The sequence below is a fragment of the Helianthus annuus genome, chromosome 10, assembly GCF_002127325.2.
Source record: "Helianthus annuus cultivar XRQ/B chromosome 10, HanXRQr2.0-SUNRISE, whole genome shotgun sequence".
NCBI lineage: Eukaryota > Viridiplantae > Streptophyta > Magnoliopsida > Asterales > Asteraceae > Helianthus > Helianthus annuus.
The window spans coordinates 61,243,219-61,387,397 of NC_035442.2; the positions used below are offsets into that span (position 1 = coordinate 61,243,219).

At 38.9% G+C, this 144,179-nt stretch overlaps 5 protein-coding genes and 2 long non-coding RNA genes across 7 annotated transcripts; 2 read left to right on the plus strand and 5 right to left on the minus strand.

Annotated features, from left to right (window-relative positions):
- Positions 1–18,434: 18,434 nt before the first annotated feature.
- LOC110882270 (uncharacterized mitochondrial protein AtMg00810-like) lies at positions 18,435–19,028 on the minus strand. Its single transcript, XM_022130336.1, has one exon. The coding sequence runs from the start codon at positions 19,026–19,028 to the stop codon at positions 18,435–18,437; it is 594 nt and encodes a 197-aa protein (XP_021986028.1).
- Positions 19,029–28,272: 9,244 nt separating this feature from the next.
- LOC110882269 lies at positions 28,273–28,827 on the minus strand. The gene has a single exon (XM_022130335.1). The coding sequence runs from the start codon at positions 28,825–28,827 to the stop codon at positions 28,273–28,275; it is 555 nt and encodes a 184-aa protein (XP_021986027.1).
- Positions 28,828–41,843: 13,016 nt separating this feature from the next.
- Positions 41,844–42,555, minus strand: LOC110885507 (pathogenesis-related leaf protein 6). Its single transcript, XM_022133207.2, has one exon. The coding sequence runs from the start codon at positions 42,418–42,420 to the stop codon at positions 41,932–41,934; it is 489 nt and encodes a 162-aa protein (XP_021988899.2). The 5' UTR covers positions 42,421–42,555; the 3' UTR covers positions 41,844–41,931.
- A 2,380-nt stretch (positions 42,556–44,935) lies between these two features.
- LOC110885509 lies at positions 44,936–48,324 on the minus strand. Its single transcript, XR_002562283.2, has 4 exons — positions 48,018–48,324; positions 46,989–47,103; positions 45,946–46,761; positions 44,936–44,980 (listed from the first exon to the last, which is right to left on the minus strand). It is a non-coding gene; the product is annotated as an uncharacterized LOC110885509 (long non-coding RNA).
- Positions 48,325–51,464: 3,140 nt separating this feature from the next.
- LOC118482628 (auxin response factor 19-like) lies at positions 51,465–52,586 on the minus strand. Its single transcript, XM_035978195.1, has 5 exons — positions 52,561–52,586; positions 52,299–52,428; positions 52,081–52,189; positions 51,887–51,977; positions 51,465–51,804 (listed from the first exon to the last, which is right to left on the minus strand). Exons 1-5 carry the CDS (start codon positions 52,584–52,586, stop codon positions 51,636–51,638), a joined length of 525 nt encoding a protein of 174 aa, XP_035834088.1. The 3' UTR covers positions 51,465–51,635.
- A 30,827-nt stretch (positions 52,587–83,413) lies between these two features.
- Positions 83,414–84,016, plus strand: LOC110882266 (early nodulin-75-like). The gene has a single exon (XM_022130333.1). The coding sequence runs from the start codon at positions 83,414–83,416 to the stop codon at positions 84,014–84,016; it is 603 nt and encodes a 200-aa protein (XP_021986025.1).
- Positions 84,017–91,760: 7,744 nt separating this feature from the next.
- On the plus strand, positions 91,761–92,543 carry LOC118482991. Its single transcript, XR_004869428.1, has 2 exons — positions 91,761–91,817; positions 92,295–92,543. It is a non-coding gene; the product is annotated as an uncharacterized LOC118482991 (long non-coding RNA).
- The last annotated feature ends 51,636 nt before the right edge of the window (positions 92,544–144,179 follow it).

Consider the following 144,179-nt stretch of genomic DNA (forward strand, 5'->3'; position numbering starts at 1 on the left):
GATACAAACATGGTGGATACGCCGCTGGTACTTCCTATATATAAATGTTTGTATAATGTTACATATCGTGGCGTTATCTAAGTCATTTCAGTTTCGACACATTACATTTTACATAAATAACATATTCTTCACAAGACATTATTTTCACAAACAACTTATCTTATTCAACTCATTTTACTTGGTTATTCGTTTAACCTTGCACTTATCTATACATATCATTTGATGTTATCGTTTTTCAAATGGTTTACAAAGCAAGACAAATTACAAGGTTCATGACTGACTGTTATTAAACATTCTTTAAACTCAAGTCATGAATCCCATTTTCACAAAACCTATGTATCTCACAGGCATTTTTATGCTGACGTACCTACTTTCACATGTGTTTTCAGGAGCTGTTCCATAGGACGATGATCATGATTCTAGGGCGGACCTGTGCCTTAGAGCCTAAAAATGAAGTTTGAACTAGCTTAATTATGTTTTGATTTCCGTACTCTCTTTCCAAGACAATGTAACACCTTTGTTTATAAATAAAATACAACTTGTATGCCATGGTTATGAAACAATTTAATTCTGTCCACAACACTCCCCGACGTTTTCCGCCGCGGTTGCATGTTATACGCGGTCGGGGTGTGACAGGACGCGGGTAACATCATCTCCTTGTGTGGGATGATAGTAACATCATCTCCTTGTGTGGGATGCGGGTAACATCATCTCCTTGTGTGGGATACGGGTAACATTTTTCCTTTGTGTAGCACATTCAAATTAATTACTATTTATATTAGATGCAACAAGTGTACTAAACGAAACTCTATCACGAAGTCCCCACCTCATATTACTGATTAGTCGCCTGGCCTGGCGAACGGGATATTAGTTAAATAGCGCTATTTAGGTCTCACTAACCTCACGTCGTGCCTTGAGTGGACAGGCGTGAACTAATACGTCCTCGGCAACCGTCGATGATGATAGACATTGACAAACGGGGCACCAACAAAACAAGTGCAATAGTTTCGGTATATCATGGAGTTTAGTGGCTTACATATGGGGTAGCTCCCCATGGCATGGTATAAATGAGTAATTAAACAACAAAAGTTTTTGGAAATAAAACTGGATAAACTGTGAACTCGTGAACTCGCCAACTTTATGTTGGCACCCTACTGCATGCTTTGCAGGTTGCTCGTTATAGCTTTGAACGGATATTGCAATCGGCCGGAGTGCGTGGTTTATAAGTTACTTGATTTACGAACAATTAACGAACTTGTGGTTTGAAAGTTACTTGATTTACTGCATGCTTTGCAGGTTGCTCGTTATAGCTTTGGACGGACATTGCAATCGGTCGGAGTGCGAATTTCTTTTTTTATTTAGTCTGTGTTTACATGTGTTTTGAAATCTCTACGAGCGCGTTGCGAACTGCTGACAAGAATAAAAAAATGTAGAAAAAAATACTAAAAGATAACCGAAAGAAATTAACCAAAAAGTTGTATTGTAACGATGTTGTTCGTATGAAACCCGTGGTCAGAGATGAGCAAATGGTTCTGGGTACCGGTACCAAATTTGCCAAACCGAAAGATCTCAAGTACCAATTCGTTACCGACTTTTGGCGTTCCTGTTGGTGCACTTACGTCTGCTGACTACGTCTTACATCGAGTCTTAGAGATGAACAGATAGGAAATGGCACGGAAACCTAGAAATAGTGATTTGTATAGGTTCGCTTATGTATACATGTCCTAGGTCCGCTTATATGTCATTGTATAGGTATACGTTCGCTCTTATGGTCTTGTATGGTTCGCCTATATGTACATGGGACCGGTTCGCTTATATGGCTGTCCATATAAGCGAACCCAACTAAGCTATATATAGGGGTGTGTGTGATGAGCGAACCAGTAAGTGAGAACACATAGTTGAAGGTGTATTTGTTCCAGCATGCTGCTGAAGTGCTGTCTGACCTTGTATTCGTGCATTTGATCAATAATACAGCAAGTTTAAAGTGAATCTAGCTAGAATAGCACCAAATCATTAGTTTCCGCCTCTTGATTTGGATTGAAACTTCTCTGATCGACTCAAACAGGGCCGAAAACGATCCTACAATTGGTATCAGAGCTCAGGAAGAGGAGTTCTTGCCATTTTAGCTGCATTTCTTCTGATTTTCTACACTTTCTTTACTTTTTCAAAAATTTTCACGGTAAAACAAGCTCAAAACCACACACTGCACTCGGAATCATGAACTAATAAATCCTTGAAGTTTTCAGATCTAAAATCAACCTAGAAGTTAGGATTTTAGGCGGTTCGTTCATACGGATTTGCGCAAAAGATGATGTCAGCAAGTGACTTGGTTCGCTTTTAGTTACATTGTTGAGTCTGGTTCGCTCGAAATTTTAAGTTTGGTCCGCTTTTGTGACAAAGTTTGGGTAGGTCCGCTTCAAGTTACCTCATTGGTTCGCTCAGCTGTTCAGTGCATCTGGTTCGCTCATTTGCTCAATCTGACTGGTCCGCTTATTGGACATTTCATCCGGTTCGCTCATTAGTCAGATTATCTTGGTCCGCTCATTTCGTCAAAACAGATCCGCTCAAAGGTGCAAAACAGGTTCGCTCGAATCAACAAATACCGGTTCGCTTTTCTGGTCCAATCAAGAGATCAGCTCGATTGGTTTGATTAAGTTGGTTCGCTTCAAGTGACAAGACTGGTTCGCTTATTGTGACTGTGACAGCTTCGCTTATCTGAACAGTTTGACATTAATTTGAAAATTTTTGAGAACTTTGGACATTTGAACAATGGATACTGAATTCTATAACGCTTTTGCACCCCGACTTCGATCACTCAAAGTGCTTTGATTGAAAATGAAACCGGAACGTCTAAGAAACCGCCGAAACTCATGGATATTGATGATTATAACGTGTGGTCTGAACGTTTTGGAAATTGGGTTGAAGCTTATCATCTTGATGCGTGGGAACACACCGAGGAACCATATGTTAAACCCACAAAGAACGATGTTGTGAATGGTACTCCGTTAACACTTAGAGAGATGAGTACTGCAGATAAAAAGAAATATCGAGATGAGAAATTGATGGTGAGTCTGCTTCAGCAAGCGATAAAAGAAGATATTTTGATATTGCTTCAACATGATGGAACTGCATATTCGATTTGGACAGAGTTGGAAGCAAAGTTTACTGGAAGTGACGATATGCTCAGGAATAAAATATCTCTCATGAAAAAGGAATTTGATCTGTTTCGGGGATTGAAAAATGAAAGTACCAAGCAAATAATTGATAGATATTGTAACTTGGTGAGAAATATGACGAAACTTGGTGTTAAGAAACATACTGATGAATTGGTTGAAAAACTTGCAGATGCGCTACCATATGAAACATGGGGAACATTTCTGATGATGCTGCGGTCAAACAAAACAGATTATAAGAAAATGACCTTGGGAGATTTTATCAAGCATCTGGAAGCTCAGGAGATGGAGCAGAGGAAGATCGCTAGGATGAAGAACTATGATGGAGAACAGGATATCAGTTTGTACTACAAGAGTGGTGTCACTGATTCTACAAAGTATTCTCCAAAGATCGAAACTGCTTACAGTGTTAAGGATTCTCCTGAAAAAAAGGCATCTCAAGGATCAAACAGCACAAGATTTTCATCATACGATCCTAACATCTCTGCAACAAAGAATGGTAGAAAACTTCAGTGTAACATTGTGTTAAGCCTTGAAAATGATCAAGACTACACTGAAGAAATTGCAAAAAATCAAATGTCTTTGTTAGGGATGATTTTAGAGTCTTATAGTTGCTTTGTTGCAGGAAAGATCAGAAATCCAATGCTCACGAAAGAGGATTACGATCAAATTGATGCTAAGGAAATGGAATTGATGGATATCAAATGGTGTATGGCGAGTGTGATGAGACGTGCTGAAAAGTTTAAACAAATTACAGGCCGTGATGATTTTCGTGATGCAAACGTTTCAGCTTTGGGTTTTGATAAATCTAAAGTTACGTGTTTTCGTTGCAGGGAGAAGGGGCATTTCAAGAGAGAGTGCAAAAACCGTGAAGCTACCGGAGCCCAGAATCCTTTCGGAAACAACAACTATCACAAGAAGGCCATCTATCATGAAATCACACCACCAGCACAGCAACAGGCACAAACAGCTCATGGGAGAGATGTGGTTGATAAAAGAGCATGTGTTGTTAGTCAGGGAAAATATGATAATTTTACCTGGGATAAGTATCTTCGGAAAGACAGCAAAGTGTGTTTGGCTGAGCAAGATGATGAGAAGTTGGCTGAAGGTTTTACTTGGGATGATTTTTGTCCGGATCAAGATTTAATGGCCAAAGAGATGTCCAAAAACATTTCTCATGCTTTCTTTGCTAATGCTTATGATTTAAAATGTGCAGAAAAGTCATGGAAGCTGCTGAAGAAAGACGAAGGAAGAACAAAGAAGAGGAAGAAGAGGAAGAGCGATTAAAAGCTGAAGCTAAAGCTGAAAAGAAGAGAAGAGCTGAATTTCTACAATCAAGCCGGACAGTCAAAGAGGTTCCTGAATTTGAGATTAAAGTGGATGCTGAACCTGTCATAGCCCAAGAAAAGTGCATGAATTGTGATTCGTTAATCAAACAAAATAATGAGTTGTTGCACAATATTCACAAATTGAAAGAATCGTATGATACGATGAACAGAGAGATTAACAAGTATACAGATTCGAGTGGTGAACAAACTGAGGCAATGAATACCCTAAAGATTGCGTATCTGAGACAGCTTGATGATGCAAATTTTCACATAAAGAAATGTGCTGATCTGGAGTTGGAACTTGCAACACAAAAGATAGAAACTGAAAAAATTAAGAAATTATTAGACAGCTACTCATGTTCTTCTTTTGTTGTTGACAGGATTTATCCAGTTGTGAAAGATGTGAAGACGTTTGAAGAAGTGATGACTTCTGAAGAAAAGAAATCCGTGACAAAAGATGAAGAAAAGTTGAAGACTTCTGGTAAGAAATCAAGTGTGGTCTACAATAGATGTCCGCCCCCGGTCGAAAATGGATATTCACCTCGAAATCCAAATTCTGAAAGAGTCAATAAGGCAATCAATTTACAATGGGAGTCTGGGCCATCGGATAACTTGCCAGAAAGTATTGATGTTACGTATACGTCATCAGACACTGATCATGAGTCAAAGTTGATAAAAAGTGTGATCGATCAGGTGTTAGAAAAAGATGACAGTGAGGTGTCAAAACCGGAGTCCAAACCCGAGTCAAAGGCTGGGTCAAATGCGTCAAAGCCGACTTTCAATAAGGACAAACGGGTTTATGATAAAGAGTTTTTACTTTCAAAATCTAATTTGAATGATGAATCGGTCAAAGTGGCATACACTTTGAAAGGTTCTGACAAATTATATTCAGATGAAAGTTTTCCAATAAGAAGTGTCAGACTCGAAATGATTCAAAAGGTTTTCAAAATAACAGAAATTAATATTTCTGAAATAAAAGATTTAAATCTTAATGGAAAACCCAAACAGTACACTTCAAGAGATCAACAGAGAATCAACAAGAAAATGGGTTACAATTGTGGTTATAGTTTTCAAAAGAAACCAAACCATAATCGTAATTTCAAAAAGAAAGGTCTTGGTTTTGTCCCACCGAAAAACTATAAAAATGAAAAAATGTATAAACCAAAAACTATGTTTGTTTCAGGGAAAACATCAGAAGCTGAAAAAGAACAATCATTCAGAAGACAGACAAATCAGGAATTCCTTGCCAAGAAGCAAGAAGAACTAAAGAAGAATGAAGTACCAAAGAAAATTGAAAAGAGAACTTGTTTTCAATGCAAAATTGCTGGTCATGTGGCAAAGGATTGTCCGAAGACATTCAAGCCAAAACAGGAAATCTCTGGGAAAATGAAAGAAAAAGTTGTTGAAAAGACTGAACTGTCAACCCGGAAGTTTACTGGCTTTGAAAATTCAACTTTTGAAAAAGGAGAATGTTCAAAGAGTGCTTCAAAAAGGAAAGATAATATGCAAAAACAAAAATGGGTTGTGAAAGGTTCAGATAATAGTTCTGGTGATGAATCTGATTCCATAAAATCAGAGGAGCCACATGTTGAGAAAAAGGTTGAAAAGAAAGTTCCGATAGTGGACGATGTGAATTTTCCGCCACTGAATGCTAAAAATTACAAATCTAAAATCGGAAAAGTTGAAATTTCAAATCAATTTTATTCTGACAAAGAGAAATTTGATGTTGAAAAAACTTTCAACGGAAATCTGAAACGTATCTTTGGACAAATGGTCAACGGGAAGGCCAAAAGCATCAAAGATTTTTATGCTTCCAAAGGACGTGTTTACAAGCCTGTTGAAAGTAAAGATAAAGAAGATGTTGTTACACCCAAGGAAGGTCAGGCTTGGGTGGATATATTTTTTCAAGAATAAAAACCTGACTTACCGGAGATCCCAAGTTGGTATCGTGGATCATGAATCGGCATCCTTCTTAATCTGTGTTTGAGGTTTTGCAGGACTTGCCGGAACTCCCAGGTTTGTAAGCGAGGAGTAGGAATCGGCACCTTGAGAATTCAACCAAAAGATGGTAATTGGTTGAAAAACAGGTTTGAAATCTTTAATTGCAAAATCTACAAGTGGTTGTATGATTGTGGTTGGTATAAGTGGTTCAGAATGAGAACCAGTTGCTTCTATAAATGGTTAAATCAAGGTCATTAAATTGAACTTGAGTTACCTATTATTCAGAAGATTGATAAAACAATATGATGATTTGAACCCCAATTTTACAAAAGGTAAAAACAACTAAACTTATTTTCCGGAAAAACCATTCTGATTAAAACAAACTTAAGTGTTTTGAAATTATTATGGGAAATAGTTTGTTGTGAGGGGGAGTTCTGATTGTTTAAGTCAAACGGATGGAGAATTGAAGTGTTTCGATATCAGTTGTCATGTTCTGTACAGTTTGTTTTCATTTTTATTAGATGTATTTGAATTTTAGGGGGAGTAAGAATTTTAGAAAATCCAAAAACATCAGAAAATTTGAAAAAGTCAAAAACATGATAAAACTGAAAAATAAGTTTTTATTGCATAAAAGAGGAAATGATAGTACATCAGTGAATTATCACAGCACGCTAAAGATTTGTAAAGTCAAAATGTGATAAACAATCTTATTGTGGATGTGTCAGTAGATTTTCGCACATTTAGTAAATTGAAACGAGATATAAACATAAATCAAACTTGCTTGATTTGTGGGTAACTATTCTTGAATATATGGGTAACCCCCGAAATCTTGTTTGAAAGGTCCCGTATTCTGAGATACTAGGTCTTTATGCTCAGTGATATCTGGGGTATTATTCCGGGACTTCTGCTGTATGGAAATACTGACCTAGTCCCCAAATAATACTTTCTGCTAAAAGCTTTGAAACATAAGCTCGCCCTCAGCAATCTGATTAAACAATAAAATTGATAATCTTTGCTGTTGTAATAAAAGATCCTCTAAAGGGGACCCACCAAAAGTCGAGCCGTCATCTCTCTGCTGAACGGAAGTTCTGACCTGAGCTCTCACGGTTTCGCATCTACCCCTTTACAGATATCATCTGTGGTATACTCACCTGTAAGACTGAATATTTGGGATCTGGATACGGGAGTATATTCAAGTGGAGTGATACACAATTAAGTTTTAGTTTCTAAAACATTAATATCGTATCTCGAATCAGTTGAAATTTGTGTGAAAATTTAAGTGGACAAACATACTGACAATCTAGGTAAATTGTTTAGAACTTAATATGTAATCAAGCTTAACGGTGTTTGTGATATGTTTCATAACTGATATGATCCTCTTGCACAAACTCACAAAATATTGTCTGTAAATAGTTGTTTTCTGCATTTACTTTCTTTCAGAAAATCCAAAAAGATTTTTGGTGTGTTTTAGCATAAATTTTGAAAATTCAAAAAGATTTTCGACAACTGGTGTTGAGATACTGATTTTCAAAATTCAAAGTGCTAAACTTGAAGAACTGGTTTGGGAAGAGTGTATGTGAAGATGGTAAATTTTTGTTTGAAAAGTGTCAGTAAAATCTTGAATGTAAAATCATTAATATAGCTTCTGGTACAAGTTTCTAAAAAGTTTGAAAGTTTAATCTTTTAATAGAAACTTATGATTGGGTAGAGATTGTGCAGGATTTGAGCCAGATATTGATCCTGAGAGAGAATGGAGCCAGGTATCAATCTGGAACTTGATGGGAGCCTGTTAATGATCTTGATTTGAAGAATGAAGATGTGAATTCCAGACTACGATCCCAGCTGTTTGAGAGGGGGAGTCTGAAGACACCGTGTCAACAGTGGACAGAGAAGAGGTTGTTGATGATGAAGATAGAGAACGAGGATTCTTGGAATGACAGATATTTCAGAGGCAGATTGTCGACTGATGAAGATTGTAGATTGACATGTGCGAAGACTCTATGAAGACTCCATCAACATCCGAGGGGGAGTCTGTTGGTGCACTTACGTCTGCTGACTACGTCTTACATCGAGTCTTAGAGATGAACAGATAGGAAATGGCACGGAAACCTAGAAATAGTGATTTGTATAGGTTCGCTTATGTATACATGTCCTAGGTCCGCTTATATGTCATTGTATAGGTATAGGTTCGCTCTTATGGTCTTGTATGGTTCGCCTATATGTACATGGGACCGGTTCGCTTATATGGCTGTCCATATAAGCGAACCCAACTAAGCTATATATAGGGGTGTGTGTGATGAGCGAACCAGTAAGTGAGAACACATAGTTGAAGGTGTATTTGTTCCAGCATGCTGCTGAAGTGCTGTCTGACCTTGTATTCGTGCATTTGATCAATAATACAGCAAGTTTAAAGTGAATCTAGCTAGAATAGCACCAAATCATTAGTTTCCGCCTCTTGATTTGGATTGAAACTTCTCTGATCGACTCAAACAGGGCCGAAAACGATCCTACAATTGGTATCAGAGCTCAGGAAGAGGAGTTCTTGCCATTTTAGCTGCATTTCTTCTGATTTTCTACACTTTCTTCACTTTTTCAAAAATTTTCACGGTAAAACAAGCTCAAAACCACACACTGCACTCGGAATCATGAACTAATAAATCCTTGAAGTTTTCAGATCTAAAATCAACCTAGAAGTTAGGATTTTAGGCGGTTCGTTCATACGGATTTGCGCAAAAGATGATGTCAGCAAGTGACTTGGTTCGCTTTTAGTTACATTGTTGAGTCTGGTTCGCTCAAAATTTTAAGTTTGGTCCACTTTTGTGACAAAGTTTGGGTAGGTCCGCTTCAAGTTACCTCATTGGTTCGCTCATCTGTTCAGTGCATCTGGTTCGCTCATTTGCTCAATCTGACTGGTCCGCTTATTGGACATTTCATCCGGTTCGCTCATTAGTCAGATTATCTTGGTCCGCTCGTTTGGTCAAAACAGATCCGCTCAAAGGTGCAAAACAGGTTCGCTCGAATCAACAAATACCGGTTCGTTTTTCTGGTCCAATCAAGAGATCAGCTCGATTGGTTTGATTAAGTTGGTTCGCTTCAAGTGACAAGACTGGTTCGCTTATTGTGACTGTGACAGCTTCGCTTATCTGAACAGTTTGACATAAATTTGAAAATTTTTGAGAACTTTGGACATTTGAACAATGGATACTGAATTCTATAACGCTTTTGCAACCCCGACTTCGATCACTCAAAGTGCTTTGATTGAAAATGAAACCGGAACGTCTCAGAAACCGCCGAAACTCATGGATATTGATGACTATAACGTGTGGTCTGAACGTTTTGGAAATTGGGTTGAAGCTTATCATCTTGATGCGTGGGAACACACCGAGGAACCATATGTTAAACCCACAAAGAACGATGTTGTGAATGGTACTCCGTTAACACTTAGAGAGATGAGTACTGCAGATAAAAAGAAATATCGAGATGAGAAATTGATGGTGAGTCTGCTTCAGCAAGCGATAAAAGAAGATATTTTGATATTGCTTCAACATGATGGAACTGCATATTCGATTTGGACAGAGTTGGAAGCAAAGTTTACTGGAAGTGACGATATGCTCAGGAATAAAATGTCTCTCATGAAAAAGGAATTTGATCTGTTTCGGGGATTGAAAAATGAAAGTACCAAGCAAATAATTGATAGATATTGTAACTTGGTGAGAAATATGACGAAACTTGGTGTTAAGAAAGATACTGATGAATTGGTTGAAAAACTTGCAGATGCGCTACCATATGAAACATGGGGAACATTTCTGATGATGCTGCGGTCAAACAAAACAGATTATAAGAAAATGACCTTGGGAGATTTTATCAAGCATCTGGAAGCTCAGGAGATGGAGCAGAGGAAGATCGCTAGGATGAAGAACTATGATGGAGAAGAGGATATCAGTTTGTACTACAAGAGTGGTGTCACTGATTCTACAAAGTATTCTCCAAAGATCGAAACTGCTTACAGTGTTAAGGATTCTCCTGAAAAAAAAGGCATCTCAAGGATCAAACAGCACAAGATTTTCATCATACGATCCTAACATCTCTGCAACAAAGAATGGTAGAAAACTTCAGTGTAACATTGTGTTAAGCCTTGAAAATGATCAAGACTACACTGAAGAAATTGCAAAAAATCAAATGTCTTTGTTAGGGATGATCTTAGAGTCTTATAGTTGCTTTGTTGCAGGAAAGATCGGAAATCCAATGCTCACGAAAGAGAATTACGATCAAATTGATGCTGAGGAAATGGAATTGATGGATATCAAATGGTGTATGGCGAGTGTGATGAGACGTGCTGAAAAGTTTAAACAAATTACAGGCCGTGATGATTTTCGTGATGCAAACGTTTCAGCTTTGGGTTTTGATAAATCTAAAGTTACGTGTTTTCGTTGCAGGGAGAAGGGGCATTTCAAGAGAGAGTGCAAAAACCGTGAAGCTACCGGAGCCCAGAATCCTTTCGGAAACAACGACTATCACAAGAAGGCCATCTATCATCAAGTCACACCACCAGCACAGCAACAGGCACAAACAGCTCATGGGAGAGATGTGGTTGATAAAAGAGCATGTGTTGTTAGTCAGGGAAAATATGATAATTTTACCTGGGATAAGTATCTTCCGAAAGACAGCAAAGTGTGTTTGGCTGAACAAGATGATGAGAAGTTGGCTGAAGGTTTTACTTGGGATGATTTTTGTCCGGATCAAGATTTAATGGCCAAAGAGATGTCCAAAAACATTTCTCATGCTTTCTTTGCTAATGCTTATGATTTAAAATGTGCAGAAAGGTGCAGAAAAGTCATGGAAGCTGCTGAAGAAAGACGAAGGAAGAACAAAGAAGAGGAAGAAGAGGAAGAGCGATTAAAAGCTGAAGCGAAAGCTGAAAAGAAGAGAAGAGCTGAATTTCTACAATCAAGCCGGACAGTCAAAGAGGTTCCTGAATTTGAGATTAAAGTGGATGCTGAACCTGTCATAGCCCAAGAAAAGTGCATGAATTGTGATTCGTTAATCAAACAAAATAATGAGTTGTTGCACAATATTCACAAATTGAAAGAATCGTATGATACGATGAACAGAGAGATTAACAAGTATACAGATTCGAGTGGTGAACAAGCTGAGGCAATGAATACCCTAAAGATTGCGTATCTGAGACAGCTTGATGATGCAAATTTTCACATAAAGAAATGTGCTGATCTGGAGTTGGAACTTGCAACACAAAAGATAGAAACTGAAAAAATTAAGAAATTATTAGACAGCTACTCATGTTCTTCTTTTGTTGTTGACAGGATTTATCCAGTAGTGAAAGATGTGAAGACGTTTGAAGAAGTGATGACTTCTGAAGAAAAGAAATCCGTGACAAAAGATGAAGAAAAGTTGAAGACTTCTGGTAAGAAATCAAGTGTGGTCTACAATAGATGTCCGCCCCCGGTCGAAAATGGATATTCACCTCGAAATCCAAATTCTGAAAGAGTCAATAAGGCAATCAATTTACAATGGGAGTCTGGGCCATCGGATAACTTGCCAGAAAGTATTGATGTTACGTATACGTCATCAGACACTGATCATGAGTCAAAGTTGATAAAAAGTGTGATCGATCAGGTGTTAGAAAAAGATGACAGTGAGGTGTCAAAACCGGAGTCCAAACCCGAGTCAAAGTCTGGGTCAAATGCGTCAAAGCCGACTTTCAATAAGGACAAACGGGTTTATGATAAAGAGTTTTTACTTTCAAAATCTAATTTGAATGATGAATCGGTCAAAGTGGCATATACTTTGAAAGGTTCTGACAAATTATATTTAGATGAAAGTTTTCCAATAAGAAGTGTCAGACTCGAAATGATTCAAAAGGTTTTCAAAATAACAGAAATTAATATTTCTGAAATAAAAGATTTAAATCTTAATGGAAAACCCAAACAGTACACTTCAAGAGATCAACAGAGAATCAACAAGAAAATGGGTTACAATTGTGGTTATAGTTTTCAAAAGAAACCAAACCATAATCGTAATTTCAAAAAGAAAGGTCTTGGTTTTGTCCCACCGAAAAACTATAAAAATGAAAAAATGTATAAACCAAAAACTATGTTTGTTTCAGGGAAAACATCAGAAGCTGAAAAAGAACAATCATTCAGAAGACAGACAAATCAGGAATTCCTTACCAAGAAGCAAGAAGAACTAAAGAAGAATGAAGTACCAAAGAAAATTGAAAAGAGAACTTGTTTTCAATGCAAAATTGCTGGTCATGTGGCAAAGGATTGTCCGAAGACATTCAAGCCAAAACAGGAAATCTCTGGGAAAATGAAAGAAAAAGTTGTTGAAAAGACTGAACTGTCAACCCGGAAGTTTACTGGCTTTGAAAATTCAACTTTTGAAAAAGGAGAATGTTCAAAGAGTGCTTCAAAAAGGAAAGATAATATGCTAAAACAAAAATGGGTTGTGAAAGGTTCAGATAATAGTTCTGGTGATGAATCTAATTCCATAAAATCAGAGGAGCCACATGTTGAGAAAAAGATTGAAAAGAAAGTTCCGATAGTGGACGATGTGAATTTTCCGCCACTGAATGCTAAAAATTACAAATCTAAAATCGGAAAAGTTGAAATTTCAAATCAATTTTATTCTGACAAAGAGAAATTTGATGTTGAAAAAACTTTCAACGGAAATGTGAAACGTATCTTTGGACAAATGGTCAACGGGAAGGCCAAAAGCATCAAAGATTTTTATGCTTCCAAAGGACGTGTTTACAAGCCTGTTGAAAGTAAAGATAAAGAAGATGTTGTTACACCCAAGGAAGGTCAGGCTTGGGTGGATATATTTTTCAAAGAATAAAAACCTGACTTGCCGGAGATCCCAAGTTGGTATCGTGGATCATGAATCGGCATCCTTCTTAATCTGTGTTTGAGGTTTTGCAGGACTTGCCGGAACTCCCAGGTTTGTAAGCGAGGAGTAGGAATCGGCACCTTGAGAATTCAACCAAAAGATGGTAATTGGTTGAAAAACAGGTTTGAAATCTTTAATTGCAAAATCTACAAGTGGCTGTATGATTGTGGTTAGTATAAGTGGTTCAGAATGAGAACCAGTTGCTTCTATAAATGGTTAAATCAAGGTCATTAAATTGAACTTGAGTTACCTATAATTCAGAAGATTGATAAAACAATATGATGATTTGAACCCCAATTTTACAAAAGGTAAAAACAACTAAACTTATTTTCCGGAAAAACCATTCTGATTAAAACAAACTTAAGTGTTTTGAAATCATTATGGGAAAATAGTTTGTTGTGAGGGGGAGTTCTGATTGTTTAAGTCAAACGGATGGAGAATTGAAGTGTTTCGATATCAGTTGTCATGTTCTGTACAGTTTGTTTTCAATTTTTATTAGATGTATTTGAAGTGTTTCGTATCAGTACCGATTCTGTGTCGGTTTGCACCAGGCTCATCCCTACCCCTAAAACTAAAAAAAATTAAAAGTTGAAGAAAAGCAAAAAAAAAAAAAAGTTGTACGATACCGTTGTTGTTCGTACGGTACCCGTGATTAGGGATGAGCAAATGGTACCGGATAGCATCACTGAATTTCTCGAACCAAGAGATTTCCAATATCAATTCAGCACCCACTTTTGTCATTTTCTGTATCAGTGTCGGTTTTTACCTTCATGTACCAATACCGAATAGGATCGTACCGGTATTTTTGATACCAGTATTGGCTCGATATTGGTTGACACTAAGCTTATCCCAACACGTGATATTAAAAAATGATTAAAGTTTAAAAAGTAAAGAAAATAAGTATTATTATAATATTTAATTAATAAAAGTATTAAAAGAAACTATATATTATTATAATATTAAAATTAGTATTCATTAGCTTTTGTTTTTAATATATACATAATATAATATATATATATATATAATGTTCACATGTCTGTTAAAACTCGAGAGAAAGTCAATGATGCAGTTTGTTTTCTAATCGATGGTTCAAATGTTTTCATATTTATAAACTTGACAAACATCACATGTTTTGATCATACATGACTCAAAATTTTGTTTGAATATGAGAAAAGCGTTTTAAAAATATCGTTTTATAATACTTAAATCTTTGTTATTAACTATTTGATTTTTTATTTATTTAACCCGTGTAATACACCGGTTATAACCTAGTATATAATATTTAATATAATATATAAACGATTCCTAGATTTCAGCCTTGCCTCCGTACAGTAGGTATTCTAATTGACATGCGATATATGTATGGCAAGTGTATGTATGGCATTTTGATATATCCATGATGATGAGTATAATTAACTACTAGATGCCCCACCCGCGTTGCGGGTCAATGAACAAATAATTCTCAACAAATTAAAAAAAAAAAAAGAATTATTATAATTTTGCTAGGGAAAAAAACGATGATAAGACGTAATTTTGGGCTCGGGGCAAAATTGTAATTTTTCAGGACTAATGAGTTAGTGTTAGGCAACTCCTTGAGACGAAAAAAAATTAAATCGAGTAAACCAATTAAAACAAAAACCTTTAGACCATATGTAATGGGGCTTTATAAGGGCATGAAAGATTTTGATAATGCCCTTATACCATTACTCATGGGCATTATAGGGGCATGAAGAGTGAGGGGCATTTCTATAATAATGCCCAAAGAGAAGAAAAATAATGGAAAGTAATAAATGAAATGGGCATTAACCATTACACCTTTTTTAAAAGGGCATTGTGATGATGATGTGGTGAAAAATGCCCCTTAGTGGGCATTAACCATTACCTATGGTCTTATAGTTTTGGTGAAAAAAACTAAAACGATGGGAAAAACGTAATTTTTAACTGAGGGCCAAATCATAATTTTAATTCGGGGATAATTTGTAAACTAAATGGACCAACGAGGGAGTGCCAGGAAGTTGCCGACACGACTGTAATTTTACACTGGGGGCAAAATTGTAATGTCACCAGGAAAACAAACAAAAACGATGGGGAAAATCTAAAGTTAAGTTGAGGGTAAAATCGTAACTTGGCTGTGAGAAAAAAACTAATGGCAAAACTATAATTTTGAACCGAGGGCAAAATTGGAATTTTTAGCCAGGAGCAAAAGCGTAAGTTTATTTTTAAGTGGGGGTAAAAACATAATTTTGAACTGATGGGAAAATTGTATTTTTAAGGTTGAAACGGCGCAAAATCGTAATTTTTTAACCTGAGGTAAAATTGAAATATTTAGCTGGGAGCAAAAACGTAAATTTATTTTTAAGCGAGGGCGAAAACATAAATTTGAACTGATGGCAAAATCGTAATTTTAAAGCAGAATAAAATCGTAATTTTGTTGTACCAATAGGGAAGTGACAGACAACTGCCTGGCACTATTACCCCTTCCGCACTTTTTGCCCAATTAAAGTGCTCAACTATTCTTTGCTGACGTCACAAAGTTATGGTTGTAGTAGTTTAAATAAATTGTAATCCAACACAAATTCTCGTTCAGCCCACTTGTAAACCACCGAACAGTCTTGAAACAAGGCCCACAAGGCCTCATGATATGAGCAGCCCAATTCCAAATAAAAATAAACGCACGGTGTCATGAGATTGTAATTAATGGGATATTTTAGGGGAATATAGTTGATAGATGATGCGGACTAAGGGGCTGTTTGGCAACATCTGAATGGTTAAGTGCTGAACTAGTAAGAAGTCTGAAACATTAAGTGTTGAACCAGTAAGAGGTCTGAACCATTAAGAGTTTATATAATGCTTAACCGTTCAGAGGCAAATGTCTGACCAATTCAGATTAGAGGTCTTAACCATTCAGACTCTGCATAAATTTTAACCATTCAGAGGCAAATGTCTGAACCATTCAGACATCTGCTCGTGAAACAGACGGTATGAACCATTAAGTTCTGAACCAGAGATCTGAACCATTAAGAGACTCATTAAGAGGTAAACAAACAGCCCCTTAACCCATGCCTCGCTGAATTAATTTAGGTCTTTAGCTCGTTAAACCCCGTTTGTATCATTTCACCTACAAAACATCAATTTTATTAAGTACACTAGTTTATAAACCCGTGTATTAAACGAGTTTATACAATATAAACGATATATTTATATAATCTTTAAAAAACTTTATATAACTTAAACGATATAATTATATAATCTTTAAAAACTTTATATAACTAACGACCTACGAAACTTTATACAAACGGATTTTTATTACCATATTTAATTAGTAACGAAACTTTATATAAATGAATTTTTATTACCATATGATAGTTCACACACTAACTTGAATTTATCACAAAAATCGGCTCATCTTAATTAGTAACACTGAAAATACCATAATAGTCGTGTAATACAAAGGTTGAATACTGAAAAACATGTAATATACAAATTTATATATTATTAATATGAATGAAATTTCCTATTACGTTACATATAACAATGTATAAATATAATAATAATTTTTATAATTGTGTACCTTTTAAATATAACTTTTATTTAAAATAAATCTCTAAGACCTCAATTATGTTTACAAAAATCATTATTTAAGTTGTTATTTTTCTCTTTATTGGTAAAAAGTCAATTATATTGGGATGACATAAATTAGATTGTTATTCTTACTAATAATTGTTATGCATATTTAATTAATAAATAGTTATTGTAAAGTTATGACATAAATTAAATGTTTATATATGATGAATAAAATCTTTTCATTATTAAAGGTTAACTGACTATGTCACAAATGAATATAAAATGTCCTTAATATATTTTTACCTCTATTAAATTGAAAACACATTTATTGATTATAAATCGGTGTAGCAACAAGCCTTAATATTACCTCATCTATAAAACTTCAAAATGTTAAGTTCCCTCAGTCTATAATTTCAAAACATAGTTCAATAAAAAAATTTATTTTTTTGCAAGATAATCCTCTGGATAGTTGCTCTTTTTTAGCTTTTATTTATATGTTAGAAAAACTTATATATCGACTTTTTATATAATCTCAGACATGGATCACAACTTTTTTGTAATTTAAAATATTTTATTTTAAGAAGTACTAAAATCATAGTTTTTAAAATTATAGATCATTTATGTATATATTTTAAAGAGTGAATTTCAAGGATTGTCCTTTATCTTTATATCTATTTTCAGGCGTTGTCCTTCATGTTCAAAATTGACGAGTTTTGTACTTTATGTTTTCAAATCATACACGTTTTGTCCTTTAAGCCTAACCTAATTAGTTTTTTCAGTTAAATTTGATTATGTGTTTTGCACATGAGGGCATTTTTGTCAATTCAAATTTGGTCTCTTCCACCCATCACCACCTCCATCACAACCTGCCACCACCCACCCCACCCTACCTCCACCTCCACCTCCATCAACCGCCGCCTTCACCACCTGCCACTAACAGCCGCAATTACCATGTGCCACCTTCCTCATTGATAGTTTGGTAAATGATTGCCTTGCCCTTTCTCTATTCAGCTTCACAATATATAAAATATTACAACATCAATTTAGCCTCAATCAAAGCTCACAGAATTGCCTAACCGATGCTAATAATCTGCACAATTATAATACAAACATTGACTTTCTAAATATACTAATACTCCCCCGCAGTCGAAATGGGAGGCTCTCGAATGTTGAGACTGGACCTGAAGTCGTCGAAGAGGACCTTTGGCAAACCTTTTGTGAATATGTCCGCTATTTGATATCGAGACGGGACATGGTGAACCCGAACGTGGCCTTTGGCGATCTTTTCTCGAACAAAATGGATGTCCATTTCAATGTGTTTCGTCCTTTGGTGTTGTACGGGGTTACCCGCAAGGTATATAGCACTTACATTGTCACAAAAAACTAAGGTTGCTTGTTTCGGTGAATGATGAAGTTCGAGCAGCAAGTTACGTAACCAACAAACTTCGGAGACCACATTTGCAACCCCACGGTATTCTGCTTTGGCACTAGAACATGAGAGTGTTGGTTGTCGTTTTGAAGACTACGAAAGGAGATTGTCTCCCATATAGACACAATAACCCGAGGTTGAACGTCGCATATCGGGGCAGCCTCCCCAATCGGCGTCAGTGTAAGCGACAAGAGAAGATTGTTGAGCCGGTTGAAGATGTAACCCGTAATGAATTGTGCCACGTATATATCGAAGAATACGTTTAAGAGCATGCATATGGGAAGTAGTTGGGCAGTGCATGTGAAGACATATTTGTTGAACGGCATAAGAGATATCGGGTCGGGTGAAAGTCAAATATTGAAATGCACCAGCGAGACTTCGGTATTCCGTGACATTGTCCAGCGGAGTGCCGGTGTTAACGCTCAATTTTTGCTGGGTATCGACAGGTGTGGCTGCTGGGTTACAATCCGCAAGACCCGTTCGTTCAAGTATTTCTTTGGCGTATTTTTCTTGAGAAAGAAACATGGTATTTTTGTTGCGGGTGACTGATATGCCAAGGAAATAAGTGAGCGGTCCGAGATCGGTCATTGCAAATTCTTGTGAAAGTTGAGACATAAATCTGTCACGGAGAGCATTAGAGGAAGTGATTAGCAAAATGTCATCCACATAAAGTAATATAAAAGCCATGTGATCTTGTTCCTTGAAGATGAAGAGTGAGTGATCACATTGGCTGTGCTTGAACCCCATTTTGAAAACGTAGTCCGCGAAGCGTTGGTACCACGCTTGGTGCTTGCTTGAGCCCGTATAAAGACTTTTTAAGAAGACAAACATGATTTGGGTAATGTGGATCCCGAAAACCCATCGGTTGATGCATAAAAACGGTTTCGTTGGGGTTCCCATGTAGAAACGCGTTTTTCACATCTAATTGGTGAACCGGCCATGAGTTTGAAAGTGCCAATGATATAACGGTTGAGATTGTGGCCGGTTTTACAACCGGACTAAAAGTTTCGCCACAATCCACACGGATTTGTTGAGAACGACCGTCACACACTAGACGTGCTTTGTACCGTTCAAGTGTTCCGTCCGCCTTCTTTTTATGCCTGAAAATCCACATACTTCGAACAATATTCATACCGGGCTGATTAGGTACTAGTTCCCAAGTCCTATTATTAATAAGGGCCTGAAACTCGTCAGTCATAGCATTTTTCCAATCCGTATTGGATAAGGCTTCAGTTGGGGTTTCGGGAAGAGGAGAAATGGTGGGAGTAGTGGTGTTGAGATTAAAAAGTGTCTTTGGTTTAGAGATGCCAGACGTGGACCGAGTACGGATTGTTCGGGTGGTTGTGGATGGTTCGGTAGCCACGGGTTGGGTCGGGACAGGTTGAGGTGCGGCTGGTGGGTCGGTGACAAAGGGTTGTGGGCTGCTGTTGTTGGCAGTGGGATGGGGGTGGCCGGCTGTTTGTGAGGGGGAAATGGGAGGTGTAGATTAAGTAGGTGGAGAAGGGGGTGTACCTACTGTGGGGGTGGGAGTAGTAGAATTTGAGGTGGGGAGTGGAGATGAGGGAGTTTGTGATGGAATGGAAGTTGGGGAAGACCACAACAGTGGATGTGGTTTGGATGTGAGCTGATCATATGAGGGTTTGGAAGTGGAAATAGTAGTGAAAGGAAAAATGTCTTCATTAAAAACAACATCCCTGGAAATAGTTATTTGGTTGGTGGTCATATTGTAGCATTTATAACCTCTATGATTAGAGGGGTGGCCAAGAAAAACGCACGGTTTTGAGCGATCCGCGAGTTTGTGGATGGAGTGTGAAGGAAGCAGAGGGTAGCAAAGACACCCAAAGGTGCGTAAATGGTCATAGGTGGGGTGTTGATTGTATAAGCAAAGGGTGGGTGTAGAATTGTTTAGAACTTTGGTGGGTAAGATGTTAAGTAAATAGGTGGCATGTTCAAGGGCGTGAGGCCAAAAATGAAGAGGAACCGATGCTTGAGATAAAATGGTGCGCATTATATTATTAATGGACCGTATTTTACGCTCCGCCTTACCATTTTGTGAAGATGTGTAAGGGCATGAAAATTGGAATGTCATCCCGTTTGATTTGCAAAAGTTATGAAAAGAGGTATTGTTGTACTCACGACCATTGTCACATTGAAAAGATTTGATGGGGATGTTGAATTGTGTAGATATTAATTTGGGAAATTCTAAAAATTTGGAAAAGACTTGAGATTTAGAGGTTAAGGCATATGTCCATAAGAAATTGGTTTTGTCATCTAGAAAAAGAAGGTAATAGCGATGTCCATTAGATGACAAAACCGGTGATGTCCAAAGATCGCTATGTATAATGTCAAAAGGCAAATAAGTAAAATTATGCGAATCATAAAAAGGAAATTTAATTTGCTTGCCAAACACACAAGGTTCACAAAGAGATGAAGTTTTGACATTAGTAGAATGCAAACAATGTTTTAAAGTGCGTAAAATATTAAAGGCGGGGTGTCCAAGGCGGCAATGCCAAGTATCTTGACACACTTCTAAAAATGAAGAAGCGAGAACATGAGATGCTTGAGCTTGGTAAGTTGAGGGTATGGTGAGTGGATATATGTAACAACTGTCACTAAAATCCATAATTAGGATGGTAATTAGCTATTAAGAAAACCCTAATTGAGAAACCCAAGTAATTCTGCACTAACCCTAAAATTTCCAGATCAATCAGAATCAGGATCAGGGCCCCTAAAACTCAGGGGGGATAAACCCTAGCCAACGATTATCTTCATAACTCTCTATCAAAATCGAATTTTATGAAACTGTCAACACAGCAAGCCTAGTTACACACGTAGCTACCCTATGAACATAGGTTACCACTCGCATAGCGCGACGCCCATGGGGGTACCCCTCGCGCTACGCGACGGTGTCAAATTTCATGTATAAATAGAGGAGTCTGGGACTTGAATTCTGTCTTTGAAACGACGTAAAAACTCGCTGTGTACGTCAAGTTATAACAGAAACAATACAACAAACACACACGGGTCTCGAATTGCTGCCGCAATCAGGATAATAACTCGATCGCTATTACGATTCAACGTCCGATCGATTATAATTATCCAACGATAGTCCAGATGCTGCTCAATTGAGCTTGTACTTTGATTATTCGTCGTGATTTCGACTTGAATATTAGAGTGCTGTTCGAATTCGGACTATGCTCTGTTATTCGTTGTGAATCCGATTGAATTATCGAGTATTGCACTGATTAATCGTTGTGAAGGTTTAATCTCGTGAACTGACGTAATTGCTGTATTAGTTACTAACCTGTGTGTGTGCATTATGTTAAAGTAGGTTTAATCAAAGCTAATCAGTAGGCTTATACCTTGCCCGTTAAATCTGCAATGTGAGTCATTCCTCTTTTATAAACTCTTTTCTCACAGTTTGTGAGCCAACTGTTTTACAATACTCCAAATTATTTTCAAAGTGTTATAATTACAGGGATTAAGTCGTGGTTATCTTAACCGCCGGTTAGTGGGGTATTGTGCACATTACTAATTTCTCACCGTTAGGCAATAAGCCCTAACATGGGTTAGGCTAATAAGACCTAACAGTGACAAAACGTCACTAATTGGGTGACTGGACCCAATAGTGGTATGACCATCGTCACACGGGTGGCAAGACCAGATATTAATTAAGATACTGCCATAGTAATCGCTCTTATGCTGTAATTTATAACTATGTGTCATTTTATCAAAATGAATGATTCACTCAGTATTTCCCGCTGACAAAACCCTTTTTAAAACACGTTTCAGGTAATTACAGTATATTGGAGTAAGAATTGGATCCAGCACTGAAGGACTTCAAGAAGTGGCTTATTTTATTAATTAAATCAAATTAAGAAATATCATTTTTATTAAAAGCTACCTTTGTAAAACATGGAATTTATTCCATCTATTTAAATAAAATCCGGTGTTTCTAAACTCTGATATTTTTCCTAACTCACGGTCCTGATGAAATTTCCGCTGCAATGTTTTCCAAAAATAATCACCGGTACCACTGGACTGCTCACGGCACCCGATTCCGTCCAGGGTGGGTCGGGGGTCGTAACAGAAGGTGGTATCAGAGCCACTGCTTTAAGCCTATAAGTGTTGTGATAATAATACTTAAGCTTAAATAAAAAGAGTTAGGAGATTTCTATTAAATGGTAGCACAGCTGATAGCAGTTAGACTTGAACATAAGAAAAGATGCCTTAGTATAAGCTAAGTCACTGGTTTACACAATTAGGTGTTATGATAATACCTAAGTGAAACGGAGAATTAGAAACTTAATATTATCTGATAGCACTCCGGATGGTATTTAGACTTGAACTTAAGAATTTTGCCTTAAAATAAACTTTAAGGTAAATTACTTATATAAGTATAATGAATACTGGTATGACGGTTAGCAGGCAATAGCACTTAATTGCTATTTATTCTTGCTTACTGATATTATTTGGTCTAGAATAAGATATGTTATGGGAATACAAATTTTCTTGATTCTGGATAAAAGCCCTAATGAAAGAGGCACTTTTTGAAAAGATACTATTTATGGGAAATAGAAAATTTTCTCCGGCAAAACTGGGTCTAGAGTAGCAGACTCTCCAGCTTGTCCGGACATATTGAGATTACCGCTCCGGCGCGAACCGGATAAGATGGGGTAAAGGATACGTCAAATCAGTGACAAGATTTCCCTAAATAGTATCATGACCAAATACCTGAGTGGTTCTTGGAAATATGAATCTGTTAAATACATTGACCTGATAAATGGTATGTTTATTTCAGCATGTGAAATATGTGATTATATAAATAGGTATATCTATAAGGAAATTCCAAAAACATAAGAATTGACAAATTGAAATAAAACACAAGCATCCGTGTCTAGAATTCTTTATCAGGAATCTCTTTTCCAATATCAAACATTATTTTGTTTGATCATTTACCTCGTAACTCATACAATGAGAACCCTTTAAAGATGGGATATCATCGAAAGTATAAAAATTTACAATACACAAGTAAGAAACATACAAAGTTGTGCTAATACACAAGAAAACACATGAAACTTAAAATATACGTCCACAGACGTTGAAATATATCACACACGACTTTCCAAGGCAAGACCTTTGAAAAGTATAAATTAAGCACGATGACACCAATACTAATTCTGTCAGTAGAAAACTACTAATAAAAAAGAAGCACTTTGCCACGTGATCCTATAAACGATCTACATTTCGCTGAGGTACGTTGGAACAAGATTTCACAATCATTGGTGCACAGTCTAAACTAAGTCATAATTATTATCACTGAAAAAGGAGTCACATACCTTTGCAAATTCCCTATTCCATTTCAGTTCATTCGACATTCCTTGATAATGGCACTTAACAACGGTTATCACACAAAATTCCAGATAAAAGTTCTTATATTCCCTTCGTAGCAATTCCGACTTCTGCCTATAATAAGTTGACTTTCGTGTTCTTGTAATGGTCATCATACCATAAAGAATTCTTTCATAATAGCAAATAGTGATCTATCTCGTTTCTTGGTAAATCCATACACTATTTGTTGTGCATATGGTTCATATGAGTTATAAGACCCTAGGAAGGCTTCATTCCAAATTATTGTTTTATCCAACCTCAAATATCATTTCATTATACTTGATCTTTGCATTACCGCGTTTTGCAAAATGATTACTCTTTGATATTTGATCGATAAATTTTTTCCTTTGAAAAACTCGATTTCCTTTTAATGGTATACATGGTTTTGTTGTAACCATGTCAGAACTTTCTTGAACTCATTTTGTTTACACCAAAGTTCAATTGTTTGAACTTGCTCGCATTTTCGTATTCAATTCAAAATCCCATATGATGGATTGAAGCCATCATATTCAAAATAGTCCCAACAAGCACTTCAATTCTCTTGAACCATAGCATGCTTGTTTAGTCTTCGAATTCATCAAATCATTTTTTTGATTACGATCACCTTGTGGTGACATTCTTCACAAAATTTAAAAATTGCGCTAATCTCGTTTAAATTATTTATTTTTGGTGAATATTTGTAATAAAATATTAATAATAGTAGGTATTAATAGTATTTTTAGGTATTAAGGTTATTATCAAGACAGGTATTGGATAGCGTAGCCTTAGTTAGGCATGGACTGATCACCTATGCTTAAACAAGACAGTACTAACCAATATCCAACAATGATAATAACTATTTAATATATATAAATTAAGTCATCATACTTATTTAGTAAATTTCAATTATATATATATAAATATTTTATATTATATATATAGATATATATATACTTTGTATTGTAAAGAGAAGATATATTTTCATAGAACAATTAAAGGGACGAATAAAATTATCTAAATAATTGTCTAAGTATTCATGAACAAGACATATTATAAATAAATGTTCATCTTATAGAAATATTCTTTTATAAAATATATATATTAAAATATCAAATGTTATTTACACAAACCAATATTTAAGTATGCTTGATATTAAAATAAACATTTATTATCTTACTTTTATAATTTAAAATACCTCATTATAAAATCTTATAGTTAAACACACTTGATTTTAAAAAAAATGGTAATCGTAAGTTCTAGAATATTGGGTAAACCTATATCATTATTTTGTCACAATTTACCATGGGTTTTGATATTTTAAACCTATCTATATTTATTTATTATTCTACTTTATGATAACATAAAAGGAAAAGGTATTTAATAAATCAAAATATCACCTATCCTTAAATAAAACATTTTGATTAAAATCATCTGAATACAATTATGTATTACGACAAAAATACACTTGTCTTCTCATGTATTCTTACAAATCACCCATCTCAGCACATTGATTTTCTCATATCATAATTCAATATTTGACGAATCATTTTCATGTTTCCATTTCATTTTGAACCTGTCAATCTTAAGTCTTCCTTAGGTACCAATCAAAATAAGTTTTCTTCTGACAAAGAAATTTTATTAATTCCAAAAAGTTCTTCACATTCATTCTAAAAATCTATACATCATATATCTTCTGGCTTAAACATAATCACCTTGGAAACTATATCATTTCATCGGAATGTCTCATCTTTTGAAATATCCAGATTCGCTTCCTTGAAACTCTCAATTTCGAAAACAGTGAATTTATTCGGTCATCATTATTAAATTCTTTCAATCATTACAAACACTTTGTAGCGTCCGAATAGATTTGTAGCATGTGCTAAACCCTATTCATACGCCATTCATTTGATTTGTCATATTCTTGGTACAATTATGTACTCAGATTATGATACACTAAACTCTATTGTCCAGTACCATTTAAGTAAACGATATTGATTTTCGGATAATCATTAACAAATCATTTTCCATACTTCCATTCACAAATAGATATTTATCAATTCAGAACCTTCCTTAATTGATCAAAGAAAATTCATTTCGGATATTGAATCCAATTGTTCCTATAAGTCATTTTTATTTTCAAAATTCATACCCTCAAAATATCCTTTGATTCCATTCCACGATACATTGTTTCTCTTAATTAGAAGAAGAAACATAACCCAAGAAAATATCATAATCCAAATCTCGAGGACGAGATTGTTATTAAGGTGGGGAGGATGTAACAACTGTCACTAAAATCCATAATTAGGATGGTAATTAGCTATTAAGAAAACCCTAATTGAGAAACCCAAGTAATTCTGCACTAACCCTAAAATTTCCAGAACAATCAGAATCAGGATCAGGGCCCCTAAAACTCAGGGGGGGATAAACCCTAGCCAACGATTATCTTCATAACTCTCTATCAAAATCGAATTTTATAAAACTGTCAACACAGCAAGCCTAGTTACACACGTAGCTACCCTATGAACATAGGTTACCACTCGCGTAGCGCGACGCCCATGGGGGGTACCCCTCGCGCTACGCGACGGTGTCAAATTTCATGTATAAATAGAGGAGTCTGGGACTTGAATTCTGTCTTTGAAACGACGTAAAAACTCGCTGTGTACGTCAAGTTATAACAGAAACAATACAACAAACACACACGGGTCTCGAATTGCTGCCGCAATCAGGATAATAACTCGATCGCTATTACGATTCAACGTCCGATCGATTATAACTATCCAACGATAGTCCAGATGCTGCTCAATTGAGCTTGTACTTTGATTATTCGTCGTGATTTCGACTTGAATATTAGAGTGCTGTTCGAATTCGGACTATGCTCTGTTATTCGTTGTGAATCCGATTGAATTATCGAGTATTGCACTGATTAATCGTTGTGAAGGTTTAATCTCGTGAACTGACGTAATTGCTGTATTAGTTACTAACCTGTGTGTGTGCATTATGTTAAATTAGGTTTAATCAAAGCTAATCAGTAGGCTTATACCTTGCCCGTTAAATCTGCAATGTGAGTCATTCCTCTTTTATAAACTCTTTTCTCACAGTTTGTGAGCCAACTGTTTTACAATACTCCAAATTATTTTCAAAGTGTTATAATTACAGGGATTAAGTCGTGGTTATCTTAACCGCCGGTTAGTGGGGTATTGTGCACATTACTAATTTCTCACCGTTAGGCAATAAGCCCTAACATGGGTTAGGCTAATAAGACCTAACAGTGACAAAACGTCACTAATTGGGTGACTGGACCCAATAGTGGTATGACCATCGTCACACGGGTGGCAAGACCAGATATTAATTAAGATACTGCCATAGTAATCGCTCTTATGCTGTAATTTATAACTATGTGTCATTTTATCAAAATGAATGATTCACTCAGTATTTCCCGCTGACAAAACCCTTTTTAAAACACGTTTCAGGTAATTACAGTATATTGGAGTAAGAATTGGATCCAGCACTGAAGGACTTCAAGAAGTGGCTTATTTTATTAATTAAATCAAATTAAGAAATATCATTTTTATTAAAAGCTACCTTTGTAAAACATGGAATTTATTCCATCTATTTAAATAAAATCCGGTGTTTCTAAACTCTGATATTTTTCCTAACTCACGGTCCTGATGAAATTTCCGCTGCAATGTTTTCCAAAAATAATCACCGGTACCACTGGACTGCTCACGGCACCCGATTCCGTCCAGGGTGGGTCGGGGGTCGTGACAATATAGGTCACCGGTGCTATCACATCGGAGGAGAGGCTTCCGAGTGTGGAGTTCCTTCACATCAAAACCAAAGGGGTCAAATTCGATGGAAACATTGTTGTCGGTGGTGAAACAACGGACGGAAATTAAATTTTTAACAAGTTTGGGTGAGAAAAGAATATTATTTAGTTTGAAATTAGGAAAAGGGTGTGGTAGGGTATGATTTCCAATAGCATAGACCAGAATTGTTTTGCCATCACCGACGATAATGTTTCGATTATAAACCTTACTAAAACAGGAAGAAAGATTACTAGAGTTGTGAGTCATTATACCTGTGGCACCGGTGTCCATGTACCAATTTTGATCCTGAGGATGGAGCGAGAAGGAGCTAAAAGCTTGGTCTAGTTCCATCGGAGTGTAATTGGTGTCCGAGGCATTATAAGCTTACTGTGGGCGTGGGCCTAAGATACCCTGTTGTGGGCTGGTTGTTGTAGGCCGAGATGGCAGGGCTGTTGGGTACAGGCAGGGCGGTGCGGGCCAGTAGTAAGGAGTTGGGTTGGGCCAGGTTGGTGGTCGGTTTTGGGAGTATGAAGATGGGGCAGTGGACCAGTAGGAGGAAGGCCATGGGGAGTATTGGGTAGTGGCCGGTTGGCGTCCGCGACCTCGGCCACGACCCCGACCACGGGCTGAATTTGGAGCTGTGTGCGGTGAAGGGGAGGGTGCGGTTTGGGTTGGAGTTTGAGCATGTTGGGTATGGGAAGTGTGTAGGGCTGTGGCATTAGAAACCCGGTTAGCCTTAGTCGTTTCCTCTAGAATCAACTGTGACCGGGCTTCATAGAATGTAGGGAATGGTTTGGTATCGGCAATAATGGAACCGACCCCCCCCCCCCATATGCCTCATTTAACCCGGTGATTAGTTGAATCACAAGAGTATGTTCGGTCACCGGAGAGCCCACATTAGCAAGTTGATCGGATAAAATTTTTACCTCTTGACAATAGGCGGACATGGATGGAAAAGAGTCAAGTTTGACATTTGCAAACTTCCTTTGTAGTAGCACAGCCCGGGTCTCCTGATTATCGTGAAAAATGCTTTTCAAGGCTGTCCAAGCATAACAAGCGGTTGAGTTGGGACGGATGATGGTGCTTAGAAGATAGTGTGAAATGGTGCCATAGATCCATTGAAGGACTATGGCATCAAGGCGATCCCACACGTCATCGGTTTTGGAGTCCGATGATTTTTCTTTGTCCGTGTCTTTGGCGGCAGCGGAGGATGTTTCGATTTGGCAAGGTGAAAGATGGTCGAGAACTTGATAGGCTCGACAATGGAGTTTGAAGAGTTCCGCCCATGAGGCGTATTCACTTGTTTCCATCTTGAGAGTAATGGGGATGAATGTTTTGATATTGGAAACAGTTATAGCGGGGTGGTTTTTAGGATCATTGAAAAGAAGGGAATGGTAGACCAAGAAAGAAGTTAGCTGTTGTGAGAGGAAGGGAAGGGGTTGGCAGGATCGAATGAGTTAGAGGGCTGATACCATGATAGTTTGGTAAATAATTGCCTTGCCCTTTCTCTATTCAGCTTCACAATATATAAGATATTACAACATCAATTTAGCCTCAATCAAAGCTCACAGAATTGCCTAACCGATGCTAATAATCTGCACAATTATAATACAAACATTGACTTTCTAAATATACTAATACTCATCACTTGCCATCACAGACTATAACCACCTTTAAATTCGAATTGGGGGTTATACCGAATCTGCATACCTAGCAAACCATAGAGAGTCGTCATTAATTTTACTATTTCCAAGAGCCAAATTTGTCGGCAAGTATTTGTTTGGATAAAAAAAAACTTATTTTCACTGTTGTATTATTCCATTCCGGCATTGCTTGCCAATTCGACCAGCCAAATGTTTTGCAATAAGTGACCATTTCTTACAGCCATGCTTTTCAACCAACTCTTTAATACGATCATCTGAACAGAGATTTACATATAAAATTAATAACTATTTTGTTAAACATGACAAACACAGCAAAATAATACAACTTAATGAATCTTCTAGAAATATAATCCAAAAGATACCTCTTTGGTCCAAGGTCCTTTAACTAGTTCATGGTTAAGAACTTTCTGCCAACGATGCACGCATTGAATATCTGATCGTCCTGGGATAGATTCAGCTTCACAAGCCAAAGAAAAAAAAACATAAAATTAGATGAAATTATAAAGAGTATCAAATTGGTAATACTTTGTTGAATTGCTATTATAAAAGTTGTATGTCGTGCTTCTGATCAAGAGAAGAAAAAGAAGGAGGTCAATAAGAATAGTCAAGTATCCCTTGCCAACTTGATTGCAAGCTTGCCTATTTTCTTCCAGTTCCTCATCACCTGCAATCACACCTTTAAATTCGAATTGGGGGTTAAGAAGATTAATTGTACTATTTGGTTGCAAACCTGTGCTATTACTAGAGATCCTAAAGCTTGAGCCAGTGAAGATGTTACTTCACCCCCAGTTCCGGAACGACAATATTGAATCGCAGCTGTTGCAGATCCGGTATAACCCCCAATTCAAATTTAAAGGTGGTTACAGTCTGTGATGGCAGGTGATGAAGAAGGTGGCACATGGTAATCGCGGCGGTTAGTGGCAGGTGGTGAAGGCGGCAGTTGATGGAGGTGGAGGTGGAGGTAGGGTGGGGTGGGTGGTGGCAGGTTGTGATAGAGGTGGTGATGGGTGGAAGAGACCAAATTTGAATCGACAAAAATGCCCTCATATGCAAAGCACATGACCAAATTTAACTGAAAAAACTAACTGGGTTAGGCCTAAAGGACAAACCGTGCATGATTTGAAAACATAAAGTACAAAACTCGTCAATTTTGAATATAAAGGACAACGTCTGAAAATGAGTATAAAGATAAAGGACAATCCTTGAAATTCACTTTATTTTAAATGTAAATTAGAATTAGATATTAATTATTATAATTATTAATGAGTTAAAGATGAAATTGTCATGTGACATTAATTGGAAATAAGTTAGAGGAGAGAATACCATTTGACAGTAAATGTAATCCTTTATTAGTATTAGATGCTATAAGCGGCCCTAAACGACTTAAAAACTAATAAAAACTATACAAAAATACATATGAAGATAAGATGTGCTTGCAACACATAATGGCTCTTGAAGATCTAAACAGAGCTGATGTTGTTCTTGTAGAAAACTGATCTGATTCAGAGTAAGTTAATGTATCCTGTTACAACAATGTGAACATCAAACCATGGTTAATGTGTATTTTGTTTTTTTATTTTATTAGGAGGTACGGGTTTGTGCTCTGTATTGTGTTGTTGTCGATGGCAGCATGGATGAAAATATTTGAGTAACAATTTGGGTGACTTTCAACTCATTGTAAATTTGAGCCAATTCGACTCGTTAGGATAAATTATTTGCCAAGTCGACTCGTTTTCAATTCGACTCGTTAGGATAAATTATTTGCCAAAAGCATGAACATGGTTTTGATTTTCATATTTGCCCAGTTTACAAAATGGGTTAACAGAACAAATCAGTCGTTGACTATTGACTCTTAACATTGAACTTCCATACTTGGTAAAAGTGTAAAATACAATATGTATGATGAACTTCACACCATTGTTATAAAACCATCAACAATCATTCAACCCCCAATCATTCATCTTCTTCAATTCAAATATGAAATCCACCTCCTTTGTTTGTCGCCATTTGGGGAGTGACTGGAATAGGGGTGGGAAGTGATTGGAGTTGATTGGGATTATGATCGGAAAATGGATCGAGGATCGTGTGAGTTAAGGGTTTTAAAAAATTGTGTGTGTGTGTGGGGGGGGGGGGGTTTGAACAATGTTGTGGGTTTTCAGTATGGTGTTGAAGAGGAATTAATACATATACCCTCACATGTTTGGTATGTGGGGAGATTTAACTGTTAAAACAAACCAAGTTAGTGACAAAGGATTAAATAGGTAATAAAAAAATAAATGTAAAGGATGTATTCGGCAAGTTTTAAAGATAAAGGACAAAACATATAACTTTTTACAAATGTAAAGGACGTTTTCTGCAATATACTTTTCTTTTTAACACAGGTTGTTTCATTTTTTTTTTCTCTTTTAAGAATTTAATTCACATATATTGTATACTCTCTTAAAAGAGAAAGTCGGTGGCTTTTGCCACCGACGTTTTCTCCGTTTTGTCTTACATACATGTGCTAAAAAGGTGACTTAATCCATTCGTCTTATATACATGTGCTAAAAAGGTGACTTAATCCATTCATTTATACCATGTTTTGTCCTTATCTTCTTTGTAAGAAAATTGTGAAGACCAAAAAGCAAAAATGTCACACCCCCAAAATCCACACGCGGAGTACCACCGCTTGGAGGCGTGACATGACCAGGATCTTAACCACCAATCATATTGAACATGTAATATAGTTAAGTATAGCGGAAGCATTTAAGTAAACCCAAACATAAATATTAATGTATGAATCATCATAAGTGTTCAAATAGCATTCATGATCCTTTGCCCACAACGACCTGCTCCTCCCTGTGCAAGCTCCATAATGTACCTAAGGTCCTGCAAGGCATGCAGCAGAGAGTCAACAACTAGTTGAGCGAGTTCATAGAAAGTAAGTTCAGTAATAGAAATGGTATAGCAAGCATTGCGTTCGTTCATCTAATCATGTATCGTATTAGTTCGTTCATTGCTCATGTATAGTATTGGTTTCCATCGCGGGCCCTTTCGGCATGTATGCGAAGATTTGGGTTAATACTCCCAAATATCCTAGACTATGTATATTTGTATCGCTGGCCACCCTGGCATGTGTGCGAAGTTCTAATATGTATAGTTCGCAGCCTTCCCGAGGCATGTGTGCGAAGATCAGTCATAATTATCGCAGCCAACCCTTGGCGTGTGTGCGAAGATCTGTTCATGTAGGTATACTAGTCTAGCCGTATCTTATCCTTCACCATCCTCACCCTGAGGACTCGTATCATTAAGTTCCATTAACTAAGTATGTACGTATAATTCATTCAATCCCATTCCCACCCTGGGAACCCCATGCCTTGGCTGTGTGAACTCACCTTGGGTTTGCTCGGCAGATACACAAGAGAGGGTTTCTTGAACTAACAGTGATCAATCACGTCCTAACAGGGTTATCACACTAGTCAGGTTTTGCGTTCAAGTATTGCACGCATGAACCACATAAGTTAACATGTTAAAAGCACGTGTAGGTCATGGCAACACTTATTGCACGACATCAGTCAATTAGTATAATAGAATCATACATTGTGCGATTTAACAATTGGGCCCACTAACCTAAACAAATCCAATAACAAATCTCGGCCCAAACCGATCGCACATAAGGGCCTTGTGCAATCTGATTAATTCAGCCCGACAATAATACCCAGCCCAAATATAACATACGGCCCAAAAACAAGCGAACAACATCTTGTGCGATTCATACAATCTTGTGCGACTGGGGTTACATTGTGCGATCAGGTTCCTTTGTGCGACTGGTAACCCTTGTGCGAGTGAACTGGGTTGTGCGACTAGACCAGCCCAACATGTCCATCGGCCCAACAGTTAGACTAACCCAATAACCTTGTGCGACCAAGACATCTTGTGGCGGCCGGATGTCTTGTGTGATTGGGTCAGCTTGTGCGAATGGGCCTCTTGTGCGACCAAGAGACCTTGTACGGTTGGACTTGAGCATCCGAATTTATGCCAAACAGTTGGATAGTCTCCATATTTCAAGCAATATTGTTACAAGCATTTAACAGTTTCCAAGTTTACCAAATAAATCAACAACCAAACAGTTTCAATCATGGCCATATTTCGATCAAAACAAGCATCCATTCATTAATCCATAAGAACCCTAATCTAACATATGAACCATATTCATACGATTTAACATCATACAACATCATCATCGAGCAACATTCAAACTATCATTCAAACAATCCGAACCTATGATATAGTGGCCGATTTACATCTATTATGCCTTAGATTATTTCATGCAATCCGATTTATTAACATTTTCACATAACCCGATTACATAATAATTATATCATCATTCCAGATCCTAGCACATGATTATCCATCCATATAATTCACATCTCATCCGATTACAATCATTCGGTAAACAATCAATTAGCATGAATACTAGCAATACCACATGAACCATACATAAACACAATCAAAGATATACTAACCGAATTAGAGAAGAAGCAATGGTGATCCGAGTATGGAATGATCTTGCCGTCGGGTTCCAAGCAACCGAGAGAGAGAAAGAGTCTAGGGTTTTTGTGTGTTTTATGTTTTGTAACGAATGAGGTGAAATCCCCTCATGTGTGTATGTTTGTACGTGCAAAAGAAAAGCAATGGGCCGGCCCCTACTTGGGCAGCCCTTGAAGTCCGAACACAAGTAAAACGGCCCAAAGGCTTAGGCTTATGCGAGGGTGAGTGTTGTGCGATCGGGTTTGATGTGTGGTTCGGGTTATTGACATACATACAATATACACAATGCACATAACACATCATTCATTCAATTATACAATCAAGTCCACATAAGTACGTAACATCGTAACATTCATTAACTCAAAGTGTCATATAGGTACGTAACGTTACATCAAAGTAAGTCTAAAGTTCGAGTTGTCACATTATCCCCAACTAATTGGAAATTTCGTCCCGAAATTTGGTATGCACTCACTGAGGAAGCTAGGTAAACTGTATTGTTCACTGATTTTCCTGGGGTGTCACATCCTCCCCCCGTTGATCTGGAATTTCGTCCCGAAATTCCGAAGTAGTAGCTTCAGCCTCAGCAGTGGTTGTACTGTTCGCGAACAATTGGGGGTACTTTTCTGTCATCCTGTCTTCGCGTTCCCAGGTGTACTCTGGGCCACGTTTGGAGTTCCAACGTACTCGAACAAGAGGGATTCTCTTGTTTTTGAGGACCTTCACATCCCGGTCCGTGATTTCAACTGGTTCCTCGACGAACTGCAACCGCTCGTCGATAGTGAGTTCTTTGAAAGGAATAATAAGGGTTTCATCTGATAGGCACTTCTTTAGGTTCGACACATGAAATACATTGTGAACTGCCCCGAGTTCAGCTGGTAGGTTCAACTTGTAGGCTACTTTGCCGATTTTCTCAATAATTTCGAACGGTCCAACGTACCGCGGATTTAGTTTGCCCCGTTTGCCAAAACGAACCACACCCTTCCAGGGTGAGACTTTAAGTAAAACCCGGTCCCCGACCTGAAATTCCAAAGGCTTTCTACGCTTACCCGCGTAGGCTTTCCGACGGTCGCGTGCTGCCGTCATGCGTAGTCGTATCTGTGCAATCTTTTCCGTGGCGTCCACTACAATCTCTGGACCCGTGATCTGACTATCCCCCACCTCTGCCCAACAGAGAGGTGACAGGCATTTACGCCCGTACAATGCCTCAAATGGAGCGGCTTGAATGCTGGTGTGATAACTATTATTATACGAGAACTCCACCAAAGGGAGATGCTTCTCCCAGCCATTGCCGAAATCGATAACGCATGCCCGAAGCATGTCTTCAAGAGTTTGGATCGTTCGCTCAGACTGTCCATCCGTCTGAGGATGATATGCTGTGCTCATGTCTAGTCGTGAGCCGAAAGATTTGTGCATCGCTTGCCAAAGTTCTGACGTGAATCGTGCATCGCGATCCGAAATGATGGAGATGGGCACCCCGTGCCTCGAAACAACTTCTTTAAGATAAACGTCTGCGAGAGTGGAGAACTTATCCGTTTCCTTTATAGGTAGGAAGTGTGCAGACTTGGTGAGTCGATCCACGATCACCCATATGGTATCATTCCCCCGCTGGGATTTAGGTAGGCCTGTAACAAAATCCATGGAAATTTCTTCCCATTTCCATTGAGGTATCTTAGGCTGCTGAAGTAGGCCAGCTGGTTTCTGATATTCAACCTTGACTCTCGCACAGGTCAAGCATTTTCCAACATATGTAGCGATGTGGGCCTTCATACTAGGCCACCAATAAGTAGTGCTGATGTCGTGGTACATTTTGTCCGACCCTGGATGTACCGAGTAGCGAGACTTGTGTGCTTCGTCCATCACAAGTTCGCGTAGGCCGCCATAAAGTGGGACCCAAATACGCCCCGTTACATAATAGGCGCCGTCTGCCTTCTGTTCTAACCGCTGTCGTGAGCCGCGTAAGGCTTCAGCCTTGACATTTTCGGGCTTCAATGCTTCTGCCTGAGCATCTCGTATCTGTGCAGGAAGGCGAGACTGAATCGTAAGCTGTAGCGCTCGCACGCGTCGAGGCAAAGTGTCTTTCCAACTGAGGGCATCAGCCACAACATTGGCATTGCCTGGATGATACTTGATAGCGCATTCGTAATCGTTTAGCAGTTCTACCATCGCCGTTGACGCATGTTCAAATCCTTCTGCTTAAGGATATGCTCGAGACTCCTGTGATCGGTGTAAATCGTGCACCTGGTACCGTACAGGTAGTGTCGCCATATCTTAAGCGCGAAAACAACGGCTCCCAACTCTAAATCGTGCGTCGTGTAGTTCCGTTCATGAATCTTAAGTTGGCGTGAAGCGTAAGCAATAACCTTGTCGCGCTGCATTAACACACATCCAAGTCCCCGAATGGATGCATCACAATAAACCACGAAGTCATCTGTGCCCTCTGGCAAAGAGAGGATAGGAGCGCTGCAAAGTCTATCCTTTAGGTGCTGAAAAGCAGTTTCCTGGGGTTCTCCCCAGCGATAGGTGACACCCTTCTGTGTCAGTAGCGTAAGCGGCTGAGCAATCTTTGAAAAGTCTTTAATAAACCGTCTGTAGTAACCTGCCAAACCCAAGAATTGGCGTATTTCCGTTGGCGTACGTGGTGCAGGCCAGTTTCTGATCGAGTCTACCTTGGATGGATCAACATGAATCCCATCCTTGTTTACTACGTGGCCTAAGAAGTGGACTTCACGAAGCCAGAAGTCGCATTCCGAAAACTTAGCGTACAGCTGTTCCTTCCGTAGGAGTTCCAAGATAAGGCGTAGGTGCTGCTCGTGCTCCTCCTGACTCTTGGAGTAAATCAGAATGTCGTCGGTGAATACTATGACGGACTTGTCAAGATAGGGTTTGCACACCCTGTTCATAAGGTTCATAAATACGGCAGGTGCGTTCAATAATATCAAACCATCCATCATATCAAACATAAAGCATAGTAGTTAAAATAATTCATAAAACCCAATACAATTGATGTTCAAACCAAACTTGTTTGAGTAGCGGAAACATGATAATGAAAACCCAAGATAAGTTATAAGTTCAAATATCGTTCATTGCGTCTCCTCGTCCTAACACGAAAGCTCGACCTCTTGCCTCGTTGCCATTGTTGTTGTTGTTTCCCCCGTTGTTGTTGTTGTAGTTCCCGTTGCCCTGGTTATTGTTGTGGTTCTGATTCTGGTTCAACTGAGGGCAATCGCGTTTGTAATGACCTTCAGCCCCACACTGGAAACATCCCTGGTTTCCACGCTGTGGCTGCTGCTGCTGTGGGTTCTGAGGAGCTGGTGGTGGAAGTTGCTGGTTCTGATTAGTTGGCCGTGAGCTTCTGCAATCTTTGGCTTCGTGCCCTAGCTTGAGACATCTCTGACAACGTTCTTTGCGACACCTTCCACTGTGGTGCCTGTTACACTTGTTACATAGTGGGTGTATTCCCCGGTATCCACCCTGCTCCTGACTGCCAGATGATTGCTGACTCGGATTCTGGTAGTCATTCTTCCTGCGCTGCTGTGCTTGAGACTGAACGGAAACTGATCCCCTGCTGGAATCCCCATCCCATTTCCGTTTGTTGTCGTTGGGTGTAGCAGAAGTAGCAGCTGGAGTAGTAGTTGCACTGACGCGTTTGGGCAGCTTGTTCTGTTCTACTGCCTGATCTGTGAGTCGATGAGCAAGACGCTGGATGTCTTGGATGTTGTCGAGGTTTGCCGATGTAACATGGCTCTGGATCTCTGGCGCAAGTCCCTGGAGATACAACTCAATGCGCTTCACTGGAGGGTCCACCATAGTTGGACACAGAATAGCCAGTTCGTTTGACCGTTTCGTATAGGCTTCAATCTCTGACCACGTCATTTTCAAGTGATAAAGCTCGTTCTCCAGCTTGTGGATGTCATCACGCGTGCAGTATTCCCTCTTAATGAGTTCCTTGAAGTCGTTCCAGGGTGTGGCGTTAGCAGCTGCCAACCCTAAGATCTGAACTTGGGCGTTCCACCAAGTTAGTGCTATTCCTTCTAGCGTGCCAGTGGCGTATTTCACCCTGCGAGCCTCAGGGCATTCGCACATCTCGAATACAGACTCGAGCTTCTCAAACCAGTGGAGGAGTCCCACTGCCCCCTCTGTGCCGCTGAAAGTACTGGGACGACAGTCCATGAAGTTCTTAAAGGTGCAAACTTGCTGCTGCGCTGGTTGACCTATTGTGTACGAATAGGGCAAAGTTTAAATACAAGGGCTAATTTAGGAGTGTAGGATCTAAAGATCCTAGTGTGTGCTATACTGCAGGGTATACTACCTGCTTGAGCAGCTGCAAGTGCCGCAGCAACTTGAGCTTGAACGAGAGCCTCTAGCTGGGCTTGTGTCATGTTAATTCGTCCAGACATGATCTTCATAGTAAAAGTAGCGTAAGTGAGAGTGGTTCGCGAGTGAGGCGATGACAGAAAAGCGTAAGCACGTAGGTATTCTCATGTACTAAAGTCATGTGTATCTAAGCGTAATGCGAGCAAAGTTCTATATAGTTCTAGCAAGCAGGAAATAATCATAAACCTTATTACCTAGGATGTCGAGTCTTGCACGTGGAGCGAAGCGTCGTTGTGGATCGTTGAGAGCACTGTTCTGGTTATAGTCTGGTTTTAATAAAAACGTTTTCCCATATTAAAACCAAGTTCTCTATAACCAATGGCTCTGATACCAATCTGTCACACCCCCAAAATCCACACGCGGAGTACCACCGCTTGGAGGCGTGACATGACCAGGATCTTAACCACCAATCATATTGAACATGTAATATAGTTAAGTATAGCGGAAGCATTTAAGTAAACCCAAACATAAATATTAATGTATGAATCATCATAAGTGTTCAAATAGCATTCATGATCCTTTGCCCACAACGACCTGCTCCTCCCTGTGCAAGCTCCATAATGTACCTAAGGTCCTGCAAGGCATGCAGCAGAGAGTCAACAACTAGTTGAGCGAGTTCATAGAAAGTAAGTTCAGTAATAGAAATGGTATAGCAAGCATTGCGTTCGTTCATCTAATCATGTATCGTATTAGTTCGTTCATTGCTCATGTATAGTATTGGTTTCCATCGCGGGCCCTTTCGGCATGTATGCGAAGATTTGGGTTAATACTCCCAAATATCCTAGACTATGTATATTTGTATCGCTGGCCACCCTGGCATGTGTGCGAAGTTCTAATATGTATAGTTCGCAGCCTTCCCGAGGCATGTGTGCGAAGATCAGTCATAATTATCGCAGCCAACCCTTGGCGTGTGTGCGAAGATCTGTTCATGTAGGTATACTAGTCTAGCCGTATCTTATCCTTCACCATCCTCACCCTGAGGACTCGTATCATTAAGTTCCATTAACTAAGTATGTACGTATAATTCATTCAATCCCATTCCCACCCTGGGAACCCCATGCCTTGGCTGTGTGAACTCACCTTGGGTTTGCTCGGCAGATACACAAGAGAGGGTTTCTTGAACTAACAGTGATCAATCACGTCCTAACAGGGTTATCACACTAGTCAGGTTTTGTGTTCAAGTATTGCACGCATGAACCACATAAGTTAACATGTTAAAAGCACGTGTAGGTCATGGCAACACTTATTGCACGGCATCAGTCAATTAGTATAATAGAATCATACATTGTGCGATTTAACAATTGGGCCCACTAACCTAAACAAATCCAATAACAAATCTCGGCCCAAACCGATCGCACATAAGGGCCTTGTGCGATCTGATTAATTCAGCCCGACAATAATACCCAGCCCAAATATAACATACGGCCCAAAAACAAGCGAACAACATCTTGTGCGATTCATACAATCTTGTGCGACTGGGGTTACATTGTGCGATCAGGTTCCTTTGTGCGACTGGTAACCCCTTGTGCGAGTGAACTGGGTTGTGCGACTAGACCAGCCCAACATGTCCATCGGCCCAACAGTTAGACTAACCCAATAACCTTGTGCGACCAAGACATCTTGTGCGGCCGGATGTCTTGTGTGATTGGGTCAGCTTGTGCGAATGGGCCTCTTGTGCGACCAAGAGACCTTGTACGGTTGGACTTGTGCATCCGAATTTATGCCAAACAGTTGGATAGTCTCCATATTTCAAGCAATATTGTTACAAGCATTTAACAGTTTCCAAGTTTACCAAATAAATCAACAACCAAACAGTTTCAATCATGGCCATATTTCGATCAAAACAAGCATCCATTCATTAATCCATAAGAACCCTAATCTAACATATGAACCATATTCATACCATTTAACATCATACAACATCATCATCGAGCAACATTCAAACTATCATTCAAACAATCCGAACCTATGATATAGTGGCCGATTTACATCTATTATGCCTTAGATTATTTCATGCAATCCGATTTATTAACATTTTCACATAACCCGATTACATAATAATTATATCATCATTCCAGATCCTAGCACATGATTATCCATCCATATAATTCACATCTCATCCGATTACAATCATTCGGTAAACAATCAATTAGCATGAATACTAGCAATACCACATGAACCATACATAAACACAATCAAAGATATACTAACCGAATTAGAGAAGAAGCAAGGGTGATCCGAGTATGGAATGATCTTGCCGTCGGGTTCCAAGCAACCGAGAGAGAGGAAGAGTCTAGGGTTTTTGTGTGTTTTATGTTTTGTAACGAATGAGGTGAAATCCCCTCATGTGTGTATGTTTGTACGTGCAAAAAAAAGCAATGGGCCGGCCCCTACTTGGGCAGCCCTTGAAGTCCGAACACAAGTAAAACGGCCCAAAGGCTTAGGCTTATGCGAGTGTGAGTGTTGTGCGATCGGGTTTGATGTGTGGTTCGGGTTATTGACATACATACAATATACACAATGCACATAACACATCATTCATTCAATTATACAATCAAGTCCACATAAGTACGTAACATCGTAACATTCATTAACTCAAAGTGTCATATAGGTACGTAACGTTACATCAAAGTGAGTCTAAAGTTCGAGTTGTCACAAAAAACATGGTCAAACGTGTTTCACCCTTTGTCTAACTTGTACGTGCAAGTCTACTCCATGTGTAGTTTTTAAAATATAAAAACCTGTTAACTAAAGGTAATAAACTGCTAATTTTAGTGGCGGGGCTTGAACAAAACTCGATAAGTGCTGGACTTTTAAAAATCTAATATATCTTAAGCACAAATGTCGGTAGGTTTTCTCACCAACATTGTGAGTTGTTAAGTAAATTTAATTATAATAATTCACACCAAAAGCTGCATGGTGGAGTTGGTAAATACGGTTTTTGATAACATATCAGTCATGGGCTCGATCCCTATTCCTTCCAACTATTTTTCTTTTTGATTTTTTCCTTCTTTTTTCCTTTCCTTATAACTTCTTCAATATAAATTGCTTTTCTCAGATTCGTATACTGCGTCATTCAGGAATGATAATGTTTTCTATATATCTTTGTTTACGTGCATCATGCTCGTTAGCCACCTACAAAGTCTAACCCCTAAGCTTTCACGCAATGCCGCATATTTGTGTGTTTTAATGTTTTATGCACATGGTTAAAAGCTTTGTATTATACACCTTCAAGTAATTGTCTTTTGGTCATTGTGTTTTACGAATTACGCGTAGCGTATATTATGTCTCACGCATTGTGTTTTACGAATTATGTGTAGTGCAATGCGTCTTACGCATTGTGTTTTACACTTCGTGTGTGACTGCACGGTTCAACCCGCCATGCGCCGCTGCAACGCGCGGCGGGCAACATACTAGTTACGTATTAATGACTTTTATGTATATATGTGATGAATGGGAGCGTTTTTTTTTCTATTTTCAAATGGAAGTTTTTCTCATGGTTTTGTGGCTATTAGAATCGTCTCTAACCACCATTCGAAGAGATGCTTTAGTTTGTTCAATGACATGTGCCATAGTCGCATTCGCAACTAATGTCCAACGTTTCGTGAACCATGGTAACCTTCTGAACCGACACTTACGTCTAATGGCAACCGGAATAGAAGTGACCAAGCCGACTGAATTGACCTCTGCATATAAAGAAATGGCATGTCTTTCTTCAATATTCGTATAATTGTATGAATGGATCACACGCTAAACCCTTAAAAACAAACACATTTTTTCCTTGTCAACTTAGAAGAGTACATGCAATGCAGAATGCAATGATTATTCATAATACATAAATATTAACTAGTAAGGAGACTGGCCACTGAGGTTTCCACGAGGATAATAACTGCAAATAACGAACCACCAACTATTAGTGCACTGAACCCTAGCACACCCAAGTTGATCCGAATTACTCCACACGACTTGAGTATAGTGTTCACACACATGTCCACTAGCACAAGTATTTGTCGTGTAATCATAATAAGTTTTCTCGGCTACCCATAGATTAACAGCTGCAGTACCAGTGAAAGTGCCACTGCTGCCCTTGGCAAGGTTCTCGCCATAAGGTCCACCAGACTGAATGAGGTTGCAGTCTCCTATCCTTTGGTTAGCGTAGTTCTGAGCATAGGCAGCAACGGTGGTGTTCCATACCATGTTTCCAACGCCGACTTGGGCTCGGGCAGCATTGTGAGCATTCAAGTAATCTTGTTGGGAGTTTTGAGCATGGGTGCTGTGGATCATGGCAAGAGTTGGGAAATAAATAAGTGCAAGTGAGAGTTTGAATGACCCCATAACTTGCTAAAAGGTTAATTGGTACGTGTTTGATGATGAATTACAAAACGCTATTTATAGAATGTATATGGTGCTCCGATATAAACATAAAGTACGAAAAATGTAATTTACCCTTCCTTGTTAAAATAACCAACACTTGTTTTTATATATTTACTCGGGGAGTGAATCCACCACCAACTTGTGTATTGAAGAATTGAAGCGAAGGTCATAATGCAGTAATACGCAAATTAAGGTGATTTTTGTAGTTGACTTTAGTTAGATAAGTATGCTTAACTTAAGGATCTTTGCACATCCCAATGTAATATAGTTATTTATAGAATGTATATGGTGCTAATGCTATTTAAATAACTATACTACATTATTTTCATGTGGAAAGCCTTTTTGGATCGATTACCGACTAAAGTGGCATTGACGAGACGTAATATTTTTGTCGAGAACATAATGTGCGATTGGTGCCATAGCAAGGAAGAAAGTATTGAGCATCTGTTAACAGGTTGTCATATTACTACGGCAGTTTGGAATGGTATATCGAGATGGTGCCGTATTCCGGAGGTTTACGCGTTTGGTGTTAAGGATTTGGTCGAGCTACACGAGCATTATGGCGGGTCAGATAATAAGAAATTGCTGCTGCATAGTTTAATTATCATAGTCTGTTGGCGATTATGGAGGGCCAGGAACAAGACAGTTTTTTCAAGTAAAGATGCTAAGGTGGGCGATATTCTCGCGGATGTTAAGTCTTTTGGTTTTCTGTGGTACAAACATAGGTTTAAACAAGGTACGATGGAGTGGGATAGATGGTGCCGATTTGATGTAATGTAATCGTGCTTGTTCGTTTGGTTTTTCGGCTTGCTATTTCCTCCTTGGTAATAGCTTGTCCATTTTGTGGTTGAATGAAAGTTGATTTAAAAAAAAAAAAAAAAAAAAAAAAAAAAAAAAAAAACTATATTACATTGGGATGTGCAAAGATCCTTAAGTTACGCATACTTATCTAACTAAAGTCAACTACAAAACATCACCTTAAGGGGAGTCGGGGTGGTCCGTGATGGCCACCCCATCACTCGTTATTTTTAACGAACACCGCCGCCGCCATCTTGGTAACGAGTGATAGGATTAACACGTTGTTTATATCACGCGTTGAAGAATTACTGAGGTATGTGTATGACTTGTACATTGTGTATTAATACTTGTACATTGAAATCCCATCACTAGGGATGACCACCACCACTAAAGAATGCTTGTGAGTGATAGAATAGTGGTTGCTGACATGGCGGAACATGATTGGATGTTTGTGAGTGATGGAATTTCATCACTAGTGACCACCCCACCCCCTAATTTGTATATTACTGCATTATGGCCTTCGCTTCAATTCTTTAAATTACACAAGTTGGTAGCAGATTCACTCCCCGAGTAAACAAATAAAAACAAGTGTTGGTTATTTAAACACGGAAGGGTAAATTACATTTTTCGTCCTTTATGTTTATATCGGATTGCAATGGACGCCCCTTAACTTTAATAATTACAACAAGTGTTGGTACCGTAAACACGGAAGGGTAAATTACATTTTTAGTCCTTTATGTTTATATCGGATTGCAATGGACGCCCCTTAACTTTAATAATTACAATCACAATCTTTTATTTGTAAAAACCATTACACTCTACGTCCTTTAGAGCTAACCAGGTTAAATTCTTTCAGTTAATTCTAATCACAAAAGGGTAGTTTTGTAAATTTACTCATTTATTTAATAAATATCTTTATAAACAGATGAAAAAAAAAACAAGAAAATAATATGTATAATAACCAAAACACACACACACTCTCTCTCTCTAAGGTTGCGGCCCTGAAGCGATTCAGACCTAGTTTCACCTTGTTGGATTCAGACCGGCCAGTGGATTCTAATACGGTTTCACCGTGAAACGATTCAGATCCAGCCAGTGGATGCTGGATTTCTGGCTGAGTGTTTGGAAAAATTAGTAAAAGATATTTATAGTTTTTATTAACTTTGCACATAACTTTTAGCTCGAGAAGTTTTTTGAAAAATGGGGTATGAAATAATTATATTTCTGGGTGTGTTAAGCATGCCCTTCATGAATTCCACCAGTGGTACTAAAAATGATTAACCCTTTGTTGTAAATGTAAAAAAAGCGACCTCTTGACACAACCGATTTAACAGATCAGACACATCAGCATTACTCCCTGACCGGTGCTAAAAGATATCACAATAATGCAGGTACCTGACTTCCTCCTGTGAGTTTATCAGGCTGACCATGAAGCTCATGTACAATGTATTTTCGTCTGCGCAATCTAAATGTGGCTGTAGGTTTTTTAACTTAATATATCATAACAATCGGTTTTTCTTTCCTTATACTTGATTCCTGCTTCTTTATGACCTGTTAGTGAATAGGTTGTGTCATTAGTTTGTCAGCACCATGCCAAATAAATATACATTGGTTAAAGGGTAGTTCTTCAAGCTTACATTGCCACCTACATGAGAAGGCCATCATATTAAGAACTAGTGGGAATGCCCGTGCGTTGCGGCGGGTGTGTCTATTATATCAGAAGCTTCATAGAGGGAGTATAAATATGATACAAAACATTGTTATATGATGTTAGTTTGCAAGTATCTGATATGTCAACAATCTAAGTTCTTTGGTAAAATCATTGAGTCTAAGTTTGGATTCCCTTTTGAAAAGGCACTGAAAGTAGATAACAAGTTTGTCCCTTCAGCAAAATACCTTTTCAGTCCTTCGGTTGGTTTTTTCTCAGCAGCTGGCGCTTTTGCCCATGGTTATCGATAGCGAATAGCGACAACGTAGCAATAGCGATGAAATAGCGCCCGCCATTTCGTGTTTAGCGATAAGGTAGTTATTAAAAATTTAAGAAATAAAAAATAGATATCTACATAACTTTTTTTTTATATATAACGTTAGTTTTATACCTTTTATGTATAAATTTATAAGTTTAAGGACCAAATGTAAGCTAGTGAAAATAGGGGGGGGGGGTTAAAATGTTAAATATTAAAATACACAAACTAATTTTACACTTTTTATGTAAATTTTACAAGTTTTAATGACTAAATGTAACCTAATGAAAGATAGAGGGGTTAAATGTTAAAATCCATAAACTTATTTAACCCTAGAAAGGCTCAAACGCAACAAAAACGCAGCCGCTCTTCTTCTTCATAGTTTCTAGCAAGTTTCCGGCAGAAATTGCAGGTTTCCGGCTGGAAGTCGTTGTCGGAATCCACTATTTTCGCGCTATTCAGTGCTATACACTATATAGCGACCATGTCTCGCCACGCTGTTCGCGATAGCGGTCGCTATGGCCGCTAGCGATAACTATGCTTTTGCCTGCTTAGGCATCATTGGTTTCTCTACCAATTTCCACATAACTGTCAGCTGAAGCCATAATTAGTGAACCAACGAGAAGTTTCTATATTTAGGATAACTCTTATGTAGAAAACATTAGGTTTAACGATTGATAACATTTTATGTATGATCCTCTAGCCTTAGTTTTAGAATACAAACCTTGTACCCACCTCCTCCTTGCTTGTCTGGCTAGCAACTGCAGGATTTGTAGACAAGCAAGTCAAAATCCAAAAAACCACAGCCTACATGAGAAGGGCATCATATTAAGAATAAGAAAGCAGTGCTATTTTGTAGACCTATAAAAAATATTGATTTTCAGTCACTTACTATTATTACACATGTACATAATTTAGGCCAAAATACCAAACTAAACAATATTACAAGGCAAAAATGGCATCTACTTGTAGCCCTAAAAACTTGAGCTATTCATATATTAAAACACTAATTAGCCAATGTTGTCATATGAATAGCTCCAATTATAGCACACTCCAAAGCACAACCTTTGGATACACACTCACTTGCATTCATCGTACGCCTTGAAACGGCACATCACTAATATAGTAATATCACCTTAATTCTTGGTAAAATAAAATCATGATTTTGTGATTAAAAGTCCTATTTGCTGAAAAGATAAAAAGAAAAAAAATTATACATCCTGTTAAACAAACAACTACCTAATTTTTTTATTGAATTCCCTTTTTGTTCCTGTGAGCTTTCGACAGACCAGTAAAATTAACACAAAAAAATATCCTTTGATCACTTTAAACACTTAAGAGTAATCAGAAATATAATGAACTTAAATATAAACCTCACCTTGACAATTGGTTCTTAAATCAGCCCCAAACAATAACTCCAGTCTTAAAATCACAAAAAAAAAAAAAAAAAAAAAAAAAAAAAAACCGCCATATCAAACCCTAAACAACAATAATCGCCTTGAATCTGCCATGGACTATTGATTGCAATAAGCTCCAGATCCTAAAAATCAACAAACAACAGGTTATAACACCTTCCTGCACTGATGCTACACAGCAAAATCAATCTTTATTCGATATTACAGCCTTTAACATGCAAGTCGCAAGAACAGTTTTGACCTCTGGGTTTGTTAATGCAGCTCTTACTTCACGAAAAGAACTCCATATAATTAAATGTTAAAACAAATCAGAAACAATGGAAACAGCCTAATAACATGAAACAACACCTACCAAACGAAATAGAAGACTGATTGTCGTTGAGATGCCGACGGCCCCATGACCATGAGCTTGCAAAACCTGAAGTAGCAGCTACTGAGGCTCCTGTCTCTGAATATGCTTCAATCCACTGAATAAATTAGTTGATACAACTTGTTAAAAAAGAATATTGGCCGATTTGTGCAAGCCAACGTGCCAAATGCAGGTTAAAACATAAAAGAAGATACTTCAATCCAATCACAACTGAACCAATGTCGCTAACTGAAGCACCAAGTGTAACAGTTCTATTACAGGAATCAGAAAAACCATCATCTGAATAAAAAAAAAAAAATCATCATCTGAATCTAGTTCTATTACACGGTTGTAAAAATCCCGACTAATTTCCGATTAGTCACCGATTAATCACTAATCGGAGGTTCACCGATTAATGGCCGATTAATTGCCAGGCGGTCAATGGCGGTTCTATTCTAGCCAAATTTTGGCGCGATTTCGGCCAAATTTTGCCGATTAATTGCCAGGGGTTGAAAGTTAAAACATGTCTACTTTAGAAAATAACATATAAAAATGTGTTCTTATGTATCTAAATAAAAATTACGTATAAAAATCTGGATCCGATTAATTCCGATTAATCCCTATTAATCCCGATTAAACGCTAGTCGGAAACCACCGCCCGACTAGCGCCTAGAGATTCTTACAACACTTAGGCCACCAAGTGTTGATGACATAACAACACCCCAAGAAAACGAAAAACACAAGTTACTAATTCAAAAACGTGGATTTGACAGTGCTATACATCTCCTAAGAAGTTGTGAAAAATAAAAACTCATGGTGGATTCACAAGGTTCCAGCAAATCATGAACAAAAGTTAGAAAAACTACATAATGTGCCTTTAATAACACGAAAAAACAATGCTATTATCAACTTCATTAAAAAAGACACAACTCAAAACTACAAAATTATCACTATTCCGCGCTAATTGATCCTAATGAAACATAAAGTCAGATTCAACATCTACAAAACGAATAAAAACTTATGAATCATTACCTCTATTACGTCAGTAGTTGAATGATTGGAGCACAAATTGAGTCGCCGAAATTCATTTGAGCGGATTGTGCGACGGTAGAGATGCGATTGTGGTTTAGGTTGTCGAAACCTTCATTGATCTGGTGAAATCTTCGTTGATCTTCTTGAATTGCCAGAGAGAAAACAGATTAAAATTTTGAAATATGAGATTTGATGAGCTCGAGAAACCTTAATCAGATGTCTCTGTGTTTTTTAGTGGGAGGTATACATGATGCATTACATATTGTACCAAAAAAAAAATTCAAGGTTTTGAGCATTGAATCATTGTACAAGATGCTTTTAAAGCTTGTGCCTTTAAAAAAAAAGTGGCAAATAACCAAAGTTGTCCTTCTAATATACATACTTTCTATAAAAGAGCAAATGTCGCTGACATGAGAAAAGCTGATGTGACAGCCATAGAGGTTATCTAACAATGTCTTTCTTATGTCATTATTGCATCATAACTCTTAATATAAAATCACTTTAAATTTCAAAGCTATGCCCTACATTCAAATTTCAAAACCTGTATCACATTCAGAATTCAAAATTCTTGCTCCACGTATACAAGATACATCATTCAAGCTCCACATGCAAAATTCAAACCACACTTTCAATGCATCTCTCCCTCAAATCCAGAGCTCCCTCAAATCCACCCTTCTCAATACTCGACATTTGTATGAACGGATTCTTTCGGTTGTGGTTGAATCACAACAATCACAACAATTCTCATCCATATAGAAACCCTAGAGGCGGATGATCTTCAAACGGTTCTCAAATCAATAATCACCATGGAGGTCTCTCCGACAATCGTTTTTGAACAGAAATTGTGTAATATTATCGGTTAGGTTTTCAATTTATTCTACTGGCATGTAATGTGTTAGTCGACGGTAGTTAATGATCTTGTATTTTGATCTATTCTTCTGGCATCTGGATTTTATTATGATGTTTTGATTTTAATTAGGCTTTAGGATCGAATTCAAGAGAATAGTTTGAGATAGTGAATCGATCGGCTTCGGAATGGTAAGATCTTACCTAAAGGCTAAAACCTTGGTTGCTTTGTATCTGCAGTAGTGAATTTGTTGTTTCGATTGAATGTGACTTATTTTTATGTTGATCAGAATTATATATTAGGGGCTTTCAGGCCGTCTTGTAACATCTTGATCACGCTTAATGATGGAAAAACTCGCAAGTAGGTATGCGTTTGTTATTCTACACAGATGAGCTGTGTACAAGTCTTAAATTGTCATATGTGTTGGTTCTTCTGTTTGATCATTATGTTTTAAGTTACACGTTGACAGGCCATGATGTTAATTCTTGATAGGTGATTGGGATTTTACAAACCATACAAGGGAATACTAGGGTTATGAGTTTGAAGACTCAAGACTACAGAAATTTCGTTTCATTACAAGGTAATGAATCCATATCCCAGTTGATTTACTCCATATCTAGCTTAAATTGGTCTGAATCTCATGTTTCTTTTTTATGAAAACCCTACATCTATAGTCATTATAAGCTAAATCTACACATGCATACAGATCTTAACTTCTCACTTTGCATTATGTGATGGAGACGCACAGGATCGTCGAATTTCCTCATAGAATCTTGGATAAACGACCAAGAAAGCGGCCTCGATTGGCTTGGGACATGCCTGATCCTGTTCATCCTCCTCTGAAGGTTTTATTTTATGATTTTGTTGTGATTTAATTGATAGTTATCGATTTGATTGCTTGATTTTGCTAGAAACTTTGAATTGTTTATGTTTGAGTTAGTTGTTTATCTAATCGATTTGATTGATTGATTTTGCTAGAAACTTTGAATTGTTTGTCTAATCTGCAGATAAAAGGATGCTCCTAAGTGGACTTTGAATTGTGGATTTTGAAGTACCGAATAAAATTCCGGCTTCCAATAATGTTTATTTTGTATGTGTTTTGAATTGTTTTGATCTTAATTAAACGTCTTTATTCAATTGTTTTGACACAAATCTCCATTTTTCAAGAGTTCTTCGGGGAAAATCGTTGTTGGAGAAATTGTCAACAAGGCAATAGAGGCCCGAAAGGCTCCATTGGTTGAAGCATCCTGGTGTCATATACTTTGGGCATCCGGGTAATAGCTTTTAAAATCAGATTTTGAGTTGATTATTAATTTGATTGTAATGGTTTGAGGTTTGATAATAGTGTAAGGTTCCTGTTTTTGTGAGAACAAATGAGTCATAATCAAATAGCAGGAAGGGAGTAGAATGGAGAAACTGTAATGCATATGATGGTAAAGGCCATTTTCAAGGTAATGGTTTTATATGTCATCCTTTTAATTTGTATCTCTGAACGTTATCTAATTATGCTTTTCAATTTGGTAGCCGGTATGATTCAGATACAAATTTGAGTGAAGTAGATACAGTTTCAAATCGGCTTCAGTTGTCTTTCGTACCGAATAAAATTTCGGCTTCCGATAATGTTTATTTTGTATGTGTTTTGAATTGTTTTTATCTTTATTCAACTGAACGTCTTTATTCAATTGTTTTGACACAAATCTCCATTTTTCAAAAGTTCTTTGGGAAAAATCGTTGTTCGAGAAGTTGTCAACAAGGCAATAGAGGCCCGAAAGGCTGCATTGGTTGAAGCATCCTGGTGTCGTATACTTCGGGCATCCGGGTAATCTGCAAATCCATTCCCTTAACTGAACATTCTTATTGTTTTTAATTCCCATTTTATTTAATCATATATGCACCAACAGGATTGACAGTAAAGAAGCTGAAGATGTTTTGGCGCAAGCAGAAAAAAAAACACGACGGAAGCTTTTGAATCTATAAAAGAAATAGGAGTGATCATTTACGACAGACAAGATTGCCCGAGAAAGCATTTCAAAATAGAAACATCAGCGGGAAACGGAGGCAAATCCACAATCATACGGTTACTACGTCATTCGACACAGCATTCGAGGTTGATAAACAAGTGGCAGATGCTGTGAAGGCTGCGTTCGTCAGGCTCTCAACTTGTGCGTCCATCGGCGAACAAGAATTTAAACAAATCTTGAAAAAAAATTAGTCAAAATCCTGATTTAGAATGTGAATTGTCGTCAGAATGTGAATTCGATACTGGTCTTGTGTCTGAATCGAAATCATGTAACGAGGTGGAATCGAATAAGGAAAACCTTGTGGACGTGATGTTGCAAAGGCTAAAGATGTTTAAGCAAAGAAGAACTTGCGTCTCTTGCGACTATCTTTGCAACATGTGGTCTAAACGCTGCTTTAGCTGAAGCCGAAAACGATTCTCGTGTTGCTAATGGTGGTGGGCGTGTGTCTTCCAAAGAATCGCTTCCAGGCCTGGACAAGTTACTGGTTAAACGTATGACGAGACTCGAAAGAGAGATACACGATGCGAAAACCGCTAAAACTAAAGAAACATTACATAAAGACAAGACTACAAAACCGTCTAAGTTGTTGTTTCGGATTTGGGAAGTTACTGGTAGAAGTATGTTAATTTGATTTGTAAAATGCTGTTAGTTTGAACGTTTTCGTATACAGTGGAATTTTGCTCCTGTTTGCCTGGATGTTATTTACATTGTTAACTAAATACGTAATTATAATTTGAAACTAAATTTAGTTTACCTTGGATTATAGAACACAGTAAAAGGGCTGTTGTTTGCAGCTGCATGGGCAGCAATAGCTAATACGCCAATATGCATACTATCACTGGACAAAACCGATGATGATAAATTTGCTGGTTGTCTGTTAGCTCGTCTAATACCCAAAAGAAGCTTTTGTTTTTCATCCCTGTTGTTATATAATTATAGATTAAGCTACTGAGTGTACTTAACGCATATATCAATTATAATACATAAAAACAGTGGATTACCTAATAAACAAGATCAAGTCTCCTGCAAAAAGCCTCTTCCCACTAACAAAGAGACTCCAACTGGTTGTAAGCAAGTGACGTTTTGGTTGACCTGAATTTTGAAGAATGATTTGGTTTCAGTATTTCTTTAGTGTGTTTTATCACATACACTATTGATGGATCACCTTGCTTTAAAAAAAACAAGCTCGACTCACCATGATAGATATGGCGAAACGTCCACACATTGTCGTGTAAATCTCTGGCCACAAGCTCTTGTGCAGGCGACTGCAAAGAAAATCCTATGGAAAAATAAAGAAAAATTGACTGTCATCACATAAAACATCGATGGGACAAAAACTGTTTTAGGTTGACAAAAACTTTTGACCTACCCGAAAAGTTGACCTTTTTGACCCATTTTGCCACATGTACTCACAAGTTGTAGGAAGATCTTTTCAGCGGCCCGACGAGGAATCGAAAATCCTCCATGAGTGCTTGTATCACTTGCGATCAAAGTTTTGCAAAAAAAAAATTTGTTTATGGCTTGTGTACTTTCATTAGCATATCTGACCTCAATAATGCTTCTCTATCAAGCTGCTAATAAATATAAATAATTATGTATTTTAATCAATATGATTTTGTATTATATTTTATTTTCATAACTAATGCTCATCAATTAAAACCACTGTTGTTGATACCTCTGTTGATACAGTGGTTGATGCATCTTTTGACTTTGGTCAACAGATGGATGAAAACAGATGTTTGAAACCACTGTTGGGTTAAAACAGTGTTTTGTGGAGAAAACAGTGGTTGATTTTTTTGCAAACAGTGGTTTGACTTTGGTTAAACAGACTTTGGTCAAAACAGACTTTTGAACTACTAAGAATCACAGCTTTGCAAACAGTGGTTTGACTTTGGTCAAACAGACTTTTTTTGCAAACAGTGGTTTGACTTTGGTCAAACAGTGGTTAGGGTTTTAGTACCAATGTTTCTAATCTTTGACTGTTACTTTAGTAATTTATGTTTTGTGTTAGTGTTGGTTTCATTGTGTATTTTGCTTGATTTTTCCCAATTTTATCTTTACATTGTGGGGGGGGGGGGATATTCCACGGTCCTCCCAATCGCCGAGGTGATCCCACCTCGCAGACCGCCACCCAGCAAGCCTGAGTCTGGGGGTAAATCCGCTACCGTAGGAGCATTGGGAACGAGCAAGACTCGAACCCACCACCTCCGGGTTAGAATGCGGGCTGGTGGCCATTGGGCTGACACCCAATCGTTTTGTGTGTAGATATTCAAAAAAAATTTAAAATGTTGTAACCCGATTATATAGCAAGAAGTTAGTGTAAAAAGGCTAATATGATCATGAAGAAGTTGGTTATTGCAACATCATGTGTCAATAATTGTGTCTCATTTAATTATGGAAAAAGTATAGAATAAGGCATCAAAACAAGGAAATCAACCAAGCCCCCGTGCTCTTAACAGACCGACAACACAAATTAAAAATCCGCCTAGACGCAAAACTATTGTCACTTTTGATACTCGTGATGCTTGAATCTTCAAAACTTTGTGAGTCTTAATGCTATGATACTTGATTCTTAAATTTAGATTCTTAATACTTGAATCTTTATTCTTGATACTTAGTGAAACTATGATTCTTGATATTTAATTCTAGATTCTTGACTCTTGATACTTGATACTTGGAAGCTATATTCTTGATTCTTGATACTTTGGTGCTTGACTCTTGAGACTCGTGAAACTTGAGACTTGGTTGAACGAGAGACTGGAGTCTTGTCACTGGTGGAAACTATGAAACTTGGAAACTTTTGTGTTAATGATATAATCTGGTCATGTGATTCTACTGAGGTTATACCTAATGATCACTTAGGTTGGTTAGTTATTCATTAAGTCGTTATTATGCCCATTAAAAATGACCAAAATGCCCTTTTTGAGCATAAATTCATATTTTGCATATGTGATCAAATTTTTGACATCTAAACTGATTTAGTAACATATTTAAACATAACTGGGCATATAAGACCTAACATAGGACATAGATAACCATCCGACCTTAGTTTTACGCAAACGACACGTTAAAGTAGCTTAAACTATCTTAACAAGTCGAAATGGGTCAAAAGCACTTAGGATAACTTTCTAATCAGAATGTTAAGTCTATTAAATCATGCCATATGAGTTCCAATACTCATTTAATTTAGAGAACTTCATTCTATCCTATCTCCCGATTTATAATCCGATTATTAACGTAGTTACATATATTAGGTGTCGTTTGATTCCGTGATCCTTGAAGTTTTATTTGGTCTTAATTTCAAGACTAATAAGCAATCCCAAGTGACTACACAGTCCCCTCTTTTACTGCTTTCAATTATTTTGGGGTGAAACACTTGTGCTTACATGTTACTTTCGTGCTTTTCATGCTTTTATGACATATACTTGCTATGTTTAGTTAGTACACATATAGTACATGATTTCAATTATGTTTTGCTGTGTATGTTGACTGAGCATGCTAGCACATTGATTTCATAGACACTTTTGTTGCATATGTTTACTCAGCATATGGACACATTGATTTACATTACATTTTTGCTATGTATGTTTACTGAGCATGCTAGCACATTGATTTCATGGACATTTCTACTTCGTATGTTTACTTAGCATACTTAGTACATGGTTTTCACATAGCATGCTTACATTGGTTATGACATTTAGTATGTTTAACGGGACAATAATACATTCATTAACATTGATCACGCCGCTCGGTAGTATGTAATGGTACCATAGGACTTGACAAATCCCGTTCCCGACTTCCTAGGTTTGTTTGGAAGTAGGGAATGACAGAATCCGATATAGATAATTGATAAACCTTTAATTCGTTTAAGGGTTTATGCGACAGTCTCAAGGCTTGAATGTATGCGATAAACATTACTGCATAGATGTTTGTAATCATAAAGCATTGTTTTCTGCAAAACATAACCTTTGATTTAAACTTAGGTTTATTCAAAAACATTGTTTTGTACATTTTACATATGGGGTTGAGTAAATACTTTTATTCACCATACGTGACATTTGTCATTATACATATGGTATGAGTAGATACTTTTTACTTGCCATACATAACATATGAGTATACAAGACATGATTTACATTTGACATTTGAACATCGTTTACACATAAACATTTTGACATTTGTTTAAACAAGACATTTTGGGTGGTTATTGATAAGTGATTTACATAACGAGGCGATGTGTAATATGATAAAAGCATGGTGGATACGCCACTGGTACTTCCTATATATAAGTGCTTCTATGATATCACATATCGTAGCGTTATTTAAACCACTTCGACAAAGACATGATACATTTTACACAAAGACACGAAATTGTGTTACAAATGACATATTTTATACAAATTCATTTTTACTTGGTTATTTATTTAACCATGCATTATTCTTTTATATCATCGGATTTTCATATCGATTTTCACATGGTTTTATAAAAGAAAACATTTTACAAGGTTCATGACTACTTTTTGTTAAATGCTTCTTTTAACTACAAGTCATGAATCGTTCATCAACAAAACCTATGTATCTCACAGTCATTTTTATGCTGACATACCTATTTTCACATGTGCTTTAGGTGCTAATGTGACAACCCGTAACTTCGAGGTATAAACCGTTCATTTTCGTATCTATGAATCGAACCTACATACTTATTTATTTGACGAGCTAATTTTATACTTAACTAAATTATATTATTAGTTTACATTATAAAAGCGATTAACTTGGAACCAAATCCATGTCGTGTTGAATCAACTCGAACCATTTGAACCGAAGCCCATGTCTCGCTAATCGACCCAGCCTATCGCGTAGCTCGGAACTTTTGAGTCCCGAACCATAGCATGATCATCATATTCTTTTTAGTTAATTAAATATATTTTTTATATAATTAAGTTGATTATTAAAAAAAGAATATATATATATATATATATATATATATATATATGTATATATGTATTATGTTAACATGTGACAACCCTCACAAATCCAGGTATCCGTACAAATTAATTAATATTTAATTAGTGCTTAATTACTGTGCTTGATTACAATTATGGATAAACTGCTTTCTGTTTTCTGATACATACATACTCATGCATCACCTTTTATACTGTCACTTTATTATTTACACACAAACATTAGTGACAACCTTTATGCACAAAGCACAGTTAGCACAATGAGCGGATAACCCAGTAAACATGCTGATAATGCCAGCACTAAACAGACATTGTTTTTGGAGGCTAGTGTGAGCCAGGAATAGAATACTACACTAGTAGGGAGTGTAGGGAGGTGAGGACCATAAAACTGCGTCACTAGGTGATAGTTATAGTGACCGGAAGTGCCTAAAACATACTTAAAGTGCAAAATTCTGCACTAAATACCAAAATTCAGCATTTAACAATGCTAGTAAAGTGCAAATGGCAAAATAGTCCTAGACACTAAAGTGTTGGGAATTTAATGTGTCACTAAAAACAATATAAAAGATACTTTAAAGCTTTACTTAGCACTTTAACGGATCAACATCCAACTGAACAACCGGACTTTACCCGGAACATAAAAATATTGCCAAACACATTGTTCTTACTTTTCTGAGCTAGTTAGGGTCCCCGAACACCCTAACACACTTTATATTAAATAACACACTAATGCTCTAACTAAACACCTTTGGATCCTAACTAGATAGTAACTAAACCATCACCACCCAACCCCATACCCCCCTACTTGACGGTCACCACAAGGGGTGACCCACTTCCATTTTCTTTGATTATTTTATTGATTTATGTTGGATATTTAGAAACACTTTATATGTTGGATAATAGAGAAAATTGGTTTATATATATATATATGCACATAAGATCATCACTCTCTCACTTCCAACCATCACAACATCAAACCTTCTCTCCTTTCCTCCTCCCCTTGCTTGCGGCCGAACACCATCACCACCATACACCCACCATCAAGTTTCATTCAAGCTATTTTACATACATACAAAGGTTCAAGGAGTCCTACAAACAAGCTTGGTGCACTCGGAAGTTCAAGGACCACTCTTGTTTTCTTTTATCCACCACTTTTACGCCTTGTTTCTCCCCTAGCCTTGTGCTAGTAGTAATTGCTCTAAAACATCATCTTGTTCTTCTATTTAGTGGTTAATAGATGATAGAATGATAAAAAGTTAAGAAACTCTAAATAACATGAACAAGTCTTAAACATAAAGTGATAAAGGGTGTATAAAGAGAAGATATATGGGTAAATCATGTAAATCTTGTGTAGTTATGATTATTTGATGTTGATTGTTAAATTGTTTGATTGATTGTACAAAAAGAAAATGATATGCTAAAAGCATGGACACCTCCATTTACAGAGGAAACTCTGGCGAAATTTTTCTAGAAGTATAACACTTAGAAATATTTTTCTAACAAGCATTTATAAATATATTTTTAACTTGGTTTTCAAAATAAAACTTCGCCATGATTTTTATTACAAAAATACCAAGTGCCGGAGGTCGATTTTCGTAAATAAAATTTGTTAAATATATATTTAGAATATATATTTTTTTATAAAACGTTTGTGTGATTGTTTGTTATTTTGTGCTCTAGATATATTACTTTTAGGGTAAAAATAATATAACTTGAAAATACCGTGAAATTTCGACTCCAAAATAATACCAACGCTCTCACAAAATAATTATTTAAGTTATACAAGTATTATTGTTACAACGCGAACTTTAAAACGTAACTTATGTATATATCGGGAAAATACTCTTACTCGTATATCAAGGGGTATGGTCCCAAAAAAGCCGCGCAAGCCTCCATCAAGGCTGCGCGCAGGGCCACACTCCTTATTCAACAACTTTCTTACTGGCAACCTCACGCGAGCTACGACACGTCCAATTAAGAAGGCGCGAGGTCCGGCCAAAAGGAAACTGCAATTACAACACTTAGCATTCTGAAGGAGCATTCAACCAACATACCCTGCGCGAGATAATTACGTGCCCAGCAAGAATCGTGCAGGGCAACGGCGCAAGGCTGTTTCAGATAGTACCCAAGGTACAAGTGGCAGAAGAAAAGAGCCAATCAACGTCCTTCTGGCCCTGCTCAATCGTGCTCCATGATCGTCTGACATGCAGGAGACAAGAGATACTGAAGGACGCCTACGTGGCACCAATCAAAGGGCAGAGACACCTACCCCACGATCTCCACTTGCCTGCCGATGGCAGAGAGACAGCAAGGCCGACAGTAGTGACACGTGGCTCCAATCAAGGTGCGCCAGCACCGGAGAACTTCTAGAAGCCACTAGCGGTCGACACCAGTGAGACAAAGAGCATATCCGCTATGTTGTCGCCTCCTGGCCCAAGGCCCATCAGCCCACATCCTCTTACACCTCTCCGGCTATAAATAGGGTACTCACTTCACAGGTTAAACATTCCACTCCCTCTACCCACACTCTTAATACTTAATTACCCTTCCAAAGCAGTCGCTTATTCTCACGCCGGAGCCCGGTTAAGAGGGAAACCCCCATATTCCCCTCTTAACGAGTAACAGTGTTCTGTTTTGCAGGATTAGACGTTCTGGACGAAGCTTAGAGAGTCATTAGAAGATTAACCTCTTATGGCAGAAACATAAACCCAACTGATTAGTCCTATAATTAGTTCAGTGTTTCTTCAGTATATTTTTGGGAAATACTATTTTGGAAAACTCTAATGCGGTGTTGGGCGAGGGTAATCAAAACGTCCAACCCCAACACATTGAAGAGATTAGCGAAATCGAAATAACCAACACTGGGGACCACGCGGGAGTATCACCCGCATCACTCAGACGGTGACTCCAGGAAACAATGGCGAGGGACCTTCAAACCCGGCTCCACCTCAGAGCGTTTCGGCGCTACTAGGGCTACCAGAGGGCGAAACTCCAGCCTCGTGGTACGCCAAAAATATTGCCACCATTAACGCGGCGTATCAATCCCTGGTCGCACAGCAAGCAGTCTTAACGGCAGAACCGTCCTTGGTCACCCCCAAGGGACAGAGTCAGGGGGCGCCAGATACCCCCACAGCAAAACATCTAAGGCAGAGTTAATAGACCTCCCCCTACCAAACGGCTAAGCGTGCATGACACGCGCGATACACGGGGAGAGACAGAAAGCTACTATGACTATCCATCACACCTTCAAAGAGGTCCAGTTCATAGCCGGCTCACGCCGCGCAACATGAACAATGAGTGGGAGGATATTGACCCGAACGATCCAACTTGGGAAGACGATGAGGGTTCGTCAGTCTTCAATCGCTTGCAGAAAAACCATGAATACTACAAACCAAGACAACACGTCGGGTACACTGAAGAGGCGAAAAGAGACTTTCGCCTCGCCTATCGACCAGATGAAGCTGTAGAACATTCAAAGTTCATTCCAAAAATTGCGCTGGCGCCACTTTCAAGAGAGAAGTTACCCCCGACAGTTGGGAAGTTTAACGGATTGACTGATCCTGATGATCACGTCAGAACTTTCACAAGCGTAGGTTGCATGGGAGGATGGAATATGCCTATGTGGTGCCATCTGTTTATTCAAACTCTTACTGGGGCTGCTCGCGCCTGGTTCGACAGCCTTCCTTCGGGAAAGATCAAGTCATGGGTGGATTTCAAGACGCAGTTCTTGAGCTACTTCAGTCAACAGAGACGTTACCAGCGCGACATGGCCGAGGTAGAAGACATCTGGCGCAGAGATAACGAGGGTTTGGAAGATTTCATCACTCGCTTTAACAAGGAGTGTTTGGAAATCGGTGGCGTAAGTGAACAACTCATGCGCTGCCACTTCAAGAAAGCCCTTCGTTGTGATAGTCTCATCATAACTATCACTGGGAAAGATGGAATGCTCAAAGAATGGGATAAACTCATGGAAGCCGCAAAGATAGTCGCGAAAACTGAAGAGTCACTCGCCGGAAACAAGAATTATTATTCTGAAGACCGATTTTCCAAAGGAAACTCGCGCGATCACAACAAGCGCAACAAGTACAAAGGTAATGATTGGAAATCCGGAAGATCAAGGGGCCATGAAGAGAGGCCGCCCTATAGAGAAGATGCGCGCGACACAATTGATAGAATTGGCTATCGAAAAGCAGTCAGGGATGATAACCGAGAAAAGCACTGGACTCCGCTCATAAAAACACCAAAAGAGGTGTTGATGATGGAGAATCATGATTTCAAGGCTCCAAGGCCTATGAAAAACAAGAAGGGGCAGGACCCCAACCTGTACTGCGACTTCCACAAAGATACAGGGCACCTGACAGATGATTGCTACAGTCTACGTCAAGAGATTGAGAAAGCGCTAAAAAGCGGGAAGCTAAGTCACCTGGTGAAAAACATGCGAAAAGAAACTCGACAGATTCAACGCCATGATGAGGGAAATCACAAGAAAGTCCGACGCCTAGAAACCCATATGGTAAACGAACCAAGGTACAACGCAAAAGAGAAAGGCAAGCGCCCTTACGAACCCTCATGGCAAGAACAGCAGGTCATTTTCCCGGTAGTGCGCGGCGGCCCTTGCGCCACTCGACCCGTCGTCATTACCAGTATTATCGGCCATTATGAAACGGAGTACGTCTTCATTGACCCAGGAAGTACAACTGATATCATCTATGAGCAGTGTTTTAACCAGCTTGATGAGGATGATAAAGCGAGACTTGAGCCAGTTGATTACCCTATGTCTGGATTTTGCAACGAAATGGTCTTCACGCTAGGCCAAATCAGCTTCCCCGTCACGCTCTCTGACGGGAAGCATTCAAGAACAACAAATGTAAACTTCATGGTGATGCCTATCAAATCAAGGCCTGACGTGTTGATCGGGAGAGAAACCCAGGGCGAGCTAAACATGGTAACTTCCACTCCACACTCAGCGATAGGGTTTCCAACCAAGACGGGGGTGTCGATCATCTATGCCAAAAAAGAAGTGATGTCAACGGAAGAGATGCGCCCAACAAAAGCGGCGAAGGTTTCAACAACCGAGCCAGAGAAATGGGTGTTAAACCGCAAGTACCCAGAGCAAACGGTGATGCTAGGCTACGCAATCTCACCAGATATCAGAACACATCTAAAGCAACTCCTATTCAAGAATATGGATATCTTTTTCTGGACCCCCGCAGACATGACCGGTGTCCCGCGCAACATTACTGAGCATTGTTTAAACACCTACCCCTCTGTTGAGCCTAAGGTCCAAAGAAGGCGTAGCTTAGGGGCAGACAAAACCAAAGCAATGAATGAGCAAGTATGCGAACTACTTAAAGCTGGAATCTTGCGAGAAGTACGTTATCAAAGTTGGGTCGCGAACCCAGTAATGGTGGAAAAGTCTAGCGGAGGATGGCGAATGTGCGTTGATTATACTGATCTCAACAAGGCATGCCCTAAAGATTGCTATTCTTTGCCTGAGATTGACAAAAAGATAGACTCCCTCGCGCCATAAAGATGGAAATGCTTCTTGGATTGCTACAAGGGGTACCATCAGGTTCAAATGAAGCTTGAAGACGAAGACAAGACAGCTTTCAGGACCGATCTCAGGATCTTCTGTTATACAAAGATGCCATTCGGTCTCAAAAACGCTGGCGCCACGTACCAGCGCCTGATGGACAAGACCCTCGCTGGGGATATAGGGAAGCATATTGAAGTTTACATTAACGACCTGGTGGTAAAAAGTCCTGAAGAGGACCAAATGTTGAAGGACATCGAGAAAACATTCAACTCATTGAGAAGCGTGAACATGAAATTGAATCCAGCCAAATGTTCCTTTGGTATGGAGGAAGGAAAATTCTTAGGCTTCATGGTCATAAATGGCGAATTTAAAGTAGATCCAGAAAAGGTCCAAGCAATAGAGCGGATGCCATCACCAAGAACAATCAAAGAGATGCAAAGGTTGGCTGGCCGCTTAGCCGCGCTTAACCGCTTCCTGTCAAATCATGCCGCGAAGTCATACCCTTTCATCAGCACTCTGCGCAACTGTGTGAAGAAACAAGAGTTCAGGTGGACGCCTGAAGCAGAGAGTGCTTTTCAGCAAATGAAGGAGTGTTTGATCGAACTCCCAACCCTGACTACACCGTTCGAAAAAGAACCGCTCATCTTGTACTCGTCATCTTCAGACAAGGCAGTGGGTTCGGTATTGCTTGTAGAAAGGAATGGAGTCCAGACTCCAATCTACTATGTCAGTAGAATGCTCACAGATCCAGAAACGAGATATTCAACGATGGAGAAACTGGTACTGGCGCTGCTACATGCCTCCAGAAGGCTGCGCCGGTACTTCACCGGCCACGTCATCACCGTACTCACCAATTTCCACATTGGGACGGTATTACAGAAACCGGAGACATCCGGGCGATTAGCAAAATGGGCGATCGAACTGGGGGGCCACAACATCTTGTATAGGCCTCGCCCAGCCATTAAGGGTCAAGTCCTTGCAGACTTTATCACAGAAGTCCCAGCGGAAAAGATTAAAGATTGCGAGATCGTCGAAACTCCCATGAAAGATACAACTGAGGGGTTATGGTTGCTATACACTGATGGGGCCTCAAACGAGGACGGCGCAGGAGCAGGATTGCGCCTTGTGAGCCCCGAAAAACATGAATTTACGTACGCCATCAGGTTGGATTTTAAGAATACCAACAACGAAGCAGAGTACGAGGCATTTCTGGCAGGCTTACGTCTCGCCATAAAAATGGGAGCTAAAAATCTGCAAGCGCACGTTGATTCACTTTTGATCGCCAGTCAAGTCAACAGAATCTATGATGCAAAAGGCGACATTATGGCCTTATATTTGGGTCAGGCGAAAGAACTGCTTTAAAAATTCAAGTCATACAAGGTAGTACACATCAATCGTTCCGAAAACAAACAGGCAGACGCCTTAAGCAAGCTTGCTTCAACTTCCTTTCAACATCTCGCAAAAGAGGTAAGGATTGAAGTACTCAAAAACCCATCAGTCCTGCTTCACCAAGAAAGTGTGATCGAAATAGGGCAACCATCCTGGATGACCCCTATAATCCAGTATCTGCAGGAAGGGATACTCCCGGAGACCAAAGCAGAGGCAAGAAAGATTCAAAACAAGGCCCTGCATTATAAGATGAATGGTGGTATTCTATACCGAAAGTCCTTCTTGGGGACCTTATTGCGCTGCGTGGATCCCCAAGACGCGAACTACCTAATCAGAGAAATCCATGAAGGGATCCGTGGCATCCATGCAGGACCACACATGGTTGTTGCGAAGATTATGAGCGTTGGATATTATTGGCCAGGGATGCATGTCGACGCCCTGAAGGAGTTGCGCAAATGCGACTCTTGTCAGCGGCATTCTCCAAAAACCCTGCGCCCAAAAAATGATCTTATCCCAGTGTCCACTACTTGGCCTTTTCAACAGTAGGGGATTGATATGGTGGGACCTTTCCCAGACGCTCCGGGAGCCGTGAAGTTTATAATCATGGCTGTTGACTAATTCACCAAGTGGGTGGAGGCCAAGGCTCTCGCTTCAACCACCGCAATGATGGTGCGCAAGTTTATCTGGGAGCACATCATCTGCAGATTTGGTCTTCCACTCAAAATCGTCATAGACAACGGTACCAGTTTTGCTTCTGAGGATCTTCAAAACTGGATGAAGGAAATGAAGATCGAGCATACATTCTCGTCCGTTGCGCAAAACGGTCAAGTGGAAAGCGTCAACAAAAGTATCGTAGAGGGGATAAAAGCCCGACTGGACACAAAGAGAAGAGGCTGTGTAGATGAGCTCCCAAGCATCCTGTGGGCTCATCGAACCATGCCAAAGACAAGCACTGGTGAAACTCCCTTCAGCCTAGTATACGGCTTGGAGGCAGTTATCCCGGCAGAAGTTGGACTTCCCTCACTGCGCTTGACAGCAGTCAGCACGGTTGATAATGAAGCAGAGCACCGTCTCGATTTGGATCTCCTGGAAGAAAGATGCGAGATTGCGCGTATTAAAGAATCGAAATACAAAACACAACTGGAAAGGTACCACAATGCGAGAGTCCGCATTTGCACCTTCACTCCAGGGGAATACGTCTTCCGAGACAACGAGGCTTCGAACGCCGAACGCCCAGGAAAACAAGCACCCAAATGGGAAGGCCCATACTTGGTTCACGAAGTGCTAGGAAAGGGGGCGTACAAATTACGCACATTGGATGGTCACATCATACCGCGCACTTGGAATGCGCAACAATTGCGCAAGTGCTATATGTAACTACTTTAGGCCACGCGCCATTTCCCTTACGATTGGCCACATGCCTACTCAATTTCCTTGTTGGCTAAACGCCCTTTATGTTATTTATCTGCAATGTATTATTGGCCTAAGCGCCTGTTTCCCAATTAATGAAAGCATACGGCATGTTTTCTTTTTATCATACTACTTCGTGAGTTACAAATGCATGTTAAACTTTTGAATAGCACGAAAACACTTCAATGAATTATGAGCTCTTGAGCCATGCCTACAAGGTCCTCCGCGAACATAGCGCGAGACCGAGCAGTTATACTCGCACAAGAGCTAAACTTACGTTTATTCGAGCTAACTTAACCAAAGTTTCTAACAACAGTGCAATAATTGTAACAGGATAGAATAAACAAAAACATCATATTCCAATAAGCGCAAACGCGCAACGGTTACATAAAACCTATCATTCATTTGATCTAAGAGAAGCGCGACATGCCATATCCAAAATCTAAACAAAAAATTACAAGGCACAAAGCCTTCAACACCATCTATTCAACGCCATCACCATCATCATCGTCGTCTTGCTTATCGCCTTCATCATCATCACCGCCATCATCACCTGCAGTTTCCTCTTCATTAGACAATTCAACGGTCTCTGGTGGGTCAAGAATAGTCTTTAGCCGCTGACACCAATCATCATGCTTCAGCGCTTCAGTAACCAAATCCATCACAAGTAGGGATAAATGGTCATAACCATGTTCAGCGCGGGTTAGCTCAACCTCAGCTTGATTAGTCACAGAGCAGTGACTAGTGTCGAATTCTTGTCCAAGCATCTCTGTAGCATGTTGCGCACACTCGAGGTAACCTCCACGATGGCCTACGACGCGGGAAGCATCAATCAGAACAGCAACAGCCTTGTCAAGCTCCCCAGCATTCAAGATGGAGCTGGCCATCTACAATGAAGGCAATAAATAAGACACTAGTTTCCAACAAATATGACCAAAGTCAAGAGAAGCTATACCAAAGCTATTCCTCTGCCGCGAAGCCACTCAGCTTCAGAGACCAAAGTATCAACAATGCCTTGAGCTTCGGAGTAATTGTTTTGCGCCACATTAAGAGCAGTTGTGCTAATGTCCCGCGCCTCCTCAGCTTTTTGTTTGGCTTCTTCAGCAGAGGCAGCCTTACTCTTCTCAGCTGCAAGGTTGATTTCCAAGGACTCGCTTTTGTCGACCTGATCTTGCAAGCGGCGCTTCAGCTCAGCAATCTCGACGTCCTTGGCAATCAAATCCTTGGCTTTACCAGATAGTTGCGCCTTCACCTCGGCCAGCTCAATCTACAAGGGATGAAAGGATCAGCTATTTAAGCCAACAAGAACATAAAACTAAATGGGTAAACATTTTACAAACCTCAGTCTGCTCCTTAGCAGCTTGCGCAGCCTGCGCATCCTCAACCTTCGCGGTCAGATCAGCAACCTTGCCTTCAAGCTCGACAATCTTGGATCGAGCAGCATAAGCACGCTGGTTGTCCCTCTCACATATTTTCTTCCATTCCGCCTTCTCCTTCGCCAGCAGCTCCTCGGCAGCTCGAAGTTTGCCTTTAAGGCTTTCACGACCCCACTCCTCCGACTTCCTGTCAGCTTCAAATTTTGCCTTCTCTTCGTCAAAGGAAGCTTTCGATTTTTCAAAGTCATCAACACGCCTTAATATCCGCTCATGGTATCTCTCCCAATCCTCCCTCTCCCTAACCATAGTTCGCCACTCACGAACAATTTGATGGTTAGCAGCTCGGGTGTTGGCCTCACCAACAACCTAGGCGTGATACAATGAGTTCGCGCCCTTTGACGGTCAACCTCGCCAGGAGGAATAGAATTCAGAAGCCAGTCGCGGCAAGGCGCGAACTCAAGGAAAGTAGCTTTTTGCTTTAAACCCCATGGCGGTTGATGCGGAGCGTCACCACGGCTCTCCTCTGTGTAAGACTTGTAATAAATATCCCCCAAAGTATCCCGGGGGCCTATTAGAGAATACGGCGGTGCACCTTGTTTTCCTGAACCAGCAGAGCTTGAGCCCTTCGTGCCAGAGGTTTTAACAGGTTGAACCCGCTTCTCAAGTTCAGGTTCCTTCCTTTTTTCATGATGAGGGCGATCAAGCCCCGCAACATGCACGGTCCCAGACTTTTGCGCGTCATGACCAGAAGGTTTATCAGACGCTGTTTTCCTCTTCTCCTCCTCTGTTTTCTTTTTCCTCTCTTCCTCAGCCTTCTTCCTCTTCTCTTCCTCGGCCCTCTTCTTACGCGCTTCCTCAGCTTTGCGCTTGTCTTCATCAGCTTTGCGCTTGTCTTCCTCAGCTTTCTTCTCTTCCTCAGCCTTCTTCTTTTCCTCAGCTTGTTTCTTCTCAGCCTCAGCAACTTTCGCCCTCTCCATCTCAGCAGCGTGTTTATCCTTTTTAGACTCTACACCAGCCGCCTGGAAAAGTTTGATAGTAACCTTAGGCCTTTTCTGCACCGGCTCTAAAGGCTCTACAAATACGACACCCTTTTCAGGCGTCTTCTTCTTAGCTTCTGCAAAAAGCTAAGTGATTAAGAGGAAGCAAACAACAAAAAGAAGAGAAAATAAGGAAAAGCTTACCGGGAGAAAACTTATAAATAGAGCGCAAGCTGCTCTGCTTCCCGATCAAGGGAACCGCACCAGCCTTCGGCGCAGTAGACACACCAGCTGTGGTCTAACTCCTATTTCTTTTCCTGCTGACTAACTTCGCAGCAGGCTCCTCATCCTCTTCTGCTTCTTCCTCTTCTTCATGCGCAACAGAGGAAGGAGTCGCACCAGCATCCGGGTTACGAGAACCCGCGCTCCCTGAGCTCTTTGAACCACCTGCTCCAGTTTTCTTCTTGCCTATATGCGACAAACCTTCAAATGAATCACTGATAATAACGTAATCCTCCAAGTTACTTTGACGAAGGCGGAGAGTACCTTTGTCAGCAGCAATAGCGGTTGCGCGACTACTCCCAGCCCCCTTGCTGGTCACCTCAGGATCCAGGGTGATAATCTTCTTCTTTCTCACAGGCTTTTTCTTCTTATCTTCAGGGTCATTCCCCAAGTCGCGCAACACACCTGCAAAGATTTTATACCACGAGCTTAGCTCTCCATTTGACGATCCCACAGACTCCTCGCTGGAAAGATAGACAATCTCTTTCCCAGCAGAAGTCACGGAGCGCAAGGGACGAGGGTTAGGTATATGTGCACCTTCAGTTGCGGTAGGTGGATCGGCGAACGCATCAGCATCTGGGTACATAAAATTACCCTTAATCTGGTCATACTAGTACTCTTCTCCAGCCTGGAGCGGGCGCACGCCCATGGAACCACCAAAGGTGGGGAAGGCAGCTTGATACAGATGCGCCTCTACACGGCAAATTATTTAAGTAAACACAAGTTACGAAACAGGGAATCAAAGAAACCAAGGAAATTACTAACCTTTATCGTCGATCATCAAGATGGGAACCTCCTCGCTGTCAGGCAACCATTGATCACTCATGCGCGCAGCGACGAGGACATTCTCTCCAAATACTCGGTTGGGTGTTGGAGTAAGCTTTTGATACCAATTCTCATGCTTAGGAATTGGCAGATCTTCTTTCAGGATCGGCTCAGACCAGGCGCGGAAGGTCATGGCGATCGGAATCACCTCTTCGCGAATATTGAAAAATTTTGGTTTCCAATCATGAAAACTCTTAGGAGGATTCAGCAATATCTTCTTCGCAGCTCCCCGACTAGCAAAGGAGAAGAAACCCATATTCCTGATGAGCTGGTAAAAAGCACGGAACCTCTCCACAGTAGGTTCAACACCATGGGCTCGACACAGGAACTCGAAGTGTCGAACCCTACCATCCCAGGAGGGCTCATCTGGGAAATGTGAAATCCATAAAACTGCAATATATGAGCCATAAAGTTTTTCGCCGGCAAACGGAAATTGCCCTGGTGGAAAAAATCTTCAAACAAAGTAATGTAACCCGGTGGCGCATCTGCGACCGTCTGGTTCTGGGCAGGGTATCTAGCATCCCAGTCCGGTGGAAACCGGAAACTCCGTACGATCTGTTCAAACAACCCTAGATCCCACCGGAGAAAGGGGATAGGGCCTTCTTCACCAGGATGGTCTTCATGATGTTCTTCAGCCATGGATAAAGTCTTCAAACGTGAACTTCAGAAAGTTTTGAAGATATGAAGATTGCTTCAAAGGTTTACTCGAACCACTTGAAGATTTGAAAATCCAAGAAGAAAGAAGGAGAGAAAAAGAGAGCAGTTGAAGGAAAAGAGTGTTCTCCTCTTTTCATCTCATCGACTATATATACCCATCGCATTTAATGCGATGGGTAAACGTGCCGAGATCACCGCGCGCGTGCTCAATCACAAAACGCCACGTAGGGCGGGATTTTCGGAGTGACAGTTACCACGCGCGTGTGGCCCTCACTCGCCTGACGGAAAGCCGAACCGTTAGGGACAAGTTGATGACAAGCGTGTCAGCGGTCAACTCAAACGTCACCATCAACGACAATCTTGCCAAACCGTCAGAATTCAAATTTCGAGGAATTTCCCGCTCAAATTCCAAAAAACTTAATGAAGAAGTTACTCAGGGGCGCGCGATATGCTTGGTTACCCAAGACATCCGCGCGCTATCAACTAAAAAACAAAACAGCATCAGCTGGCTGAAATGTAGTCGCGCCATAAAAACCGACAAACGTTTTATATGCGCGCATCTACCAAACAAAAAGCGAGCATTCTCTACAATTTTCTTTTTCTAAGTCCAGAGCTCCAACCACTTGCCTTGCGCATGGTGCAGCACTTGACTGGGGGGACTTGAAGGGGTATGGTCCCAAAAAAGCCGCGCAAGCCTCCATCAAGGCTGTGCGCAGGGCCATACTCCTTATTCAACAACTTTCTTACTGGCAACCTCACGCGAGCTACGACACGTCCAATTAAGAAGGCGCGAGGTCTGGCCAAAAGGAAACTGCAATTACAACACTTAGCATTCTGAAGGAGCATTCAACCAACACACCCTGCACGAGATAATTACATGCCCAGAAAGAATCGTGCAGGGCAACGGCGCAAGGCTGTTTCAGATAGTACCCAAGGTACAAGTGGTAGAAGAAAAGAGCCAATCAGCGTCCTTCTGGCCCTGCTCAATCGTGCTCCATGATCGTCTGACATGCAGGAGACAAGAGATACCGAAGGACGCCTACGTGGCACCAATCAAAGGGCAGAGACACCTGCCCCACGATCTCCACTTGCCTGCCGATGGCAGAGAGACAGCAAGGCCGACAGTAGTCACACGTGGCTCCAATCAAGGTGCGCCAGCACCGGAGAACTTCTAGAAGCCACTAGCGGTCGACACCAGTGAGACAAAGAGCATATCCGCTATGTTGTCGCCTCCTGGCCCAAGGCCCATCAGCCCACATCCTCTTACACCTCTCCGGCTATAAATAGGGCACTCACTTCACAGGTTAAACATTCCACTCCCTCTACCCACACTCTTAATACTTAATTACCCTTCCAAAGAAGTCGCTTATTCTCACACCGGAGTCCGGTTAAGAGGGAAACCCCCATATTCCCCTCTTAACGAGTAACGGTGTTCTGTTTTGCAGGATTAAACGTTCTGGACGAAGCTTAAAGAGTCATTAGAAGATTAACTGTTAGGATCTGGGGCCATCATGATTGTGTTTGTTTGCATGAAACGAATAATAAGTGCAGCGGAAATGAGTAGCAAACTTTGTAAACATAATCAAAGGAAAATATAGATTGATAAACAATTGCTTTTCATTGAGTCAAAAGATTTACATAAAATCAAAAGATTACAATGCAAGCTTACAATCTAAACTCCCCCTCAGCCTAATACACCAGATCTGGTTGCACAAGATGAATGGATTAAATTGAGGAGAAGAACTCACTCAAAACGATCAAGTATAACAGTACAGAATACTGTCATATTTATAGGCAAACCAAACTACTGATGAGCTTCAGCTGACGTCACCATGATAGTGACATCTAACGACCTAACAAACTATAAATACTGTTCTATACAAACTACTGACATGTAACATCTGATAAGTAGTAAAAAGCAAAACTAAGGAAAACTACTGCTTCACGTTCCACTGTTGTAGCCTGAGCACAGATGTTGAATCTTCAGTGCATTCTTCAAAGGTGATCAGTCTTTGAGAGAGCAGTGCTTGAGTCTTCAGCAATACTTAGGAAACAGCAGTAGATAGAGTATCAGTGTTTGTCTTCAACAGTCGTTGAATAATCATCAGAGTTTGGTTTATCAGTTATTGTAGTTGAGCAGCACTTAAGATCCATCAGCTGTTAGATAACCACTGTCAAGGGGAGAGCATAGGATAAACTGCTGCTTATTGATGGTCCACTAATGAGATCCGGTTTTGGCTTTACATTATCTGTTCCTCTGTTAGGGTTCAATCCCAACATTAACCTCTTATGGCAGAAACATAAACCCAACTGATTAGTCCTATAATTAGTTCAGTGTTTCTTCAGTATATTTTTGCGAAATATTATTTTGGAAAACTTATGGGATAAAATATAATATTTTTGGGGAAAATATATATATATTGGAAATTAAAACATTTTAGGCAAGTGATTAACATATATTTTTCAAGCAACACTTAGAAATATATTTTTGGAACTATAAAGCATACATGTATTATTACCCCCATCCTTGGGAAGGAATATACTTAAAAAATAATTAAGAAGTGTGAATACGAAATAGTTGTCTAACTATTTCCCAAAAACATTAAACCTTAAGCCAAGGCACGACCGTCCATCTAATAGGCATTAGTACGTGTAGGTCGTCACGCAGCGGATTGAGTTGGAGTTTGGCGTTTCTGGATACGCACTTCGGTGAGTTCATGTCCCTCTTTTCTCTTTACTGTTTTCAGTTTTATACTTCGGGGGTGAAATACATGCGACAATTATTACAAACATTTATTACATGGTATGGTTAGCGTAAGGAGGGTTTATACTACTAGATCATGTGAGGGGTGGGTACAACACATGAGGCCATTAATCCTCGTTATAGGACCGAGGGACACAAGAGTGAGAGATCTATTTGGGTGTAGCGAGCCCGCACCCGTGAGGCCGGGGAGGCCATAGTGGTGACTGTGTCTTCCAGCCGAAGCCCGGTAACAAATTTGCTAGGTTTGAGTTTCCCTGCACTTTCTCACACATACCAGTGGCTTTGCAACCCATTGGTGATCTCTTTTTCCTTATTGCTACATACCAGGGACTTTTATACATACTTTAAAGGTTTATTCATACTCACTTTTACATGAACTCGCTCAACTTTTTGTTGATTTTTCAAATTACATGTATTTCAGGGAAGTAGTGGATCTGGCACAGTATGCATTGTCTTCAAGCTGCGTAGGAATAATGATGTCATCCATGTTTAGGAAATGTGATCTTTGCCTGGACGGGTCACAAGTCTTAAACTATGTTTTATTTCATGTCTTTGGGTGTGTCGTTGAACAAGATTTTAATTATGTCATGTTGTATCCTGTTTTAAGTGTCGACTTTTAAACAATGTTGTCATGTTTACTTTTTAAACTTGAATCAATGGATGAACATCATGGTTTTACTTTCATATAGCATTTTTGTGATTATGCTATGGTATTAAGAAGTCACACCAAATAAACCCACGCTTCCGCAAAAGCCAGGGTGTGACAGCTTGGTATCAGAGCCAGGTTCATAGCGAACTAGGATTCTTTCTCGAGTCTAGACTATGATCACTAGGGCTCTCATGAAAACATTTTTACATTACATACACTAAAACGTCCAGATCCAGGACACAAACATTTTTACGAACAAAAAGTATGAGCACTTTTTCAAAATTTATGGTTCAGTCTTGGCGACTGAGGGAGTTTAGCCCTAGAGGCTGGGAAGGTTCGGTCATGAAGACCGAGTGGTCAATCTTAGAGATTGGGGAGGTTGGTCTTAGAGGCCGGGGAGTTAGTCTGAGAGACTAGGAGGTTCAGTCTGAGAGGCTGGGAGGATAGTCTAGGAGACTAGGAGAATTACTTGTTTGCTTTATGGTGACTTACCTGATTATTTGATCTTATGTTGATTATTTGTGCATATGTGTGGTTGTGTTACAGACATCATGCCATCATCTTCAAACACCGGAGTTTCAGACACCTTGGATCCTATGGCGATCTTATTAAACGACGAAATTCCGTCAGAGCGAGAGGTCTACACTTCCGACACCACCAGCACTGATGATGACGATTTTCAGCCCTTCGCGCTGCCTGACATCGGAGTTGAGCCTGCTGATGGCCTTCCAGCCGGGGATCTACCACTTGCAGTTATCCCTGCTCCTATACCGCTTGCTGCTTTTCCAGTCGTAGACATGCCACTCAATGTTGTTTCTGATGACGACATCGATCTGTTTGAGGAGGACCCACCTGAGGCTGACCATGAGGGTGGGGCCCCTATTATTGCTGATGTTATTCTTCCCATTGCAGAGGCCCCTATAGAGGAGCTTCCTGTTGGTTCACCTGTCCCAGATTCCTTTGAGTCTGTGGCATCTACGTCCTTACACACTCAGGGAGTGTAGCATCACTCTTCAGACGCCGATCCTGACATGGCGTTGTTAGCTGCACCCGGTCCCGTACATGACTTCGAGTTTGACCACGAGGTTGACGATGATTTTGATCCTATCTTTCCCCTGATTTTGATCCTAACCAGGAGATCGAGTTCATTCACTTGGAACAGCCTTTAGAGGCGCCTGTAGATCCTATTGATCCTTTGTTTGACATGCCAGCTGATTTTGATATGGATCTTGTTGACCCGGAGCCTGTCGTGGCCCCAGAGCCTGTAGCTGCTCCTGATCCTGCACTAGAGCATGACCTTATTCATGATGATGCACCAGCCATTGCACCTCTTGTTGATGATATACCCATTGCTGACCCACCAGTTGTTGCACCACCGTTGGTGGATGATCCTGTCATTGATGCGCCGTTACCTGCTCCCGTGCCGGTACTGTTTGACCGTGCACCTTTTGCTGCTTATATAGATCCACGATATGCCGACACCCACAACGGGTGGATCGATGACGATTACCCACCATTTGTGTTTCCTGTTACACCTCCAGTAGCCCCCGTTTTAGCACCCCCTGACATCCCGTTGTTTCCCCCACACACCACAGACGCACACCGCACTGATCTCCCTATTACGTTCCTCTAGGACATACCGCCACCGCGTCCTGAAGAGGGGTCATCTAGGCAGCCGCCTGTTTCTACTCCACCCATCCTGTCATCACCTTTTCCATTCACATCTTTCCCCATGTTGCACCACCTACTGCACCATCCTTCACCCCATCGAGCGAGCCATTTCTATGGACTACGCCCCCTATCATGCTATTGTCTGATCCATATCACCCATACCATGTTGGGTACTCTACGGAGGACATACTCACATCTTTGATGATACAGCAGGAGGCATTGACCCGTCGTATACAGGAGTTGGAGAGAGCTCCACGACCACCTTGCCATTGTCAGACCCCATTTGCAGCACCACACACTCCTCGTCCACTTTCACCTGATTCAGACGTCCGTTTCTTGACCTCTAAGCAGCAGATAGCATATTTGTTGCGCGTCTGTCATGCTTTAAAGGAGGATTGGTTACATATGCGTCGCCAGTATTACTCTCGTTTTCCTCCTCCTCCGCCATCAGCATAGGATAAAGTGCTGCTTATTGATGGTCCACTAATGAGATCCGGTTTTGGCTTTACATTATCTGTTCCTCTGTTAGGGTTCAATCCCAACAATCTCCCCCTGGAACAGATAATGCCAAAACCCTTCCTTATTCAGGACCTTTATTACTCATCAAGAGTGCCTTAGCTTGTTCCTTAAATTCAGCTTCAAATTCTTTGGCACTCTGGTCATCTTCATCCCTGCACAGTGAAAGCTCAAGGAGATCCTGTAAATCTTCAACACTAAGGCCTAGTGCTTCTTTCCTTGATATGTGCTTCACCTCACCATTGGATCTGAGCAAAGTCAATACGTGGGTCTTTTGATCAGACTTCCACTTTAGTATTTTTGAATCCAATGGGTTTCTTGGGAGAGATTTATTATCAGATGAGTTGAGGGATGATGGCCTTGAAAACACATGCAAACTCTCAGACATTCTTTTGAAAGCTTCTTCAATGACTTTGTTTGCTGCAGTTATGTCTTCTGCAGTTTCTTGTCCAGTAAGCTCTTGTTTTTCTTTTTCTATCATGCCTGTTGCAGTGTTTGGGGATGCAGGACTGTTTAATACCTTCTTAAAAAGGTTTTGAATTCTTGCTGAGCTATCTTCTTTTAGACCCATTTTCATGATGGTGTCTTTGAGATACTCTGCTTCCTTTTCTTTGACCTCCTTGTCAGACAGGTGTTTACCTTCTTCTTGGTTTGTCACAAGAGTAAGGTTGTCTGCTGATTTTAGCATTGTTTTGAGGCTTTCAATTTGTTGTTCCAGCTTCATCATTCGTTCTCTCTTCTTCCTTTTCTTCAACCTCTCATAGGCTTCATCAGTTTGCTGCCTAGACCATTTTGATATGACTTCAGCAGTGTCCACCTTAGCATCCACTAGCTCCTTTTTCTTTCCTTTATATTCAGCAGTGAGGTCATCAATGAGCTTTTTGTACTTACTCCAGTTTGGAGCATTCTTTTTCTTTGAAGGATCATTCTTGATTCTTTGGATCCTTTCAGCCTCATGCTTTAAAGCTACTAAAGGCCATTCTTTAAACTGTTGTTCTTCAGCAGGATAGAACTTTTCTTTCATGATGAAGGCTAGAAGTGGTTCTCTCAACTTCTTCTTTTGATCAACCTTTTCTTTGTCTAGCTCTTGTGCAAATTCTTCTATCTGCTTAACCTTTGCAAGGTAGAACTCCAGTCTATTAGCAATGCCTTCTTCTCTTAGCCTTTCATTTTCACTCTCAATCTTAGCTTTAACTTTAGCTTGCCTTGCCTTTATCTTGAGATAATCATTTATATCTTCTGGAGCTATATAGCCTATGAGTGAGGAGAATTTTCTTTTTGAGGGATCTGGTTCTGTATAAAACTGCCTCATCTCATTTTTTATGGCTTCAAGCTCTAGTGGATACTTTTCAGCATTTGGATCATGTATCCCTTCATCGGCAGTAATTGGCTTTCTTTTTCTGTTAAAGAGCTTAGGTTGAGATAAAGGAAAGGATAGAGCAGTGGTGGATGGTTGACTAACAACTGTTGAAACAACTGGTGTCTCAACTGTTGTTGTCATTACAACTGCTGATGTATCAGCAGATGTCTTCTGCTTTTAAGCAGGGGTTATTGTGGCAGTTGTTTGAAGGGTGATCAGTGGTTGACTGACAAATGTTGAAACAACTGGTGCTTCAACTCCCGTTGTCATTACAACAGATGTTATAACATCTGTTGTCTTCTGCCTTTTAGCAGGGGGCGATGAAGGTTTGGCTGTTTGTGATGGTAGTGGTGGTTTTTGTGTTGTAGACACAGGTGATGATGGTGGTGGAGCAGTAGTTGTGGTGGTGTGTGTTGGAACAGTAGTTGTGTGTGTTGGAGGTGTGTGTGTTGATGTAATGGCAGTTGTTTGGCTACTGACAGCAGTTTTTGTAACTACTGTTGTATCAGCTGTTGAAGTTTTTGAGGTTTTGGGTTTTTCTGGTTCACTGTATATCCCATTTTCTATACCTTTCTTTTTCAGCTTGATTTTCTCCCCCTTTTTGGCATTATCTGCCAGGGGTGTATCCATGAAGAAGATGGTAGATGGAACTTTCTCACTCTGAGCAGTCTTTTGTATGCTAGCTTTTATAGCCTTGATGTCTGCTTGAGTGTCTTTGAACCGAGATTCCACCATGTTGGTCAGCATTTGTACTTGATTAGCATGCTTTTTAGCAGCCATTTGTTGCCGTTGTTCAAGCATGGGCTGGAAGATATTCCAAAGCTCATTTGCAGCAAATGCTTGTGGAGCAGGTGCTTGAGCAGGAGGAATAGTTGATTGGGCTTTTTGAGCTTCTAACAGCTGCTGCACCATATCTTTTATCTCGGCAACAGAAGATTCCAGATTTTCAACTCTGGCCGCCAATTCATTGTATTTTGAATCATCACCTGAATTAACAGGATCATCTGAATCCCCACCAGTGGTGGTTGTATCAATGTGTGACTTAGGAACAGAGTCCCAAAAATCATCCATTGATGCCCCTTTTTCTTGGTACTAGGGACTTCTTTCTTCAGCAACCGATAAACCTTTGATGTTACCAGCAGTTAAAGATAACTTACTGGTGGTTACCGATGTTGCCATGGAAGAAATTGCCTTCAAGGGAGTCTTAGTAATGTAACAACTGTCCAACTGAAGATCTATTGATCCATCAGTTGTAGTTGCTGCTCCACTTGAACTACCACTGAGAGTTACTTGTAACTCAGGGGGTGTAACCTCCTCAGCTGTTGCTGGGTTAGCAGTGGTATGAGCATCAGACCCAGTCACTTGTGGAGGTATACTCTCAATAATAGGTGATAGAGAGGAACTGGTTTGTGTCTGTGCCATATCAACTGCATGTAACAGGGGTATTATTGATTGTGGCAATATGATTGGTGAGGGTATGGGTGTTGAAAGAGACATGTCCTTGGGATCAGGACTGTGGAAGATGGATCCGAGTGGGTCCAGAGCTTCATATTGTGGGGTCCCTGTGCTTACAACCTGATCCTTTTATGAGGATGCAGGAGGAGTTTTAGGCTGGGGTTGAGATCTTTCTTCCAACTGCTGTGAGGAAGTAGCAGCAGTGGTTTCATGTGACTTTTGTGTTGTCACTGGCATTGACTCTGGGATCTCATCTTCCAGAGTTGCCTTTGGTGTGGGTTTGGTGGGTTTTCTGGATGTTTTTCTTTTGGTCTTTTTGGTGGCAGGTGTTGGTTTCAAAGCAGTGGGTGTGCTACTTTGATCACCTGGAGCAGTGGGCTCAGTAGTGGTTGCTTGAGGATCAGTAGCAGTTTCTAGAACCTGCTCAGCCTCCTTTGTTTTTAATTTTATTGGTGCCATCATTCTTGAAAATGTTTCAATTGTTAAACAGTTTATTTTGAATGAGACACCTTGTTTGGGCAATTCTGTATCTTTCTCTACAAATTTTTGTTCAAAATAGTAGCTTAGAAATCTTGGAAAGAGCAGAAATGCTTTATTATCAACGTTCTTTACCAAATCATCAAATATTTCCTGGGAGTAGTTATAGTTTTTATCATTTAAAATTGCATACCCCAGGCATTGGATTTTTGTTGGTATCTCATTAAAAGACGTTGTTTTATTAGAAACACACATGAGCAGTGTGTGGAATAAAAATCTGGGTGCAGAAGGGAAGTAACCCTTTTGTAGGGTATCCCTATTTGGTTGTTCTGCATAGCCCCTGTTCATGAAATCCCTTACCAACTCGTCTTTAGTAAATGAGGTTTTTCCTTTCAAATCATCGAGTTTAAAGGTTTCAGAGATGGATTTTGGTGAGATTTGTACCTTCTTACCCTGTATCGAGGAGTTGATGGCGGCGATGATATCTCCTTGTTTTTCAAGGGTGGAATTTTTCCAGAACTCTCTCTGGGTATCAAGATAAATAGGAGCGTCTGCTGTTATCAAAGTTTTGTACTTTGATGCAGAAAGGATGTCAAGGATGGAGTCGAAAGTGTATCGGTAGGTTTTGTGAGAATACCTACATAGTTGTGTGGAGCTTTGTAACGAATCTCCGTGGTTACAACAGCCATTTGAGTGGCCTCTGCTGTTGTGGAAGAAGATGATGGTTTTGATTTTGATTTTGCAGATGGCTTCGATTTTGGTTTCGTCATTATTATGAAGAAGATCGAAGAAGATTTTTGGAGTTATGAGAGGGAAACTGCTTTGTGAAGAGAATGTTTGGAATTCAATTCGACAGTGTAATCCTCTGTTTGGATTTAATCAGGGTTTTATTTAGGGAAAAAGTGATTGCTGATGTGGCAGCGGTTATTTTGATCTGAAGGCTAAAAACTGACCACGTGTCAAACATCTGATGGAATGGTAAATAATGGAGGACAGTTGTTTTAACAACTACTGATGGATCAAGCATCAGTAGTTACAACGGTAAAAAATGAAACAGTGGATGTATCAGTGGATGAAACAATGATTTTAAACATCAGTGTTTTTGAAGAACAGAGGTTGACACTTTAGCAGTGGACAGACTTTAGAGAGCAGATGTTAAGGCACAACAGCATTTTAGATACAACAGTGGATAAAAAAATGAGAATCATTTTTAACAACTGTTTGTGCAGCAGTGTTTTGACTTTTGACAAATACTTTTAGCACCTGTTTGTTCAGATGTAGAAAATGATTTGTTCTTGTAAAAGCACAATCTCTTGTCTATCATCTGTTGAGTACCAGAAATGCTATTCTTGTAGGATCGTGTTTTGACCCAATTGAGTCGTTCAGAGGCGTTCTCCTATGTTTCAGGTGCGGAATAACAAGAAACATAGGTAGAAATAGCTTGTTCTTCACTTTAATCTACTGATTTATTGATTTGACAATGATTACACTTCGATCTTCACACCGGCAGCACCTCGGTATGGAATTGGCAAAGTTACAAATGAGATTCGCTTATGGGGTATTTATAGTGCAGGTAGGTTCCCATATACGACATGTTCGTATAAGCGAACCTGATAGGTTCCCACATACGTCATGTTCGAATAAGCGAACCTGATAGGTTCCCACATACGACATGTACGAATAAGCGAACCTAGTAGGTTCCCACATACGACATGTACGTATAAGCGGACCTACTCTCTAAAACGCATATTCTCTCCAGTTTTCTCGTAAAACGCGCCCTAATCTATACAATACAATGAAAGACTCGATCCAAGACGAAATCAACAGATGTAGTGCACCAACAATTCTTAACAATACACATTTTAGATGTATAATATCGAGATTAAATTGTCAGCACTTATCTTCAGAAATTTTGTTCAAGGTTTTGCCATCTGTCTATTATTTCAGACAGTGGTTTAGCACCCAGATGATGAGTCCTTTTTACTACTAAACAACTCATTTTGCTTCTAATTACTTGAACTAGAACATGAGTGTCTCTGTAGTTCAGAATTAATTTGCAATCAATTTTTAATCTATTACTACCAAACTTGAGCTTAACATGACCTTGATATGTGTGTCATTTCCTTTTAACCAGTTTTAGGGATAGTAATTACACACAAAAATAAGGTAATTACATCCAGACCAGAGTTGAACTTTTACTATAAAAAATGAGTAAAAGATCATAATATATTTTTTTTAAAAAAATAAAATACATCTGGTTTTTATTTTAGAGGAAAACACCTTAACAAAAATCAAAGGAAGTTTTGAAAATAATCAAAAGGATCCGACAATTTTCCAGTAAATTCATGATCATATTATTCTCAAGTTATTTTGACCATTGTTTGGGTCATTTACTTGTCAATTGATTGAAAGTTTCCTTTAAGCATAATCACTGGAGATGCCATTGCTACCAGAACAATTTCTGCATTGATGAATGCACACAGTTGCATGATGACCATTGATGATCTAATTTTAACCTTAACAGTGTTTTATGCTTATACTCTTTTCTTTTGATTTCAAAAGTTTTGAGATAGCCACACTTTGAGATTTGCTCATTTTCTTTTTCCCGTTTTACCCTTTTTATTCATATGTTCAGAAATACTCACTAGGAGATTATATTTTGAACATACTTTGTCCATAATCACTTTGAAGCAATGTTTTGAGAGATCTGACCATATTCGATCATGTTTTATTACATATCTCACATTACCTATGATTAGGACAGTTTTGACACCTTATTTTCTCAATGTGTTTTAGACAAAGTCGATTTGGTCCTTTTGAAGATACTTAACTTGCCTTTGAGCACATGAGAGATTTTGACTAAAGTTTTATTCCCTCTTTTCTATGTCAGCAGTATTCTAGTGTTTTAGATGAACACAAATTTTGCTGAACTGAGGTCCATACTTTAGTGTTTATTGAAAACATCACAAATATCAAAACAACAATTGAAATCAATTTTGAAACCATCGAATGATCCCATAGTTTATCAGATATTTTACAGATCTGAAAACTATGAGTGACATATGCATGAAAACACTTGTTGTGTGAGATTTGTGTGTCATATGACATCTTGGTTGATTTACAGAGTTTTTGAATAACCATTTTGACCATGATTCACTCGTTACTCTGTTTTTCAACTGAATACAACCAATCCTTTAGTATCAATAACTTTTGAGTTGAACTGTTATGTCAAATTGATTGTTAGATCGAATTTGACTGTCCAAGCTCTGATACCAATTGTTAGGATCTGGGGCCATCATGATTGTGTTTGTTTGCATGAAACGAATAATAAGTGCAGCGGAAATGAGTAGCAAACTTTGTAAACATAATCAAAGGAAAGTATAGATTGATAAACAATTGCTTTTCATTGAGTCAAAAGATTTACATAAAATCAAAAGATTACAATGCAAGCTTACAATCTAAACTCCCCCTCAACCTAATACACCAGAGCTGGTTGCACAAGATGAAAGGATTGAATTGAGGAGAAGAACTCACTCAAAACGATCAAGTATAACAGTACAGAATACTGTCATATTTATAGGCAAACCAAACTACTGATGAGCTTCAGCTGACGTCACCATGATAGTGACATCTAACGACCTAACAAACTATAAATACTGTTCTATACAAACTACTGACATGTAATATCTGATAAGTAGTAAAAAGCAAAACTAAGGAAAACTACTGCTTCACGTTCCACTGTTGTAGCCTGAGCACAGATGTTGAATCTTCAGTGCATTCTTCAAAGGTGATCAGTCTTTGAGAGAGCAGTGCTTGAGTCTTCAGCAGTACTTAGGAAACAGCAGTAGATAGAGCATCAGTATTTGTCTTCAGCAGTCGTTGAATAATCATCAGAGTTTGGTTTATCAGTTGTTGTAGTTGAGCAGCACTTAAGATCCATCAGCTGTTAGATAACCACTGTCAAGGGGAGAGCATAGGATAAACTGCTGCTTATTGATGGTCCACTAATGAGATCCGGTTTTGGCTTTACATTATCTGTTCCTCTGTTAGGGTTCAATCCCAACATTAACCTCTTATGGCAGAAACATAAACCCAACTGATTAGTCCTATAATTAGTTCAGTGTTTCTTCAGTATATTTTTGGGAAATATTATTTTGGAAAACTTATGGGATAAAATATAATATTTTTGGGGAAAATATATATATATTGGAAACTAAAACATTTTAGGCAAGTGATTAACATATATTTTTCAAGCAAGACTTAGAAATATATTTTCGGAACTATAAAGCATACATGTATTATTACCCCCATCCTTGGGAAGGAATATACTTATAAAATAATTAAGAAGTGTGAATATGAAATAGTTGTCTAACTATTTCCCAAAAACATTAAACCTTAAGCCAAGGCACGGTCGTCCGTCTAATAGGCATTAGTACGTGTAGGTCGTCACGCAGCGGATTGAGTTGGAGTTTGGCGTTTCTAGATACGCACTTCGGTGAGTTCATGCCCCCCTTTTCTCTTTACTGTTTTCAGTTTTATACTTCGGGGGTGAAATACATGCGACAATTATTACAAACATTTATTACATGGTATGGTTAGCGTAGGGAGGGTTTATACTACTAGATCATGTGAGGGGTGGGTACAACACATGAGGCCATTAATCCTCGTTGTAGGACCGAGGGACACAAGAGTGATAGATCTATTTGGGTGTAGCGAGCCCACACCCGTGAGGCCGGGGAGGCCCATAGTGGTGACTGTGTCTTCCAGCCGAAGCCCGGTAACAAATTTGCTAGGTTTGAGTTTCCCTGCACTTTCTCACACATACCAGTGGCTTTGCAACCCATTGGTGATCTCTTTTTCCTTATTGCTACATACCAGGGACTTTTATACATACTTTAAAGGTTTATTCATACTCACTTTTACATGAACTCGCTCAACTTTTTGTTGATTTTTCAAATTACATGTATTTCAGGGAAGTAGTGGATCTGGCACAGTATGCATTGTCTTCAAGCTGCGTAGGAATAATGATGTCATCCAAGTTTAGGAAATGTGATCTTTGCTTGGACGGGTCACAAGTCTTAAACTATGTTTTATTTCAAGTCTTTGGGTGTGTCGTTGAACAAGATTTTAATTATGTCATGTTGTATCCTGTTTTAAGTGTCGACTTTTAAACAATGTTGTCATGTTTACTTTTTAAACTTGAATCAATGGATGAACATCATGGTTTTACTTTCATATAGCATTGTTGTGATTATGCTATGGTATTAAGAAATCACACCAAATAAACCCACGCTTCCGCAAAAGCCAGGGTATGACAGCTTGGTATCAGAGCCAAGTTCATAGCGAACTAGGATTCTTTCTCGAGTCTAGACTATGATCACTAGGGCTCTCACGAAAACATTTTTACATTGCATACACTAAAACGTCCAGATCCAGGACACAAACATTTTTACGAACAAAAAGTATGAGCACTTTTTCAAAATTTATGGTTCAGTCTTGGCGACTGAGGGAGTTTAGCCCTAGAGGCTGGGAAGGTTCGGTCATGAAGACTGAGTGGCCAATCTTAGAGATTGGGGAGGTTGGTCTTAGAGGCCGGGGAGTTAGTCTGAGAGACTAGGAGGTTCAGTCTGAGAGGCTGGGAGGACAGTCTAGGAGACTAGGAGAATTACTTGTTTGCTTTATGGTGACTTACCTGATTATTTGATCTTATGTTGATTATTTGTGCATATGTGTGATTGTGTTACAGACATCATGCCATCATCTTCAAACACCGGAGTTTCAGACACCTTGGATCCTATGGCGATCTTATCAAACGTCGAAAGAGCGAGAGGTCTACACTTCCGACACCACCAGCACTGATGATGACGATTTTCAGCCCTTCGCACTGCCTGACATCGGAGTTGAGCCTGCTGATGGCCTTCCAGCCGGGGATCTACCACTTGCAGTGATCCCTGCTCCTATACCACTTGCTGCTTTTCCAGTCGTAGACGTGCCACTCAATGTTGTTTCTGATGACGACATCGATCTGTTTGAGGAGGACCCACCTGAGGCTGACCATGAGGGCGGGGCCCCTGTTATTGCTGATGTTATTCTTCCCATTGTAGAGGCCCCTATAGAGGAGCTTCCTGTTGGTTCACCTGTACCAGATTCCTTTGAGTCTGTGGCATCTGCGTCCTTACACACTCAGGGAGTGTAGCATCACTCTTCAGACGCCGATCCTGACATGGCGTTGTCAGCTGCACCCGGTCCCGCACATGACTTCGAGTTTGACCACGAGGTTGACGATGATTTTGATCCTATCTTTCCCCCTGATTTCGATCCTGACCAGGAGATCGAGTTCATTCACTTGGAACAGCCTTTAGAGGCGCCCGTAGATCCTATTGATCCTTTGTTTGACATGCCAGCTGATTTTGATATGGATCTTGTTGACCCGGAGCCTGTCGTGGCCCCAGAGCCTGTAGCTGCTCCTGATCCTGCACTAGAGCATGACCTTGTTCATGACGATGCACCAGCCATTGCACCTCTTGTTGATGATATACCCATTGCTGACCCACCAGTTGTTGCACCACCGTTGGTGGATGATCCTGTCGTTGATGCGCCGTTACCTGCTCCCGTGCCGGTACTGTTTGACCGTGCACCTTTTGCTGCTCATATAGATCCACGATATGCCGACACCCACAACGGGTGGATCGATGACGATTACCCACCATTTGTGTTTCCTGTTACACCTTCAGTAGCCCCCGTTTTAGCACCCCCTGACATCCCGTTGTTTCCCCCACACACCACAGACGCACACCGCACTGATCTCCCTATTACGTTCCTCTAGGACATACCGCCACCGCGTCCTGGAGAGGGGTCATCTAGGCAGCCGCCTGTTTCTACTCCACCCATCCTGTCATCACCTTTTCCATTCACATCTTTCCCCTTGTTGCACCACCTACTGCACCATCCTTCACCCCATCAAGCGAGCCATTTCTATGGAGTACGCCCCCTATCATGCTATTGTCTGATCCATATCACCCATACCATGTTGGGTACTCTACGGAGGACATACTCACATCTTTGATGATACAGCAGGAGGCATTAACCCGTCGTATATAGGAGTTGGAGAGAGCTCCACGACCACCTTGCCATTGTCAGACCCCATTTGCAGCACCACACACTCCTAGTCCACTTTCACCTGATTCAGACGTCCGTTTCTTGACCTCTAAGCAGCAGATAGCATATTTGTTGCGCGTCTATCATGCTTTAGAGGAGGATTGGTTACATATGCATCGCCTGTATTACTTTCGTTTTCCTCCTCCTCCGCCATCAGCATGGGCATTTTGATTCGACGCAGGTAGACTTTTGGTGAGAAGATCGCGATTGTGCAGACTATATAGCTTCTTGAAGACCGCATTTTGATGACATTACTTTTGATGTTTAGCTTTTGATTGTTGTTGTAGTTGACTAGACAGTTTAGACAAGGGCGATGTGGCCCTTAGTCACTTTTGATGTACGATACAGTTACAAAACTTGTAAACATTGTACTGTGGTCTTGATTTATGGTAGCGCAATCGCAGTATTCTCATTATATGTGATGTTGGATTGATTGTTTATATTCTATAACATGTGATGTTATGTGCTTGATTAATTTGTAACATGAGATGTTATGTGCTTGATGAATGTTATTGCATACCCATATTATTCACTCACTATGACCTGACCAACGTAAAACATCTTTTAGAAGATTCCACCAAGACGTGATCCGCGCATGCCCACTAATGAGGCAGAACTCCAAGGGATCATTGTTGCAGCTATCGCACAATACGCTGCTTCTCATGCAGAAACGAGTGGAAATATCTCGCATAACCACAACAATAACAATCCACCTAATGGTAATGTTAAGTCGTTTGAGATATACTATGATACATTTGGATATTTATAGCACATTCGCTAATACCATTTGTAAATCCAAACGTATGTGCAGGGTGCACTTACAAGTAATTTCTCGATTGCAAGCCCGTGAATTTCGACGGCACAGGAGGTGCTGTTGCGTTTGTTAGATGGGCTGAGAAGACTGAGTCTGTTCTTAGAATGAGCAAGTGTGCTCCCGAGCAACAAGTGACCTACATCTCAGGGCTATTTCTAGATGGAGCCCTATCTTGGTGGAATTTGTAAGTGCAAACTTTGGGTGAAGCTGCTGCTTATGCGATGTCATGGAATGAGCTGAAGGAGCTCATGAGAAGGAAGTACTGCTCACGTGCTGAAATTCAGAAGCTAGAGACTGAGTTCTGGCACCTAAAAATGGAAGGTCCCAAGATTGCAGAGTATGTTCAGAGATTCCACGATTTGTCCCATGTAGTGCCATACATGGTCACACCGGAGTTTAAACGTATTGAGCGCTTTATCTGGGGATTGGCACCTCAGATCATGAGCATGGTTACTACTTCCAAGCCTGCGACAATCATAGAAGCCATTGATCTCAGTGTGGCTCTTACTGAGGAAGCCATTCGGTTGAACAAGTTTTCGAATTCTGAGTAGAAGAAGAAAGAGACTCACGTGGAGTCGTCTGGTGAAAATAAAAGGAAATTTTCGAACTTTAAACAAGGTACAAGCAATGCGAACAAGAAGGGTGAATCAAGCACACCGGCCAGAGCTGCAACCGGTGTTGAGAACAAAGGAAAGGGTTATATGGGTACTCTGCCCAAGTGTAATACTTGCCAGCACCATCATAATGGCCAATGCAGATTGAGGAAGTGTGAATCATGTGGAAGGAACGACCACACGAAGGATACGTGTTGGGCCAGAACTGGTGCTGGGCGTACTGGGAATCGAGGTTATGGGAATGGTAATGGAAACCGCAAGCATGGAGGAAATGGAGGAAATGGAAACCGTGGAAACGTTGCGAATCAAGCTGGGAATGGAAATCGCAACCAAAACAACACTCAAGCTGGAAACGGAGGTGGTAATGGTCAAGGACCCGGATGTTTTAATTGTGGAGAAATTGGGCACTTTAAGAAGTAATGCCCAAAGCTGAATCAAGTTCGTGGAAGAGTGTTTAACATCGGAGCAAGGGAAGCGCGCCAGGATCCCAACGTTGTCACTGGTACATTCCCTATAAATCAATGCTTTGCATCTGTTCTGTTTGATACTGGTGCAGACTATAGCTTTGTGTCATTAGAATTTAAGAGTTTGCTTGGGTTAACTGCTAGTAAGTTAGATGTTCCGTACTCAATTGAACTGGCCAATGGAAAGCTAGTTGAAGCCAACGAAGTCGTTAGAGGATGTGTAATTGAATTGGGAGAACATGAGTTCACTTTGGATCTACTACCAGTCGAGTTGGGAAGCTTCGACGTGGTGGTAGGGATGGATTGGTTGTCAAGCAACAAAGCCGAGATCGTTTGTCACGAGAAGACCATTCGCATCCCAATAGAAGACGGAGAAACGATCGTGGTTCACGGAGAAAAGCGCGATACGCCTTTGAGAATCATCAGCTGTCTGAAAGCTCGAAAGTGTTTACAGAAGGGATGTGATGCCTTCTTGGCACACATCGTGGATAAAGAAGCTGCTGAGCCGAAGATCGAAAACATCCCAGTGGTAAGGGTATATCCTGAAGTCTTTCCAGAAGACTTGCCAGGATTGCCACCTCAGAGACAAGTCGAGTTCCATATTGACTTAGTTCCAGGCGCCGCGCCTGTGGCTAAGGCACCTTACCGACTTGCACCTCCGGAGATGCAGGAGTTGTCGACGCAGCTCCAGGAGCTGTTAGACAAGGGATTTATCAAACCAAGCTTCTCACCTTGGGGAGCTCCAGTTTTGTTTGTCAAGAAAAAGGATGGTAGTTTTCGTATGTGTATCGACTACCGAGAGCTGAACAAGTTGACAATCAAGAATAGATATCCTCTGCCAAGAATTGATGACCTATTCGATCAGCTGCAAGGTTCAAGCTTCTACTCAAAGATCGATTTGCGATCAGGTTATCATCAACTGAGGATACAAGAGGAAAGTATTCCCAAGACTGCTTTTAGAACTCGATATGGACATTACGAGTTTCTGGTGATGCCATTTGGGTTGAAAAACGCGCCAGCTGTTTTTATGGATTTAATGAACAGAGTTTGTAAGCCGTACCTCGACAAGTTTGTGATTGTGTTTATTGACGACATCTTGATCTGTTCGAAGACGAAGGATGAGCACGAACAACACTTAAGAGCCATTTTGGAGTTACACAAAAAGGAAAAATTGTATGCCAAATTCTCGAAGTGCGAGTTTTGGTTACGTGAAGTCCAATTTCTTGGACATGTGGTTAATGGAGATGGAATCCATGTGGATCCCACAAAGATCGAAGCGATAAAGAATTGGGAGACTCCAAAGACGCCGACCGAAATTCGACAATTCTTAGGTTTGGCTGGCTACTATAGAAGGTTCATTGAGGATTTTTCAAAAATCGCTCAACCTTTAACTTCCCTCACGCAGAAAGACAAGAAGTTTGATTGGGGAATCAAACAGGAAGAAGCGTTTCAGTTGTTGAAGGACAAGCTTTGTAATGCACCGATCTTATCACTACCAGAAGGAACGGATGATTTCGTGGTGTATTGTGACGCCTCGCGCCAAGGTTTAGGATGTGTGTTGATGCAGCGACAGAAAGTTATAGCTTACGCGTCACGCTAGTTGAAGGTTCATGAGAAGAACTATACCACGCACGACTTGGAATTAGGCGCAGTGGTATTTGCGTTGAAGATCTGGCGACATTATTTGTATGGTACGCAATGTACAATCTTCACGGATCATAAGAGTCTGCAGCACATATTCGACCAGAAGGAGCTAAACATGAGACAAAGACGCTGGGTAGAACTGTTGAACGACTACGACTGCGAGATAAAGTATCATCCAGGGAAGGCGAATGTGGTCGCCAATGCCCTAAGTCGAAACGAAAGAATCAAGACCATAAGGGTTAGGGCTTTGGAAATGATTGTCCAGACAGATCTCTCACTGCGCATTCGTACCGCGCAGAAAGAAGCTCTTAAGGAAAGGAACATTGAGGAGGGATATTTCTGTGGGATGGAGAAGCAGTTGGTACCAAACGAGGAAGGAACTTTATGTTTCATGAGAGAGATTTGGGTTCCTCTGTTTGGTGGTTTGAGAAAGGTTATTTTCGATGAAGCTCACAAGTCACGGTACTCTATTCATCCCGGTGCGGATAAGATGTACCAAGATCTTAAGGATTTCTACTAGTGGCCTAGGATGAAAGGCGATGTTGCAGTTTATGTTAGCAAGTGTTTAACATGCGCCAAGGTAAAAGCCGAATACCAGAGGCCTTCAGGACTTCTGCAGCAACCTGAATTACCCAAATGGAAATGGGAACAGATTTCAATGGATCTCATCACGAAGCTGCCAAGAACGCCCAAAGGTCACGACACTATTTGGGTAATAGTGGACCGGTTAACGATATCTGCGCATTTCTTGCCCATCAGAGAGAAAGACAACACAAGCAAACTTGCTGAGGTATACATGAGAGAGATCGTTGCATGATATGGAGTGCCTCTCTCGATTATCTCTGATAGAGACGGAAGATTTGTGTCCAGAATTTAGCAGTCTTTTCAAGAAGCGTTCGGATCTCAGTTGAACCTGAGTACCGCTTTTCACCCGCAAACGGATGGACAGAGTGAACGAACGATTCAGACTTTAGAAGATATGCTGCGAGCTTGCGTTATGGATTTAGGTGGAAGTTGGGATACACACCTACCATTGGTCGAATTTTCATACAACAATAGTTATCACGCAAGTATTCAAGCCGCACCGTTCGAAGCTCTTTACGGACGCAAATGTCGATCACCAATTTGTTGGGTTGACGCAAGTGATAGACAATTAGTTGGTCCTGAAGTGGTCCAGGAAACCACAGACAAGATTGCACAAATCCGAGAACGCATCAAGGCGGCTCGCGATCGTCAAAAGTGTTATGCGGACCGAAGAAGGAAACCTCTGGAGTTCGAGGTGGGAGACATGGTATTGTTGAAGGTTTCACCCTGGAAGGGTGTGGCACGCTTTGGAAAGCGTGGGAAGTTGAATCCGCGCTACATTGGTCCATTCAAGATTCTGGAGAGAATTGGTTTGGTAGCATACAAGTTGGACTTACCTGCGGAACTCAATGGTGTTCATGATACATTCCATGTATCAAACCTGAAGAAGAGTCCGACTCAAGAGACTGTTGTCATTCCTGCTGACGAAATTTATATTGACGACACACTCCACTTTGTTGAAGAACCCGTTGAGGTTACGGATTGGAAGATAAACAAAACCCGCAGGAGTAGTGTCAAGCTTGTCAAAGTTCGATGGAATGCAAGACATGGTCCAGAATTCACATGGGAACGTGAGGATCGTATGAAGGAGAAATACCCCCATTTATTTCCAAAGACCCCTGCAACTAGAAGCAGAACCTCAAATTTCGGGACGAAATTTTCTTAACGGGGGGGGGGGGGGGGAATGTGACAACCCTCACAAATCCAGGTATCCATACAAATTAATTAATATTTAATTAGTGCTTAATTACTGTGCTTGATTACAATTATGGATAAACTGCTTTCTGTTTTCTGATACATACATACTCATGCATCACCTTTTATACTGTCACTTTATTATTTACACACAAACATTAGTGACAACCTTGATGCACAAAGCACAGTTAGCACAATGAGCGGATAACCCAGTAAACATGCTGACGATGCCAGCACTAAATAGACATTGTTTTTGGAGGCCAGTGTGAGCCAGGAATAGAATACTACACTAGTAGGGAGTGCAGGGAGGTGAGGACCATAAAACTGCGTCACTAGGTGATAGTTATAGTGACCGGAAGTGCCTAAAACATACTTAAAGTGCAAAATTCTGCACTAAATACCAAAATTCAGCATTTAACAATGCTAGTAAAGTGCAAAAACTTGGCAAAATAGTCCTAGACACTTTCCAAAGTGTTGGGAATTTAATGTGTCACTAAAAACAATATAAAAGATACTTTAAAGCTTTACTTAGAACTTTAACGGGTCAACATCCAACCGAACAACCGGACTTTACCAGGAACATAAAAATATTGCCAAACACATTGTTCTTACTTTTCTGAGCTAGTTAGGGTCCTCGAGCACCCTAACACACTTTATAATAAATAACACACTAATGCTCTTACTAAACACCTTTGGATCCTAACTAGATAGTAACTAAACCATCACCACCCAACCCCATACCCCCCCTACTTGACGGTCACCACAAGGGGTGACCCACTTCCATTTTCTTTGATTATTTTATTGATTTATGTTGGATATTTAGAAACACTTTATATGTTGGATAATAGAGAAAATTGGTTTATATATATGCACATAAGATCATCACTCTCTCACTTCCAACCATCACAACATCAAACCTTCTCTCCTTTCCTCCTCCCCTTGCTTGCGGCCGAACACCATCACCACCATACACCCACCATAAAGTTTCATTCAAGCTATTTTACATACATACAAAGGTGCAAGGAGTCCTACAAACAAGATTGGTGCACTCGGAAGTTCAAGGACCGCTCTTGTTTTCTTTTATCCACCACTTTTACGCCTTGTTTCTCCCCTAGCCTTGTGCTAGTAGTAAGTGCTCTAAAACATCATCTCGTTCTTGTATTTTGTGGTTAATAGATGATAGAATGATAAAAAGTTAAGAAACTCTAAAGAACATGAATAAGTCTTAAACATAAAGTGATAAAGGGTGGATAAAGAGAAGATATATGGGTAAATCATGTAAATCTTGTGTAGTTATGATTATTTCATGTTGATTGTTAAATTGTTTGATTGATTTTACAAAAAGAAAATGATATGCTAAAAGCATGGACACCTCCATTTACAGAGGAAACTCTGGCGAAATTTTTATAGAAATATAACACTTAGAAATATTTTTCTAACAAGCGTTTATAAATATATTTTAACTTGGTTTTCAAAATAAAACTTCGCCATGATTTTTATTACAAAAATACCAAGTGCCGGTAGTTGATTTTCGTAAATAAAATTTGTTAAATATATATTTAGAATATATATTTTTTTTATAAAACGTTTGTGTGATTGTTTGTTATTTTGTGCTCTAGATATATTATTTTTAGGGTAAAAATAATATAACTTGAAAATACCGTGAAATTTCGACTCCAAAATAATACCAACGCTCTCACAAAATAATTATTTAAGTTATACAAGTATTATTGTTACAAGGCGAACTTTAAAACGTAACTTATGTATATATCGGGAAAATACTCTTACTCGTATATTTTTGGGAAATATTATTTTGGAAAACTTATGGGATAAAATATAATATTTTTGGGAAATATATATATATTTTGGAAATTAAAACATTTTAGGCAAGTGATTAACATATATTTTTCAAACGAGACTTAGAAATATATTTTCGGAACTATAAAGCATACATGTATTATTACCCCCATCCTTGGGAAGGAATATACTTATAAAATAACTAAGAAGTGTGAATACGAAATAGTTGTCTAACTATTTCCCAAAAACGTTAAACCTTAAGCCAAGGCACGGCCGTCCGTCTAATAGGCTTTAGTACATGTAGGTCGTCACGCAGCGGATTGAGTTGGAGTTTGGCGTTTCTGGATACGCACTTCTGTGAGTTCATGTCCCCCTTTTCTCTTTACTGTTTTCAGTTTTATATTTCGGGGGTGAAATACATGCGACAATTATTACAAACATTTATTACATGTTATGGTTAGCGTAGGGAGGGTTTATACTACTAGATCATGTGAGGGGTGGGTACAACACTTGAGGCCATTATTCCTCGTTGTAGGACCGAGGGACACAAGAGTGATAGATCTATTTGGGTGTAGCGAGCCCACACCCGTGAGGCCGGGGAGGCCCATAGTGGTGACTGTGTCTTCCAGCCGAAGCCCGGTAACAAATTTGCTAGGTTTGAGTTTCCCTGCACTTTCTCACACATACCAGTGGCTTTGCAACCCATTGGTGATCTCTTTTTCCTTATTGCTACATACCAGGGACTTTTATACATACTTTAAAGGTTTATTCATACTCACTTTTACATGAACTCGCTCAACTTTTTGTTGATTTTTCAAATTACATGTATTTCAGGGAAGTAGTGGATCTGGCACAGTATGCATTGTCTTCAAGCTGCGTAGGAATAATGATGTCATCCAAGTTTAGGAAATCTGATCTTTGCCTGGACGGGTCACAAGTCTTAAACTATGTTTTATTTCATGTCTTTGGGTGTGTCGTTGAACAAGATTTTAATTATGTCATGTTGTATCATGTTTTAAGTGTCGACTTTTAAACAATGTTGTCATGTTTACTTTTTAAACTTGAATCAATGGATGAACATCATGGTTTTACTTTCATATAGCATTGTTGTGATTATGCTATGGTATTAAGAAGTCACACCAAATAAACCCACACTTCCGCAAAAGCCAGGGTGTGACATAACACTTGAAGTCTTGAACTCACTGCCATCCCTCCCCCCTTTTATGTTTTCATGGATAGCCCAAACACCCAATCCAGCCCACACTTTCTTTCTATTTTTTCAGGAGCCCAAAATCCCCATCTTGAGCTAAAGCCTTGTTCGGTTAAGGAACCCCAAACCGCCCCACCTCATTCCAATTGCTAATATCAGTATAGTTGCATGATTTCAACATTACAAACAACAACAAACCCTACTTCCTCTTGGTGACTTACGGCAGCAAGGCAGGAGACCCCCCCTCGCAATCTCTCTTCCTTGTGCTAGCTCTTTCTCTGCATCCCTCTCATCATTCGGTTAGTGTTAAGTGTTTTGATGTTTAAATTCTGCATATACTAGACTACGATTTTCCTATCTCTATCACGATTCATGGCTGCGTTTTATCAATATTATGATTTTCGGTTGTTTAAATGTATGCATGTGGGTTAGGATTATGCTAGAAACCATGCTTGAAAGATTTTTGCGACCATATACATGTCCGATGAATTAACTAGGGTGTTGCGAATCTAAACTTGCTGATTTATGATGATATACATAATGATCATGTATGTATGATTCTCAGTATCACGGTTGTGATTATGTATAACTTATGGTTTGAAGTGTTACGGGTTAAAGTGTAGCCACGTAAGGGTGTCGATTATGTCGTGTAGATTTATGAATATGGTTACGGTTATATTTGATGTTTTAGCATAATAAGCATGATACAAACAACTTATAACCTGCTGTGATTAACGATTATGTGTCGTGGGTTCGCTAGGTAGTCGTTTGCAGGATCGGGTAGCGAAAACCGAAAGCTGATTAACATTTACAGCCAACTTCAGTTGGCTGTAAATAGGTCGATTTATATCGAAAAAATGATTTTCTGAAGTCTAAATCATACTTTTTCGAAAAACGCTTCAAATGGCGCTGGAATCGTGATTTTTGGACATCGTCTACTACCTTTAAAGGACTGTTTTGTACAGCAGCAAAAGCTGCGTTTTTTCTGCAGAAAAATGTGTCTTATGTTCTTCATCATAACTTGAAATCTGTGTAGAATTAGCTCATGAAATTTGTAATGTATATGACCACTGATGTCGTTGTAATTGTCCAACTGGAATTTCATCAATCGGACTTACGATGAATTTTAAATGAATTATTCCGTGGACTGCAGTCAGAAAGTGACGAATCTGATTTGCAGCCTGGTAAATGATTTTCATAAAATAATTGGTAATGAATTGGATCTCGAGATTTTTACACAATAATATTTGGATCGTTTAAAACATTCTGTAAAAATTTGGGAATTTTTGGAATAGGTTAACTATTTTATTAAAATGCCGAAATAGCCTAGTTTTGGATATAAAAGCTGAAACGACATAAGTAGTAATTTGCGTGTCTAAATGTCGGGTATGTTATCTGAGGATGATCTAACATGTTATATGTCAATGAAAGTGTTATGTGCAATATCGTATGCTTGCTTTTGAATGGTAATAGATGGGAAGTTTATATGGGCGTGAACTGTTAAAGTGAGTGCATGTTATGTGGTAGATGCGTGTAGGAACTTCGTGCTTATTTGAAGTTACTAATAAACTAAGTGGTAATCATACTAGGACGTGATTGACCAACACCGATTGTTAGCTATTTAAGAGTTCAACCGAGCAACCAAAGGTGAGTTCACACTCTTTATAAGGCATGGGATTCCCGGTGGTTGGGAATGAGTTATAGAACTAAAACGGAACCTACATATTCTCCTTGGGTAGGATATGTACCTCCATCCTCCATGGGTAGGGTGCCAATATTAATCCTGCGTATTCTCCTTGGGTAGAATACGTACGTTCGTCCTCCTTGGGTAGGACAACAACCTTAAACTTACTAGACAAAACTCTATCATGAAGTCCCTCATTTTTATATCGAACTTAATCGCCGGGCCAATGGCGAACGGGTCATTAGTTAATAGCACTATTAGGGTTGACAAGCCTCACACCGTGCCGGTAGGACGGGCGTGTACTAATGGATCTGGGCACTCAGTCAATGATGATAGACAATGACTTAGGGCACAACTTACTTTCGTCAGTTGTCGATATGGTAACGGTCTAGTGGTTCACATGGGGAAGCCCCCCACTGATTATGGATATGGTTTGGGAAACAAAGATACTTGTTAACTCGTGGTTTACAAAACAACTTATGGTTTTCAAAACAAACTTTTAAAACTAAACAACCAACTGTAAACTCGCTCAACTTTATTGTTGACTCCTTGTTACATGCCTTGCAGGTCGTTAGGTATTTATGGAGCTTGCACGAGGAGACGTGATCGTTGTGGGACATGGACTGTTGGGTGCCATGTTAAACTTTATGAACTTATGACTTACGTTGTGGTTTTACATTTTATGCTTCCGCTGTTTAATTTGAACTTGGTTAATTCGTTTTTGAACACCAATTATATTGTGTGGTTGGATTTTATCTATTTTAAATACATTGTTCAATATGATTGGTGGCTTGATCCTGGTCAGTCACGCCTCCATGCGGTGATACTCCGCTTGTGGATTTTGGGGGTGTGACAGCTAATGTATGATGTTTAGTGTGCTACACTTAGGCGGACTCGGACCTTAGTGACTTAAAAGACAGTTTCATTATGTTATGTTTTAGTTAATGCAAAGACAATGTAAACACTTTAATAAATAAAACAAAACTTTAATTACCATGGTTTTGAAACAATAATTCTGTCGCTCCACTCCCCGACGTTTCCGCCGCGGTTTGTTGTTTTACGCGGTCGGGGTGTGACAAGAGAAAGAAGTATTTATGTGTACTAATCCAATATGCAAAGATGAAATGACTATTGTTATGTCAAGGTCTTCAAAACTTACTTCAACATCTACTTATTATTATTATTGTTGTTGTTGTTGTTAGGAAAGTAAGTATTGTGTTCTTATGCATTATATTATTAACGACATTGATTTCTACTTTTTTTCAATGTTTTAGATTTCGAATTCAAGTTAGGGTACAAGACTGTACATGAATAGTATCGTTGACTTTGTTTGATCGAGAGGTTAAGAGAATTATACAAAAAACCGTACAAGATTTGCGTGAGAAAGATCACCAGGTATACTTTTTTAAGTATTGAAGTTAGTATTAAATAAGTATGAAAAGTTTCTTTCTTTAAAATGTGTATCGACTTTTATTTTTCTGGCTTGGTGATGTGAACATTTTTCCGGATGAGTTGAATGACATGATAGGGAAGAAGCTTGCTTTTAAATTCTCAATTACTGATTTTATCTTGGAAAACAATTGTACCATTTATGGTGTTACCAAGTTAACTGATGATCAAAAAGTCATTTGTGAACTACATAAACACTTTCCTATTCAATAGGTAACACTATTTGAATCATCCTAAAAACTTACTCATATGTTTATTAGTATTATTTATGTAAGTGTCTAATATATATGTCTTTGGTTACAATAATAGTCTGTAGAAATCGACTCTTCGAATGTGGAAATGTTTTTATTGCTTTTAATTGGAACTCAAGTAAGTTGTTTTTAACATACTTGTTTACATAAATTATCCATTACTTTTCTAACAACTATACCTTGTATCTTACATAATAAAACTTTTACGTTATGTATGAAATATATTTGACTAGCATCATATACCCCCTTAATATCCCTGAATCACACATTATTGCTTTTAAAATTCTGTCACGCATTCTATGCCATTGTATTCTAACACGATTATCGAATTGTTCTTCCTTTGTTATTTGAATTATTAACTAAACATTATCTTCAATCAATATTCATTATATGTTTACATAAACTTTTTTAAATATTTTAAATTCTAATACTTACAAATTTAAAATGATGTATGCAGTTGTTTTGGTACATATCTAGCCATAACCAACTCTCAAAAAGTTATTTAAATAATAAAGTAATAATCACATTTTAAAAATATATAGAATCTGAAAGGTACAGTAATTTTTGACAATTTGAATTTCAAATCATTAACTTGAAATGAAAGTATTCAAAATTCTTAATCAAGGCAACCATTTAAGTTATTTGTTTCTGTTTTTTAACATTATTTCTTGATATTTATCCTCTTTAGAATCTATGAATAACTTTATTATAATAATACAAACTGTTTGTTTATATAACTTGTTTTTAAGTACTCTTTTTTAGGGGGGCGTTTTTCATGTCACTAATTATTATGTAGTACACATTGTTTTACGAATTTCGTAGCCCATTTTAATGAAATATTAAATGATAAATTATTGTATAAATGATTCCATGTATCTAATCTCATAAGTAATTAAATAAATTAAAAAAATAAGTGTGTAAACATTAATAAAGATTTATATCATACCAAATTATCAAATTTAAAAAAAATAAGTGTGCCAATTACCTTTATTTCACATATGGATAGAGTAATTTTGTGTATGAAGTTAAGTTGGTCTTTGGTGATACTCTTTGTTTCCAAATGCAAAATAAGACATTTTTTAAACTACAATTTTTAATAAAGATGATTGTGAAATATTATTGAGAAAATCAACCTCAGATGCAATTGATCTTGAAGATACCTATGACCCATACAACTTCATTGAGCTTCTTAATTGATGCAAAGTATTATGTTTTTGAAAGTTGTATAGTCATGATTTATAGTATCATTTTTTTGAAAGTCTGTATAGTCGATACCTTAGTAAATAACTCTATTGTATTAATATTTTTTGTACTATTTTTATTAACTTTTTAACAATTTACATTCTAATATTAGTAATAGTTTGTTCTTATTTTGTAGTGGCTATCTGAACGTATCAGAATTTTCGCTGGTTTACACAATAATTCCAAAATAATTAGAAAGATGATTTGTGGATTTGAATGGGAATTAAAAATATCTACAGAAGAAGGGTCTTACGAAACTACAATGTTTATAATCTGTTTATAATATACTCTGATGTTTCCGCCATCGATTGAGGTGTGACAAAAGATTTTAAATAACGCGGAGTTTACACATCAAAGGTTTTCTACCAGGAAGTGTTACGTGATTAATGAACCGCATTCGTATTAAAAGGAAGGTAAGTTAGTAGATTTTGTGCCTTAATTGCTTGCAGAAATTACTTTTTTAAAACACCTGTAAGCGTCTAACATTGTTTTTTTATGTGTCGAAATCTGGTACAGTAGAGGAGAAGATATAAGAAAGTCATGAGCGAACGGATGTATTGGTAAAACAGGAAGAGATACATGGTGTTTTGTCCAGCTACTTGCTTCTTTTGTACTCTTCTTGTTTTTAATTACATTTACTTCCTTGTTTTGTACTCCTTTTATTTTTAATTAAGCTATCCTACATCAACTTTAAACTCATAGTTTATCGGATTGGCTAAACGTATCCAACAACCTTAAATTTTCTTCGTACTCACTTCAAAAATTCCAAAAACATTCAAGGTCTATATCACGCCAAAGCTACACCTAAAGAAATTAACAAAAGTATATCACCAAAGAATCGATAAACTAACGGTAAACAAGTATCCTATTGTAAATCGACACCCCCGTCGCATCGCGCGTGTTTAAAAATGACTAGTCCCTCTATATATATATCTATAATAGAGATAGATAGAGGAGGGTATGGGTGTTTAAAAATTAACACCCTTTTTTTTACTTTAAATTTTTTTTTTACATAAAATGCCTAACTATAACAGAAAATCAAACAAGGGAGTAACTTGATTCATTGGTTTTATTAATCTATAACATAAAGTTCAAACAAATGATTAAATGAAATTAACATTCAACCATAACAAATATCAGTATGCTTACAGAAATCTTATTCGATCAGTTGATAACTCGATATATTACTCGATTCTCACTTCACAGAACAATTAAATAAAACCGATATAATATCATATCAGTCATATTAAAAAAACGCAAATAGTATCATCTTACAAAAGAATCATTGAAATACAAATCAAATACATAAATACATCGGTGATGAAATCCTCACACACTCAATCCCCAATCCTCAACAATCATGACAAAAAGGAAAATCAGTTCCTGAAGAGAGCAACAAGAGACAGAGAAGGCGGCTCCAGCATCTGGAGAAGGTGCCGGGGCTGTCGCTTGAGCCGACACGGCTGCAACCGCAGAGCAGTGGTGGACCTAGGAATTTTTTCATGGGGGTGCGGAATATTTTTAAAAATTTTAGGCCCCAAGGTATATAAGTAAAAAAATTGGTTCGTATCGGGTCAGTTCGAGTCGGGTCGGGTCGGGTCATGTAAAACAAAAGAACATCAAACTAAATGGTTGATATGGTCCTCTTAGATGATATGCCCTTCTAATCTCATCTCGTTGATTCACGTTATATGATTCAATCGGCTTGCGATTATAAGGATCCGAAGGAAGAGTATCCACATCAACGAATTCAGATATGTATCAACTTTCCTCTTGAGAAATCGCGCCATAATGTCCCTACTCATGGTTCCTATCGGCTATCACAAACAAATTGATCTATAAGTGATTCATGCCTCCATGACATATTACATAATGTATCAAGTATTCAAACACTAGAAATCATAATGTAAATCACACTAAAAATCATCTAAACATCTTATACACCATTAAAAAAAAACCCAAACATCAGGTCTAATCGTATAGAACCCACCACAAAAAAGACAAAATATCATCATCATCATCACTAACAAAATATAAATATATAACCTACCAAAAAAACAAAATATCATCACTAACAAGAAGCACATGTCTCCTGCCATCAAAAAATCATTTCCGGTGGCCACCAGTTCCGTCCCACCCCACCAAAAATCAACAAAAAAATCAACCAAAAAATCAACCAAAAATCATCAAAAATAACAAAGAAACTTAGCCATGTTCGATCGACGGTGGTATGATGGCTGATTACGGTGGTATGCAGCTGCTGTTGTCGCTGATATTCTGATCGCTGGCGTGCGTGCAGGGATGATAGAGAGCGGGAGAGAATATGTAAGGGTTTTGGGCTTGTTTATTTTATTTTAGTTTGAAATATTGTTGATTTGTTGGGTTTTTTTTATTGGGCTAAGACTTAGTAGTGAGCTAGATAAAGGTATTGGGTATTTGAGTTTAGTTATTTAGATATTAAAAGTTATATAATTTAGGTAGTGTTTTTAAAAAATAAGAGTTTACTAAAAAAAATTTAAAATATAAATTGATAACACATTTTACCTAAGGGGTGCGGACAAAAAATTCCAAGGGGTGCGGACGAGATTTTCGACGGAACTTAGCACTAATTTTTTTTTTCCCGGAGGTGCGCCCGCCCACCTTGGGCAAACTTTAAGTCCGCCCCTGCCGCAGAGAGTGCTACGACAGCTACAACCGAGGCTTTCTTCATAATGTTGCTAACTTGGGCCATTTCGTTAGAAATAAGGTTTATATGGACTGAAATGTAGTTAATGTAGAATGTAAAAAACTTATTGTTGTAGAATGTGGTTGAGACCCTTGGTGTTTTTATAGGCGCAAATTAGAGTGACAGCTTGTTAACGGCTGTTTTTTATTACTTTATTATTTTAAGATTTTTATTTTAATTTTAGTTGAAGGAGTCACATGGATACATGTTTCTAGTTATGATTGGTTTTCAACGGCTGATTTTTAAAAGCCGTGTTCGGCGGTCGGAAAGAAAAGATTGGAGATTATAATATTTTTTTATTACGTTTTTTTATGCCATAAAAGTTACATTATACTATACTAGTTTTAAATTACATCAAATTTTACTCTATGTAAGGATTTGAACCTTGTCTCTCCCTAAAAAGGTACAAAACCTCTACCACCCCACCAAAGTGATGATGACTTATTATGCATTTACTCTAGTGAAAGGGACGATCACCTCTTAGGCCATGAGGCATGGTGGGGCGGGGGTTGGGGCTTGGGTTGAGGCATTGATTGACATGTGGAACGGGGTGGCAGACATGGCAAACCCACTAGAACACACGGTATGGTGGGCGGGGGTTTGGGGGCGTGGGTTTGGTGGGCTTGTGGGCTGACCGGCTGGGCTGACCCGCTGGGCAGACCCAATAGCACAAATTTAAGTTTTTTTAATAATTTTAAATAAAGAAAATTACGAAAAAAAAAGATTACAAAAAAAAAATTCCTAACTTTTAGAGTAAATTGTCATTTTAGTCACTGAATTTTGTCCAAATTTACCATTTTAGTCCAAATAGTTTTTTTTTTTTTGCCTCTGGGTCCCTGACTTTTCCCTTTTGTTGCCATTTTGATCACATACACTAACTCCATCCAAAAACTCCATCTTTAACCAGGGGGATTTTGGGAATTTTCATTTTAAATGTTTTCAATTGCCATTTTGATCTAATTCCAAAAAATCCAAAAAATTCCAAAAAATTCTAAAAAATCAAAAAAATTCTAAAAAATTCTAAAAAAATACAAAAAATCCGTTTCGGCGTGAACCGTTTCGAACCCGAACCGTTTCGAGCTGAACCGTTTCGACGCGAACCGTTTCGACCCGAACCGTTTCGAGCTGATCCGTTTCGACGCGAACCGTTTCGACCCGTACCGTTTCGACCCGAACCGTTTCGAGCTGAACCGTATCGACCCGTACCATTTTGAGCTGAACCGTTTCGACGCGAACCGTTTCGAGCTGAACCGTTTCGAACTCAACAGTTTCGAGCCGAACCGTTTCGAGCTGAACCGTTTCGAACCGAACCGTTTCTAGCTGAACCGTTTCGAACCGAACTGTTTCGAGCTGAACCGTTTCGACGCGAACCGTTTCGACCCGTACCGTTTCAAACCAAACCGTTTCAAGCGGAATCGTTTCGACCCGCCGTTTCGAGCTGAACCGTTTCGAGGCACGGTTCGTGTCGAAACAGTACGGGTCGAAACGGTTCGCGTCGGCTCGAAACGGTTGGCTCGAAACGGTTCGGCTCGAAACGGTTCGGCTCGAAACGGTTCGCGTCGAAACGGTTCAGCTCGAAACGGTACAGGTCGAAACGGTTCGCGTCGAAACGGTTCAGCTCGAAACGGTTCGGGTCGAAACAGTACGGGTCGAAACGGTACGGGTCGAAACGGTTCGGGTCGAAACGGTACGGGTCGAAACGGTTCGCGTCGAAACGGTTCAGCTAAAAACGGTTCGGGTTCAAAACGGTTCGCGCCGAAACGGATTTTTTTGGATTTTTTAGAATTTTTTAGAATTTTTATGATTTTTTAGAATTTTTTGGAATTTTTTTGAATTTTTTTGATTTTTTGGAATTGGATCAAAATGGCAATTGAAAACATTTAAAATGAAAATCCCCAAAATACCCTGGTTAAAATGGAGTTTTTGAATGAAGTTAGTGTATATGATCAAAATGGCAACAAAAGGGAAAAGTTAGGGACCCAAAGGCAAAAAAAAAAACTATTTGAACTAAAATGACAAATTTGAACAAAACTTAGGGACTAAAATGGCAATTTACTCTAACTTTTATATTTGGCTTTTATCTCTTCTCTCAACGCCAACACTATTTCTAACTCGTCACCCTGTAGGTGATCAATCGGCTGGGATAGAATTTTCAAATCATCCCGTCTTTGTTTCAGGGCATCTCTAGCGGCATCTCTAGCTTCTTTGCTCCTTCGTATTTCGGCCCTTTGTTGTTGGAATACGTTGAATGTATCCAACTTGCATGAAATGTCATCCAACTGGTCGCTGTATATTCCCCTACGCGAGCCAGAATTTCCAGCTGAAGGCGACGCCGTTTGTTTTTTAGCACGCCTTCTTGAGGCATTTCTTCCATGCTCAGGCCGGTTTGGGCTTGGCGAATCATCCAAAAGGTCCTCAAACTCTTGATCTCGTGCATCAGATTGGGCTTGGGATGAGGCCCTTGACCTTTTGGAAGACGAGTTAGTTTCGCTACCAATGGGGACAGTCGACCACTTTGGATGGAATTTACAAATCTCCCAACAATGCATGAAACGGAAGTCGGCCTTCATATTTGATTTGTATGAGACCAGTGCATTTGTCAAAATGTCGGCTTCGGTTTCACCACTTTTAGGGTTTTGCTTTGCTTTATTTAAACACCCACTAAATTTTGTAAGTTGGGTGCTTATTTCGGTCCACTTTGAGGATAAGCTATCGTTTTCACGATAAGTCTCCCTACTCATTTCTTCATGGAATTTCCTACTAACCCATTCCCACAAGGCGGTTCGATGTTGCGAATTTCCTATTTTAATAAAAAAATATTAATATATTACAAACTCATATAAAAAATAACCATTCCATTAATATAAACTAAGGTTAATAATACCTAAAGTTGAATGTTGAGATTGTTCACACCAAGCCCTCGCCAATGCAACTTCTTCAGCATAGACCCATTTTTGTTGTTTTCGTTTGGCGGTTTCAACTACTTTATCCTCCTCGGTTTTTTTCTTATGACTTCTTTTTTAATGGGTTTCGATGCGGAAGGACCCTCTTTGGGTGGTTGAGTTTCGGGAACGGACTCGTTTAGTGAAAGGTCGATGGAGGTAGGTGAAAGGTCGATGGGCGATTGTGAAAACGGGGTAGGTATTGAATCTTCGGTTTGTGGGAAGTTAGTATATAAACGATTCCCGATATACGATGCATAACTTGCTAATTCGGGCGTAGGAGAGTGTATGAAAAACGGACGAGCTAGTGGACGAGTGGGTGGTGGGCTAGGATTATTTTCTTGGAATCCATACGGGTTGTTCGGGTCAAAAGGACGGTTGTAAGGATACAATTTTTTCGTTTTGTAGAAGGAAAATGGAAGATGTATAGAAGATGTGGTTGAATGTGGTAAAAATGGAAGTAAAATGTGAGTTTTTTGTAGTGAAAAAATGGAAGATTTTTTTTTTAAATATAGCCGTTGGCCAACGGCTAGCCCAACGGCTCTTTTCTTTGGGCCATTCACAAACCGCCATGTCACCTTGCTCCCCTGCCCCACGCCCGGCTTGAAACCCAAGCCCCAAGGGGCCACGCCAAAACTCCCGCCCACCCGGGGTGGTGACTTGGGCGTTTTACCCCAACCCACGCCCAAACTCCCGCCCCATACCCCACAAGGAGAGGTAAACTCTCCACCCATCCAATCACATCATGTCATGTCAATTTTCTTCAATAAGTCTCCTCTTGCACTAAACATAAAGGGTGGTTACATCTCTTGGTGAGAGGTAAAACTATTTTTAATATAAATAACAAAAAATTGTAATTGGTTGAAAAGAGTGGGGCCATTATACAACCCTCCCTCTCCTTCCCTCGTGTGGTGAATACATACCGAATTCATTAAACCACCAAGAGGAGTTAGTGGCGAACTTTGAATAGAAACTCAGTGGGGGTCAGACTTTAGTAATCTAAATCGGTAGATGTTTGACGTTTAAAAATCCAATATTTTATCCTAAAAAACATTTTTTTGGTAAAATAAACATTATGCGGCCAAGGCACCCCCGGGCCTCCATTATCCTCCGCTAATGCCGGAGCGGTGGCGTACAGACGGTCGGCAAGACCTCCACGCTCACCACACTGCTCTATCCACCAAATTTATGGACGTTGCCCCATGCCCAAGTGAATGTCTCCGCTGGTGTTGGGGGTTTGACCGCGAGTTGATCAAGTTTTTTTTATGTTTTCAGTAATAAAGCTTTTACAACGGCTAATTTAATAAAAAAAAACCTTTAAAATCCTTTAATATTTAAATACCCTTCTATCATCCTATAACTATAAGCTTATATCTCCCCACAAACATCTATTACCATAAAAAATCCTCTTTTCTTAAATAAAAGAGTAAATTACACTTTGTGTCCTTTATTTATAACACAAATTATGAAACGTAACCTTTAAAAAAACAATTCAGATTATATCCGAAATCACTATGTTATGTAACACTTTATATCCTTTTAAGCAAACTGAGTTAATTATACCAATTAGGGGAAATTAGCTCAGGGGTAAAACTGGTATTTCCCCCTCCCTTGCATCAGAAACCCCTTTATATTCCACACTCAACACAAACATTTTCTCTCTCTCTCTCTCTATCTCTCTCTCTCTCTCTCTCTCTCTCTCTCACACACACACACACACACTGCTCTCCAAGTCACCACCACCTGCCTCCACCACCACCACCACCATCTGCCACTACCTCCTCGTCGAACCCCAGCAAACCCTCAATCAATGGGGATTTGGCAACAACAACCACCAGCAACGACACTACAACTTTCTCTCCGTCGTGTACTGCCACCGCCGACCTCTTCGGTGATCCAATCGACTTACATCCCTTATGGTTCAAGCGATCCTGATTCCTCAGCCCTAATATTGACTCCGAATCCTAAATCTCCGATCTACGAGCCTTCGTCCCCTTAAAATCCCTACGATTGGAACTCCAGTCACACCTCTCCTCTCTCAAGCATGAACTAGTAGAACTAATTAATTTTAATTATGTTGACTTCGCGAATCTCAACATGAAAATCGTTGACTTGATGTCGTTGTTTTGCATATGCGAGCTTGATAAGATAGTGGTGTTTCGTGGTGCTGTTGAAGGATCGTTTATATCGTTACAGGGTGGGCTTGGGCAGAGAATTGTTGTTAGATCCCCTGGTGGTTGTTGTTGTTGGATCCCTTGGTTAAAGGGGTGGTCGGCGGTAGTTAGTGAACGGTGGGATGGTTATGTGGTTTGGGTTAATGTTTGAATGTGGGTGTTGATATAAGATATGTTTATAACTTAATTTGTAGGTGGGTGTTGAAATATGGGTTTGGGTTTTCATTTGCAGGTGGGTGTTCAAGGGGTGTCACAACCCCCAACCCTACCCCGGACGAGAACCGTGAACAACACCAGATGGTACCGGTGTTTATTAAAATTATCACAGTGGAAATTTCATCAGGACCGGGTGTCAGTAAAATATCAGAGTTTTTAAACACCGTAGTTTTCATTTCATATAATGTGGGATAAAACCCGTAATTACATAAAGGACTTTCGCGGGGATAAACCCTTAATTACAAAACACGTTTTATTCAGGTTACATAACCACTTATTTAAGCTTTAGTGCCTCGTGTCACTTTTTTCTTCTATTCACAGTAAATCACCTGAAACGTGTTTTAAAAATATCTGCTCAGAGAAAAATACTGGTAAGTTCATTCAATCATATAAAAAGACACTTTCTTATAATTACAGCATTAAGGATTTTTACATTTGTTTATATTTTACAGCTACCCACTGGTATTTATCACTCGGCATTCCTTGTGACTGTGGGCATATCACTATTGGCCCTCAATTGTCCAATAGCAAAGCTTATCAAGGAATGTATACAAAACCCCATATACTGAGAGTAGTTTTCTAGTAAGAATACAAAGACTTAATCACTTTAATATAAGTAACAATTGGAAAAATTTAGGGTTTTGAAAGCATCTGATAAAAGAGAATGACTCACTTTGCAGAATTTAGTATTTTCAAGCCTCCTAGGTTTAAGTCCTAGTTCCTAGATATACACACAATGTAACACGTATTATTGTAAGAAACCAAATCAAACTTCAACGATAATCACGAGATCAAAACCGCAACGTATAAAGTATCACCTTATCCAGGCAGAACTTCAGCTTTTCGTTGCTAGGGTTTCCAATCAATCGGACAGGGGTATTGTTTCAGCGATTAGGGTTTCGTACACGGGAATTGAGACAAAGACTCGGGAAGAGAGAATTTTTGAAATTCTTTGGTGTAGTATGAAAGCTCATGACCCCTCCTATTAATACCTGAAATTTGACGTCGTCGCGCCACGCGACGAGACATGCTTTCCCCATCGTGACACGCAACGAGGTCAAGTTTATCCAGATGGAATCATAAGCCTCTGTCACGCCACGTGATGAACCAACACAGCCATGGTCGCTTCACGTGGTGAGGCAAGCTAGGGCATAGGTGTCATGAGTCAGCCATGTAGGTTTGCCATGTGGCGACAATAATTTGTATCTTAATGACTGTGCCTGATTTGGATTAATGACATGGATGATTTTCTGATTACTGTCATATACATACAAATGCATTTTATGTTTGCAAGATTGTCTATCATTATTACATGCAACACAATATGGTTCAATTAGTGCATGAAACAAAGTTTGCACAGTTATCAGACAAACTAGAAGTACTGACGGGAGTTTAGTACTCAGACAGATATGATGTTAAGACATAGAATGAGCCCCAAAACTAAGAGTTACACTAGAGTAGTGTGTAGGAAAGTAAGGATCATAAAACTGCCTTCCGAGTGATAGTTTAAGTGCCGGAAAGTGCCTGAAACACACTAAAACTGCAGAATTTTGCACAATTCAGCAAAAATCAGCTTTTTAACTCTAAAATATAATGCGGAATTATGGTTTAATGGTCCAGAATACCTTCCTAAGTGTCGGGAATCAAAAACTGCCACAAAAGACAACATAAAGGACACTAAACTGCACAATTTAGCACTTTAACGAACCGGTAACCAACCGAACAACCGGACACTACCCGAAACACCAAATTTTCACTAAAGGCATTGTTTTAGTGTTACGAAGCTAGTTATGGTCACTGAACATCATAATACATCCTATAAACACTAAACATCTAAAACACAAACCAACATACTTAAAATCTAACTAACATCCCTAACTAATATTTGAAACATAACTAACATATCCCCCCCCCCCCACCCACCCATTTATGGTTCCAACAAGGGACCCACCAATTGATTTTGTTTCAATATTTTATTGAATGTTGTTGGAAAAATTATAAACATTGTGACCATTATATAAAAAAATGTTGGAAGCCATTTTATTTAAACCATGAGTCTTCCATATCCTATCATTCTTAACACATCAAACCAACACTCCAAACTCCTCCTTCCTCCCTCATTCTCGACTCCAACATGCCCACATACAACCTTCATTTTCATTCAACTCTCAAGCATTCTAAGCTGATCTAGAGGTGTCTTAAGCATAACTAAGAAGCTTGGAAGCATTGGAAGTGGAAGGACCTTCTCCTAGAGCTTTTATCCACCTCATTCATCATCATCTTCATCTTTGTTTCTTCCCTAGCCTTAGAGCTAGTAGTAAGCACCTTTAACCATGTTATTACTTCTAATTTTAGTGGTTAAAATGTTATGTAACTTGTTAATCTTAAGGATCACAAAGAAACATGAAGATGATCTTGAACATAAAGATTAATAACATGAAAATCTAAGTTGTTTTAGTGTATGTATGAAACTTGTTTGTTGATTTCTTGTGTTTATGACGTTGATCATCATAAGAAGCTTGCTAGATGATGATTAAACACATGATCTAGCAAGTATAAGGATGGATCTTGTGAAATTTGTAACGATCATCCTTTATGTTAATCATGAACTTGAAAATGAAATTGTTTTAGTGTATGATAAACATTTCTACAAGATATAAGTCTTGAAAATAAAAAATTTCAAAAAAAATCTTTTCAAGAAACCAAAGTTTATTACAAGATTTAACATGATCATGGTTTTTAAAGAAATTAATCATGTTTTAAGTGTTAAATCAAAGCTAGAAAAGTGTAGTTAACAAGAAGAATACAAGAAGAATTTTTTTAAAAAATCATCATACAAGTTGTAAAGAACTAAAATTTACAAGAATGAGTTTTATAAACTAAAAACCATGTTTTTAGAGTTAACTAAACTTACTAAACAACATGTGAAGTTACTACAAATTTTTACAAACTTTCAAGTTCATGTCTTAGTGTAAAATGCATATTTAAAGCATATGGTAAGTTATGTGTAAATTGTTGATGATTGGTGATGAGTTTTTAAAAGAAAATGATATGCTTTTAAGCATGGAAACCTCCATTTTTAAGGGGAAACAATGGCAAAATTTTTGTAGAAATTAAACACTTAGAAAAAATATTTTTAAACAAGTGTTTACAAGTAAATGTTCATCATGGTTTTCATATAAAAATTTGCCATAATTTTTATTATAAAAATTACAAATATTGGAGGTTGATTTTTTATAATAAAAATGACTAAGTATATATGTTTAGGAAAATATATATTTAGATGTCACAAATTGTGTGCTATTTGTATATTATATGTATTAGTTATATTATTTTAGGAACTTGAAAATAATATAACTCACCAATATACAAAAATTGTAATACAAAATGTTACCTAAATTTCAAGAAAATAAATATATAATTTACACTCGGATATTGAACAATCGGACAAACGGTATTTTGGAAACCAAAGACACGGAAAATATGGATTTTTACAAGCATTACAAAATGTATCATATTTTGACAAATAGAAAATATATTATTTCTGAGTGGAGAAAATATATATTTTTTGAAACATCTTGAAGATATATTATTTTGGGTGAAAACTAGAAATATATATTTTCTAAAGTTAATTTTAAAAAAATATGTATATTTTTTGAGATTTATATGGAAGTATACTTATTTTGCCAAGTAAAATTTATAGATTCTTTTTTTCTATAAAAATTCTCTTAAAATATATGTATTTTAAGAATACAAAGTTGGTGATTTTTAGTTGTCTAAAAATAATATTCTGGAAAATTTAATACAAAATTAAGTACAAAATACTTAATAAATACAAGAAAATACGAATCCTCAAACGTATAAATATGCACCGGAATACACCACCAATACTTGGCAAAATACACAAGTATGAAAATACACAAGTACAAGTACACCCATACTTGGGAAAATACATATGTGGAAATACATAATAAACCAAGTTAAAAATATATTTTTTAACAATATTCCAAATAATGAAATAAATGTAATTTAGGTTAAAAATAATATTATTTTAACCAATAATTATATACTTTGGAATTATATAATGTACATCAAAGATGTAACTCAAAGTACACCAAGAATTCCAAAAATAAGTCTTAATAAACAACTAAGACTAAGAGTCGTTACACGATCTAAGCGTCTAATGAAACATAACACATGTGTAGGTAGTGGTACGACATCAGGAAGTGATCTTTGAGTTATAGGATACAGGACGCAAATCAGTGAGTTCATGTCCCCTTTTTCTTTTAAATGTTTTCAGTTTTATAACTCTCGGGGGTGAGATACATGTTTCAAATGTTCAAATATTTCAATGGTATGATTTAGCTAAGGAATGAACTGTTAGATCACGTGGATGATGTAGTATCTCTCCTAAGTGCCATTAATCTAGTATAGACCGAGGGGCATGAGTGTAGATCTATCTGGGTGTAGCGAGCCCCACCCATGAGTCCTTGTGTGGCCGCATGTGGTGACTATGTCGTTCCTGCCGGATGGCCCAGAGGAAATTCGCTAGGTTTGAGCACTTCCTACATACCACACATATTAATGTCTTAGCAACACATTAATGATCTGTTCATAGACGCTTTCATACCGGATTACAAAGGCATACTTACAATTGTTTAAAAGATTATTCGAACTATTACAGAAACACATGAAGTCGCTCAACTTTTGTTGATGTTTTCAAAATTACATGTATTTCAGGAAACAAGATGGATCTTGGCCGCTGGTGTTGTTTTCAAGACGTAAATTTCAAGTTTAGATGTCATCCACTTTGTTTTGTAACATAACTTGAGGATATGTTGGTTTAAACTTAAATGACATGTGTTTGTAACATTTCAAACTTATAAATGGATGAACATCATGTTTTTACCATATAGTTGTTTATTATAATTGAATGCAATGATATTGAGCAAGTCACACATTATACACTTCCGCAAAAGTCAGGGTGTGACAGTTTGGTATCAGAGCTTCGATTGTAGTGAACTAAGATTCCTTCTTGAGTCTAGACTACAATCATTAGGACTCTCTCACGAAAACATTTTTACAAAAGGTTTTCATTGCATTTACGAAAGCGCCAAGATCCATGAATCAAGCATTTTCAAAGGAAAGACAAAGCAAGGATATTAGTAAGGAGGGAGAATACCCCGACTAATGTGCCAATTGAGGTATAGTCAGTCCTTGTGGGATAGACTTGCCAAAGACAAAATGACCCCCCGAAAGAACAGACGAGAGTTATATGTGATATGTTGCATTTATTGCCTGTATAGACTAAGTAACATTATTATTTATTAATATATATATATATATATATATATATAAATATACATGCATGTGTGTGTAAGTAATAATTATTGCCGGGGACGAGATACCTTCGACTTCGAATTCTATTAATGTTCTTGACTCGCGCAATGAGACTATCGACTCGCTTTTATTGCAGAGCTTATGGTTGGCGTAGTTACCAAATGAGACCCTGAGCTTGTATCCGTAGAAGATGGTTGTCCTTCCCTCTCGAATGCGAAGGTGTTTGACTACGATAGTGACGACAAGGCGGAGGATGCAACCTTGGAGATCAACCTTATCAGTGGGACGAGGTCCCTGAGGCATTTATGAGACAAGATCGACGACACTGTTGTCCAGTCGAGGACGATGAGGTACTCATCTTGAAGGCGCCCCTCCAACTACTATTGTTAGGAACTCACTTTATTCTCCTTGACTAAGCATGGTGCCATTCCGTGTGTAACGACAACGAATGTTGGCGTATGGACCATCATAAAGGTCCCATCTATGTCGAAGGTATGAAGACAGTAGTGTCCCCTCTCTGACTGATCGGCTGCTTGAAACGCGGGAAAATTAGGGTGACCATGCAAGACAATTTATTATTACGGGGGTCCACGTAATAACAACTTGTAGTTCATGGAAATCCTGGTGGACTTTACGGGTCAAGCCAATGATCACTATCTATTTGGAATTCCTATATTGTTCCAAGTCCCCACCTAGTAGAACATTAACCGATGTAACGCTCCGTTTTTTTTTCTTGACTTTCTCTAATTAGAAAGCCCGACTCGTATTTCGATTTTTTGGAAGCTTATCCTTCTTATAATCGTATTTCGTTTAGTATCATTGTAACCCGACGAGTACCAATCACTTACACAGCCCAAATTTATGGCTATCTTAGATTATGGGTCAAAATACAAAATTAAATCGTATGTTGTATAATTACTTTGAGCATTATTATATTGCTCCATGACAAAAAGGGGAATAAGCTGTTTGATACGAAGAAAATCAATAGCCTCCATACTGCACTTCTAAATTTCATTTGTTTTGTATACTTTAAATAAATTAGTATCATATAACATACTACCTTATTTAATAATAACCCTATCATATATTCATATAATAACCCAAGATGGAAGTTGAAAAAAAAAGAAATGTGTATGGCCGTTAAACAAGCCTTGCGTCCGCAGCCATGCGAGGATGTTTGGTTTTGTTTTTTTTTAAATGACAAAGTCTCAACTACTTGTATTAATTACCCAACCCGCTACAAAACCCTAAGTAGAAATACCCTAATATAATTCAAACTCACTCACTCCCTCTCACACCAGCCGACACCATCACCTTCCCTCCCCTTCCCCTTTGCTGAAACCAGTCACCGGAGCAACTCCAGCCGAATACCGTCGCTGGTTCTTTTTCTTCCCGTCAAGCACCCCACACTCGCAACACGTTTCGATATCCTAACACCCCACCTCATTCTGTTTCGACACAAACAACACTCACCGCATTTCGTATCACTCACAACTCGCCGGAAGATCGAAGAGTTCGCCGGAGTTCGAAGATCGCTACATCGGAAAAACTCGAGCCGGAAGCAACCACCACTGTGTAGGGTATATATACTCCTTGTTCCATTTGTTTTCTTCATTTAACCCTCTGTTTATAACATACATATATATAGTCTTATGACTGTTTACGTATTGAAACATAGAAGACGAACACATTTTCGGTATCCCCGTATTTCCGAATCGAGTCGTTACGTGTTCAATATAATTTCTCGTTCTTTCTGTTGTTTTCGTTAGTATCCTAACATTATGTGTCTAGTTCTGACCTTTATATTACATTCAAACATCTGAAAATATGGGTTTACATAAATAGTCAAAACTATGTCTTCTTTTCATGAAGAAGATGAACAGTTAATAAGTAGTTAAATGATTTTAAAACTCCAATTTTGACAAAACACTGAATGTGGAGCAGTGGTTGGGCTTTACACGAACAGGCAGGAGGTCTCGAGTTCTAGACTCGGCTCCTACATTATTGCTCCACTTTATTTTTGGTTTCTATTAAATCAGTATATGGAACAATGCAGTTAACGTATAAAATAATTAAAACCCTTAATCCAAGCAAATTAGTCATGTAGTCTAGTTGGTCAAGCTATGTGCACGTATACGCAAGGTGAAGAGTGATTTGGCTGAATTTTTGTTAATCTTTTGGTGAAAATCTTTTTTTTTTCTTATTTAAAGATTCTTAAATTCAATATAGATAACAATTTCTCCCTTTTCCTTTTAATCAATAATCAACATTTATTTCTTTTAAAAGAAAACATTAACATAAACAAGTATTATAATTCATGTATAACATTTAAAGTTATTAACGATATAAATATTAATGTTAAAATTAGTCGATTCGTAAACCCTAAATATTAGGATTCTCTTTTTTTACCAAAAAAATAATAATAACAAGTTCGTTATGTGATATTTTATATATCTAGGATAAACGCTCTCGTTCGTTCTTTTGGATTCCTAATCTTTCCTCGTACGTTACTTATAAGGAATTCTTATACGCAATCAATGTGAGTACACTCGACCCATTTACATTTTAAACCACTTTTGGGTTGTAACATGTTACCATACAAAATTACACTTACACACACATAAACATGCTTTACGAACTCAATCCGTTATACATGCTACTTGTTATGCTAGATTATACATGCTTTATGCCATTACTATGTTATACCCTCGCTTAACAATTATAGCGCTATAGGAGTAGCACACCACCCGACGGGGGATTGTTAGGTCTTTATACTATATGGTCTCGTCACATTTGTGGCGAGGGATGCTAAATACTAGTGGACACTTTGGGTTTAGATGTAATATGCATGCTAATTACCTTGCTTACAAATTGCCATGTGGATTCGAGTAAAATGCTTTTATACTTATGTTATACTATTTAAACCTTGTGTACTCGCCTTTGCTTTTGCATTGAATTTTATTTTAACATGTTACAGGTGGATGTTGACGATGCATGGAATCTAGTAGGATGCTTAGATACACACTTTAAAATTTGTATTTATATTGTATTATTTCATTATTCATGTTGTATTTTATTTCAAAACCTTGTAATTGATTCTTTAGAAATGGAATGAAATGATTATTTAAATATTTGTCACAATTATTAGTGTTATGATGTCTCGAGCAATCTTCACACTTCGTCTCATCCCGATGTTTCCGCCATTGGTTGGGGTGTGACAGATTGGTATCAGAGCCATAACTATAGGGAATTAGGGAAAGTAGGAATGCTTTAGCCTAGTCTATAGTTTTAGAGCTTTATTCTTATGTTTTGCTTGAAACTACTTGCATGCTACCTTATTTGTTCTTATTTATTCCCTTTTGATCTTTTAAGCATATATGTCGCTTATGTGTTAACACTTGGCATGCTATATTTGCTTTATTATGTGCTAATACATGTTTTATTGTCCCATGCATTATGTGCTATTCTTAATATGCTTCATTGTGCGTTTAAACTTGTTCGTTATTCCCTTTAACATACGCCTTTCCTAGGCATTTTACTCGATTATTCTAAATCCGACAACACTCATATTACACAAACGAGACGAGTTTACCAAAATAGGCGTGAAACCCACAATTTGGTAAACGACTCTCATCTCGCTCGATTCTATTTTGCGTGAAATTCCCCATTAAGTTAGGAGTGAAATCCACATCTTAATGGAAATTTCAAATTTTAAATTCTAGTGGACCCTCGTCAAGGTGTTGAAATTAAATTTTGACCCGACGAGTACCAGCCACACTTAGGATACGAAATCGCCAAGTTAGGGGTGAAACCCGCACCTTGTCGACTAGTTCCATTCTTTGATTTTCATTAATCCCGCCAAGTCTCGAAATTTCAATTGAATTGGGGACATGTAGTAACTGGAAGGGTAAATACCGTTAACCGACTTGTCGACAAAAGTATTTCACCTATTAGGCCAAAGCATGCTCCTCGAATTCGAAAGACTTTTTTCGACCACTTTGGTTAGTCAACGTTCCGTTTTGGAACCATCTCAAATTTAATCAAACATACGCCATATTATTTACTTTATTAGATGCAATCTTTCAAATTCGAATTTGTTTTTGATATTTTCTTCTCACACACGCATCATACTAAATCTTTTTCATACACTTATACATATGCATGATTTCATATAATTTAAATTCATGTTTCTTGTAACGAAAGGGGGAGACGTATCATCCAGATAGGAGTGATTTCCTTACCTTGGCGATTAACTTCCCTTCCCTTCCCTTAAAACGACCTCACCAACGAGTTCGGGGTGATTCCTTTATCTAGGTGGTCGTTACCGAAACGCCTCTTCAAAATACCTTATTATGCAAACTCGATCATGTTTTATACCTAAATTATTTAACATCATTCAAAATACATGCGTACGCGATTTCGAAATACATTGTTTTATCAAGCGCACTTTCTATCCTAAAACCTATGTTCTTTTTTATTTAACGCATATACACGCGATTCTTAAACTTATCTTAAACGTTTTACTACACAAATTTCCATTCTTTACAAAATGCTTTCTGCTTAACCAATGAGTACCTTATATCCTTTTACATATGCAACTATATTCTACATTTCAAACCAAGCTCAATCTAACTTTGATATGATAAACTCAAGGTTTCGTTTAAACAACTATACATGCATATCATCATACACATTTTAGTCGATATCCCGCGATAACATCATTTATATCGTTCGTATTTACATACTTAACCCTTTTAACGCTTTCATGCACTTAAATCCGTGATGCTCCAACATACACTATATACGTAAATTTTATTACTCTTACCTACACTTATACATTTTATGCCTATACTTATACACTCACGTGTCTCATGTTTTTACTTATACTCATACGTTTCATGCTTATACGTACACTCATACTACTCGTACGTTTTATGTTGATACTCATACATACATGCGTATTCACACTTAAGCTTATGCTCATACTTTCATTTCATACTCATACATTCGTACCTACACGCGAGCGTAATCCGAGTGATTCGCTTGCATGGGTCCCATACATACTTAAGCATGGACTTGCTTACATACTACATTCTTACACGTACACATTCTTAATTTTTAAATTATGTATACCCTGATTCATACACAACTAGTACAAGTTATGCGGATCATGCGACGATCAATATAATCACGGGTGCACACGGGATTATAGTGATAGGCGTATGAGAACCATAGAGTTTACTATTGTGTATGGTAAGACACGGAACGTAACATGACACGAATAACGAAACGGACGTAACATGGTCAAAACATGGTGGATACGCCGCTGGTACTTCCTATATATAAGTGTTTTCACCATGTTACCAAACTTTCGTAAAATGTGCCATGAGAAATTCAGTGTTTTACAAACCTTTTTGGACCTTGTGCAAACTTTAAACAACTCACAAACACATTATATCCGATTATCCACGACAAGACTTCATTCTTAACATGCTACTTTCGTCTGTCCGACACTTATGCTATTCTTATACTCTTAATCGTTTATTAGATCAAACGCCCACCCTTATACCCCAATTATTCTCCGTTGTCTCAAACTCCAAAGCCTCATTTTAAAACAATCCTCTTCGGTTTACCCAAAACCCTTTCGAGTCTTCCTCTTGAATAAATTTCGGGACGAAATTTCCTAAAGGAGGGGAGACTGTAACGCTCCGTTTTTTTTTCTTGACTTTCTCTAATTAGAAAGCCCGACTCGTATTTCGATTTTTTGGAAGCTTATCCTTCTTATAATCGTATTTCGTTTAGTATCATTGTAACCCGACGAGTACCAATCACTTACACAGCCCAAATTTATGGCTATCTTAGATTATGGGTCACAATACAAAATTAAATCGTATGTTGTATAATTACTTTGAGCATTATTATATTGCTCCATGACAAAAAGGGGAATAAGCTGTTTGATACGAAGAAAATCAATAGCCTCCATACTGCACTTCTAAATTTCATTTGTTTTGTATACTTTAAATAAATTAGTATCATATAACATACTACCTTATTTAATAATAACCCTATCATATATTCATATAATAACCCAAGATGGAAGTTGAAAAAAAAAGAAATGTGTATGGCCGTTAAACAAGCCTTGCGTCCGCAGCCATGCGAGGATGTTTGGTTTTGATGTGTGTAAAATGCAACATATAAAAAGAAGCAAAAAGACAACCAATTCTACCATAAATACAAGAAAAGGAACAAAAGTAGACTGCCCGGACCCTCAACGGCACCTCCCAAAGCAAAGGAGAAGAAACAGAGTCTGAACACGCCCCGTGTCCAGCGAACACGGGGGCGTGCCCAGGAAGCAGCAGAAAAGACAAACCAGTAGAAGCTTCCATTGCCCACCACGGGGCCGTGTCCAGCGGGCACGGGGGCGTGGTGAAAGTACAGCAGGCGCATTAATTGTAATTCGCAATTACAATTAATGAAGAGAGAGAATGTCAGACGGGCACGGGGCCGTGTCCAGCGGACACGGGGCCGTGTCCAGCCTTCTGTTCAGCCTATAAATAGAGGAGCTTGGCTTCATTTTCTCTCATCCCTTGGCACACCACCTCTCTCACACTTCATCCACCACCCACCACCACCATAACACCATCATCCACCACCATCATCCATTGTCCATCGTAGAGTGTGTGAGTCGTCTCGGGATCCAAGATTGATCGTAAGAGTTCTTGACAATCAAGGCCATGTTTGCCTAAGTCTCTTACATCACTTGGTGAAGACAAGTGTTTAGTATAATACTTTTTATTTTTAATCTTTTGCACTTTTTATTTGGTTTTGTATTAATGACTTTAATAACTAGTTACTTATGTTGAAGGTGATCTTTCCTTATCGTTTGTCCGTGGTGTCTTGGCATTATTTTACTGTCTATATAAAATAAAAGATTTTCACCATTCATATCTCCACGGTCTATATTGAGGTATGTTGGCTACCTAGTCGGGGGTTAAGGGAACGGTTTGGTAAGGGTCTTGCCCTTGTTCAGCGTTTAGAGGTCCTGCTTGGGACCTGGGTCAAATTTAGTAGGATCTCCTTCAATGCCCATAGGTATTGGATGGCGGGGATCCAAACTCTTTGACCCCCTCATAAGTTAACTACTATTAATACTATAACCCGGCTATTTAGGACTGTATCCCTGCTGACTCAGACTACTTAGCCGAGGGTAACGTCACCGCCAAAAGCGGGGCCTACCATAATTTGCATTAATAACTTAATTCATTATCTTTCAATAATCCGACCCTTTAGGATTGTATCCTTGCTGACTCAAACTACTGGGTTGAGGGTAACGTCGCCTTCAAAAGAGGGGCCTACTACAATAACTAAGATAATCTCTTAAACAAGTGCAAAAGTGCGAAAATAATCAAAGGTTATACTAATACACGTGTCGGATCCAAGTGATTCATCTTGTCTATCTGTTTTTTATTTTATTTTTATTTTCAGCATTTAGTTAGTTTTTATTTTTCTTAGTTTAAAACATTTTTCTAACCTTTTTGATTTGATTAGACGTTGAGGAAAAACCGGTATTAAAAGCTCTTGTGTCCTTGGACGACCTCGGTATCTTACCAACACTATACTACGTCCACGATGGGTGCACTTGCCCATATGTGTGTTTAGTGTTAGTAAATATCGTGTTTTATAAATTTAAAACTTGACTAAAAGTGTAAAAAGGGGCTTAAATATACATCTAAAATATATACACACCGACACACATCAAGTTTTTTGGCGCCGTTGCCGGGGACACAAGGATTTTAAGAAAGTTAGGAATCAACGGCCTACTCATATTTTTATTTTTCTTTAATTTTTTAGGATTTTTTTTTTAGTTTTTCAGCTTCTGCAGAGCTCAACACGGGGCCGTGCCTGCTGAACACGCCCCGTGCTCAATCATTGGAACTGGCAATCCTGTTTTAAGTCAGACAGTAGGCTGAACACGGGGCCGTGTCCACTCAACACGCCCCCGTGCCCAAGATTCAGTTGCTGAAAACAGAACCGTGAGATCCCGGCGGTTGGTAATTTCTGACACAAACATGAGTGATAGTAATTCTTTTTACTTTCGGCACTCTTATGGTTTGTGGTGTCGAATATGTGGAGGCGAACATGAGGAATTAAAATGTTTTTTTCTCACTTATAGGCCCCACTATATAGACCCACCGATACCCTGTAACCTTAAGAGGGGCGAAAGTAAAAATAAGCACTATTTCTCCCTCGAATGCGCCCAGCCAGATATTCTAGGAGAAATGCTCCTTGACGAGTTATTTCAACTAGAAGAACTACTTCTCAATTGGTCAAAAGAACTTAGGAAGGATTTTTTAGATCCATCCCAAGACGATGACCATGAGGAAATGTTGGAACCGCATTCTGACAACCTCGTTGCTCCCGAAAATACCTTGTTACCTAGAAAAGACGTGGACGATAGTCGTCCCTGTGCCGATTGTGCCGTGAAGGACTCCCCATCGACTTCGTTCGATGCATACATAGACCTGAGCAATTCGGCATACACCTTCTTTAACGAGAGCCCGGGAAAGGGTTGGACTTGTCCACCTAGAATGAAAATAGGAATTACCCTCACCGATAACCTCTTGCGTTCTCGCCTTAGTATAGGACAATTAAGGTATCTTAGGCACTTTGGGGTTGTTCCAACAAGTCAAGAGCCACCCGATATAAATTAACTCCTTAGTAAGAGACAAAACTCCATAAAACAGCCTGCCAACACGGGGTCGTGCCCGGTCAACACGCCCCCGTGTTCACTCAGAAGATTCTCTGCTGATTCTGTCAAAATACGGACAAAATGTGTCAGGATTTTCTCTGCACACGGGGCCGTGTCCAGCGGACACGGGGCCGTGTCCAGTGTGCTGTCGTTTTCTTTAAATGCAGCCTGAATCCTGCTCATTTTTGACCACTTCACCAAGCAGAGATTCCTGGGATCTTCACATATACCATCCTAGGTAAGTGCTAAAAGAAGGTTCCTAAGGACCATCTTGTCTTTTCCACTTTTGTTCATTTCTCCTTCTTCCAAAAATTTTTCAAACCTTACCTCCATGGAAGCTTGGAAACCCATGATTCCGACCTTCTATGAAAGGTTTGTAGGAGTTTTTGCTACAGATTCTTGTCTAAAGTTAGTTCTATAACTTTGTTTTAAATTATTTGAGCTTAAAACGCAAAAAAAAAGTGTATTAAAATAATTTAAAAACCTGGAATCATTAGACAAAAATCCTGCAGACAGCTGAACACGGGGCCGTGCTCACTGAGCACGGGGCCGTGTTCGAGGTACTGTTTTGCAAAAGTTTAGTTATCTTCGGCTTATTTCGCAGAAAATGACCAGCAGAAACAGCGGAACATCTTCAAGAAATAACCGAAATGGAAGGAGATCGTCCACGGCGGAGGATTCCCTAGTAAACTACGTTTACGCTTTGAGGGAAGCCATAGACGAAATGACGGGGGTAGAAGAAGCATTGGTGGACCGTATTAATCATCTGACGGTAGGTTTGGAGGGCTGCCTGCGAGAAGTAAACCTCCTGCACCAAAGGTTAAACCTTCTCGCTTCCCCGCCTTTGGTTCCGGTGATAACCCAAAGGGCGTGGAATGTAGTACTCGAGGTCATCATTCCAGCCGAATGGCACGCCATGCACCAAGTACCTCAACCAAGGGTGGTGCAAGGAGTCCCGGTGAGCGTTCCTCCTCGAGACACCGAAGAGAATGAAGCTACCTTCTACCTCCCAAGGGAGATAGAAGAATGGCTTTGAGTGACAACCGAGGAGCCATCGGCTAGAGAGTGTTACTACATCGGGAAGCTATTCCCGAAATTTTCCTAAATAAGTAGAACCCTTATGATAACCTCATGTATCCCCTAGTTATTTAGCTAACTTAATGTAATGTCTCTCTATTAGCAATGTTATGATGGTTTTTAAGATTGATGGTTGTTTTGAGAATAAAACACACTCATGGTGGTAATGGATGAAAAAGGGAACGAGAAAAATGGAACCATGCAAGAAGAACAGAGCAACCCGACAAAAATCTCCATCACAGAAGGCTCAACACGGGCCGTGCCCAACCAACACGGCCCCGTGCTGAGCCCCCTGCAGAAAATCACCAGTTTAGGTAACTGGACACGGGCCGTGTTCAGCGGACACGCCCCCGTGTCCAGGCTTCTGTTTCAATTCTCCAATTTTTGTTACTGGCACTTGGCCACGGGGCCGTGCCCGGTCAACACGGGGCCGTGTCCAGGATGCCAGTAACACAAAACTTTGCTTTTAAACCCACTCTTACACAGTCTAATCAACCAAAAACTTTATTTTTGGACACATTGAGGACAATGTGTAATTTAAGTGTGGGGGGGATGCTAAAACCTTGAAAATTTGCAAATCCTAAACACAAGCCTTACACAAAACTCTATTGGAACAGCTAAACACCCCAATTTTTTTTTTCAAAAACTTTTTCATTTTTTTTTATTATTCTTTACTTGTCTTAAGTTTAAGTTGGGAATAACAAGTTCTAAAAAGGTTATATTTTTACAAGTTTACAACCGATAGCGTCATGATAAAAAGAACCAACATAAGAAAATTATGAAACGGTATAACAAGTCTAGTTAAAAATTCGATTATATATACTTGATCACATTAAAAACCCATTCCCACAAAAGTGAGTTTTGAGCCTTTATTGAGCATAAAAATACACATATTTAGATTAAATGCTCATTTTTCGTTTCTTGTGTGAATAGCCGCTTGGTTCTTACAAATCTAGAACTTGCCACGACGATACATTCCCGGTCCTTACCAACTTAAACCCAAGTAAGTAAATGATGGAGGCATTAGGACTAACCATTTTTCTTTCAACACCATTATTTTTAATTTTTTTTATCACCTACCCAAAATCCCCCTAGATAGCCCCTTTGAGCCTAAACCTTTCATTTCATTACCCCAAAAACCCTTTTTACCCACCAAAAACCTTTTTTATTTTTCACCCTTTATTTTAGTAACAAGCTCGGTTTTTCGAAAACTCGCCTTTTTATGTGATGAAAAAAAAAACAAAAAAAACAAGGTATTTCACGAAAACAAGGTATTTCACGAAAACCGACGCTTGTTACGATTTTCGCCCTTTTTACTAACCACTAACCAACCACCCACCTTTAACCCAAGCCTAACCCTTCACCCCAAAAAGTCCTCTTGATATTTACAAAGGTAAAAAGTTAAAAAGGAGGAGGATTGATTGCTTGGCAAGCCTATGGAAGGCGTAAGTTCCGTGCCGCTCTCGAGTGATTCACTAAAATATACACCTTCGGCCGAGTGTTGAGTGATCTCCCGTGAGGTATGTGAACTTGTATATAAATGGAATTTTAATAAGGCATGCTATGCCCAAATAAGTAATTTATCTTATGAAACGTTCAAAATAAATCATAACGAATAGGATTGTAAATAAATAAAAATAAAACTTATAAAGACCTTGGATTCCCGACACTCTAGGACAAGCTAAAAAACTTCTCTTCTACCTATTCCATTTGGGAGTGTAAGCCACATTTAAAGAGTTTTGCTTGAGGACAAACAAAAGTTCAAGTGTGGGGGTATTTGATGTGTGTAAAATGCAACATATAAATCACATCAATTAAGGCATAAAACTAACCCTTTTTAAGTACTAATGTTGGAAAAAGAGTGTTTTTGTCTTCCTTTTGTATTTTCAGGATGAAATGAGCTCAAAATCACAAAAGAAGCAAAAAGACAACTAATTCTACCATAAATACAAGAAAAGGAACAAAAGTAGACTGCCCGGACCCTCAACGGCACCTCCCAAAGCAAAGGAGAAGAAACAGAGTCTGAACACGCCCCGTGTCCAGCGAACACGGGGGCGTGCCCAGGAAGCAGCAGAAAAGACAAACCAGTAGAAGCTTCCATTGCCCACCACGGGGCCGTGTCCAGCGGGCACGGGGGCGTGGTGAAAGTACAGCAGGCGCATTAATTTTAATTCGCAATTACAATTAATGAAGAGAGAGAATGTCAGACGGGCACGGGGCCGTGTCCAGCGGACACGGGGCCGTGTCCAGCCTTCTGTTCAGCCTATAAATAGAGGAGCTTGGCTTCATTTTCTCTCATCCCTTGGCACACCACCTCTCTCACACTTCATCCACCACCCACCACCACCATAACACCATCATCCACCACCATCATCCATTGTCCATCGTAGAGTGTGTGAGTCGTCTCGGGATGCAAGATTGATCGTAAGAGTTCTTGACAATCAAGGCCATGTTTGCCTAAGTCTCTTACATCACTTGGTGAAGACAAGTGTTTAGTATAATACTTTTTATTTTTAATCTTTTGCACTTTTTATTTGGTTTTGTATTAATGACTTTAATAACTAGTTACTTATGTTGAAGGTGATCTTTCCTTATCGTTTGTCCGTGGTGTCTTGGCATTATTTTACTGTCTATATAAAATAAAAGATTTTCACCATTCATATCTCCACGGTCTATATGGAGGTATGTTGGCTACCTGGTCGGGGGTTAAGGGAACGGTTTGGTAAGGGTCTTGCCCTTGTTCATCGTTTAGAGGTCCTGCTTGGGACCTGGGTCAAATTTAGTAGGATCTCCTTCAATGCCCATAGGTATTGGATGGCGGGGATCCAAACTCTTTGACCCCCTCATAAGTTAACTACTATTAATACTATAACCCGGCTATTTAGGACTGTATCCCTGCTGACTCAGACTACTTAGCCGAGGGTAACGTCACCGCCAAAAGCGGGGCCTACCATAATTTGCATTAATAACTTAATTCATTATCTTTCAATAATCCGACCCTTTAGGATTGTATCCTTGCTGACTCAAACTACTGGGTTGAGGGTAACGTCGCCTTCAAAAGAGGGGCCTACTACAATAACTAAGATAATCTCTTAAACAAGTGCAAAAGTGCGAAAATAATCAAAGGTTATACTAATACACGTGTCGGATCCAAGTGATTCATCTTGTCTATCTGTTTTTTATTTTATTTTTATTTTCAGCATTTAGTTAGTTTTTATTTTTCTTAGTTTAAAACATTTTTCTAACCTTTTTGATTTGATTAGACGTTGAGGAAAAACCGGTATTAAAAGCTCTTGTGTCCTTGGACGACCTCGGTATCTTACCAACACTATACTACGTCCACGATGGGTGCACTTGCCCATATGTGTGTTTAGTGTTAGTAAATATCGTGTTTTATAAATTTAAAACTTGACTAAAAGTGTAAAAAGGGGCTTAAATATACATCTAAAATATATACACACCGACACACATCGGGTTTTGTTTTTTTTTAAATGCCAAAGTCTCAACTACTTGTATTAATTACCCAACCCACTACAAAACCCTAAGTATAAATACCCTAATATAATTCAAACTCACTCACTCCCTCTCACACCAGCCGACACCATCACCTTCCCTCCCCTTCCCCTTTGCTGAAACCAGTCACCGGAGCAACTCCGGCCGAATACCGTCGCTGGTTCTTTTTCTTCCCGTCAAGCACCCCACACTCGCAACACGTTTCGATATCCTAACACCCCACCTCATTCTGTTTCGACACAAACTGTAGGATCGAATTTCGACCTAAACGAGTCGTTCGGAAGAGCTCAACTCCGTTTCAGAGGCGGAAACAAGGAAACGGATGCGTACACAGCTTGTATCACACTTTAATCCTCTTGTATATTGATTTTACAACGTTTCGATTACAAGGAAAAACCGGCAATACCTCGGTATCAGATCTGAAAGTTGTTACAAATGAAATGAACATTGAACCTGTTTATAGAACTCTAGGACCGCTCATAATGACAGTGTACACAAAAGCGGTTCAAACAAAAACTGTAAAAGCGGTCCATGATAATGCCATAAAAGCGATTCCGCAAATTTCCGTATAAGCGATCTGACATATTCTGAATAAGCGATCTACATCATGTGAACCTTCCATCTCTTTTGTCATCTTGTGAATGCATATCATTTGAACTTCACGAGAACCTTCATGTATTGGACCATAATTTGGTGATTTCTCATTGGACCATTTAGTGGTCCAATCACAAAATGGCCATACTTAACATTTAAATTCAATGATTCTTGCCAATTTATCTCTTGTGGACATGTAATGATGATGTCATCATTCAAGATGATGACATCATGTTCGACTCATAACCGCAACGAACCCGAGACTCGATATTAAGACGAAGTTGACATATGACTGCACCAACAGACTCCCCCTCAGATGTTGACGAGTCTTAAGTGTCGAGTCTTCAACGGCTTCAGTCTTTAACAGTGAAAGCATCCTCAAATCTTTCTCTTCTCTTTACATCATCAACAAACTCCCCACGAACAATCTCTACTCGGATGTCTTCAGACTCCCCCTTTCGATATGCTGGGATCGCAGTCTGACAAGTTGTAATCACAAAGTCTTCAGGTATCGGAACCTGATTCTCTATCACTTCTAAACCTGCACATCCTCTACCCAAATATAAATTTTCTAATGATAACATGTAAAGATCTAATGAATCATTCGCAGACATTATACAATCACAGAATGATTTTACAATTTGAAGAACCACTTGGAGATATATATCATTTTTGTTTTCAAAAACCAACACACTCTCCCAAACCATTTGTTCGTCATGTTTAGCACTCGGAATTTTGAAAATCAACTTTTCAATACCAGTTGTCGAAAATCTTTTTGTATTTTTCAAAAATTTATGCTAAAACATACTGAAAATCTTTTTGGATTTTTGACATAAGAGAAATAAAATGCAGTAAAGAAATATTTACAAACATTATTTTTGTGAGTTTGTGTAAGAGGATCATATCAACTTATGAGACAAATCACCAACACCGTTAAGCTTCATTTCATTTTAAGTTTTAAACAATTTACCTAGATTGTCAGTATACTGGTCCACTTAAATTTCCACACAAAGTTCAACTGTTCAGAGATACGATATTAATATCTTAGAAACTAAAACTTATCCGTGTGTCCCACTACTTGAATATACTCCCGTATCCAGATCCCAATATTCAGTCTTACAGGTGAGTATACCACAGATGATATCTGTAAAGGGGTTAGATGCGAAACCGTGAGAGCTCAGGTCAGAACTTCCGTTCAGCAGAGAGATGACGGCTCGACTTTTGGTGGGTCCCCTTTAGAGGATCTTTTTTTACAACAGCAATGACTATCAATTTTATTGTTTCATCGATTTGCTGAGGGCGGCGCTTTTTCAAGCATTTGCAAAAAGTATTATCCGGGGACTAGGTCAGTACTTCCATACAGCAGAAGTCCCGGGATAATACCCCAGATATCACTGAGCATAAAGACCTAGTATCTCAGAATAAGGGACCTTTCAAACAAGATTTCAGGGGTTACCTATATATCCAAGTTTGTGTTAACCCACAGAACAAGTAAGTTTGAAATTTAGGTTTATATCTCGACACAGTTTATTAAATGTGCAAAAATCTACTGACATATCCACAGTAAGATTGTTTAACACTTTTAATCTTTCCAATTCTTTAGCATGTTGTGATAGTCCGCTGATGTACTATCATTTCCTCTTTTTCACAACAAACTCATTTTTGGATTTTATCATGTTTTTGTCTTTTTCAAATTTTCTAATGTTTTTGGATTTTCTGAAATTTTCTACTCCCCCTAAAATGCAAACACATTAACGAAAATTGAAAACAAACTGTACAGAAACATGACAACCGATATCAAATTGCATCAATTCGCCATTCACTTTGGCATGAACAATCAGAACTCCCCCTATCAACAAACTATTTTCTCATTTAGATTTCAAAACACTTAAGTTTGTTTTAATCAAAATGATTTTTCCGGAAAATAAATTTGGTTGATTTTACCACTTGTAAGTATATCAATACTAAAATCGGGGATGTGGTTCATCATCTTGTCTCTCAATCACTTGTAGGAAAATGCAAGTACAAATTAATGTCCTTGATTTACCATATGCACAAGTTATTCACAAATCAAATCTTCTAACCACTTGTAAACAAAACATAAACAAACCTTTTGTTTTACCGTTTGCATAATTGACATTACCGTAATAAATTCCTCAAGAAAAATGCCGATACCTGCTCCTCGCTTACCAACCTGGAAGCTCCGGCATAGTCCTTTATCCTGTAAAATTTTGACAATTTTAAACATTTTCAAATCATCGTAATTAAACATGAAAGATGCCGATTCCTGATCCACGATATAAACTTGGGATCTCCGGCAAGTCCGGTGTTTTAGTCAAACATAATGTCCACCCAAGCCTCACCAGCCTTGGGTGACTTTGGAACACATCTGTCCCACCAACATTTTGATTTATAAAATTCTTTAGCACCTTTTACCTTCTTATCAACCATCTTCCCAAAAATATGTTTGACTTTCCCGTTGAAAGCCTTCTCAACATCAAATTCTCCTTTATCAGCGAAGAATTGATTTGAAATTTCAACCTTTCCAACTTTCTTCATCAAATTTTCTTTTGACAATTTTGGAAAATTCTCATCGTTCACCACTGGAACGGAATCCACAATCTTTTTATCAACCAATGACTCCTCTGATTTTATGGAATCAGATTCATTGTCAGAATTACCCTCAGATTTAACAACCCATTTTTGTTTACTTAAATCACCTCTTCTTTTGTAAAACCTTTTTGAACTTTCTCCTTCCTCAGAAGTAGAATTTTCAATCTTTTTAACAAATTTTACAGATTGTTCTTTCTTATCAACACAAGTTTTTCTCAAAACAGAGTTAGAAGAAACTCCCTGTTTTTGGTATTTGGTCTTGGGACAACTCCAAGCTATGTGTCCTACTTCCTGACATTTGAAACAGGTTCTCCTATCAACTCTCGAAGCAAACTTCCTCACATTCTTCTTCACTTCAGCAAGAAACTCTTGATTCGACTGCTTCCAGAACGGTTTCTTCTGTTCATCCTCTGAACTTTCTCCTGAAATAAATTTTGTTTTTGGTTTATAAGTTTTCTGATTTTTATAATTTTCTGAAGAATTGAAACCAAGACCTTTCTTTTTGAGATTACCATTATGGTTTAGATTCTTTTGATAACCTGAACCATAATCATAACCCTTTTTCTTGTTCAATCTCTGTTGAACTCTAGAAGTGTACTTTTTAGGTTTTTCAGCAAGATTTAAATCTTTTATTTCAGAAATATAAATTTCTGTTAATTTGAAAGCCTGTTTGATCATTTCAGTTTTAACACTTCTTATTGGGAATTCCTCATCAGAATATAATTTGTCTGAATCATTCAACGTATATGCTACTTTGATTGATTCGTCATTCAAATTAGATTTTGATAACAGAAATTCTTTATTGTAAACCCTCTTAACCGATGAACTCGGACTCTTTTCTGACGAACTCGAACTTTCAGACTTAGACTCCGGTTTTGACTCTTCATCCGTATCCAACACCTGATCGACAACTTTCTTAACTAACTCGGACTCATGATCAGTGTCAGACGCTGTGAATGTAACATCAATATTGTCTGGTAATTCATCAGTGATTTCAGACTTTAATTTGATGTTTAGAGCCTTGTTTACTTGTTCCTCGTTTGGTTTCCTGGGGGAATAACTCTCAAAGATAGGAGGCGGACATCTGTTATACTTGACACTTGGTTTCTTACCAGTATCCTCTTCTTTTCCTTTCTTCTTGAAAGCTTCAAGACCTGCGACAGTAGGATAAACACGATCAATCAGATAATCACACGTAGTATAACTCAAAAGTAATCTGTTAATCCTTTCACTCTCGATTCTCTCAAGTTCCAACTCCTTCTTCAAGTTAGCACAATCTTCAGTGTAATCATTGATGACGCTTTGCTTTGTCATTAAAGTTGCACTCATTTTGTCATTTGCTTTTTCCATTTCTGCATTCGTTCTTTTTAAACTGTCAACTGTCCTGTTCAGTACATCGTATGACTCTTTCACATACTTCACATCTGACAGTAAATCTTCTTTAAACTTCTCTAACTCAGCAATCTTTTTATCTTTCTCATCACAAACTTTGCAAGCTTCTGAACATTTCTCACAAGGATTTGTCACTTCAATCACCTTTTCAACTATCTTTTCGACTTTGACAGTCTTTTCAACTTCAACAAGTTTCTCGACTTCGACAATCTTTTCTATTTCGACAATCTTTTCAACAATTTTCTCAACTTCCACGAGTTTCTCGACTTCGACAATTTTCTCGACCACTTTCTCTATTTCAACAATCTTCTCTATTGCAATTTCAGCAGTTGCTTCATCTTTTGTTTTGACATCTTCAGTCTTCGCCTTTTTATCAGCGAGTAGCTTTGCAGCTTCTAGTTCTCTCTGCAATCGAGCAATCTTCTTCTGATTCAGCATCTCAACTTTATCTGCATAGAAAAAATTAAAACTGTCAGGATCAATGCTTTTTCTACATTTGTTAAGATACTCTTCCTCATCATCCGTATCAACATCACTTCCAAGATCTGGAAATATAGGAATCCTTTTCTGACAATCCTCACTTTGATCCAGAATCCTGGTAACAAGTGCCACATCAGATTTAGTTTTACTAGGTATATACTTGTCCCAACTAAATCCCTGTGCTACAACCTCATCATTTTGATCAATTATCCCATAATAAGCTTTCCTATTGGCTTATTCAATCATTCTCCCATGAGCAGTTTGCGGTTCCTTTTGTTGAGGTTTTTGATCGATTTGATGAAAGATCGATTTCTGATAATAATTGCTCTTTTCTTGGCTACCAGTTGACTCTTGGTTCTTACATTCCCGTTTAAAGTGACCCTTTCCTTTACATCGGAAACAGGTAACCTTTGACTTGTCAAAACCAAGTGGAGAAGTAGCCATTCCTCGAAACTCGTCTCTGCCCGTAATCTGTTGAAATTTTTCAGCTCTCCTACATGCACTGGCCAAGCACCACTTCACATCCATCAACTCAAGCTCTTCTGCATCGATTTGGTCGTAGTCTTCTTTTGTGAGCATCGGATTGCCAATTTTACCTGCAATCAAACTTTCATACGATTCTAACATAGCGACAAGACATGCCATGTGTTGCTTTGCCACTTCAGGAGAAAGACTTTGACCATTCTGGATGTTCAGTGTCACATTGCATTGCAAATTTGTAGAATTTTGCTTTTAAGGACTAGGTGTGTTGATGTTAGGATTAAAGCTTGAGAATGATGAAGTAGATCCACCACTCTGAGTTGTAGTACTTGCATGAGGACTGGCAGAATCATCAGTTGTAGGTCCCCTTGAATCTATGGATCGTCACAGAATCGTCTATCTAACCTAGAGTGCGGAATCCTCTAGATCAGATTGTAGCAGAAAACGTGTAGAACAGCAAATCACTTTCAACCGGGTTTCTATTGATTATCAAACAAACGTATTACAATCAATCAAACCCTAACCCTAATTTTCGTCCAAGCCTAATTGCTCTCACGAAAATACTCTCTCACAAATTGTTTTGGCTGATTAACTGATCAACTGATCAACCTAAACCCTAAAGCCTAACCTTGTTTATATAACACAAGGTTTGCTATTTGGGCTAGGGTTTCCTACATGGGCAAAGCCCAATTCGTTTCCCCTTGACCCAAATGGGTTTAGTTTAGCCCAAACACTATTATCTCACTATTACAAAGCTAAACCCGCTAACTGTTTATCGTTTAACTAATTACAAGATATCCAAAGACCAAATCTAAGCTGTTGTCACAAACATGCACCAACAAACTCCCCCTTGACAATAGCTTCATAAAAACTTTGTCTTGAGTCAAAACTTTGTCTTCAGTCTTCTTGCAATCTTCAAGTAGTCTCGCACTGTCTTTGGTCTTTGGATAGCTTTAGCTTCAATAGCTTCTGTCAGCAACAGACTCCCCCTAAGCTGATGCATCCAATCACCAAATCTTCAACACGTTAGCACTTGAGTAAACTCCAGTTTAGCATTTGCACAGCAATCTTCAAACTCTTCAATCTTGTCTGCAATATAGAAAGGAGGTTCTACCATGCAGCCAATCAAACTCTCATCTTCACACTTCACAGCAACTTCTCAGCAACAAACTGCTTCAATCTGAACACTATAAAACCAACATCTCGAGAAACCATAAGAATGTTTCAACATAAGTTAAATAAATTATTATTTTTCAAGAGATTAGTTAAACTGTGTAACAGATTAAGCTTTTTCAAAATCATCAACACGCAAAACATTTTGCTCAACACACAAGAACCTGCCTGATTGAAAATTTTGAGCTCACTTACTAACACCGTCTCCCCCTATCAGTAACAATTCCTCCAAGAATAACAGTTTTCCGTACGTTAAGAATTTTAAACAGAAAAAAGACACTATTTTTGGATTTTTATATTTTTCTGAAAGCAAGTAAATACAAAAGCAATAAACACTCTATTTTTGTGAGAATCACTGGTAAGAAGATCATATCAGCACAATCAAACTGTTTCACACAATTAGATAATTCTTTATTTAATGTTCAGTGAAAAGCAGTTCAAGACGATTACCAGTATGTTTGTCCACTTAAACAAAATGCATGAACATTTCAAGTACCATTACCATATGATACGTTAAGGTAATTTTAATATATTGACATACGAGCGTGTCCCACCTCAGGATATACCCCCACGATCAAGGTATGCACAAAGATTCATCGTAGTAGGTGAGTATACTGAATTCATCCTTTAAGATATCCTGACTGTGTCTAGGTCTGCATTTAAACTGTTTTATCATGTTTTGATTTCTTAACTATGAACACCCAAATAAATACAAATCAAATCCTGGAAATATAAACAACACACTCTATCATGCAAGTATCTTCCCTACCACATATTTCACAAGTCCAATCCAGATTTCTGAAATCTTAACTGGGATTAGGTTGAGAAGAGAAAAGAATAGATCTTAGTAGAGATGGTATAATATACAAATCAAATGAGATTTTCTCAGTTTGATATAGGTTTATTGGGTTTCTTTTGGGCACTTGAGGGCCTCTTTCGGGTGTATTAGATCTATAGCGCGACAACGTACAGCTAGGTCAGCATGTATCTGGATGCAGCAGAAGCTGTCGTTGCCTAGCACCTCCAGGTCAGCATATATCTGGATGCAGCAGAGGAGGTACACGACTTTTTTCAGAGAAGATTTCAGAATCAGATCAAAATTGTGTGTATCGGGAAATATACAGACATTCAAATAGAAATGAGCTAATTCCAAGTGACTATCTTTCCTGGGGTCATGTACAATTTTAGTTCTAACAGACATACAGCCAAGATATCTCTAGATAAAACAACAGTATAAAGACCCAAAACTTCAGATTTTGGCAATCTATCAACGCAAGAATTAAGGTCATTAAACCATACACCACTAATGTGTTCCCCACTCATATTCAATTTATTTAAGTTTATATCACATTGGTAAGTTGATTATTTCATGCTTTTTGCCTACTGGTACATCATATGATGAAGCTGCTATCACACTTAAGCAATTTAGGTTCAATTTCAGTGTGACAGTCTAACTTGCTGATGTACTATCATTTCTTCTTTTTCACACAGTGATATCTCATTTTTGATTTTCTATTTTTTTTTTATGTTTTTGATTTTTCAATTTTTTTGTGTTTTTGATTTTTGAAGAAAAGCAGTAAACTATTTACAAAAATTCTTATGAAAAACCAGTTATTCAGGATTCCTCATCCCATTGAGTTCGACTAAGTGTTCAAAGCGAGCCCTGTCAAATGCTTTAGTATAAAGATCTGCCAGGTTATCCTCTGTGTCGACTCAACACTTTGAACTTCAATTTAAATCATTTAAAATATATACATATCAAACAATCTCACACCCCCCGCCATGTGCCTAGAGCAGCCACTATCAACATAAGTTGATAATCCTCCTTAGCAGCTCCTGCACACACTAACTTAGAAATTAGTTAGATTGGGGGACCCAAGCCTTAATGGTCTTGGGTCGTCCAAATTCACCAACCACCGGAACATCCATCCAATATCCATTACTCCTAACTGGAGTCTTGGATCTTAGACCTATTGATGGAAATGGGTTTTGATTTCCACTAGGCCTTTGGTCCTGAGGGTTCCTATATACATTTGGACTATTTGACCTTTGAAACCTTGAATTTTGATTCCAAGAAGCTTGATTGTTATAATTTCTAAAGCCATTGTTATAAAAAGTTCGACCACCATTATTTTGGTATCGATTTTGATATTGACATTGACTTCTGAAATTATTAGAATTAAAGTTGTTCATTCTATGTGAACTGCTTCTAGGTCTCTGATATCTGCCTGGTGGAGATCTAGGCTGAAATCTTTGTTGATTTCTTTGAAAACGTGGAACTTGTGGAGTTCCTGTTCCAGCCTTATCTACACCAATAGCAACATTTTGTGGTTGCTTAGGAACAGATTTCTTTGGAAAATTTGAACCTTTCTCCTCACTATCACCACTCTTCTCTGGTAGTTTCCCTCTTTGTTTGTCACTAAGTTGTGCTTCACTATTTTTGTTAGGACAGCAGCTAGCTACATGTCCCTTTATATGACACCTGAAGCACGATCTCCTTTTCAAAGACTTATTAGCTGGAGTCTCTGAGGTAGTTCCCTTATCAGGTGGTGATGATGCCTTGGAAGAATTTTGTTCAGTTTGCTTAATTTCAGATTTTTCTATGTTCTTATTTTTTGCAAACTCTACATTTGATTCTTTTTCAATAACAGCAGTTTCATTTTTCATATCACTACCTTGAACAAAATTAATCTTTTTAACAAAAGTTTGATATTTGCCCTTTGGAGGTGAATTTTTCTTTTTCAAAGATTCCCTGTTATTGTTCTTCTTAGCATCACCACTCTCAGACCCTTGACTTGATGTAGATGCGAAACTACTTGGTGCAGTTGACATACAGGCTGCTAGCTCATTTTCATCCGGGAGGAAAGAATAGTCATGACTAAGAGGAGGTGGGACTTCATTATATCCCACACTAGTCTTGTCATTACTCTTCTTTAACCCACCCATCATGTGTTTCATAACAAAAGAAGAATCTCTGAATTGACTTAATTTCTGTTCAAGTTCAATAATTTTGAGTTGTGCATCTGACAACTCTTTGTTTTTATCAGAAATCTCTTTTGTTTTTTCAGCCATCATTTCGTGAGCTAAGTCTATGACTTGAAGCTTTTCATTTAATTTGCATGTTAAAGCTTCAATTTCACTTTCATACCCTTTTATCTTCTTTAAGTATGAAGTTTCATTTCTTTTAGCGAAAAAGTTTGTTTCTTTTATGCTCGACATCTCGCTCACCAGACTTTGATTTTGAGTTGACAACCGGTCAACCTCACCCTGTAGTTCACGACACCTCAAACATACAGAATTAGATTTTACCTCTTTCTCATGAACTTCTGTAGTTTGATCATCACTAACCTGTTCAGCTTCACTCTCATTCTCTACTTCAGCATCCACTTTTGCCTCAGCATTATTTGCTTCAGATTCAACATCACTCACACTAGTTTCAGCCACATCTACTGGCACTATCTCTGCTATGAATGCCTGAGTAGCACTCTCATTTCCCTGATATCGCTTCTGTAATGCATCCCACATATCTTTCGAGTTTGTGTACTTTGAGAAGGTATGCTTGATGCTATCAGGTAAGGATGACTTTATTGCAGCTAAAGCTCTCTTTTCAGCTTCATACACTTTCTTATCAGCCTCATTCATGTTCACGTAGTCTGTTCTACGTTGTCTGCCCTCAAAAGCATGTACTGGGTTTATGTACCCATCTTCAATACATATCCACATGCGTGCATCCTGAGATTTAATAAAGGATTTGAAGCTGTCTTTCCAAGTAAGATAGTTCTCCACCTTCATCATCTTAGGTGCATTCAACTTGGTCATCTTCGACATTTTAAACGTTGCAGACTGAGAAAACCGTACAAAAGTCGTCCGAAAACAGTGGTTACCAAATTACACCGTTAGAATCGTCTCGAAAAGACGAATCCAATGATATATAATGTCAAAAATCGAAATCGGGATTTTCCAGACTTTTTTTTTTTTGTCCTAAAAATCACACGAGTTCAACGGTCCAAACGGTTCTGTCAAACGAGCTACGAATCAAATTCTATTTGCAAAACACCGAAAATTTTCCGACGCTTGCCAATGGAAATTCCACCCCTTAAAACCTCTACTAATTTCGCTAGGTACTTAGTTAAATTCGCTGGTTTAATTTCGCAGGTTAGCTTCGCTGACAAGTCAAGTTCGCTGGTTTGCAACTAGTTCAAATTCGCTGATCAAGTTCGCAGGTTCGCTGGTCAACTTCGCTCCAAATCCGCCAAATTCGCTATTACGACGACCAGTAAATTCGCCGAAACCGAGATAATTTCGCTGTGGAAAGTTATTCGGTTACCAAAGTCGCCTTTGGATTTAAGTTCGCCGATGACCGAGTTAAATAAATCACAAATTCGCTGATAAATATGCTGGATCAGTCAATTTCGCAGGTCAGTCAAATTCGCCCAGTACACCTAATTTCGCCCAGTCAGTAACTATGGAAACTCAATCTGCACGAATTTTTGATGATTTTCTGGATTCTGCTAACACAAATCTGCAAAATCAAAACACCAAATCAGCAACTAAAAACCCGAAATTATGAAGAACTGATTGAATAAACACGAAGAACACGAAGAACAATCTTCGAATTCTCAAGCCTTTTCAGCCAAAATCCTTCAACCAGTCAATCAGAAACTATCCTGAAAACCTGCAAATCAGCAAACAAACAACCAGAATATCAAATCAGCCAACAAAAATCAAAAATCAGAATCAAAACACACAAAAATTTCGAAAATCTCAAAACCCTAATTTTTCAGGTTTCAAATTTTCGAAAATTCTTCCTTGTTTCTGCAGCAAACAATTCTGAACCGAGCAATCAAGAGCCTAATGCTCTGATACCAATTGTAGGTCCCCTTGAATCTATGGATCGTCACAGAATCGTCTATCTAACCTAGAGTGCGGAATCCTCTAGATCAGATTGTAGCAGAAAACGTGTAGAACAGCAAATCACTTTCAACCGGGTTTCTATTGATTATCAAACAAACGTATTACAATCAATCAAACCCTAACCCTAATTTTCATCCAAGCCTAATTGCTCTCACGAAAATACTCTCTCACAAATTGTTTTGGCTGATTAACTGATCAACTGATCAACCTAAACCCTAAAGCCTAACCTTGTTTATATAACACAAGGTTTGCTATTTGGGCTAGGGTTTCCTACATGGGCAAAGCCCAATTCGTTTCCCCTTGACCCAAATGGGTTTAGTTTAGCCCAAACACTATTATCTCACTATTACAAAGCTAAACCCGCTAACTGTTTATCGTTTAACTAATTACAAGATATCCAAAGACCAAATCTAAGCTGTTGTCACAAACATGCACCAACATCAGTACTGAATGCAGTACTAATCTTTGGACTAAGATTGGGAGTGGTCTCAAACTTGTTTCCCCGATAATATAGACTGACATCTTGCTTTGCATTTGGATTTGTCATGATAGCTGTCTTTTGAATATCCAGCTCCTGCTCTTCGATTTTCTGAATAAACTGAGCCAAATTCATGTTCTCGGACTTTCTCATAAGTTTCACAACCATCAAATACGTTCCCCACTTATGCTGTGGTAACGCCTCTGCTAATTTATCAACCCACTCATCATCATCTTTCACTATATTCAACCTACCCATTTCCAACACCAAATGACAGTATCTATCAATAGTCTGCTTGGTTGTTTAATGATCAAATGCAGTAAACATGTCAAACGATTTCTTCAATAATGCCTTCTTGTTTTTGATCATATCAGCACTCCCTCTGAATTTCTGAATCAACGCTTCCCAAATGGATTTAGCTGTTCCGTTATGTTGAAGTAAGACGAAGATATCTTCTTTAACTGCTTGCTGAAGGATGCTGATCATCATCTTCTCACTAGTGTACTTCAACTTATCAGCTTTAGTAAAATCATCGAAACCCTTTACTAATCCACGCTCATTCTTTGGTTTCTCATAGTCTTTTATCAGTGAACACCAAGCATCGAATCTGTAGGCTTGAACCCAATTCTCAAATCGATTTCTCCATCCCTGAAAATCTTCAATGTACATGAGTTTCGGCGGTTTTTGATGAGTGCCCGTCTCATTCTCATTATACAACGCTTCAGCAGGAGTTACAGGGGCAACGGGTGTCGCGAACGCATTGTAGAACTCTTCAGCCATGTTTCAAAGCGCAGATGATGCTTCGGGAAATGCCTGAATACACACAAACAAAAACACAATCAGTTTAAAGATTTATCAATTTATGGAAATAAAACTGGTACTCGAACTGGTGATTATTTTTGCGAACTGAAGGTTGACAGACTGAGCAGAATGAAGATTGACACACCGGGCGAACAAAAAAGTTGATGCGAACTGAGATTCAAATGATCAAACCGTACGAAAAGCTATGACCCGGCAAAACCACACGACCCTCTTCTTTTGAACTAATAAGCTTTGAGCTTGAACAAACACAATGCTTTGAACTTGGAATGTGACTCGGATCAAAAATTCAAATGTCAATAATAATCCAACACTTCTGAGTTTACCAAACCTTTATATCAAAACAATCATCAGAATCAAATGATAGGGCCGCATAACATATTGTAAATTCAATGATTGGGCCTATATGGGCGGTGGAAAAACAAAGATTGGCCAAATCTTTAGTGGGACGGTTCAACTCTTTAAATGGCTGACAACCTCACAATTAATGATGGGCTTTATAATAGGGCCAAATGAATGGGCGGTCTTTAATATTGGGGCGGCAAACACATTAATATGATAAAATGGACGGCAATACCATGTGAAGACTTAATTGTCAAACGGTTCACATTATTCAACTATCAACCATGTGAAGACTTAATTGTCAAGCGGTGCACATTAATGTCTGATAAGCGGTCCCCAATTGACTTAAAAAGCGAACCAAGAAGTTTATGATGATGCCATATGAGCGGGCCTAAAATGTCACAAAAAGCGAACCCACGACTTGTCTAAAAAGCGGTTCAAAACTCTATCAAATAAGCGAACCAGAGGTTAATTTTTGGAGCGGTCCTGACGTGACCTTATCAGCGAGCCATAAACTTGACCAAATAAGCGAACCACAAGGTGACGTCAGCAACGGACGAACAACTTTCGAGCAAAAGTTCCATTTAAATCAATTTTAGGCCGATTTAAGTTCTGAAAACTTCCAGGTTTTGTTAATTCATGATTACGCACATACTGTGTGAATTTGAAGCGATACTGACCTTAAAAAGTTCCGTTTTTTCGAAAAAGAAAGGTGTAGAAGAAGAAAAATGATGAAAAACGAGTTGTATATGCGAGATCTCCTCCTCCTTGGCTCTGATACCAATTGTAGGATCGAATTTCGACCTAAACGAGTCGTTCGGAAGAGCTCAACTCCGTTTCAGAGGCGGAAACAAGGAAATGGATGCGTACACAGCTTGTATCACACTTTAATCCTCTTGTATATTGATTTTACAACGTTTCGATTACAAGGAAAAACCGGCAATACCTCGGTATCAGATCTGAAAGTTGTTACAAATGAAATGAACATTTAACCTATTTATAGAACTCTAGGACCGCTCATAATGACAGTGTACACAAAAGCGGTTCAAACAAAAACTGTAAAAGCGGTCCATGATAATGCCATAAAAGCAATTCCGCAAATTTCCGTATAAGCGATCTGACATATTCTGAATAAGCGATCTACATCATGTGAACCTTCCATCTTTTTTGTCATCTTGTGAATGCATATCATTTGAACTTCACGAGAACCTTCATGTATTGGACCATAATTTGGTGATTTCTCATTGGACCATTTAGTGGTCCAATCACAAAATGGCCATACTTAACATTTAAATTCAATGATTCTTGCCAATTTGTCTCTTGTGGACATGTAATGATGAGGTCATCATTCAAGATGATGACATCATGTTCGACTCATAACCGCAACGAACCCGAGACTCGATATTAAGACGAAGTTGACAGATGACTGCACCAACACAAACAACACTCACCGCATTTCGTATCACTCACAACTCACCGGAAGATCGAACAGTTCGCCGGAGTTCGAAGATCGCTACATCGGAAAAACTCGAGCCTGAAGCAACCACCACTGTGTAGGGTATATATACTCCTTGTTCCATTTGTTTTCTTCATTTAACCCTCTGTTTATAACATACATATATATAGTCTTATGACTGTTTACGTATTGAAACATAGAAGACGAACACATTTTCGGTATACCCGTATTTCCGAATCGAGTCGTTACGTGTTCAATATAATTTCTCGTTCTTTCTGTTGTTTTCGTTAGTATCCTAACATTATGTGTCTAGTTCTGACCTTTATATTACATTCAAACATCTGAAAATATGGGTTTACATAAATAGTCAAAACTATGTCTTCTTTTCATGAAGAAGATGAACAGTTAATAAGTAGTTAAATGATTTTAAAACTCCAATTTTGACAAAACACTGAATGTGGAGCAGTGGTTGGGCTTTACACGAACAGGCAGGAGGTCTCGAGTTCTAGACTCGGCTCCTACATTATTGCTCCACTTTATTTTTGGTTTCTATTAAATCAGTATATGGAACAATGCAGTTAACGTATAAAATAATTAAAACCTTTAATCCAAGCGAGTTAGTCATGTAGTCTAGTTGGTCAAGCTATGTGCACGTATACGCAAGGTCACGAATTCGATTCCCGTGAAGAGTGATTTGGCTGAATTTTTGTTAATCTTTTGGTGAAAATCTTTTTTTTTTTTCTTATTTAAAGATTCTTAAATTCAATATAGATAACAATTTCTCCCTTTTCCTTTTAATCAATAATCAACATTTATTTCTTTTAAAAGAAAACATTAACATAAACAAGTATTATAATTCATGTATAACATTTAAAGTTATTAACGATATAAATATTAATGTTAAAATTAGTCGATTCGTAAACCCTAAATATTAGGATTCTCTTTTTTTACCAAAAAAATAATAATAACAAGTTCGTTATGTGATATTTTAAATATCTAGGATAAACGCTCTCGTTCGTTCTTTTAGAGTCCTAATCTTTCCTCGTACGTTACTTACAAGGAATTCTTATACGCAATCAATGTGAGTACACTCGACCCATTTACATTTTAAACCACTTTTGGGTTGTAACATGTTACCATACAAAATTACACTTACACACACATAAACATGCTTTACGAACTCAATCCGTTATACATGCTACTTGTTATGCTAGATGATACATGCTTTATGCCATTACTATGTTATACCCTCGCTTAACAATTATAGCGCTATAGGAGTAGCACACCACCCGACGGGGGATTGTTAGGTCTTTATACTATACGGTCTCGTCACATTTGTGGCGAGGGATGCTAAATACTAGTGGACACTTTGGGTTTAGATGTAATGATATGCATGCTAATTACCTTGCTTACAAATTGCCATGTGGATTCGAGTAAAATGCTTTTATACTTATGTTATACTATTTAAACCTTGTGTACTCGCCTTTGCTTTTGCATTGAATTTTATTTTAACATGTTACAGGTGGATGTTGACGATGCATGGAATCTAGTAGGATGCTTAGATACACACTTTAAAATTTGTATTTATATTGTATTATTTCATTATTCATGTTGTATTTTATTTCAAAACCTTGTAATTGATTCTTTAGAAATGGAATGAAATGATTATTTAAATACTTGTCACAATTATTAGTGTTATGATGTCTCGAGCAATCTTCACACTTCGTCTCATCCCGATGTTTCCGCCATTGGTTGGGGTGTGACAACCGAGATGGTTACTAATACTCCACAAGGTAGGAAGTCTGTCTATGCCTGCTTGCACCTAACACTTCCACCTGTAGCACGAGTCGTTTGGGACCCGGTATCTAAGCAAGTGAAGATGGTTAACATGCAGAAAAGATTTTTCTCAACACTTCAAGATTCTTATGTTTAAGCTTGTACGGAGCCTACAACACCCCAACTTATCCATTGTAGTTGCTACGATAGACCCTTACATTTGACATTCGTTTTACCCCAAGGAGGTAGCGTGGCGCGGATTGTAGTATAACCCATGTACTGCACTCTATTCAACAATTTTAGAAACCATATCAACCATATTGGGACTTGTGGAACCCAAGCAAAAACAATGTAAAAGTCACACAGTCCAGTGTGACAAAGGGGCCCTTCCTGCGCCGGACAGTCAAGGTTCATGAAGCATAGAACACATGTTTTAACGACAAAAACAACCGCTCGATTCTCCTCTTCTTAACAGATTCCCACTCCAATTAGGCACATGGATGAAACAGGCAGGAAGCTTCTTCTCGTCCTTCCCCTCATAAGCATCCTATCACCCACTACCCATATTACACCACCGACACCCCCTACACGTGGTAGTAATGCATAACCCCATCCTTTGGGAAGTATGCCCATTTTTGTAAAAGTAAAGACTATGGAAGAGTCGAAAACTTGAGGAATAAACAAGGAACAAGGTGAAGGGAAGGCCTCACCGTATTTTGTATAGCACTGGATGACTTGCGTCAACCGGAGTAAGGTGACTCCGATGAGGTTTTCTACGCAAGACTAATTGCGACAAGTTGATATGGTGTATGTAAAAGTCAATTACCCTTAGCAAGATTCTGGTGTGACTCATTACAAGGATGAGATGATTATGGTGGGAAGATTTGAATAGGCCTCATTAGGAATTACCTTATCCTTATGCTTATAATGCACGGCGAATGAGCTTTGCTTTCACTTATCGACGACAATATTTATTCTGAAATAAATGTCTAATTTCGTCGATATGTTTTATGCATGTGAAGCTCATGGAACCACAACAAAGGGACATTGGTCAGACCCAACCGGAACCATTACCTGCAACAAGAGCTGAGCTCGAAGCTCTAGTGAACCAGCAAGTCGCTGAGGCAATCGCCCAATACGAAGCAAGCAACATTACAAACAATGGTAGACTAAGAGGAACCATAATGGGGATCGCTCAGGCGATAACTCTTGCCCTAGGACCTGCCAAGGGCGGAGTAATGATGGAGAAACCGAATGAAAATCCAGAGGAGAAGAAGACGCATGTGGAGTCTTCTTTGGATGGAAATAAGAGAAAGTTTTCAAACCTGAAGAAAGGAACCCCAGCAAGTCACGACAACTCAAACGCAAATAAAAGAAGGGAAGCAAAACCGCCTCATGGCACGAAAGCTTATGGAGCTATCACTAAGGCCATCGGTAAAAGTTATATGGGGACTAAGCCGAGATGTGACGAATGCAAGTTTCACCATGAACGTCGATGCCCGAGACCTAAGTGTGATAGATGTGGGAAAATGGGACACAGCAAGGATACCTGTTGGGCAAGATATCCCAACCAAGGAGAAAATACTAACCACAACCAAGGGGATAACGACAACAACCAAGGCGGAAACGGTAATGACAGAGCTCCTGGTTGCTTCAAATGTGGTGACACTGGGCACTTTAGGAAAGATTGCCCTAAGAAGGACCAAGCACGAGGAAGAGTTTCACGAACGGAGCTCATGAAGCACGCCAAGACCTGAATATTGTGACGGGTACGTTCCCTATTAACCAACACTATGCATCCATTTTGATTGATATTGGCGCCGACTTTAGCCTTGTATCTATAGAATTTAAGAACCTACTTGGTCTAGAAGCAAGTAAGCTAGACACCCCCCCTATTCAATAGGATTAGCGAATGGGAAATTAGTCGAAGGGGATGAAGTTATTAAGGGTTGTACACTTGAAATTGGAGAACGAAAGTTTTCTATTGACCTGCTACCAGTTGGTTTAGGAAGTTTTGATGTTGTAGTCGGCATGGATTGGGTATCCAATAATGGGGCTGAAGTTATTTGTCATGAGAAAATCGGTCGCATCCCTCTTGAGAATGATGAAACACTTATAGTACACGGCTTCATACAGTTTATGCAAGGACGCTGGGCCTCATAAGGCGGAAGATTGTGACATTTCACATTGGTTATGAGAGCGCAGAAGTGTCTCTGAAGAGGCTTCATAGCCTTCCTTGCTCATAATGTCGACAAGGAGACCAAGGGGCCAAGATTAGGAGGCATTCCCGTTGTGAAGGAATTTCCAGAAGTCTTTCCCGAAGACTGGCCTGGACTACCTCCACAGTGACGAGTAGAGTTTCGAATAGACTTAGTGTCAGGAACGGCACCAGTGGCAAAAATACCTTACCGGTTAGCCCCGTCCGAAATACAGAAGCTTTCAACACAACTGCAAGAGCTGCTAGACAATGGAATTTATCAGGCCGAGCTTCTCACCTTGGGGAGCTCCAGTGTTATTGGATAGGAAGAAGGACAACAGTTTTTCGTATGTACATACGGCCTGATCTAGAAGGAAATCAAAGAATTGATGAGGAAAAGGTATTGTTCCAGGTTAGAAATCCTGAAATTGGAACAGGTGAGGAAGAAGTATTGTTCATAGACTATAGGGAGCTAAACAACTAACCATTAAGAATCGGTACCCCTTACCGAGAATTGATGACTTGTTTGACCAACTACAAGGTTCCAGCTACTATTCTAAGATTGACTTAAGGACAAGATATCACTAGTTGAGGACACAAGAAGAAAGTATCCCTAAAACGGCCTTTCGGACTCGCTACGGACATTACGAGTCCCTTACCATGCCATTTGGCTTAACAAACGCACCGGCATTATTCATGGATCCCATGAACCAAGTGTGTAACCCGTATCTGGATAAATTCGTGATTGTGTTTATTAATGACATCCTCATATACTCGAAAACCAAGGAGGAGCACGAGCAACACCTGCGAGCTATCTTGGAACCTCTGAAGGAGGTACAGTTGTATGCAAAACAGTCAAAGTAAGAATTTTGGATTCGCGAGGTGAAATTCCTAGGTCACGTGGTGAATGAGAATAGAATGCGTGTACACCCTGCCAAGATTGGGGCAATCAAGTATTGGGAATCACCAAAAACCCCAACTGCGATACGACAATTCCTGGAGTTAGCGGGCTATCACAGACGATTCATTGAGAATTTTTTTAGGACTGCTCAGCCGCTAACGTCCCTAACCCAGAATGATAAGAAATTTGATCGGGAAGAGAAACGAGAAACGACTTTTCAGACATTGAAGGATAAACTCTGCAATGCATCTATCTGATCTTTACCTGATAGTACCGATGGATTTGTAGTTCCTTGTGATGCTTCTCGACAAGGTCTTGGTTGCACGTTGATACAACAAGACAAGGTCATTGCTTATGCGTCATGTCAGTTAATGGAGCAAGAGAAGTACTATACGACGCACGACCTCGAGTTAGGAGTGATGATATTCGCGTTAAAGATTTGGCGTCATTACTTGCATGGTACTCGCTGCACGACCTTTTCGGACCATAAAAGCTCGCAATACATTTTTTATCAGAAGGATTTGAATGTGAG

Excerpts from the sequence above, each read along its gene's own strand:
- LOC118482628 (XM_035978195.1), bottom strand. The coding sequence starts at position 52,586 with ATGCATCAACCACTGTATCAACAGAG. Across the intron at positions 52,190-52,298 it reads AAAAGATCTTCCTACAACTT|TCAATTTTTCTTTATTTTTC; the intron begins GTGAGTACATGT and ends ATGTGATGACAG. Across the intron at positions 51,805-51,886 it reads GACTTGATCTTGTTTATTAG|GGATGAAAAACAAAAGCTTC; the intron begins GTAATCCACTGT and ends ATATAACAACAG.
- LOC110882270 (XM_022130336.1), bottom strand. The coding sequence starts at position 19,028 with ATGGCTTTTATATTACTTTATGTGGATGACATTTTGCTAATCACTTCC.
- LOC110882269 (XM_022130335.1), bottom strand. The coding sequence starts at position 28,827 with ATGGAAACAAGTGAATACGCCTCATGGGCGGAACTCTTCAAACTCCAT.
- LOC110882266 (XM_022130333.1), top strand. The coding sequence starts at position 83,414 with ATGGCGTTGTCAGCTGCACCCGGTCCCGCACATGACTTCGAGTTTGAC.
- LOC110885507 (XM_022133207.2), bottom strand. The coding sequence starts at position 42,420 with ATGGGGTCATTCAAACTCTCACTTGCACTTATTTATTTCCCAACTCTT.